This window comes from Bombina bombina, chromosome 7 (assembly GCF_027579735.1).
Source record: "Bombina bombina isolate aBomBom1 chromosome 7, aBomBom1.pri, whole genome shotgun sequence".
Lineage (NCBI taxonomy): Eukaryota > Metazoa > Chordata > Amphibia > Anura > Bombinatoridae > Bombina > Bombina bombina.
This window is the reverse complement of record NC_069505.1, coordinates 486,059,693-486,203,871: the sequence shown is the minus strand read 5'-3', so window position 1 is coordinate 486,203,871 and position 144,179 is coordinate 486,059,693. Positions and strand designations below refer to the sequence as shown.

The window sequence follows — 144,179 nt, the reverse complement described above, 5'->3', positions numbered from 1 at the left end:
GTAATAAAATTATTAACCCCTAAACCTAAGTCTAACCCTAACCCTAACGCCCCCCCTAACTTAAATATTAATTAAATAAATCTAAATAAATTAACTCTTATTAACTAAATGAATCCTATTTAAAACTAAATACTTACCTTTAAAATAAACCCTAATATAGCTACAATATAAATAATAATTATATTCTAGCTATCTTAGGATTTATATTTATTTTACAGGTAACTTTCAATTTATTTTAACCATGTACAATAACTATTAAATAGTTATTAACTATTTAATAGCTTACCTAGCTAAAATAAAGAGAAATGTACCTGTGAAATAAATCCTAACCTAAGTTACAATTACACCTAACACTACACTATACTTTAATAAATTATTCCTATTTAAAAATAAATACTTACCTGTAAAATAAACCCTAAGATAGCTACAATATAATTAATAATTATATTATAGCTATCTTAGGATTTATATTTATTTTACAGGTAACTTTGTATTTATTTTAGCTAGTTAGAATAGTTATTAAATAGTTATTAACTATTTAATAACTACCTAGCTAAAAGAAATACAAAATTACCTGTAAAATAAATCCTAACCTAAGTTACAATTAAACCTAATACTACACTATCATTAAATTAACTAAATAAACTACATACAAATAACTACAATTAAATACAATTACATAAACTAACTAAAGTACAAAAAATAAAAAAAGCTAAGTTACAAAAAATAAAAAAGTAAGTTACAAACATGTTAAAAATATTACAACAATTTTAAGCTACTTACACCTAATCTAAGCCCCCTAATAAAATAACAAACCCCCCCAAAATAAAAAAAATCCCTACCCTATTCTAAATTAAATAAATTTCAAAGCTCTTTTACCTTACCAGCCCTTAAAAGGGCCATTTGTGGGGGCATGCCCCAAAAAGTTCAGTTCTTTTGCCTGTAAAAGAAAAATACAACCCCCCCCAACATTAAAACCCACCACCCACATACCCCTAATCTAACCCAAACCCCCCTTACAAAAACCTAACACTAATCCCCTGAAGATCATCCTACCTTGAGTCGTCTTCACTCAGCCGAGCCACCGATGGAACTGAAGAGGACATCCGGAGCGGAAGAAGTTAATCCTCCAAGCGGCGCTGAAGAAATCTTCCATCTGATGAAGTCATCATCCAGGCGGCGCTGAAGAAGTCTTCGATCCGGCCGATGTCATCTTCAAAGAGGCGCTGAAGAGGTCTTCTATCCGGGCGAAGTCATCTTCCAAGCCGGGTCTTGAATCTTCCTTCCGCCGACGCGGAACCACCTTCTTCACCGACGGACTACGACGAATGACGGCTCCTTTAAGGGACGTCATCCAAGATGGCGTCCCCTCAATTCCGATTGGCTGATAGGATTCTATCAGCCAATCGAAATTAAGGTAGGAAAAATCTGATTGGCTGATGGAATCAGCCAATCAGATTGAGCTCGCATTCTATTGGCTGTTCCGATCAGCCAATAGAATGCGAGCTCAATCTGATTGGCTGATTGGATCAGCCAATCGGATTGAACTTGAATCTGATTGGCTGATTCCATCAGCCAATCAGATTTTCCTACCTTAATTCCGATTGGCTGATAGAATCCTATCAGCCAATCGGAATTGAGGGGACGCCATCTTGGATGACGTCCCTTAAAGGAGCCGTCATTCGTCGTAGTCCGTCGGTGAAGAAGGTGGTTCCGCGTCGGCGGAAGGAAGATTCAAGACCCGGCTTGGAAGATGACTTCGCCCGGATAGAAGACCTCTTCAGCGCCTCTTTGAAGATGACATCGGCCGGATCGAAGACTTCTTCAGCGCCGCCTGGATGATGACTTCATCGGATGGAAGATTTCTTCAGCGCCGCTTGGAGGATTTACTTCTTCCGCTCCGGATGTCCTCTTCAGTTCCATCGGTGGCTCGGCTGAGTGAAGACGACTCAAGGTAGGATGATCTTCAGGGGATTAGTGTTAGGTTTTTGTAAGGGGGGTTTGGGTTAGATTAGGGGTATGTGGGTGGTGGGTTTTAATGTTGGGGGGGGTTGTATTTTTCTTTTACAGGCAAAAGAGCTGAACTTTTTGGGGCATGCCCCCACAAATGGCCCTTTTAAGGGCTGGTAAGGTAAAAGAGCTTTGAAATTTATTTAATTTAGAATAGGGTAGGGATTTTTTTTATTTTGGGGGGGTTTGTTATTTTATTAGGGGGCTTAGATTAGGTGTAAGTAGCTTAAAATTGTTGTAATATTTTTAACATGTTTGTAACTTAATTTTTTATTTTTTGTAACTTAGCTTTTTTTATTTTTTGTACTTTAGTTAGTTTATGTAATTGTATTTAATTGTAGTTATTTGTAGGTAGTTTATTTAATTAATTTAATGATAGTGTAGTATTAGGTTTAATTGTAACTTAAGTTAGGATTTATTTTACAGGTAATTTTGTATTTCTTTTAGCTAGGTAGTTATTAAATAGTTAATAACTATTTAATAACTATTCTAACTAGCTAAAATAAATACAAAGTTACCTGTAAAATAAATATAAATCCAAAGATAGCTATAATTATTAATTACATTGTAGCTATCTTAGGGTTTATTTTACAGGTAAGTATTTATTTTTAAATAGGAATAATTTATTAAAGTATAGTGTAGTGTTAGGTGTAATTGTAACTTAGGTTAGGATTTATTTCACAGGTACATTTCTCTTTATTTTAGCTAGGTAAGCTATTAAATAGTTAATAACTATTTAATAGTTATTGTACCTGGTTAAAATAAATTGAAAGGTACCTGTAAAATAAAAATAAATCCTAAGATAGCTAGAATATAATTATTATTTATATTGTAGCTATATTAGGGTTTATTTTAAAGGTAAGTATTTAGTTTTAAATAGGATTCATTTAGTTAATAAGAGTTAATTTATTTAGATTTATTTAATTAATATTTAAGTTAGGGGGGCGTTAGGGTTAGGGTTAGACTTAGGTTTAGGGGTTAATCATTTTATTACAGTGGCGGCGGCGTAGTGGGGGGCAGGATAGGGGTTAATAAATTTATTATAGGTGGCGACGGTGTAGGGGGGGCAGATTATGGGTTAATAAATTTATTATAGGTGGCGACGGTGTAGGGGGGGCAGGATAGGGGTTAATAGGTTTAATATAGGTTGCGGCGGGTTCATGGAGCGGCGGTTTAGGGGTTAAACTATTTATTTAGTTGCGGAGAGGTGCGGGATCAGCAGGATAGGGGTTAATAATTTTATAATAGAGGGCGACGGTAAAAGGGGGGCAGGATAGGGGTTACTAGGTATAATGTAGGTGGCAGCGGTGTCCGGGAGCGGCGGTTTAGGGGTTAATACATTTATAAGACTTGCGGCAGGGTCTAGGAGCGGCGGTTTAGGGGTTAATACATTTATAACAGTTGCGGCAGGGTCTAGGAGCGGCGGTTTAGGGGTTAGTAACTTTATTTAGTTGCGGGAGGCTCCGGGGGCGCCGGTATAGGGGGTAGAACAGTGCAGTTTAGTGTGAGTGCTTAGTGACAGGCTAGCAATAAAGCTGGGAAAAAGCCGAAGGGCAGCGAGATCGGATGAGTGATAACTGTCACAGTCCGCTGCTCATCGCCCCGCGGCTTTTTGACAGCTTTATTTGATAACTTAGGCGTATTTTTTCAGGTCCGCGGCAGCGAAGGTAGGCGAGCTTAGGCGGGCGTATTGGGCCGGCGAAGCCAGAAAAGTAGACGGCTTGATAACTACCCCCCTATGTCTTCCAAATATGGATTTGGCACACTAAACTTATTAGAGAAGGTATAGTAGATAATAGCTCCTGGCAGGTTGGTCAAAAAAATGTATTTGAGATAAAAAATGATCAGTGTCACACAAACAAATAATAAAACGGAAAATCTTGCATGAAACACATTCATGACAGATGTGAATTAGGAATCTAGCCTACATGTATGAGATGAAAGTGGAATACAGGATTACAGTGTAACTAACTATTCCAAGCACTTTTCAACAGTCTTGCCAACTGGAATCAACAGCGGTAGTCCAGCTGGTACTGTGGGCAAAGAGAAGCAGGAGGAGGGGTTGGCACAAATATTGCTAGGTTAACAGCTGAAGCACATTCCTATACAGTGTCTAGTATGATCTGGGCAATCAAGTACAGGGATTAGTGTTTATTTGCCAATCTGGGCAGCATAAAGCTCAACAATCTGATACTGCGCCGCATAATGTAATGTCAGGCCAGATACTCTGGTGTTGAACAAATAAAACCAGAGGAGAAGTGATTAGAACTGTCATCTTGAGGAACTTGGTAATAGGAAACTCTGGTACCTAAATGGAAGTGGTTTGGGGAGGTTTTTATGAAGCGTTATGTTAAATATGCTCTTTGATAAGGTTATTACAAAGCATAAAGCCCCTGCATATTGTGTATTAGTATAAAAATTAGTTATAAGAATGAGGTTATTTATTTATTTTATATTTTTATTGAGGACAAAAAGTATACACCATATATAGACAATATACAAGATAATATCATCCAGTCATAACAAGAGTAAATATATTGAATTGAAGTCCTCGTTTTTCTTCCCCAGATTTGATATATTAGGTCACTCTTGGAAATTTCAAGTGATTTTGTTAAATTCCAGGGGATATTATGGCTCAAGAACAAAGGAAATCAGCATCTTACATAAAAGAGATTGTTTCAGATGTGATGTAAGCAGATTGTAGACCAGATACTGAAACCAGAGCTAAACATAGTATATACACATAACGTCTCAACAGAATCTATTAACCATGGAACAATTATAATATAGATTAATAAAACTTGCTGTTATAAATTAATAGCATAAAATAAGAAACTACGCGTGTAGCATTTTTAGAAAAGTAATGCATAACTACCTTGGAATGACAGACTTCCCATTCATGCAGGCTAATCTATAAACTCAATCTGAGAGTGTAAGTTGGTTTTCCATACTTATAAAAGTAAGCTAAAGGAAAAGGGTGATTAACTATGGGTGAGTTGCTATATTAATGAATTATATATATATCTAGAGATGGCATTAATGGCATAGGTTCAGTATACTGTACGCGTTATGTCTATCTCAAAATCCAGACCGCCAGACAAGTCAGCTTTAATGTGTTTGCAACACCGCCTGATTTGGCTTTTCGTGAGTTCTAATAGCCCACCTTCTATGTAGCTTGAGTAATGTTTTACTCAGGGGCTCCCCACTAACCCCCAGAGCATACACCTGTCTACAAAGTATGAAGGAGAATGAGGGCACTTCGCCAAACAACTGTATATGCATGCCAGGTTAGAACTTCAGTTAAGATAAATGCATGAGTTGTAAGCACCTTAATGGAGATTCTGCTTTTCTCTACCCATCTGTTGTGCATATGGAACTATGGAGAGTTTGTATACATGAAAATTAAGGTAAACGATATATAGCAAACGTTGCCATCCGAACAAGTCTTAAACCCTATGTGCATAGATAACAGCATTCTAAGACAGAACAAAACTTTTGTTTTGGCAAGATTGAGATACTTAGCTAGAGTTCTAATGTTCTCCACTCTGTTTGCTCTATATGGCGTTTGCTAGGTAACAGCAAACACCCATGGTAGATGTCCTTACTTAGATTTTGAACTTGGTGCAGTCAAAGATGAGCTGGTGTGTCTTCCTACTGGTCCTGCTCGATCTTGCTCCATTATCATTTAGGGTTTTTTTTTTGTAGCAGGCTCCGGATCCGCTTTGTGCTGCATTGATCCATATCTTGCAGAGCAAATTTCAAGATTATTTCTGGAAGATCTTAAAAAAGCAGGGAACTTGAGACATCAGAAATCACGGTCCGCCCAGAGCTCCCCCCTAGGCTCCAAGGCAGTTCGACTGGCTCCGATTTGAGCCCGCTCAGGTAAGGCAGACATGCGATGACCATATGTTTCCTCCGCACCTTCTTTATATCCTTTACTGCTGCGTCTTAGTACTTCTATTTTTTCGTGCGCCATCTTGTTTAATGGTTACGCTGCTGCAGCTCATCCCTCTGCATTGGGAGAAGACACCCTGTATTTGGAATATTCCGGTAAGTGCCGTCTGTCAACTTGTTCTGTTCAACTGGTATGGGCAGAGGTAATAGGGTATTATCTAGCTGCGGAGACTCTCCATTTATTTGTGTGTTGAGAGCTGCAACCTTCGTGGGCTTCATGCATAATACGGATCTCTGGCCCATAGTTTGCTGCGTAGTTTGTGCTGGAACTGTAACTATAGGTATTCTACTTATAAGAAGTTGTAGTTCACTCTCATACAGCGCCTTCTCTATTAGTGGTTGAAATAGTTCCTCTAGTCTGGTGAGAAACATGTCCCACCTGTCAAGAAGGGGTTTACCTTGCATGGCAGCTGTAAAGATCAGTGTCCTTGCTAATTCTTATTGTGTTGCGTAGGAGTCTGCTTTTAACAGCAACGTTGTATGAAGTAGCAGGCGATCTAGTGAGTCGACACTAAGCAAAAATGCAAACAGCTCTGGTCATACACCCCGGGGAGTCTGGGGGGGAGGCGCCGCATGTGAGTTTGCCGCCGCTACAGGCCTCAGGTGTCCTTTTCTGTCCCTGGGGTCATTAATACAGCTATCTTGGTATATATAGTGTTAGTAATCTTGTATATTCACAAATCCAGTCATGTGAGATTTTGATGCTGTGTATATTAAGCAATAACCGGCGGATTATTAGCTCTTCTCCCGGAGCTCTAGAAAATGTGACCGCTCAGAGCCGCTACTTGGACACGCCCCCCAAAATGCAGTTATTTTTTTAAGAGACCCCAAGAACCTAGTAATTACAAGATATTTCAGTTGTGTTGCTATTATATACATATAAATCTAAACATTCTTAAAACTTTCCTAAAGATATTAAGTAATCTGTATTAGATCTATATAACTTATTAGTCATTTTAGATTGGTATCATATTAACAGTCTGTGAGGTTATAGTATATTTACAGCCTGTATATTGTTAAGTGCTATATAGATTTAGGATGGAATCAGCTGTTTTTATAAACAATGGGGTATTGTCTGAGGGTAGCAAATTTAGGGAAAATTCTTTCAGATATAATAGACAACGAGCCTCAAATCTGCTATTAGATAGTTTTGACCAGATACAGAGAATCCTATTGATCTCTTTAGAGATCTGGAGAAATTATTATTAAAAGATGCTAAAAAAATGGCAAGATCTAGTCCTTCTAGATAATTGTATTCTACATGATATAATACCTTTAAGAATTTTTAAATTCCCGGCTTTTGAACTAGATAAGGAGGAATACCAAACAGAATGCTCAATCACACTAATTAAAATCTTGATCAAATACTGGGAATACAGATTAGAGGGCCTAAATTCTGAGATACATACTATAGTGAATAAAATACAACCATTTAAGAGCATAGAGAAATGGAGAGAATTCAATGATAATATTCAAATAAAAATGAACAGTTTCTTTAAGGAATTGGAATCAAATAAGCTGTAAAAATTTAGGAGAGATCTTGAAGATTTTAAATTGAATAAAATCTATACGTATAAACAGCAGAAAGGAGACAATATACAGGTGGAACAAAATAGTGCCGGCATGGAACATGAAATAAATACACCTGTTAATAATCTAATAATACAATAATAAAAAAACTAGCAACGCGTTTCTCAGCCAACTAGTGGCTGTTTCATCAGGTTCAAGCTAGTTTTTTATACATTTTAATAAAGGTAAGTTGTTAAACTTACCACCTGCTGCCGTACATTTTATTATCCTACCTACCACCTGGTCCTCTGACTGCTGAGAGTTCCTGTTACATTGTGTGTCAGTCTACTTGGTGACTGTTTGATCCCAGTTTGCCTCTATGGCACCAAGGGAGGTGCTCTACTAAATGTGAGTGCAACTTTGTTACATCTAATCTCACGCACCCAAACAATACTAGGCCATATTGGCGCTCTCTTGTGTCTATGCTGATTTTACACCGGAGGTCAGTCTGCTGGATGACTGTACTAGATCCCAGTCTGCTCCTTCTGCACCACTAGGGGCGATACACCAATGTGAGTGTATCTACTACATATTTATTTCCATTTACTCCTACAATATTGGGCCATGTGGCGCTTCTGTCTTCTTGTGTTGTCTGCAGATTGTTGTTTCAGGATTGTGACCTTGATCCCTACAAAGATAGCTGCCTTGACCTCAGATTACACACACTTTTTGGTGACCCAATCATCTCTGGATGGGACTCTATTATTACTTTTATTGATATATGCATTTGCCTGTTGGTTCTATAAATATAGTCACAACTGATTGTTTATTATATTGAATATTATATCTTATTGTTATCAATACTGCGATTACTATTGTCAACATCACTGTTACTAGCATTACGTATCTATATTTTATATATATATATATATATATATATATATATATATACAGTATATATATATATATATATATATATATATATATATGCCACACAATTTTCTGGTGTCTATATATTATATAGTCTTAGCTGTGGTTGACCAGGGGCACCCTCTATTTATATTTATCACTAGCAATAAGATCTGTGCCCAGTATTCAGAAAAAGCCCAGGCAGGACTGGACTGGGGCCAAAATAGGCCCAGGCATATAAAGGAGAAGCAGCCCACATAAGTAAGACCTCTGTCACTTAGGTAGCCATTTATTTATCAGATCTCTCGTCCTGCAGCATCTCTACTTAAAGGGACATAAAACAAGTTGAGATAGAGACAAATAATATAATATGTACTTTAATTACTTTATCTGCAAATGTATACTGCAGTGCCTCGCCATTAACCCTTTCTTTTTAGTTTCCGAATAGTAAAGCTCTAACTACCCCCACACATCTATTGTTGTTTTGGTAGAATGCAAAAGTGCATAGGGATTATCTGCTGCAGCATGCCTAGAAGCTGTAAACTCAGTTAAAATAGAATGCCTGTGTATAAACACTGATAAGGGGGGTGGAGTTGGCTGCTCCAGGCAGCTTAGCTATGTAATTCATTTTGCTTATGTTTGAAAATTATTTTAAAATACTTACCAACAATTTTTTTTTTAAAAAAATTATGCAAACTATTTTTAATAATTTAGGATATGCACAGATCTCAACCTGCTTTATGTCCCTTTAACAGCCAGGCAGAAAATGTACTTTCTGCTTTACAAAATAGGCAGACTGTAAAAGCTATTCATAGTAAGAGAGAGAGGGGCTTCTATAAAGCAGCTAGACCCACATGAGAGCCCGGCCCAGCTGCATTTGCCCTGTATGACCTATGGCCAGTCCAAGCCTGAGCTCAGATACAGGGGGTTCTACTTTATTGATACAACTTTATATATGTGCATTAAAAGCCATCCCTCAGGGTCATTATACTTAACACAAAAACTGTATTCTTATATCGGAGTTAAAGGGACATAAAACCCCCAAATTTTTCTTTGATGATGCGGATAAAGCAGTGTTTCTCAACTCCAGTCTTCAAGACCATTAACAGGGCAGATATTCATTATATCGTAAAGGGCCAGTAAACCCACCAAATAATGGTGTATATATATATATATATATGCTACCAGACCAGAGCGGGAGCGAGCTACATTTTAGTTTACTGGCCCTTTAACTAGAGCACAGGTGAAATAAATCAGCTGATCAGTAACCATGGTTACTAAACCTGCTCTCACCTTTCAGATGATTATTTCACCTGTGCTCTAGTTAAGCTATAATAAAACTCTGGCCTGTTAAGGGTCCTGAGAACTGGAGTTGAGAAACACTCTGATAAGAGCATACCATTTTAAATAGCTTTCCTTATTACTTATATTATATAATTTGCTTTGTTTCTTGGTATCCTTAGAAAGCTTACCTAGGTATGCTCAGGAGCAGTACTGCATTACTGGGAGCTACCTGCTGTATGGTAGCGGCACATACTGGCTCACCCAATGTTTTCAGCTACATACCAGTTGTTAATTGCTTCTTTTTCAACAAAGGATACCAAGAGAATGATGCAATTTTGATACTCTAAGTAAATTGGAAAGTTGTTTAAAAAGTTACGTTTTATTTGATTCATGAAGTAAAATCTTTGGGTTTCATGTTTCTTTAGCATATGCTATCTCAGCTCCTGTATGTTAGCTTACGGGTTTCAGTTTGAAAGAGGTCGCCGCTCCTTGTGATGTAGTATTGCAGTATCTCCTACATACGTTTCACCTTCCGGGTATGTCAAGGAGTAACAACCCAATGCAATCCTCATTATATATTTCTGTCTTCTTCCTAATTAAAAATCACAAAATAGTAATAAAAAAAAGAATCAGGATTGTATAAATCCAGCCTTGAGTGTGCAGACAACAAGACAAGCCACGATAATTATGTTATATAAGCTACAATGTTTTGTAGTTTATCTGCTGAAGCGAATTAGGGTAAGATATGTAGCAGTGTTAGCCTTGGTAAGTCTGCAGGGTGTGTTAGTGTACGTGTATCAGTTTGTATCTGTATTAAAAGAGGTCGCCGCTCCTTGTGACATTGTATTGCAGTATCTCCTACGTACGTTTCACCTTCCAGCTATGTCAAGGAGTACAATCCCATGTGATCCTCACCATTATATATTTCTGTCTTGTTCCTAATTAAAATCACAAAGAAGTAATAAAAAATAAATCAGGATTGTAATCCAGACTCGAGTGTGCAGACAACGAGACTAGCCACAATCATTATGTTAGTATAATGTACATTGTTTTGCAGGATATCTGCTGAAGCCAAGTAGGGTAAGATATGTAGCAGTGCTAGCTTTGGGAAGTTAGCAGGGTGTATTATTATTTCCGAAAATTAGAAAATCCATAATTCCCAGAGCTAAATTGCATGAAAATGAATAATGAATGTATATTGCAAAGATGTTTTACTGTACATAGCTAAACATTTCATATAAGTAATTCAAGGTGATTAATGCCCCTTTAAAATTTTGAGAGCACCTCAGTTTTACAAATAATGAGGTGGTGCTTAGCAACATCTATAAAAAAAAATAAAAAAACGACATATTCTGTTATTATCTATTTTGGGTTAGAATACAAGTTGAGTGTGAATTTATCCCCCGCCCGTAAACGGGAAATTTCATCCATTTACAGGCACACAATAAATAACCAGCCATTACAAGTGGCTGGTTATTGCTATCGCGAGCTCGCGGTAGCAATTAGTGCTCCGAAAATTAACCAGAGATCAGATCTCTAGTTAATTTTCCAAACGTGCCCCAATTGCCCACAAATTGAAGTCTAGTGTGGGTTTTGTAAATTGAAAAATATTAGCATTATTTTTAAATTAACAAACCAGTTTTTAGGTGTTAAATTGTGCGGGTGTGGGGTGTTAGAAAAAAAACGCCACTGAAAAGTGCCTTTACATTGTGGTTTATGGGGAACTGTGTGTCCTCTATAAATACATATGTATATGCTTAAATACATATATATTTAAAATCTGTGCCTAACCTGTAATAACATTGCACATTTCTCCCTCGCTAACGCGCAATTTTGTGCTCCACTTGTAATCTAGCCCTTAATTAACCATTTAATTAACGACATGCGTGTTAATTTATGTTGTATAATAAAAATGTGTAGATAAGGAAGTCTGACTTTGTTATACATAGCCGCCTGGCTGGTTTGGCAGTGGGCGGAGGTGCAGGCAGATGTAGGAGGGAGTTAAAGGTTGAAAACAGCCATCTGGGGTTTGATGCGTGAGTTGATATGAGAGAGGAGAAATAAACTTGTTTGGCCAGGATGAGAGCAGAGTTGCATGATCTAAAGATTAATTTATAATGCAGGAGATCAGCAAGGGTGCGTGTATCAGGGTACCAGGAATCAGACTGAGACATGAAATGCAAAAATAATCACACCTTTATTAATAATAACAAAAAATAATAAAGAGTCCAAAAGCAAAACGACAAGCCAGGAGTCAAAACCAGAGCTGGTAGTCAGACGAGCCGGGTCAGGAACAAAGAGAACAGCAGAATCAGGAACAAGCCAGGGATCAGGAACAAGAAGGGACGTCAGCCAAGCCAGGTAATACACAGGAACTGGAACATAGGAACTCACAAAGAAGTCTGAGCAAATGCAAAGGCAAAAGCATACTGAACAGAGGCCCTTTAAATAATAAGTGATGACATCATAATTCTGGGACTGCAACCTGTCTCACGCTGATGATGTTCACCAGTTTGGCCATAAGAGGGCGCCTAGGTGAGTGAGCAGCGTTACACACTCTGCAGCAGATTCAGTTAGAGAGGTGAATAAAATGGCAGCCGACAGCGTGATGTTTTCCACTAACGTTCAGCAGTCCAAGAATATCACTTAAGATAGCGGATCTGTTTGGTGTGCCATGGTTCTCGTTGAGTGCATGATGCATGGCGAAGAGTGGAGGGCACAGCTTTGTCAAGTGTTGTTTAGTGCAGAATTATAATGTAAGGCCACAAGAGAGGGATAAAATGTTGTAGAGTAGAGGTTATAGTTGGGCCGAAAAGTCTGTGAGATCCAGACAATTTAAATTCCTGCGAGGTAGCAGTTTTGTGGGGGCTTGTGAGGCTTCTACAGTTAGAGTAAGAGAGAAAGTTAGTACATGGTGGTCAGAGAGAGGAAAGGAGAAGTTATAGAACTTGGCACAGAGATTGGTGAAGACCAAGTCAATTGAGTTGCCTTCACAGTGGGTTGGAGATGTTTTCCACTGGGACAGGACAAAAGAGGTGGTAAGGGTAGAGGTTTAGAGGCAGAATGCATATTAGAATTGTCATGAAGTCACCTAAGATGAGGGAAGGCATGTTAGAAAAGAGAACGTGTGTGAGCCAGGCTTCAAAGTGGTCTAGAAATGATAATGCTGGGCCTACGATGCCGATAGATAACAGCAACACAGAGATCTACAGAAGAGAAAAGGCAGATAGAATGGACTTCAAAAGATGATAAAGAAAGGCAGTGGAAGGTACAGTATTGAGACAAAAGAATGCCTACTACTCCTCACCGTCCACATTTGCTTGTGCAATGCCACCCCCTGCTTGCGCTAGCACAATGGAAGATGAGTAGGGGATTGTCAATCACCCTGGGGCAAACACACCCAGGGTGATTTAATCCGTCAGCTAGTAGCTGACGAACTGGTTAGGAAACTGCAGTCTGACAGGCCCATTTATCAAAGGTCTTGCGGACCTGATCCGACACTGCGGATCAGGTCCGCAAGACCTCGCTAAATGCGGAGAGCAATACGCTCTCCGCATTTAACATTGCACCAGCAGCTCACAAGAGCTGCTGGTGCAACGCCGCCCCCTGCTGACTCGCGGCCAATCGGCCGCCAGCAGGGAGCTGTCAATCAACCCGATCGTATTCGATCGGGTTGATGTCTGGCGATTCCTGTCCGCCTGTTCAGAGCAGGCGGACAGGGTTATGGAGCAGCGGTCTTTTGACCGCTGCTTCATAAGTTGTGTTTCTGGCGAGTCTGAAGACTCGCCAGAAACACGGCCCTTCAAGCTCCATACGGAGCTTGATAAATGGGCCTGTGAAAGTGAAGCATGTTTAACTGACAGGGGAAATTGAGGAAGATTAGAAATAAAAAATACCTGTTTAAATGTTGTCCTGTTTTTTGTCTAACTCTGTGTATAACTCAATATACTTATAAACTCCACACTACACACATGCTGCTTTGAATCCCCATGTCTCTAAACCTCACTGGGACTGCCTTCTATTTTACCTAGCTTTAATATAGCCACTACTTACGTATTGAAATTATCAGTACAAGTGGGGATGCAACAGAAAATAAACAGCTATTTCAAGTGACAAAAGAAAGGTAAATTATGTATTTGAAAACTGTTTAATACACTCCAGTAGCTAAATTGGATAAGTGAGAATGCATTGGGGGGAAAACACAGTACACTGTCCCTTTAAACAACTGTAGCTATTGTGTAAAACTGTGCTTTGTGCCACTAGAAAAGCCAAAAAGAAAATTCTGTGAGACGATGCAATTTTTTTTATACAAAAGCAACAAACGTTTAAAGGGACACCGAAGTTCAAATTAAGCTTTTATGATACAGATAGAGCGCACAATTGTGAACAACTTTCCAATTCCCTTTCATTATCTAAATTATGCAAATGTGTCTTTTTATAAGCACAATTCCTGAGGCACAAGCGCCTACTGAGCATGTGCAAGAATTCACAGACTACACACACATGTATTTTGTGATTGGCTGATGGCTGTCACATGATGCAATGGGAAGGAAAATGGAACTAACTCATTTGAAAATCAAACTCAATGTTTTAGTACTTTTTACTATGCATTTATTGTTTATGCAATTCTGTTGTGTTTAGTAGTCCTTTAATGTAAGACTTAGTTTAGTGTTCCCCTGACTATAACAAAATAATGATCTGCTGTTGTATAAACTGCTGATTGCATCACCAAACTATCTGCTAATTGTCTTTTAACTACCTGTAGACTGTAAGCTCTGCAGGCCAGGGCCCTAAACTTCCTTACTAGATTTGCTTAGTCTGATATGTTTTTCTATCTTATCACTAATCTTTGTCATCGTATAGCGACAGCTCTGTACCCAGCGCTACGGAAATTTACTATCAGGACTGGCTCAACCATGGAAGTTGCAGGCTCCCAGCCGCATAACCTCATCGTGCACAAAGACAAAGAACCAGGGGCAACATTCAAGATGGGACACGTGAATTTCTTCCTTAACTTTCTTCCCACTTATTGCACAATTGTGCATAAGCATTGGTTGCATGCAGGTAGGGTAGGTAGGCTTAGTAAGGTTAGAGGACAGGCTAGTGGGTTGATATGCTAAGTAGTAATGTCACACCTGTGGGGAGTAATTTCATTCTCGGACACAGGAAGCACAATATTTTATTATTAATAATAATAATAATCATCAATATCTAATTATTAATTTGTCTACTTATCTGCCATTCTAAAAAACTGCCCTTAAAGGGACAGTCTACTCCAGAATTGTTTAAAAAGATGGATAATCCCTTTATTACCCATTCATCAGTTTTGCATAACCAACACTGTTATATTAATACACTTTTTACCTCTGTGATTACCTTGTATCTAAGCCTCTGCAGACTGCTTCTTATCTCAGTTATATTACTATACTTTTTACCTCTGTGATTACCTTGTATCTAAGCCTCTGCAGACTGCTCCTTATCTCGGTTATATTAATATACTTTTTACCTCTGTGATTACCTTGTATCTAAGCCTCTGCAGACTGCTCCTTATCTCAGTTATATTAATATACTTTTTACCTCTGTGATTACCTTGTATCTAATCCTCTGCAGACTGCTCCTTATCTCAGTTATATTAATATACTTTTTACCTCTGTGATTACCTTGTATCTAAGCCTCTGCAGACATCCCCCTTATCTCAGGTCTTATGACAGACTTGCATTTTAGCCAATCAGTGCCCTCTCATAAGTAACTCCACAGAAGTGAGCACAATGTCATCTATATGGCGCACATGAACTAGTGCTGTCTAGCTGTGGAAAAACTGTCAAATGCATTGAGATAAGAGGTGGCCTTCAAAGGCTTAGAAATTAGCATATGAGCCTACCTAGGTTTAGCTTTCAACAAAGAATACCAAGAGAACACAAAGCAAGCTTATCCTATCTGAATCATGAAGGTTTAATTTTGACTAGACTGTCCCTTTAATTATTGCATAATAAATCTTTTACTTCTATCTAAGAGAATGTGATGTTGGACAATTGTCCAACCTTTCTTGCAATGCAAAAACACACATGTTTTTTTACAAAAACTTGATTTTGGACCTGTTATGCCTTAAAGGTAAGGTGACCAGACATCCCACATTTTTCAGGACAGTCCCACATTTGGAAAGTCTGTCCCTAATTTTTCAGGCGTCCCGGATTTGCCTTGCAGAGAGAGAATCAGGGAGAGAGTAACAGCTTGAAACAAGTTTAACCCCTTAGTGACCAGACCATTTTTCAATTTTCTTACCGTTAAGGACCAGGGCTGTTTTTACATTTCTGCAGTGTTTGTGTTTAGCTGTAATTTTCCTCTTACTCATTTACTGTACCCACACATATTATATACTGTTTTTTCTCGCCACTAAATGGACTTTCTAAAGATACTATTATTTTCATCATATCTTATCATTTACTATAAAAAAAAATTAAAATATGATGAAAAATTTGAAAACAACATATTTTTTCTAACTTTGACCCCCAAAATCTTTTAAACATCAACAACCACCAAAAAACACCCGTGCTAAATAGTTTCTAAATTTTGTCCTGAGTTTAGAAATACCCAATGTTTACATGTTCTTTGCTTTTTTTGCAAGTTATAGGGCCATAAATAAAAGTAGCACTTTGCTATTTCCAAACCATTTTGTTTTTTCAAAATTAGCGATTGTTACATTGTAACACTGATATCTGTCAGGAATCCCTGAATATCCCTTGACATGTATATATATATATATATATATATATATATATATATATATATATATATATATATATATATATATATATGTATATATATATATATATATATATATATATATATATATATTTTTTTTAGTATTAAAGTATTGATCTAGGTCCATTTTGGTATATTTCATGCCACCATTTCACCGCCAAATGCGATCAAATAAAACAATTGTTAACTTTTTCACAAACTTTAGGTTCTCACTGAAATTTGTTACAAACAGCTTGTGCAATTATGGCACAAATGGTTGTAAATGCTTCTCTGGGATCCCCTTTGTTCAGAAATAGCAGACATATATGGCTTTGGCGTTGCTTCTTGGTAATTAGAAGGCTGCTAAATGCTGCTGCGTGCCACACTTGTATTATGCCCAGCAGTGAAGGGGTTAATTAGGTAGCTTGTAGGGTTAATTTAGCTTTATTGTAGAGATCAGCCTCCCACCTGACACATCCCACCCCCTGATTCCTCCCTGACCCCTCTCACACAGCTCTCTTCCCTCCCCCACCCACAATTGTCACCCCCCATCTTGAGTACTGGCAGAAAGTTTGCCAATAATAAAATTAAAGGCTTTTTTTTTTTTTCTTTTCATTTGTTTAAGCCCCCAACCTCCCTGATCCCCCCAAACAGCTCTCTAACCCTCCCCCCTCTACCTATTTGCCGCCATCTTGGGTACTGGCAGCTGTCTGCCAGTACCCAGTTTGCTAAATACTAGGCTTTTTTTTATAAAAAAATAAAAAAATAAAAAATTTCTGTAGTGTAGCTGCCCCCCCTCAATACCTTACCCCCTCCCCCTCCCAGATCCCTTTCCCAACACTTATCCCCCACTCTCCCTCCTTCCCTTTCACTAAAGATTTTCTGTAGTGTAGAAGTCCCACCCGCTCCCTCGCGCGCGCTCCCGCCCGTCACACGCATTCCCGGACCTCTCATCACCACTCACTGTAACTCCTCCAGCGATCGGCCACCCACCCGCCTCCCTCCTATCCCTCCCACGCCACCAACGATCAGCACCATTTGCTTACCAGAGGGTATTGCAGAATGTCTCAATATCGAGGCATCACTGCAATACACTGAAAGTGGCTGGAAGCGGAAACCCCTGAGGACTTGCCAGGCACGTCCTTGGTTGTTGACGACCAGTTTTTGCCTGGCACGTCCTTGGTCATTAAGGGGATAAATAATGCAGGATAAATTAATGAACCTGACTAAGGTATTTCATCCTGACAACTGGGTCATATTAAAAAAAAGGAGGTTCTTAGAGACTATGTGTCAAGGAATTTCAATGTTTGCATGTTACATGTTAATGTATAGCATCATTTAAATGCCCATTATAGTGGAAAACATTGCACGCTCCCATTACTTACAGTATGTCATTTCTTTCATGTAATTAGCAAGAGTCCATGAGCTAGTGACGTATGGGATATACATTCCTACCAGGAGGGGCAAAGTTTCCCAAACCTCAAAATGCCTATAAATACACCCCTCACCACACCCACAAATCAGTTTTACAAACTTTGCCTCCCATGGAGGTGGTGAAGTAAGTTTGTGCTAGATTCTACGTTGATATGCGCTCCGCAGCAGGTTGGAGCCCGGTTTTCCTCTCAGTGTGTAGTGAATGTCAGAGGGATGTGAAGAGAGTATTGCCTATTTGAATTCAATGGTCTCCTTCTACGGGATCTATTTCATAGGTTCTCTGTTATCGGTCGTAGAGATTCATCTCTTACCTCCCTTTTCAGATCGACGATATACTCTTATATATATATATATATATATACCATTACCTCTACTGATTTTCGTTTCAGTACTGGTTTGGCTTTCTACAACATGTAGATGAGTGTCCTGGGGTAAGTAAGTCTTATTTTCTGTGACACTCTAAGCTATGGTTGGGCACTTTTATATAAAGTTCTAAATATATGTATTCAAACATTTATTTGCCTTGACTCAGGATGTTCAATATTCCTTATTTCAGACAGTCAGTTTCATTATTTGGGATAATGCATTTGAATAATACATTTTTCTTACCTTAAAATTTGACTTTTTTCCTGTGGGCTGTTAGGCTCGCGGGGGCTGAAAATACTTCTTTTTATTGCGTCATTCTTGGCGCTGACTTTTTTGGCGCAAAAAAATTTTCTTAGTCATTTCCGGCGTCATACTTGTCACCGGAAGTTGTTTGTATTTTGACGTTTTTGCACCAAAGATGTCGGCGTCACCGGATGTGGCGTCATTTTTTGCGCCAAAGCATTTAGGCGCCAAATAATGTGGGCGTCTTTTTTGGCGCTAAAAAATATGGGCGTCATTATTGTCTCCACATTATTTAAGTCTCATTGTTTATTTGCTTCTGGTTGCTAGAAGCTTGTTCATTGGCATTTTTCTTTCATGTAATTAGCAAGAGTCCATGAGCTAGTGACGTATGGGATATACATTCCTACCAGGAGGGGCAAAGTTTCCCAAACCTTAAAATGCCTATAAATACACCCCTCACCACACCCACAAATCAGTTTTACAAACTTTGCCTCCAAGGGAGGTGGTGAAGTAAGTTTGTGCTAGATTCTACGTTGATATGCGCTCCGCAGCAAGTTGGAGCCCGGTTTTCCTCTCAGCGTGCAGTGAATGTCAGAGGGATGTGAGGAGAGTATTGCCTATTGAATGCAGTGATCTCCTTCTACGGGGTCTATTTCATAGGTTCTCTGTTATCGGTCGTAGAGATTCATCTCTTACCTCCCTTTTCAGATCGACGATATACTCTTATATTTACCATTTCCTCTACTGATTCTCGTTTCAGTACTGGTTTGGCTTTCTACAAACATGTAGATGAGTGTCCTGGGGTAAGTAAGTCTTATTTTCTGTGACACTCTAAGCTATGGTTGGGCACTTTATTTATAAAGTTCTAAATATATGTATTCAAACATTTATTTGCCTTGACTCAGAATGTTCAACTTTCCTTATTTCCAGACAGTCAGTTTCATATTTGGGATTATGCTTTAAATTATCATATTTTGTCTTACCTCAAAAATTTGACTTTTTTCCCTGTGGGCTGTTAGGCTCGCGGGGGCTGAAAATGCTTCATTTTATTGCGTCATTTTTGGCGCGGATTTTTTTGGCGCAAAAATTCATTTCCGTTTCCGGCGTCATACGTGTCGCCGGAAGTTGCGTCATTTTTTGACGTTATTTTGCGCCAAAAATGTCGGCGTTCCGGATGTGGCGTCATTTTTGGCGCCAAAAGCATTTAGGCGCCAAATAATGTGGGCGTCTTATTTGGCGCCAAAAAATATGGGCGTCGCTTTTGTCTCCACATTATTTCAGTCTCATTTTCATTTGCTTCTGGTTGCTAGAAGCTTGATGTTTGGCATTTTTTTTCCATTCCTGAAACTGTCTTATAAGGAATTTGATTTATTTTGCTTTATATGTTGTTTTTTCTCTTACATATTGCAAGATGTCTCACGTTGCATCTGAGCCAGAAGATACTACAGGAAAACCACTGCCTGCTGGATCTACCAAAGCTAAGTGTATCTGCTGTAAACTTTTGGTAGCTATTTCTCCAGCTGTTGTTTGTAATAATTGTCATAACAAACTTGTTAAAGCAGATAATATTTCCTTTAGTGATGTACCATTGCCTGTTGCAGTTCCCTCAACATCTAAGGTGCAGAATGTTCCTGATAACATAAGAGATTTTGTTTCTGAATCCATAAAGAAGGCTTTGTCTGTTATTTCTCCTTCTAGTAAACGTAAAAAGTCTTTTAAATCTTCTCTCTCTACAGATGAATTTTTAAATGAACACCATCATTCTGATTCTTTGGACTCTTCTAGTTCAGAGGATTCTGTCTCAGAGATTGATGCTGATAAATCTTCATATTTATTTAAGATGGAATTTATTCGCTCTTTACTTAAAGAAGTACTAATTGCTTTAGAAATAAGAGGATTCTAGTCCTCTTGATACTAATTCTATACGTTTGGATAAGGTTTTTAAAGCTCCTGCGGTTATTCCAGAAGTCTTTCCTGTTCCTAATGCTATTTCTGCAGTAATTGCTAAGGAATGGGATAAATTGGGTAATTCATTTACTCCTTCTAAACGTTTTAAGCAATTATATCCTGTTCCGCCTGACAGGTTAGAATTTTGGGACAAAATCCCTAAAGTTGATGGGGCTATTTCTACCCTTGCTAAACGTACTACCATTCCTACGTCAGATGGTACCTCGTTTAAGGATCCTTTAGATAGAAAAATTGAATCTTTTCTAAGAAAAGCTTATCTATGTTCAGGTAATCTTCTTAGACCTGCTATATCATTGGCTGATGTTGCTGCAGCTTCAACTTTTTGGTTGGAAACTCTAGCGCAACAAGTAACAAATCGTGATTCTCATGATATTATTATTCTTCTCCAGCATGCTAATAATTTCATCTGTGATGCCATTTTTGATATTATTAGAGTTGATGTTAGATTTATGTCTCTGGCTATCTTAGCCAGAAGAGCTTTATGGCTTAAGACTTGGAATGCTGATATGGCTTCTAAATCAACTCTACTTTCCATTTCTTTCCAGGGAAACAAATTATTTGGTTCTCAGTTGGATTCTATTATTTCAACTGTTACTGGTGGGAAAGGAACTTTTTTACCACAGGATAAAAAGTCTAAAGGTAAAAACAGGGCTAACAATCGTTTTCGTTCCTTTCGTTTCAACAAAGAACAAAAGCCTGATCCTTCGTCCTCAGGAGCAGTTTCAGTTTGGAAACCATCTCCAGTCTGGAATAAATCCAAGCCTGCTAGAAAGGCAAAGCCTGCTTCTAAGTTCACATGAAGGTACGGCCCTCATTCCAGTTCAGCTGGTAGGGGGCAGGTTACGTTTTTTCAAAGAAATTTGGATCAAATCTGTTCACAATCTTTGGATTCAGAACATTGTTTCAGAAGGGTACAGAATTGGTTTCAAGATGAGACCTCCTGCAAAGAGATTTTTTCTTTCCCATGTCCCAGTAAATCCAGTGAAAGCTCAAGCATTTCTGAATTGTGTTTCAGATCTAGAGTTGGCTGGAGTAATTATGTCAGTTCCAGTTCCGGAACAGGGGATGGGGTTTTATTCAAAACTCTTCATTGTACCAAAGAAGGAGAATTCCTTCAGACCAGTTCTGGATCTAAAATTATTGAATCGTTATGTAAGGATACCAACGTTCAAGATGGTAACTGTAAGGACTATATTGCCTTTTGTTCAGCAAGGGAATTATATGTCCACAATAGATTTACAGGATGCATATCTGCATATTCCGATTCATCCAGATCATTATCAGTTCCTGAGATTCTCTTTTCTAGACAAGCATTACCAATTTGTGGCTCTACCGTTTGGCCTTGCTACAGCTCCAAGAATTTTCACAAAGATTCTCGGTGCCCTTCTGTCTGTAATCAGAGAACAGGGTATTGTGGTATTTCCTTATTTGGACGATATCTTGGTACTTGCTCCGTCTTTACATTTAGCAGAGTCTCATACGAATCGACTTGTGTTGTTTCTTCAAGATCATGGTTGGAGGATCAATTTACCAAAAAGTTCTTTGATTCCTCAAACAAGGGTAACCTTTCTGGGTTTCCAGATAGATTCAGTGTCCATGACTCTGTCTTTAACAGACAAGAGACGTCTAAAATTGATTACAGCTTGTCGAAACCTTCAGTCACAATCATTCCCTTCGGTAGCCTTATGCATGGAAATTCTAGGTCTTATGACTGCTGCATCGGACGCGATCCCCTTTGCTCGTTTTCACATGCGACCTCTTCAGCTCTATATGCTGAACCAATGGTGCAGGGATTACACGAAGATATCTCAATTAATATCTTTAAAACCGATTGTTCGACACTCTCTAACGTGGTGGACAAATCACCATCGTTTAATTCAGGGGCCTTCTTTTGTTCTTCCGACCTGGACTGTAATTTCAACAGATGCAAGTCTCACAGGTTGGGGAGCTGTGTGGGGATCTCTGACGGCACAAGGAGTTTGGGAATCTCAGGAGGTGAGATTACCGATCAATATTTTGGAACTCCGTGCAATTTTCAGAGCTCTTCAGTTTTGGCCTCTTCTGAAGAGAGAATCGTTCATTTGTTTTCAGACAGACAATGTCACAACTGTGGCATACATCAATCATCAAGGAGGGACTCACAGTCCTCTGGCTATGAAAGAAGTATCTCGAATTTTGGTTTGGGCGGAATCCAGCTCCTGTCTAATCTCTGCGGTTCATATCCCAGGTGTAGACAATTGGGAAGCGGATTATCTCAGTCGCCAAACGTTGCATCCGGGCGAATGGTCTCTTCACCCAGAGGTATTTCTTCAGATTGTTCAATTGTGGGGGCTCCCAGAGATAGATCTGATGGCCTCTCATCTAAACAAGAAACTTCCCAGGTATCTGTCCAGATCCCGGGATCCTCAGGCGGAGGCAGTGGATGCATTATCACTTCCTTGGAAGTATCATCCTGCCTATATCTTTCCACCTCTAGTTCTTCTTCCAAGAGTAATCTCCAAGATTCTGAGGGAATGCTCGTTTGTTCTGCTAATAGCTCCGGCATGGCCTCACAGGTTTTGGTATGCGGATCTTGTCCGGATGGCATCTTACCAGCCATGGACTCTTCCGTTAAGACCAGACCTTCTGTCACAAGGTCCTTTTTTCCATCCGGATCTGAAATCCTTAAATTTAAAGGTATGGAGATTGAACGCTTGATTCTTGGTCATAGAGGTTTCTCTGACTCCGTGATTAATACTATGTTACAGGCTCGTAAATCTGTATCTCGAGAGATATATTATAGAGTCTGGAAGACTTATATTTCATGGTGTCTTTCTCATCATTTTTCTTGGCATTCTTTTAGAATACCGAGAATTTTACAATTTCTTCAGGTTGGTTTGGATTAGGGTTTGTCCGCAAGTTCTTTGAAAGGACAAATCTCTGCTCTTTCTGTTCTTTTTCACAGAAAGATTGCTATTCTTCCTGATATTCATTGTTTTGTACAAGCTTTGGTTCGTATATAACCTGTCATTAAGTCAATTTCTCCTCCTTGGAGTTTGAATTTGGTTCTGGGAGCTCTTCAAGCTCCTCCGTTTGAACCTATGCATTCATTGGACATTAAATTACTTTCTTGGAAAGTTTTGTTCCTTTTGGCCATCTCTTCTGCTAGAAGAGTTTCTGAATTATCTGCTCTTTCGTGTGAGTCTCCTTTTCTGATTTTTCATCAGGATAAGGCGGTGTTGCGAACTTCTTTTGAATTTTTACCTAAAGTTGTGAATTCCAACAACATTAATAGAGAAATTGTGGTTCCTTCATTATGTCCTAATCCTAAGAATTCTAAGGAGAAATCATTGCATTCTTTGGATGTTGTTAGAGCTTTGAAATATTATGTTGAAGCTACGAAATCTTTCCGTAAGACTTCTAGTCTATTTGTTATCTTTTCCGGTTCTAGGAAAGGCCAGAAAGCTTCTGCCATTTCTTTGGCATCTTGGTTGAAATCTTTAATTCATCTTGCCTATGTTGAGTCGGGTAAAACTCCGCCTCAAAGAATTACAGCTCATTCTACTAGGTCAGTATCTACTTCCTGGGCGTTTAGGAATGAAGCTTCGGTTGACCAGATCTGCAAAGCAGCAACTTGGTCTTCTTTGCATACTTTTACTAAATTCTACCATTTTGATGTATTTTCTTCTTCTGAAGCAGTTTTTGGTAGAAAAGTTCTTCAGGCAGCGGTTTCAGTTTGAATCTTCTGCTTATGTTTTTTGTTAAACTTTATTTTGGGTGTGGATTATTTTCAGCAGGAATTGGCTGTCTTTATTTTATCCCTCCCTCTCTAGTGACTCTTGTGTGGAAAGATCCACATCTTGGGTAGTCATTATCCCATACGTCACTAGCTCATGGACTCTTGTTAATTACATGAAAGAAAACATAATTTATGTAAGAACTTACCTGATAAATTCATTTCTTTCATATTAACAAGAGTCCATGAGGCCCACCCTTTTTTGTGGTGGTTATGATTTTTTTGTATAAAGCACAATTATTCCAATTCCTTATTTTATATGCTTCGCACTTTTTCTTATCACCCCACTTCTTGGCTATTCGTTAAACTGATTTGTGGGTGTGGTGAGGGGTGTATTTATAGGCATTTTAAGGTTTGGGAAACTTTGCCCCTCCTGGTAGGAATGTATATCCCATACGTCACTAGCTCATGGACTCTTGTTAATATGAAAGAAATGAATTTATCAGGTAAGTTCTTACATAAATTATGTTTTTCCCATTCCTGAAACTGTCATTTAAGGAATTTGATAAATTTTGCTTTATATGTTGTTTTTTCTATTACATATTGCAAGATGTCTCAGATTGACCCTGGATCAGAAGCTACTTCTGGAAATTAGCTGCCTGATGCTGGATCTACCAAAGTTAAGTGCATTTGTTGTAAACTTGTGGTAACTGTCCCTCCGGCTGTTGTTTGTAATGAATGTCATGATAAACTTGCTAATGCAGATAATATTTCCTTTAGTAATGTTCCATTACCTGTTGCTGTTCCATCAACATCTAATACTCAGGGTGTTCCTGTTAACATAAGAGATTTTGTTTCTAAATCTATTAGGAAGGCTATGTCTTTTATTCCTCCTTCCAGTAAATGTAAAAAGACTTTTAAAACTTCTCATTTATCAGATGAATTTTTAAATGAACATCATCATTCTGATTCTTTTTCTGATGATGATTTCTCTGGTTCAGGGGATTCTGTTTCAGAAATTAACACTGATAAATCTTCATATTTATTTAAAATGGAATTTATTCATTCTTTACTTAAAGAAGTCTTAATTGCATTAGAAATAGAGAAATCTGGTCCTCTTGATACTAAATCTAAACGTTTAAATACGGTTTTTAAACCTCCTGTAGTTATTCCAGAAGTTTTTCCCGTCCCTGATGCTATTTCTGAAGTAATTTCCAGGGAATGGAATAATCTGGTTAATTCTTTTACTCCTTCTAAAAGGTTTAAGAAATTGTATCCTGTGCCATCTGACAGATTAGAGTTTTGGGACAAAATCCCTAAAGTTGATGGGGCTATCTCTACTCTTGCTAAACGTACTACTATTCCTACGGGAGATAGTACTTCTTTTAAGGATCCTTTAGATAGGAAAATTGAATCCTTTCTAAGAAAAGCTTATTTATGTTCAGGTAATCTTCTTAGGCCTGCTATATCTTTAGGCGGATGTTGCTGCAGCTTCAACTTTCTGGTTGGAGGCTTTAGCACAACAAGTAACAGATCCTAATTCTCATAGCATTGTTAATCTTCTTCAACATGCTAATAACTTTATTTGTGATGCCATCTTTGATATCATTAGGGTTGATGTCAGGTATATGTCTTTAGCTATTTTAGCTAGAAGAGCTTTATGGCTTAAAACTTGGAATGCTGATATGTCTTCTAAGTCAACTTTGCTATCCCTTTCTTTCCAAGGTAATAAATTGTTTGGTTCACAGTTGGATTCTATTATTTCAACTGTTACTGGGGGGAAAGGAACTTTTTTACCACAGGATAAAAATCTAAAGGTAAATATAGGGCTGCTAATCGTTTTCGTTCCTTTCGTCAGAATAAGGAACAAAAGCCTGATCCTTCCTCTACAGGAACGGTTTCTGTTTGGAAACCATCTCCAGTCTGGAATAAATCCAAGCCTTTTAGAAAGCCAAAGGCAGCTCCCAAGTCCACATGAAGGTGCGGCCCTCATTCCAGCCCAGCTGGTAGGGGCAGATTACGATTTTTCAAAGAAATTTGGATCAATTCGATTCACAGTCTTTGGATTCAGAACATTGTTTCACAAGGGTATAGAATAGGTTTCAAGATAAGGCCTCCTGCAAGAAGATTTTTTCTTTCTCGCGTTCCAATAAATCCAGTGAAGGCTCAAGCGTATCTGAAATGTGTTTCAGATCTAGAGTTGGCTGGAGTAATTGTGCCAGTCCCAGTTCTGGAACAGGGTCTGGGGTTTTACTCAAATCTATTCATTGTACCAAAGAAGGAGAATTCCTTCAGACCAGTTCTGGATTTAAAAATATTGAATCGTTATGTAAGAATACCAACATTCAAAATGATAACTATAAGGACTATTCTGCCTTTTGTTCAGCAAGGGCATTATATGTCCACAATAGATTTACAAGATGCATATCTGCACATTCCGATTCATCCAGATCATTTTCAGTTTCTGAGATTCTCTTTTCTAGACAAGCATTACCAGTTTGTGGCTCTGCCGTTTGGCCTAGCAACAGCTCCAAGGATTTTTACAAAGGTTCTCGGTGCCCTTCTATCTGTAATCAGAGAAAAGGGTATTGTGGTTTTTCCTTATTTGGACGATATCTTGGTACTTGCTCAGTCTTCACATTTTTTAGAATCTCATACGAATCGACTTGTATCGTTTCTTCAAGAACATGGTTGGAGGATCAATTTACCAAAGAGTTCATTGACTCCTCAGACAAGGGTAACCTTTTTAGGTTTCCAGATAGATTCAGTGTCCATGACTCTGTCTTTGACGGACAAGAGACGTCTGAAATTGGTTTCAGCTTGTCGAAACCTTCAGTCTCAATCATTCCCTTCGGTAGCCTTATGCATGGAAATTCTAGGTCTTATGACTGCTGCATCGGACGCGATCCCCTTTGCTCGTTTTCACATGCGACCTCTTCAGCTCTGTATGCTGAACCAGTGGTGCAGGGATTATACAAAGATATCACAATTAATATCTTTAAAACCGATTGTACGACACTCTCTGACGTGGTGGACAGATCACCATTGTTTAATTCAAGGGGCTTCTTTTGTTCTTCCGACCTGGACTGTGATCTCAACAGATGCGAGTCTGACAGGTTGGGGAGCTGTATGGGGGTCTCTGACAGTGCAGGAGGTTTGGGAATCTCAGGAGGCGAGATTTCCAATCAACATTTTGGAACTCCGTGCGATTTTCAGAGCTCTTCAGTCGTGGCCTCTTCTGAAGAGAGAATCGTTCATTTGTTTTCAAACGGACAATGTCACAACCGTGGCATATGTCAATCATCAAGGAGGGACTCACAGTCCTCTGGCTATGAAAGAAGTATCTCGAATACTTGCATGGGCGGAATCCAGCTCCTGTCTAATTTCTGCGGTTCACATCCCAGGTATAGACAATTGGGAAGCGGATTATCTCAGTCACCAGACTTTACATCCGGGCGAATGGTCTCTTCACCCAGAGGTATTTCTTCAGATTGTTCAAATCTGGGGACTTCCAGAAATAGATCTGATGGCTTCTCATCTAAACAAGAAGCTCCCCAGGTATCTGTCCAGATCCAGGGATCCTCAGGCGGAAGCAGTGGATGCATTGTCACTTCCTTGGAAGTATCATCCTGCTTATATCTTTCCGCCTCTAGTTCTTCTTCCAAGAGTGATTTACAAGATTCTAAAGGAGCGTTCGTTTGTTCTGCTGGTGGCTCCAGCATGGCCTCACAGGTTTTGGTATGCGGATCTTGTTCAGATGGCTACTTGCCAACCGTGGACTCTTCCGTTAAGACCAGACCTTCTATCGCAAGGTCCTTTTTTCCATCAGGATCTCAAATCATTAAATTTGAAGGTATGGAGATTGAACGCTTGATTCTCAGTCATAGAGGTTTCTCTGACTCTGTAATTAATACTATGTTACAGGCTCGTAAATCTGTGTCTAGGAAGATATATTATCGAGTCTGGAAGACTTACATTTCTTGGTGTTCTTCTCATCATTTTTCTTGGCATTCTTTTAGAATTCCTAGAATTTTACAGTTTCTTCAGGATGGTCTGGATAAAGGTTTGTCTGCAAGTTCCTTGAAAGGACAAATTTCTGCTCTTTCTGTGCTGTTTCACAGAAAGATTGCTAATCTTCCTGATATTCATTGTTTTGTACAGGCTTTGGTTCGTATAAAACCTGTCATTAAGTCAATTTCTCCTCCTTGGAGTTTGAATTTGGTTTTGGGGGCTCTTCAAGCTCCTCCGTTTGAACCTATGCATTCGCTGGATATTAAATTACTTTCTTGGAAAGTTTTGTTTCTTTTGGCCATCTCTTCTGCTAGAAGAGTTTCTGAATTATCTGCTCTTTCTTGTGAGTCTCCTTTTCTGATTTTTCATCAGGATAAGGTGGTGTTACGAACTTCATTTAAATTTTTACCTAAGGTTGTGAATTCTAACAACATTAGTAGAGAAATTGTGGTTCCTTCATTGTGTCCTAATCCTAAGAATTCTAAGGAATGCATTCTTTGGATGTAGTTAGAGCTTTGAAATATTATGTTGAAGCTACTAAAGATTTCCGAAAGACTTCTAGTCTATTTGTTATCTTTTCCGGTTCCAGGAAAGGCCAGAAGGCTTCTGTCATTTCTTTGGCATCTTGGTTAAAGTCTTTGATTCATCATGCTTATGTTGAGTCGGGCAAAACTCCGCCTCAAAGGATTACAGCTCATTCTACTAGGTCAGTTTCTACTTCCTGGGCGTTTAGGAATGAAGCTTCGGTTGATCAGATTTGCAAAGCAGCAACTTGGTCCTCTTTGCATACTTTTACTAAATTCTACCATTTTGATGTGTTTACTTCTTCTGAAGCAGTTTTTGGTAGAAAAGTACTTCAGGCAGCTGTTTCAGTTTGATTCTTCTGCTTCATTTTTCAGTTTTTTTCATTATAAGATTGAAACTTTATTTTGGGGTGTGGATGGTTTTTCAGCGGAATTGGCTGTCTTTATTTTATCCCTCGCTCTCTAGTGACTCTTGCGTGGAAGTTCCACATCTTGGGTATTCATTATCCCATACGTCACTAGCTCATGGACTCTTGCTAATTACATGAAATAAAACATAATTTATGTAAGAACTTACCTGATAAATTCATTTCTTTCATATTAGCAAGAGTCCATGAGGCCCACCCTTTTTGAGGTGGTTATGATTTTTTTGTATAAAGCACAATTATTCCAATTCCTTATTTTTTATGCTTTCGCACTTTTTTCTTATCACCCCACTTCTTGGCTATTCGTTAAACTGATTTGTGGGTGTGGTGAGGGGTGTATTTATAGGCATTTTCAGGTTTGGGAAACTTTGCCCCTCCTGGTAGGAATGTATATCCCATACGTCACTAGCTCATGGACTATTGCTAATATGAAAGAAATGAATTTATCAGGTAAGTTCTTACATAAATTATGTTTTTTATTACTAGATCCTGTTGAGCAGGGAATAAAAAGTATTGGTTGCATATACCTTTAAATACCAAGTGTTAGTCTCTTTGCAATTATCTATGACGAAACTCTTTTAGAGTGAAATGCGTCAGATACAAGAACCCCTGCCATGTGTCTTTGTTTTTAATGATATTTAATAAAATACTGGTTTTACTAGATTTACAGAATACAAGACCTTTAGAACATGACATTTTTATCACTATTGACCCCAACCCTACAGAAGGACTATACACATAGCTATATACTGCTTGGGAGCTGCAGAGCACTGCTGGTAAAGAGCAGAAATGGACTCTGAGCCAATCACCAGTGCTAGTTACAAAGCTTGGTTGACTAGCACTGCTGATGGGGTAAGCGGCACTTTCCACTGCAGTCCATGAGCGGTACTTTCCTTGTGTGTTTAACCCCTTTTATAGGGGTTAAACATGTAGATTTGCAGGGTCGATAGTGATAAAGTAACATGCTCTAACGAATGAGAGCATACAATTTCACTATAATTTAAGGTGAGCAATGCAGCCACTAGCAGGGAATTGAACAGGGAAACATCTGTTTGAGAAATGAAACTCGACATACAGAGATAATTACTGCATTGTAGAGAACACGGGGGCCTCTGGTTGCTATAGCATGAGAAGTGTGACATCTAAGCACAGGCAATTTTTATTTGCTCTGCTCATACTTATCAGTACCATAATAGAACAGCACGTCATTTTTATGTGACATAACTAGAACTGTGCTGGGATTGAGTCCCTAGGGTCTGTATAGCTGAGACATAGGACCCGATAATCTATAGCAGTGTTTCTCATCCTTGCTTATATCAAGTACCCCCAAAGGCATACATTTTTGCCCTAAGTACCCCCAACTGCAACACATTAATATTATTAGGTTAAAAGAATAAGAGCCAATCGTGCCTATCCTGAATCAATGTCAGAACAAGAAATCGAAATGGCCCTGGACATTTTGCCCCTGCAACTCCCTGGCCCAGTCCCAGCATCTGCCCCTCCCCCTGGCCCAGCCAACAACCCCCCCCCCCCCCTCGGCCCAGCACCCTCCATCCTGTTACCTTCAGCGTCCTTGAATAGATGCGCTATGCTGCTTGATCTGTGTCTCTGTCCGTCCGCATAGGATGTGGCCCTGCAATGCTGGCGGCCCACCAGCCCATCAGGAAATATCCCAGTGGACCAATCCGTCACTGCCCAAAATGATTGTGTAGAGCTCTTTATGGGATAGCAACAAGCATAAGGGTTAAGGTTCTGGGGTTTGTTAAGTGCAGCAGTGAGTTGCATTGTTTGGGGAGGGGATTAGCTTACCTTTATAAGGTACTGAGAGGAAGTACTAGGTCTCTATTCATCCTGCTGGCTGAAGATTCCTGCTTGCCCCACCCTCCCCCCCTTTTTTTTTGTTAGGATGGTGGAGACAAATTTTACGGCTCCATTCGGGTTTGTTAGTTTAACATGGCAGGGTAGGCTTACTCAAGCTAACTTTAAAGGGACACTGAACCCAATTTTTTTTATTTTGTGATTCAGATAGAGCATACAATTTTAAGCAACTTTCTAATTTACTTCTATTAGCAAATGTTCTTCATTCTCTCTGTATCTTTATTTGAAAAGCAATAATGTAAGTTTAGATGCCGGATCATTTTTTTTTTGGTGAACAACCTGGGTTGTTCTTGCTGATTGGTGGATAAATTCATCCACCAATAAACAAGTGCTGTGCAGGGTTATAGACTTTCTTTTTCAAATAAAGATAGCAAACGAACAAAGAAAAATTGATAATAGGAGTAAATTAGAAAGTTGCTTAAAATTGCATGCTCTATCTGAATCACGAAAGAAGAAAATTGGGTTCAGTATCCATTTAACCCTTTAATGACCACAGCACTTTTCCATTTTCTATCCGTTTGGGACCAAGGCTATTTTTAAATTTTTGCAGTGTTTGTGTTTAGCTGTAATTTTCCTCTTACTCATTTACTGTACCCACACATATTATATACCGTTTTTCTCGCCATTAAATGGACTTTCTCAAGATATCATTATTTTTTAATCATATCTTATAATTTACTATAATTTTTTTTATAAAATATTAGGAAAAAATGGAAAAAAACCACACCTTTTCTAACTTTGACCCCCAAAATCTGTTACACATCTACCACCACCAAAAAACACCCATGCTAAATAGTTTCTAAATTTTGTCCTGAGTTTAGAAATACCCAATGTTTACATGTTCTTTGCTTTTTTTGCAAGTTATAGGGCCATAAATACAAGTAGCACTTTGCTATTTCCAAACCACTTTTTTTTCAAAATTAGCGCTAATTACATTGGGACACTGATATCATTCAGGAATCCCTGAATATCCATTGACATGTATATATATTTTTTTTAGAAGACATCCCAAAGTATTGATCTAGGCCCATTTTGGTATATTTCATGCCACCATTTCACCGCCAAATGAGATCAAATAAAAAAAATTGTTCACTTTTTCACAATTTTTTTCACAAACTTTAGGTTTCTCACTGAAATTATTTGAAAACAACTTGTGCAATTGTGGCACAAATGGTTGTAAATGCTTCTCTGTGGTCCCCTTTGTTCATAAATATCAGACATATATGGCTTTGGCATTTTTTTTTTGGTAATTAGAAGGCCGCTAAATGCCACTGCCCACCACACGTGTATTATGCCCAGCAGTGGAGGGGTTAATTAGGGAGCATGTAGGGAGCTTCTAGGGTTAATTTTAGCTTTAGTTTAGTGTAGTAGACAACCCAAAGTATTGATCTAGGCCCATCTTGGTATATTTCATGCCACCATTTCACCGCCAAATGCTATCAAATAAAAAAAAAATCGTTCACTTTTTCACAATTTTAGGTTTCTCACTGAAATTATTTACAAACAGCCTGTGCAATTATGGCACAAATGGTTGCAAAAGCTTCTCTGGGATCCCCTTTGTTCATAAATAGCAGCCATTTATGGCTTTGGCATTGCTTTTTGGTAATTAGAAGGCCACAAAATGCCACTGCGTACAACACGTGTATTATGCCCAGCAGTGAAGGGGTTAATTAGGGAGCTTGTAGGGAGCTTGTAGGGTTAAGTTTAGCTTTAGTGTAGTGTAGTAGACAACCCAAAGTATTGATCTAGGCCCATTTTGGTATATTTCATGCCACCATTTCCCTGCCAAATGTGATCAAATAAAAAAAAAAAATAGTTCACTTTTTCACAAACTTTAGTTTTCTCACTGAAATTATTTGCAAACAGCTTGTGCAATTATGGCACAAATGGTTGTAAATGCTTCTCTGGGATCCCCTTTGTTTTTTTAGCATATTTGCATATGCTGATGTGTAGGATTCCCCCCTTAGCCCCCAACCTCCCTGATCCCCCCCAAACAGCTCTCTAATCCTCCCCCTCTACCTTACTGGGAGCCATCTTGGGTACTGGCAGCTGTCTGCCAGTACCCAGTTTCTGCAAAAAAATGCTTTTTTATTATTTTTTCTTTTTTTCTGTAGTGTAGCTTCCCCCAAAAGAACAACCCCCCTCCACCTCCCAGATCCCTTTGATTTTTAAAAAAAAATACTTTTACCCAACTTTTATTTTTAATTGTTTTCTGTAGTATAGCCGTTCCCACCCGCATCCACCCCGTGCACGCGCCCACCCCCGCCTTCCCTTGCACGCGCGTCCGTCCGTGCGCGCCCCCCGGCGATCCTGCCCACGATCCCGCCCCCCTCTACGTCATATGGCCCATTGATGGCCGCCCACCCGCCTCCCACGTAAGCTCCCACCCACCAACGATACCGGCCATCGATGTCCGGTGCAGAGAGGGCCACAGAGTGGCTTTCTCTGCATCGGATGGACAAGGGGGGTTATTGCAATCCACCGCTTTCCAAGACCAAGGACGTACGCCATACGTCCTCGGTCATTAACTGTATTTTTTTTGAGGACGTATGGCGTACGTCCTTGTTCGTTAAGGGGTTAATAAGACCATGTTTGTAAGTCGTTCTCTTTCTAGTGATAGCTGGTTTGAGCGGTCAGTGGACCTGGGTCCCCTTAAGGGTAAGAGATTACTATAACACTCTGGTGGCGGGAGGCCCCTTGCTACATCCTTAAGCTAAATGGGGTGAAGCGATGGCTGGGCCATAAGGAGTGGCCTACAATCCTAAGTGGCTGCTTATGGTGTCCCTCCTATAAAGTGAGCCAAGGGAACTCCCTGCAAACCCTGTTTTCTGGCTGTGGGCGGAGCACTGGGGCTCCGCTGCACCTTCCAAGGCGGGGCCTTGACCTCTTGTCTAACTTGAGGAATTTGTAGGGCTTGTCTTGCTGCCATCCATAGTTACGTGGGTTTATATTGTTGTCATGTTGAATAAACGCAACCTGTCATAGTCTTTTCCTCCATACTTCGTCTTGTGTCTTATTAATGACTAATGTTTAATAACTGCACTGGGAATACCCAACTAGGGCCTTTAAATCCTTTATGTGACAAATTGTAACAAAACTGATATATTTTTTCTGTTTTTTAGGAATTTTCACAATCTGGTTTTACTGAATGCAAACGCAGCAAATCTTTGGAAATATTAGATCAACAAATAATAAAGAAAGCAACTTATACAGAAAACGCACACACAACGCGCAAACATCATTCTTTAATACTATGGGGCATATTTATCAAGCCCGCTGCTCCATAACCTGTCTGTCTGCTCTGAGGCCGCGGACAGAAATCAACCTGATCGAATACAATCAGGTTGATTGACACCCCCTGCTAGCGAATCTGCAGGGGGTGACATTGCACAAGCAGTTCACAAGAGCTGCTGTCGGCATTTATCGATGTGCGGCGGACATGATACGCTACTGCTCGCAGCTTACCAGGCTTATTTCACTGTGGCACACTTGGGTATAGAACACGTTACTTGGCATATTTCATCATCATGACATATTATCACTGTGGCTCTGTATCTGGCACGTGTATGTGTGACACAGATCTTTACCTGGCACTTTACTTTAGATCAGCGCTTCTCAACACCAGCCATCAAATGTCCCATCCAGATTCTAAGGATATATCTTGCTGAGTATCAGTGAGTGAGCAGCACACCAGGCTGGGAAATACAATCTGGCCTGTTAGGGGTGCTGAGGAACAATGATTAAACAAAGAATAAGGAAAGAGTAAGTCACTGAGTTCACCTTGCCAGTGACTTCAGGGGCCCCCAGTGGGTACATGAGAAACAATGATCTTAAAGGGACATGAAACACAAGTTTTTTTCTTTCATGATTTAGACAGAGCATGCAATTTTAAACACCTTTCCAATTTAATTCTATTAACTCGTTTTCTTCATTCTCTTGATATCCTTTGTTGAAAAGCATATATAAGTAGGCCCAGTAGCTACTGATTGGTGGCTGCACATAGATGCTTCATGTCATTGGCTCACCCGTGTGCATTGCTATTTCTTCAACAAAGGATATCTGAAGAATGAAGCAAATTAAATAATAGAAGTAAATTGGAATGTTGTTTAAAATTGTATTCTCTATCTGAATCATGAAAGAAAAATGTTGGGTTTCATGTCCCTTTAAGCTCTCTGCTCTGACAAGATTATCTTGTCAGTATCATGCCTACAAACATTTGTGGCTAGGTATTAGGGACTCGTTAGGTTGAGGGGGGTGTTGCAGTTTTGTTTTGTGGGCAGAGCAATTTTGGAAGGGACGGGGTCCCACAATTATGGGCGTGTCTCCCAGTCAGTGGGTGTGTCTGAGCCGTTTATGGAGAATGCACTAGTGACACAACATGGTTAGGTTCCGAGGCTCTGATTAGAACAGAGCGTTCTGGAGCTTATATGCCCTTGGCCATTTTTGCATTATCTGATTGGTCCGTGTGTCCGTGAGGGACAGGAAGCACAACCAATCGGATAATGTTGCAAGTATGTCGCTAGCACCTAGTGTTTATGCCCAGGTCTAAGGGAATTTCTGCATATATGAACACATGGCTGTCTCAGAGGAATACAGGGAGTGCAGAATTATTAGGCAAATGAGTATTTTGACCACATCATCCTCTTTATGCATGTTGTCTTACTCCAAGCTGTATAGGCTCGAAAGCCTACTACCAATTAAGCATATTAGGTTATGTGCATCTCTGTAATGAGAAGGGGTGTGGTCTAATGACATCAACACCCTATATCAGGTGTGCATAATTATTAGGCAACTTCCTTTCCTTTGGCAAAATGGGTCAAAAGAAGGACTTGACAGGCTCAGAAAAGTAAAAAATAGTGAGATATCTTGCAGAGGGATGCAGCACTCTTAAAATTGCAAAGCTTCTGAAGCGTGATCATCGAACAATCAAGCGTTTCATTCAAAATAGTCAACAGGGTCGCAAGAAGCGTGTGGAAAAACCAAGGCGCAAAATAACTGCCCATGAACTGAGAAAAGTCAAGCGTGCAGCTGCCAAGATGCCACTTGCCACCAGTTTGGCCATATTTCAGAGCTGCAACATCACTGGAGTGCCCAAAAGCACAAGGTGTGCAATACTCAGAGACATGGCCAAGGTAAGAAAGGTTGAAAGACGACCACCACTGAACAAGACACACAAGCTAAAACGTCAAGACTGGGCCAAGAAATATCTCAAGACTGATTTTTCTAAGGTTTTATGGACTGATGAAATGAGAGTGAGTCTTGATGGGCCAGATGGATGGGCCCGTGGCTGGATTGGTAAAGGGCAGAGAGCTCCAGTCCGACTCAGACGCCAGCAAGATGGAGGTGGAGTACTGGTTTGGGCTGGTATCATCAAAGATGAGCTTGTGGGGCCTTTTCGGGTTGAGGATGGAGTCACGCTCAACTCGCAGTCCTACTGCCAGTTTCTGGAAGACACCTTCTTCAAGCAGTGGTACAGGAAGAAGTCTGTATCCTTCAAGAAAAACATGATTTTTATGCAGGACAATGCTCCATCACACGCGTCCAAGTACTCCACAGCGTGGCTGGCAAGAAAGGGTATAAAAGAAGAAAATCTAATGACATGGCCTCCTTGTTCACCTGATCTGAACCCCATTGAGAACCTGTGGTCCATCATCAAATGTGAGATTTACAAGGAGGGAAAACAGTACACCTCTCTGAAAAGTGTCTGGGAGGCTGTGGTTGCTGCTGCACGCAATGTTGATGGTGAACAGATCAAAACACTGACAGAATCCATGGATGGCAGGATTTTGAGTGTCCTTGCAAAGAAAGGTGGCTATATTGGTCACTGATTTGTTTTTGTTTAGTTTTTGAATGTCAGAAATGTATATTTGTGAATGTTGAGATGTTATATTGGTTTCACTGGTAAAAATAAATAATTGAAATGGGTATATATTTGTTTTTTGTTAAGTTGCCTAATAATTATGCACAGTAATAGTCACCTGCACACACAGATATCCCCCTAAAATAGCTATAACTAAAAACAAACTAAAAACTACTTCCAAAACTATTCAGCTTTGATATTAATGAGTTTTTTGGGTTCATTGAGAACATGGTTGTTGTTCAAAAATAAAATTAATCCTCAAAAATACAACTTGCCTAATAATTCTGCACTCCCTGTAGAGCTTAGAATTAGGGACAGTTTGGAGAATGCAGTTCTGTGAGGTCCCTAAAAGAATTAAGGAAAGTCACATTTTTACTTGAGAGCTGTTTTTCTAGCTAAACAGGGTTCTGGATGGAGAGACCTGTATTACAATACAATGCCCCGAAAAAGGTCCCCTAATATTTTGAGTGATTTCTCTCCATGCCATTGAGTTTTCACACAAATATCACGCTGCGTATTTTACTTGCATTTTTTTTCCCAGTAAGATTGAGAACCTTTTTTTTTTCTTTATAAATAAAGCCCCATGAGGAGGAAATAAGACTCTGGACCTGATGTAGCGTGGCCACCCAAACACTTGCACCGTGCACAGCAAAACTTTTTTTTGCAGACTTCACACTATGTATAATAGCAGATAAACACAAACTCACACATACTCTATCTCACACACGCTCACACACACTTACACAAATGCTCATACACTACCACACACTCACACACACACTCACAGTCTTACACACACACTCATTCACTCACACACACAGTCTCACAATTACACTCACACACACTCACAGTCTCACACATACACTTATACACACTCACAGTCTCTCACACACAGTCTCACACACTCACACACAGTCTCACACACTCACATACACTCACAGACTCACACATACACTCATACACTCACACACACTCACAGTCTCACACACACACACACACACTCATACACTCACACACACTTACACAAATACTCATACACTACCACACACTCTCAGTCTTACACACACACTCATACACTCACACATACTCACACTCATTCTCACACACTAACACACATACACACTCTTACACACTAATACACACACTCACAGTCTCACACACACACACACTCACACACTCTTACACACTAATACACACTCTCACACACTGTCACACACTACCACACATTCTCACTCACTAACACACACAATCATGCACTCTCACACACTCACACACTCTTTCACACTAACACACACTCTCACACACTGACACACACTCTCACACACTACCACACACTCTCACTCACTAACACACACAATCATGCACTCTCACACACTTACACACACTAACACACACTTACGCACGCTGACTCACACTTACACATTCTCACACACTCACAGTCTCACTCACAGTCTCACACACATATTCACACACTCTCATACACTACCACACACTAACACACACACTCTCACACACTCACACTCAGTCTCTAACACACACTAACACACACATTCACACACTCTCATACACTACCACACCCACTCTCACGTACTACCACACACACACTCTCTCTCTCTCACACACACACACACTCTAACACAGTCACACACACACTAACACATTCTCACACACTAACACACACTCACAGTCTCACAGACACTCTCACAAACTAACACCTCACACACTCTCACACACAAAGACATGCACACACACACACACAAAGACACTAACGTTCTCACACACTATCTCTCATACTAACATACATTCTCTCTCACACTCACTCAAATACACTCACTCTTTCACACACAGAAAGACACTGACAAACACAAAGACACACATTCTCTCACACACAAAGACATTTACACACTCAGACTCACTCCCAAAATAAAGACACACACATCCAAGAGAGAAATAACTGTAAGCAGTATGTTGCAAACGCATTATGTCACCTTTTTTTCAGCTGTGGGTTGTTTCCCACCAAACCCTGACATTTGCATGTCCCGACCTGTTGTGTTTTACCCAATACTACTTGACTAAGCACAAATGTGTCATGGTCTCAGTGAACTGACAAAGAAAGGAAAATGCCAAGACAAATAATCAGGACCTTAGCATAAAATTTGAGGGTTGTGAGACAAATGGCTTTGCAGATGGTAGCCACCTCCCCCTCAAGTTACAAAGGAACACCCAGGTAATTTGTTTCACAGTTGTATAGTATATATCAGCAATTAAAGGGACATGATTAAGATAGAGCATATAAATAAAATAAAAAATCCAATTTAGTTTTATTATTAAACTTGCTTAATTTGCTTGGTAACCTGGGTAGGCAGCGTTCACGTGTCTGCAGCATAATATGACCTCAGATGCAGAATGTAAAAGCATTATTGCAAAACTGCTGCCATATAGTATTCCAGGCACGTGCATGCTCCCGAGTCTACCTACCTGCTTTTCAACAAAAGATACCAAGAGTAAAAGGTACATTTGTTAATAGAAATAAATAGGAAACAAAAATTGTAATCATATCTCCTTTGATGTTGCTAATTTGGGCCAAATTTATAGCTCCTATACTTTTCAATAAATCACTGTTTAGCATCTTGCAGGGTTAGGGATCAGTATACTGCAGTATTCTCTCCAGCCTCTGTTAATATTTATAATGAAAGCCAATTGCATTTTTTTGCACAAAATTAAATGTTTTCTATGGAATAAAATTTCTGGTTTAATATCTCCTTAAAGGGACAGTGTACTCAGGGAATTAGCAGAGCAGATGTTATAGAATTTAAGCTGAATCTGGAACACCCTTTAAAAAAGCTAATCTCTCTCTCACCCTCCAGTGAGAGGTTAATTTATTCTGTTGCCTATTGTTTCCATAGCTTTTCCTATATTCAAAACTGCAGTATTTATATTTAGCATTTTTAACAGGAAAATTATATATTTAATATGGCAAAATAAAAGTAAAGGGCTGTTTGCAAACAATTTGATACACTCCAGAAGGTAAAATAGATCATTGGAACACACTAAAGGGGAGAATAGTTTACCATACACTGCCCCCCCCCCCCCACACACACACTGTCCCCATAAAGGTAGATTTAGAGATCCAGCCCTTTAACATTCACACAGTGATTGTTTGATAAGTGCAGGATCTCATTGGGATCTGTCAGCGCTAAGGAGTTTTGTGGTGCTATACAAATAAATTATAATATTAATAATTATTGTTATAATAATAATTATTATAATAACAATAAGCTGTCTAATTTATGTCACTATATAAACATACTTAAGAGGCTTTTCAAGTAGTTTTTGCCGGGTGGAGGAATTCAAACCCTTTAAAAACATTTAATATGTGTTTGCTAACATATACTTTTCATCTATAAAAATGTTTTTATGCCTTTTGAAATACACATTTTACAACTATAAAATTATTTTACTATTGAGTTCAAAATTATGCTGCAGTTTCCAAATCAAACACTAGAGGGAACTAGTTTTCCTGTTATACAGCTTTTTTTTTTTAATAGGATACCATTGGTAAAATTCATGTGACTATCTAATTTAATATTTTTATGTCTGTGACACACATTAGACAAGAATAAGAGAAGATATTTTGAACAAATTGTGCACACAACCAATGTTATGGTATGTCTGTGTTGATAAAGGAACATAAAACTCAAAACGTAAATCCGCTCAGAAATGTCTGGGGATATTGAGATACACTGCCGCTGCTTCTTAAAGGGACAGTTTACCCCAAAAAATCCTCTCCTTTAATTTGTTCCCAATCATCCATTTTGCCTGCTAGAGTGTAGTAAATTGTTTACAAATAACTCCTTAACCTTTATATTGACATTTGAAATATCTTATTAAGGGCCAGATTACAAGTGGAGCGCTAAATATCGCTTGCGCACAAGCGATATTAGCGTTCCACTGAGTAATACCAGCGCACACTAATGTGCGCTGGTATTACAAGTAAAGTGCAATGCGAATGTGAATTTGCGTTTGCATCTCTAGGAAGCATTGGCTCGCGAGAGTGTGCTTCCATAGGCTCCAATGGGAGCTTCGCTCTGATGCCGTCAGAGATGGCACAGAACCTAAGCGCCCCAAGGCAGAACATGCTGTGATGTTAAATGTCATCGCAGAAAATGCAGCATGTCTGCAGAAAGAATGGAAAACATGCAGGAACTGTTAGTACTTAAACTTTGCAGCACTGCTTCACATTAGATAGTTCTCTTCAAACAGAGCTTTGCTCTGGCTGCACTGTATACGTTTTCCAGAGTTAAGTACTCTTTGAAGAGAACAATTAAATATGGAGCAGCACTACAAAGCGGCAGCACACTGATTGGTGACTGGCTCTCAGGGATTTTTTTCAACCCGCCCCCTAGCCTTTTCCATTCTGTAAAGCTGTGACTTTTGAATGCAATATGTTCTTGTGAGAAATCCACCTTTTTATTACTACATTTATACCTATGGGATGTTAGACCACAAGAAAAAAAAAAACATTTATTCAAGAAACATTTAAAAAAAAAATTAACAAAATGTCTTTTTTTTTTGTCTGCAGCTAATTTACAATGCAATTGAACTCTGGTGCTTTAGTGTAACTGCCTAATTTAATTTATATTTTATTTCAAAAAGACCTAAAGAAAATGTTTCACTAAAAAAAAATCTCATCTCAGAAATTAAGGAAAAGTTTTGCCTCTGGGCCTAAGCGCAGCTTACGTGGTAAGTAGCGCAGCTATGGGCAGCAGTTTGTAAATAAATATATATATATACATGACTATATACATATACATTTACTGGGAACACACAGTTCCCATAGACCACAATGTAAAGGCACTTTTCAGTTCCGTTTTTTTTCCAACACCCCACTCCCACCAACTAGTGCAGTTGTTTTTTAATAAAAACTATAATGCCCTCTATTTTGAGGGTTTTTGACACACTTTTAGAAGATTAACCAGAGATCATGGGGCCTATCTATCAAGCTCTGAATGGGCCTGCGGGCTCGCCAGAAACAGCAGTTATGGAGCAGCGGTCACAAAGACCGCTGCTCCATAACCCTGTCTGCCTGCTCTGAGCAGGCGGACAGACATCGCCGGAAATCAACCAGATCAAGTACGATCAGGTTGATTGACACCTCCCTGCTGGAAGCCCATTGGCCGCGAGTCTGCAGGGGGCGGCGTTGCACCAGCAGCTCTTGTGAGCTGCTGGTGCAATGCTGAATACGGAGAGCGTATTGCTCTCCGTATTCAGCGAGGTCTGGCTGACCTGATCCGCACTGTCGGATCAGGTCCGCCAGACTTTGTTAAATAGAGGCCCAAATCTCTAGTTAATTTTCTAAATGCTAATTGCTACCGTAAGCTTGCGTAAGCAATAAGCAGCCACTTGTAATGACTGGTTAATTATTGCTCCCCTGCAAACGGGCAAATTTGCCTGTTGGCGGGCGCTCAATAATTTAGCGCTCCACTTGTAATCTAGCCCTTAGCCTGTAGTATCCCTCCCTAATACTGAAAGTGTCTATAACAAGGTATAGGATATTGGTAAACTATGTAAACACAGCCAGCAGAAGAAATTACACTCATAATGGAGGGTGGAAGGTCTAAAATGTTAATTTTCAATTGTTCTTTCTACGAGATCTGATCTGTCTGCAAGCTTATCCTATTTTGATGGGCTGTGGTTTCAAAGAGCAAATTCAACTATTTCTTTTGCATAAATGAGCAATTTCTCATACATGGGGAACACATTCAGGGAAAAACTATTTTACAGTGAACGATCCCTTTAAAGGGACACTGAACCCAAATTTTTTCTTTTGTGATTCAGATAGAGCAGGACATTTTAAGCAACTTTCTAATTTACTCCTATTATCAAATGTTCTTCATTCTCTTGGTATCTTTATTTGAAATGCAAGAATGTACATTTAGGTGCCGGCCCATTTTTGGTGAACAACCTGGGTTGTCCTTGCTAATTGGTGGATAAATTAACCCACCAAAAAAAATGCTGTCCAGAGTTCTGAACCAAAAACAGGAGTAAATTAGAAAGTTGCTTAAAATTGCTGCTCTATTTGAATCACGAAAGAAAAAAATGTGGGTTCACTGTCCCTTTAACTCTCGGTTGCAGGTTCGCTCATGGGATACTGTAGCCTAATCTTTGATAAATCTTGCCCCATATACATATATAAAATAGTATTTTTATTCCCATATAAAGACATTTCATCTTTCAGAGTTTAGATTAAAATAAAGATACAATGATCTGGGAAGCTTTAACACCCTTTTTGCTGTGGGTGTGACACTCTAGATGAGAATCACACTGGATTAGATGGTGACAAAACACTGCATAATTATTAGACAAAACATTAAAGGGACATTGTACTCATAATTGTTCTGTCATGTCTATGAAAGAGCTTTGCAATTACAAGACATTTATGTTGTGTTGCTAAAGAATAACATATCAGCCAATTCTAAAAAATTTTTTTTAAAAAAAAAACAAATTAACATGCGTTTTACTGTAATTGTTTTTCAATAGACAAACTCTGCGGGCTTAAGTTTGTAAACAACAAGGCTAGTTATTATAATATCAGTATAAAGTAGATCATTTTGCACTGCAGTTGCTATCGGTAAAAGCAAATTAAATGGATAATATCCTAAAAATGTTATTGTTTAAAAAGATAGATAATCACTTTATTTACCATTACCCAGTTTTGCATAACCAACACTATTATATTAATATACTTTTTACCTCTGTAATTGCCTTGTATCTAAGCCTCTGCAAACTGCTCCTTATCTCAGAGCTTTTGACAGACTTGCATTACAGGCAATTAGTGCTGACTCTTAAATAGCTCCACGGGCGTGAGCACAATGTTATCTATATGAAACACATGAACTAATGCCCTCTAGCTGTGAACAAAACTGTCAAATGCATTTAGATGAGAGGCGGCCTTCAAGGGCTTAGACATTAGCATATGAGCCTACCTAGGTTTAGCTTTCAACTAAGAATACTAAGAGAACAAAGCAAATTTGATGATAAAAGTAAATTAGAAAGTTGTTTAAAATTACATGTCCTATCTGAATCATGAAAGTTTAATTTGGACTTTACTATCCCTTTAAGGACATATATGTAGCAGGGTTCACCTTGATAAGTCAGCAGGGTGCATTTGAAGCTCTGAGAAGTAAAAATCCTTAATTTTCAGAGATAAATTATATGAAATAGGGACAAAATAAAATATATTTAAATATATTGCAAAGTTGATCATTATACATAACTAATCATGCTTTTAATAAAAATCTCAATGTGTTTACTATCCCTTTATAAATGTTAAAATATTACTTGAAAAAATCTTTAAGGGGCATTTTAGTGCAAATCCGTGCATTCTCTAATTTGGGAGACCATGCAATTTTTGTACCATCAATGCCATAAATCTTCGTCTTTAACCCTAAAAATACCTGCTCAGGAGCCGTAGAGAATTGCTGGTCCAGAGCAGGAGACAGCGGGTGAGCTAAAAGACAGCAGCAGTAACATGATCCTGCCAATCACTGGCTGCTTTCAGCTTGACAGCTGCAGTGCTGGCAGTTCCAAGCAGTATTTTAACTATGGCCTAGATTTGGAGTTTGGCGTTAGCCGTGAAAACCAGCGTTAGAGGCTCCTAACGCTGGTTTTAGGCTACCTCCGGTATTTGGAGTCACTCAAAAAAGGGTCTAACGCTCACTTTTCAGCCGCGACTTTTCCATACCGCAGATCCCCTTACGTCAATTGCGTATCCTATCTTTTCAATGGGATCTTTCTAACTCCGGTATTTAGAGTCGTGTCTGAAGTGAGCGTTAGAAATCTAACGACAAAACTCCAGCCGCAGAAAAAAGTCAGTAGTTAAGAGCTTTCTGGGCTAACGCTGGTTTATAAAGCTCTTAACTACTGTGCTCTAAAGTACACTAACACCCATAAACTACCTATGTACCCCTAAACTGAGGTCCCCCCACATCGCCGCAACTCGATTAAATTTTTTTAACCCCTAATCTGCCGACCGCCAACTACGTTATCCTTATGTACCCCTAATCTGCTGCCCCTAACACCGCCGACCCCTATATTATATTTATTAACCCCTAATCTGCCCCCCACAACGTCGCCGCCAGCTACCTACACTTATTAACCCCTAATCTGCCGACCGCAAAGCGCCGCCACCTACGTTATCCTTACGTACCCCTAATCTGCTGCCCCTAACATCGCCGACCCCTATATTATATTTATTAACCCCTAATCTGCCCCCCACAACGTCGCCTCCACCTGCCTACACTTATTAACCCCTAATCTGCCGAGCGGACCGCACCGCTACTATAATAAAGTTATTAACCCCTAATCCGCCTCACTAACCCTAAAATAAATAGTATTAACCCCTAATTTGCCCTCCCTAACATCGCCGACACCTAACTTAAATTATTAACCCCTAATCTGCCGACTGGAGCTCACCGCTATTCTAATAAATGTATTAACCCCTAAAGCTAAGTCTAACCCTAACACTAACACCCCCCTAAGTTAAATATAATTTTAATCTAACGAAATTAATTAACTCTTATTAAATAAATTATTCCTATTTAAAGCTAAATACTTACCTGTAAAATAAACCCTAATATAGCTACAATATAAATTATAATTATATTATAGCTATTTTAGGATTAATATTTATTTTACAGGCAACTTTGTAATTATTTTAACCATGTACAATAGCTATTAAATAGTTAAGAACTATTTAATAGTTACCTAGTTAAAATAATTACAACATTACCTGTAAAATAAATCCTAACCTAAGTTACAATTAAACCTAACACTATACTATCATTAAATTAATTAAATAAAATACCTACAATTACCTACAATTAAACCTAACACTACACTATCAATAAATTAATTAAATACAATATCTACAAATAACTACAATGAAATAAACTAACTAAAGTACAAAAAATAAAAAAGAACTAAGATACAAAAAATAAAAAAATATTTACAAACATAAGAAAAATATTACAACAATTTAAACTAATTACACCTACTCTAAGCCCCCTAATAAAATAACAAAGCCCCCCAAAATAAAAAATGCCCTACCCTATTCTAAATTACTAAAGTTAAAAGCTCTTTTACCTTACCAGCCCTGAACAGGGCCCTTTGCGGGGCATGCCCCAAGAAGTTCAGCTCTTTTGCCTGTAAAAAAAACATACAATACCCCCCCCAACATTACAACCCACCACCCACATACCCCTAATCTAACCCAAACCCCCCCTTAAATAAACCTAACACTAAGCCCCTGAAGATCTTCCTACCTTATCTTCACCATACCAGGTTCACCGATCCGTCCTGAAGAGCTCCTCCGATGTCCTGATCCAAGCCCAAGCGGGGGGCTGAAGATGTCCATGATCCGGTAGAAGTCTTCATCCAAGCGGGGCAGAAGAGGTCTTCCATCCGATTGAAGTCTTCATCCAAGCGGGGCAGAAGAGGTCTTCCATCCGATTGAAGTCTTCATCCAGGCGGCATCTTCTATCGACATCCATGCGGAGCGGCAGCATCCTGAAGACCTCCGACGCGGAACATCCATCCTGGCCGACGACTGAACGACGAATGACGGTTCCTTTAAATGATGTCATCCAAGATGGCGTCCCTCGAATTCCGATTGGCTGATAAGATTCTATCAGCCAATCGGAATTAAGGTAGGAATATTCTGATTGGCTGATGGAATCAGCCAATCAGAATCAAGTTCAATCCGATTGGCTGATCCAATCAGCCAATCAGATTGAGCTCGCATTCTATTGGCTGATCGGAACAGCCAATAGAATGCAAGCTCAATCTGATTGGCTGATTGGATCAGCCAATCGGATTGAACTTGATTCTGATTGGCTGATTCCATTGGCTGATCGGAACAGCCAATAGAATGCAAGCTCAATCTGATTGGCTGATTGGATCAGCCAATCGGATTGAACTTGATTCTGATTGGCTGATTCCATCAGCCAATCAGAAAATTCCTACCTTAATTCCGATTGGCTGATAGAATCCTATCAGCCAATCGGAATTCGAGGGACGCCATCTTGGATGACGTCATTTAAAGGAACCGTCATTCGTCGTTCAGTCATCGGCCAGGATGGATGTTCCGCGTCGGAGGTCTTCAGGATGCTGCCGCTCCGCTCCAGATGGATGTCGATAGAAGATGCCGCCTGGATGAAGACTTCAATCGGATGGAAGACCTCTTCTGCCCCGCTTGGATGAAGACTTCAATCGGATGGAAGACCTCTTCTGCCCCGCTTGGATGAAGACTTCTACCGGATCATGGACATCTTCAGCCCCCCGCTTGGGCTTGGATCAGGACATCGGAGGAGCTCTTCAGGACGGATCGGTGAACCTGGTATGGTGAAGATAAGGTAGGAAGATCTTCAGGGGCTTAGTGTTAGGTTTATTTAAGGGGGGTTTGGGTTAGATTAGGGGTATGTGGGTGGTGGGTTGTAATGTTGGGGGGGGGGTATTGTATGTGTTTTTTACAGGCAAAAGAGCTGAACTTCTTGGGGCATGCCCCGCAAAGGGCCCTGTTCAGGGCTGGTAAGGTAAAAGAGCTTTTAACTTTAGTAATTTAGAATAGGGTAGGGCATTTTTTATTTTGGGGGGCTTTGTTATTTTATTAGGGGGCTTAGAGTAGGTGTAATTAGTTTAAATTGTTGTAATATTTTTCTTATGTTTGTAAATATTTTTTTATTTTTTGTATCTTAGTTCTTTTTTATTTTTTGTACTTTAGTTAGTTTATTTCATTGTAGTTATTTGTAGATATTGTATTTAATTAATTTATTGATAGTGTAGTGTTAGGTTTAATTGTAGGTAATTGTAGGTATTTTATTTAATTAATTTAATGATAGTATAGTGTTAGGTTTAATTGTAACTTAGGTTAGGATTTATTTTACAGGTAATGTTGTAATTATTTTAACTAGGTAACTATTAAATAGTTCTTAACTATTTAATAGCTATTGTACATGGTTAAAATAATTACAAAGTTGCCTGTAAAATAAATATTAATCCTAAAATAGCTATAATATAATTATAATTTATATTGTAGCTATATTAGGGTTTATTTTACAGGTAAGTATTTAGCTTTAAATAGGAATAATTTATTTAATAAGAGTTAATTAATTTCGTTAGATTAAAATTATATTTAATTTAGGGGGGTGTTAGTGTTAGGGTTAGACTTAGCTTTAGGGGTTAATACATTTATTAGAATAGCGGTGAGCTCCAGTCTGCAGATTAGGGGTTAATAATTGAAGTTAGGTGTCGGCGATGTTAGGGAGGGCAGATTAGGGGTTAATACTATTTATTTTAGGGTTAGTGAGGCGGATTAGGGGTTAATAACTTTATTATAGTAGCGGTGCGGTCCGCTCGGCAGATTAGGGGTTAATAAGTGTAGGCAGGTGGAGGCGACGTTGTGGGGGGCAGATTAGGGGTTAATAAATATAATATAGGGGTCGGCAATGTTAGGGCAGCAGATTAGGGGTACATAGGGATAACGTAGGTTGTGGTGGTGTACGGAGCGGCAGATTAGGGGTTAATAATAATATGCAGGGGTCAGTGATAGCGGGGGCGGCAGAATAGGGGTTAATAAGTGTAAGGTTAGGGGTGTTTAGACTCGGGGTACATGTTAGAGTGTTAGGTGCAGACGTAGGAAGTGTTTCCGCATAGCAAACAATGGGGCTGCGTTAGGAGCTGAACGCGGCTTTTTTGCAGGTGTTAGGTTTTTTTTCAGCTCAAACAGCCCCATTGTTTCCTATGGGGGAATCGTGCACGAGCACGTTTTTGAGGCTGGCCGCTTGCGTAAGCAACTCTGGTATCGAGAGTTGAAGCTGCGTTAAAAATGCTCTATGCTCCTTTTTTGGAGCCTAACGCAGCCTTTATGTGGACTCTCAATACCAGAGTTATTTTTATGGTGTGGCCAGAAAAAAGCCGGCGTTAGCTACGCGGGTCCTTACCGACAAAACTCTAAATCTAGCCGTATGTGTTTAACCACTTTGTGGGTAATAAGCAGAGTTTCAGCATTGATAGTGCAAACATTGCTTTCTCTAACAAATTACAGAATGCAATTTTTGCACTAGAATTACATATTAAAGGGACAGTATATTCCAGAATTTGTATTGTTTAAAAAGATAGAAAATCCCTTTATTACCCATTCCCTAGATTTGCAAAACCAACACTTTTATATTAAAGGGACATTCCAGTCAAAATTGAAATGCACATAGATTAATTACATCTTTGAATAGAAACATATTTACAATATAAATGTATTGGCAAAAATGCTTTCAGTAAAAGTTATCACTGTTTTAGTGTTAACATTTTCCTCTGCACGTGCATGTGAAGCATAGTTAGATATTCTCAGTGCACCAGCATTTTAAATACTGCAGCTGCTCAGAGCACCAGTGGGGCTCGTATCATATCAGCAATTAACAAATTGAGTCATTACCAGATGGTAAAAGCACCTTAGGCTCTCTCAGTAAGTGTTGTGTTTAAAATGCTGGTGCACAGTGCATACCTAAATACACTTTGAAACCGCTATAGCTTTTATTAGAAGCATTTTTGCTAATACATGTTTATTACAAAAATGCTTCTATTCGAAACTGAAATCTATCCATGTGGATTCCAATTTTGTCTGGAATGTCCCTTTAATACACTTTTTACCTCTGTGATTACCTTGTATCTAAGCCTCTTCAGTCTGTCCCTTGTTTCAGTTCTTTTGACAGACTTGCATTTTAGCCAATCAGTGCCCTCTCATAAGTAACTCCACGTGCGTGAGCACAATGTTATCAATATGGCACACATGAACTACACACCGGGGCCCTGTGGTTTCTAGTTACGCCTCTGCTTCTAATTACCAAAAAGCAATGCCAAAGCTATATATGTCTGCTATTTCTGAACAAAGGGGATCACAGAGAAGCATTTACAACCATTTGTGCCATGATTGCACAAGCTGTTTGTAAATAATTTCAGTGAGAAACCTAATGATTGCGAAAAAGCTAACTATTTTTTTATTTGATTGCATTTGGCGGTGAAATGGTGGCATGAAATACACCAAAATGGGCCTAGATCAATACAAGGGGGCATATTTATGAAAGGTCTGTTGGACACTATCTGACATTGCGGATCATGTCCGACAGACCTCGCTGAATGCGGAGAGCAATCCGCTCTCCGCATTCAGCATTGCACCAGCAGCTCTTGTGAACTGCTGGTGCAACGCTGCCCCCTGCAGATTTGCGGCCAAACGGCCCCTAGCAGGGGGGTCTCAATCAACCCGATCGTATTCTATTGGGTTAATTTCCAGCGATGTCTGTCTGCCACCTCAGACCGCTGCTCCATAACTTGTGTTTCTGGCGAGTCTGAAGGCTCGCCAGAAACACGGGGCATCAAGCTCCGTACGGAGCTTGATAGATATGCCCCTTTGGGTTGTCTTCTAAAAAAAATATATAGTTTTGATAGGTAAATATAAAAAAGGCTCTATTTCTGTTTAAATTGAGTCATAGCAAAAATTCTAAAAATACTCTGGTCTTTTGGGGAAGTTTTAGTCTGAAATGCCCGGTCCTCTAAGGGGTTAAGGGGTAAACATTGGGTATTTCTAAACTTCAATTTTTTCATCATATTTTATAAAAAAAAATGTTATAGTAAATTATATGATATGATGAAAATAATGATATCTTTAGAAAGTCCATTTAATGGTGAGAAAAACTGTATACAAATATGTGTGGGTACAGTAAATGAGTAAGAGGAAAATTCATAAAATATTTATTTCTGCATAATTTAAAAACTTTGCAATGAATTATCATGATATATTTTGCTTCTTTTTCCTGTAATTAACTCTGAATCCAGTAGTTTTCCCCCCCTCTCCTCAGAGAGGCTGTAGCACATTCTGTGAAATGCAAAACCTTAACCCACCTAAATTCTGCACAGTGATTGGTCGATATGTGCACATGCTCATTTATATTAGTTTCTATTTGACCACAGCAAAGGAAGTAAGAGAAATAACATTCAAGAAGCTTTTTCAAGGAGGGTGTCCCCTGGCATATAAAAAAGTGCACATTTTACTAACAAAATCATCATTTTAAATGGTTTTTAAAAATATTTTTATGCAGATCTTTTGTAATTCTGTGAATAATTTCTGATCCGTGTAGAGAAAAAAAAAAAAAGAGTTCAATCTTCATTTAAAGTGAAACTAACAGAAGTGCTGTTTTTGTGCTGCTTATAATTAAGTGTATAATTAAGAGTTGGTTTGTTCTGCACAGGACACTCCAGCTTGAAACCGCCCCCCCCCCCGACAATATGGCATATGTGAAAATATTCCCTTTTATGAGCTCGATTTATCAATCCATGGGGGACAGGGACGAACATATTAGCCCCTGTCAACCTGAACTCTCTTCTGGTGGGCTGGAATTTAACTTTGTACGTAAACGTTCCTTTGCGCAACCCCACCTCCTGCCCGTGCAGACTGGATATGTTAATCTCCCTGGTCGGACGAGGCTGGGGAGATTGAAATTCGCCACCTAAGAGGTGGAGAACAGGGTAGGGAAGCAGCCGTCTGATGAGCCCTGTTTGATAAATCCTGACAGCAGGCTCTCTTGAGCGAACCTGCATTCAAAGGTGAAGAAGGGCTTTATAAATTGAGCCTTTTTTTTTTTTAAATGTAATAATTTTTATTGAGGTTTAAACAATAATAAAAGAAAAGAGTAAAAAAATCAAGGTCAAAATACATAAAAGATCACATCACTTAGACATTGCAAAGCTCAAATCTAACAAATCAATATCAGAAAAGTAGGCAAATCATTTATACATTATTAAAGGGCCAGTAAACCTAAAAAATAATGTTATATAATGCTGCACATAGTGCAGCATTATATAACATTATATGAGTGCTAGCTTTATAGAACATAATATATCCGGTGAACTTTTATAAAAAAAAAAAGAGGGTCTTCCAGACCCGCCCTCTGTGCTCTTCTGAGAGGGTCTGGTTTTCCCTCAGAGCGCATCTGGCCAGCTGTCTAGTCACAGCCCGGCCCGACCGCGCCATTACATTCAATGCAGCTCGCTCCTTCTCTGTCTGATAGCGGGAGCGAGCTGCATTAAGTGTAATGGTGCGGTCGGGCCGGGCTGTTACTAGACAGCTGGCCAGATGCGCACTGAGGGAAAACCAGACACGCTCAGTAGAGCACAGAGGGCGGGTCTGGAAAACCCTCTTGTTTTATAAAAGTTCACCGGATATATTATGTTCTATAAAGCTAGCACTCATATAATGTTATATAATTCTGCACTATGTGCAGAATTATATAACAGTATTTTTTAGGTTTACTGGCACTTTAAGTTCAAGATGGAAACAGCAATGTCCAATTGAAATATATAAATATTTATGACCTGTGATCTATGAGATTGAAACCTTCGTTTAATGAAACATATTTTGAAGTATTTCCCCTAAATAATCTAGCTTGATCTAAACTTAAAAAAATGGGTATGTTAACCCACGATACCCTTCTAAATCGGATAGTAGAAAATAAAATTAAAATAAAAAACCAGGGGGGAATGAGGGGAAGAGAGATAAACAAAAGCTAAAGAGTCTATTCTCATTATATTATAGTGCTGCTCTTCTATCATCTAGGAAAAAATATACTAAATTTAGAAAATACTGTAGTGAACTAAGTAACTAAGTCGATATTACAGTTTCAATAGGGGATAATAGTTGTTTTTGGGTATCAGTTTCATATACCTCCATGAACGCTGCCCATTTCATATAATATCTCTCAATAACTGTTTCTGTAGAGGTATAGGCATCAAATTGTTCTATTATAGCCTGTGTCTGGAGGAGATATATTAAATTATTAATAGATGGTTCTCGTTTATTTTTCCAATTTTTAAGTATAAACAGGCCCATTTATCAAGCTCCGTACGGAGCTTGAAGGGCCGTGTTTCTGGCGAGTCTTCAGACTCTGAGCAGGCGGACAGGAATCGCCGGAAATCAACCCGATCGAATACGATCGGGTTGATTGGCAGCTCCCTGCTGGCGACCGATTGGCCGCGAGTCAGCAGGGGGCAGCGTTACACCAGCAGCTCTTGTGAGCTGCTGGTGCAATGTTAAATGCGGAGAGCGTATTGCTCTCCGCATTTAGCGAGGTCTTGCGGACCTGATCCGCAGTGTCGGATCAGGTCCGCAAGCCCTTTGATAAATGGGCCCCAAGGTATCTACCACCCAAAATAGTTATGTTAATGAAGTAAGTATTTACCCATGGATTTGGCCTGTCATGTAAAACAAATATGTCTTTTATCAAGTTTGATATTTATTTTTAAAATCTTACAAAGCCAAAATTGAACTCGGGACCAAAACTTCTGAATTTTAGGGTAGCTCCAAAACATATGAACCAGGTCGGTTTCCGAAAAGTGGCACCTAGGACAGTAGTTTTGAGTGTTAGGGTACCAACGATTAAGTTTAGCTGGTGTAATATAAACCTGGTTAATAAGTTTTACATGAGATTCCCGCCATGCTGCAGAGAGTGTAGCTTTATCCACTTTTTGTATACTATATTTCACCAAATCCTCACCAGATATATCTAGAATTTGTTGCCAACTTCTATCCAAATACTGTAAATAAGCTTCACCTAAGTTAGAGAGTATCAACTTATACCAAAAATTAATGGAGCGAATACCAGTTTTGATAGTCCCATTTGCAACCCCGGTTGTATCCAATTGGAATGAAAATTCTTGGTGGGCTCATAAAACCAATGTCAGATTTGCAAATAGTCATAGAAATCTGTATTAGGGAGATCATATCTGTTTTTTAGGTCTTCAAAGGTACATATTCGAGACGTGCCCAATTCATTAAGCTGAAATACATGTGAAAGTCCCAAAAGACTCCATCTATTAAATAGTTTACTATTAACGCCGGGTAGGAATCTTGGGTTACCCGTTATGGGTAAAAGATTTGACATGTGGGAGTCCGTATTTAATAACCATCTTAGACGTTGCCATGCAATAATAATATAGTATATAGTGTATATCCTTTTGATTCTAACCGGTATATGTCGAATAGGACAGTGTAACAAAGCAGTTAATGAAAATGAAAGACTAGCTTTTTTTCCACCTCTAGGTAAGCGATATAGTTACCATCCGTAAGCCAATCCATTGCGATTTTCGCTAGACATACGCTGTTATATATAGATAGAGAAGGGAAGGATAGTCCCCCAAACTGTCTTAGATGTGTTAGTTTTTCCAAGGCCATTCAACTTTTACCCCTACCCCAAAGAAATTTTCTACAAATTTTATTCAGATGGTTAATATATTTTTATTTAGTGGAATGGGTACATTTTGTATAAGGTATAAGCATTTTGGTAATATAATCATTTTGATTAAGTTGATTTTAGCTGTAAGCGAAAGCGGAATATGGGACCAATTAGTTAAGTTTTGTTTAATTTTCTCAAATAAAATACCAAAATTCCTTGAATACCAATATTTCGGGCAGCTAACTATATTGATCCCTAAGTATGTAAGCTGGTCATTTACAATTTTGAAAGGTACAAAAGATTTATCAAGTGGGGGATTATTGAGCCATAGTATTTCTGATTTGGTAGCATTCACTTGGTAACCAGAGAACAAGCCAAACTCCTGAATACATTTTAAGATATATGGAATGTCTAATTGTGTATTATTAAGAAATAATAACAGATCATCTGCATAAAGTAGGAGTTTAAGCTTCTTATCCCCAAGTGGAATACCTTGAAGTTTCATTCTAAATAATATTGCAAAGGGCTCAATAGCTAGATTGAAAAGTAAAGGAGAGATTGGACACCCCTGCTGTGTACTTTTTTCCAGAGGAAAACTATTAGTTAAGGACCCGTTTACCAATATTGAAGAAAAAGCTTCTGAATATATTAATTTGATACAATTTAAGAATAAACTTTTAAATCCAAATTGACTCATTGCATGAAAAAGATGGTCCCACGTAATTGAGTCAAACGCCTTCTGGGCATCAATTTATAAAATAGCTTGATCGTGTAAGATTTTAGATTTTTTTTGTTTAGCGAGATTCCAGTAATCATCCAAGAGTAAGAAAATTTTCCGAATATTAGCAGATGGATTTCTATGTGCCATAAAGCCGACCTGGTCCGCATGCATTAAAGAGCCTATGTGTCATAATACCCATGAGCAATTTGTAGTCACTATTCAACAATGAAATTGGACAGTATGAGTCTAACAAAGTTGGGTCTTTACCTTTCTTCTGAATAAGTGTAATCGTAGCAGCTGAGAAATATGGGGAGGGTTTTACTCCATTTACAAAATAGTCATTAAATAATTTTAATAGAGTGGGTGTGATTTCTTCTTTTAGTAATTTGTAGAATTCACCTGGTAAAAGATCAGGGCCAGCAGCTTTATTCATTTTCAATTTATCGATTGCATGTTGTATTTCAGTTTCCGTTATAGGAGAGTTCAATACTTCTAAATGCTTGGGAGACAAGGCAGAAACTATTATTTTCTGCCAAAATTTAGTTTTATTAGAGGTATTTATCTCTGTTGGGGAGTACAGTTCTTTAAAAAAAATTATAAAACACTTGGCTAACATCCTCAGATTTATTAAGTTAACATCATCCTTTTTAATAACTTTGATATAATTCCGTTTCTCTTGGTTCTTGACACATCTAGCTAGGTATTTACCAATTTTATCCCCATATCTATAAAATTTCGCTCTGGTCCTGAGTTCATTAATTGCGTTTTTCTGGGCACTAGCAATCTCCCATTCTTTTTTAGCCTTGATATGAGTCCCAATTTATTTGGACCGGGCAGCTCAGGTAGGTATTATATGTATTTTTAACATAATTGGAAAGTTCTACTTCTCTACGATGATACTTTTGCTTTCGTTTTTATCGATATACCTTAATCTCACCCCTGAGAACTGCCTTAGCAGCTTCCCAGAAAGTCTCACTTTTAGAAATATACGACTGGTTCCGTTTGACATATTCCTGCCATTTTATAGTCAACCAATTTTTGAATTTCAGGTTATTAACTAAGAAAGAAGGAAAAATATAAGATTTAACAGGATCTAGTTTTAGCTCTTCCCAATGTAACTCCAAAGATACATTTGCGTGATCATATATAGTAAAATCCCCAATCTGAGCTATAGGGTTCAAACCAAAAATTCTGTCTGCTACTAAGAAAAAATCAATTCGGGAAAAGGATTGAAATTGTTTTGATTCACATATAAATGCACGCACATTGGGATTGTGTACCCTCCAAATATCTTTAATTTTTAACGCACTACAAAAATTCTTCAACGGTTTATTCATGTTTTTAATTGATCTATTGGCCCTGTATTTGAAAGCGAGAAAAATGTTGATTATTGATAACCCTCTTAAAATTTACCTGATTTGTAATGCAGAGAATGGACAGCAACAGGAGACTGTAAAACTGCAGAATAGTCTGTGAAGAGAAGTTAAAACCAGAGAAGCAATCCAAAACCAAGCATCAAAGTGGAGAATTAAGACAGTGGTGGCGATCAGGGCACTATTTCAGAGAAAATCAGTTATTAGGAAGCAGATCTTAGTAGGGATGTGCATTTGGGTCATTCGTGATGATCCAAATGCGGATGAAGGAGGCCGCTTGTGGGATTCGTCTCTTTTTTTGGAGACTGATTTCAGTGTGCTATACTTCTCAAGAAGAAATCCGGCTGTGAAAAGTGCTGAATTCTGTGAGAGACCTCCTTCTTTTGCCTTTGGATCATCACGAATGACCCGAATGCACATGCCTAGATCTTAGTGAAAGGGTCAAACAAGCAGCGTAGTCCAACTTTGCCAAGGTCAGGTTGAGGAAAGCAGGTCGAGGTTCATGGCAGCACTGATAGTATCAAAGCAGCAAATGGTTTATGTCATGTAGTAAGATGGTTTATTTTTGGAAGTACTGAAAGTATTAGAGTAATTGACAGATTGTAACACTACTTAAAGTATACAGGTAGTAAAAACAAAATTTATGCTTACCTAATAAATGTATTTATTTCTGGATATGCTGAGTCCACGGCTTGAGTAATTACTGTTGGGAATATCACTCCTGGCCAGCAGGAGGAGGCAAAGAGCACTGTGACGGATACCCCGACTGGGTAGCTCCGCCAAACGGGTCCTGCTTCCTCACTGCCGATTGCAGCTATGTAGCTGGCAAGTGACCACAGCCTGTAGCCACCCCTGATGCCTGACAGCATCAGTACCCAGGGTCCCACCCTGTGGCAGACTCCAGTTACCCAGACTGGGTAGCTCTGCCTGATGATCCTTTCTCTGCCTGGAACAGGCTGCTATGTAGCCCAGGAAAGTGATTTTAGCTGGAGCCAACCTAAATAACTAGACAGACTAGCATTCAGGTTAGACAAGAACTGATTTTATTGTAAAACATACACTCCTTTTATACAAACAGCTCATCTTGATAACACAAAGGACAATCCCACAATTTTCCTGCCCCTCCAGACAACCCGGCACCTCCATAGGAGCCACAGCCTTATTTAATCCCAATACATAGGGGTGGCACTTCCAGGGTGTCATTTTAAAGCTCTCGGTCCCCAGATTTCACAGCATGATTCCTTACTGGGGACCGGAGTTACAGTCCGTTGAAGTTATGGGGTTAGGGGTGTCCAAAACCCCCGGTTCCCAAAGGAGCTCCCCTCCGATAAATTCCCCCACCTCTTGTCCTCCCTAGGGGCTACTAATCCTCAAAAGAGCGGAGCTCTGGGGCTCATGGTTGCTGGAGCAATGGGGGGGTAAAGTTAGTGGGTGTCCTGCTGTCCTGTGGCCGAACGGGAGTTCCAGGAGCCTGGACAGCCTGAGAGGGGTTAGGCAGGTGTCCGTTGTGAGGCGGCCGACCGGGAGTTTCCGGGAGCCCGGCCAGCCTAGGAGGGTTTTCCTGGTCATAAACCAACTCTTCTCTGAACACAAAAACAAGCCAAAACAAAGCAAACAAACAGCTTCCAGAGATGGTGGTTGCTCTGAGGAGTCCAAAACCACTGATAAACAACAGAGGTGAGGATGTAATGGGGGTTGGGGGTATCCTTAGCTGTCTGGTATCCGTGACAAGCACCACAGTTAAACTGCTAAGTATCACTCCCTTACCCACAACCCCCAGTCATTCGACCGAAAGGAAATGAAGAAAAAGGAGTAAAACAAGGTGTAGAGGTGCCTGAGATTATAGTCAAAAGAACAACAGTCTTAAAATAAAGGATGGGGCCGTGGACTCACCATATACAGAAATAAATACATTTATCAGGTAAGCATAAATTTTGTTTTTCTTTACTAAGATATGGTGAGTCACGGTTTGAGTAATTACTGTTGGTAACCAATACCCAAGCTAGAGGACACTGATAAATAGGGAGGGACAAAACAGGCAGTCCTAAACAGAAGGCACCACTGCTTGAAGAACCTTTCTTCAAAAAGAAGCCTAAGCCGAGGCAAAAATATAAAATTTGGAAAAAGTATGTAGAGAAGACCAAGTTGCAGCCTTGCAAATTTGTTCCACAGAAGCTTCATTTTTGAAAGCCCAAGAAGAGGAAACAGCTCTTGTAGAATGAGCCGTAATTCTCTCAGGAGGCTGCTGTCCAGCAGTCTCATAAGCTAAACTAATTATACTTTGTAACCAAAAAGAAAGAATAGTAGCAGAAGCTTTCTGACCTTTAAGTTTCCCAGAGAAACAGACAAAGAGGGCAGAGGACTGGCGAAAATCCTTAGTCGCCTGTAAGTAGAATTTAAGAGTACGTACAACATTCAAATTGTGTAACAAACGTTCTTTGGAAGAAGAAGGATTAGGACACAGAGAGGGAACAACAATTTCCTGATTGATATTTCTATTAGAAAAAACCTTAGGAAGGAAACCTGGCATTCTTCTCTATGATGCTCTCCTTTCCAGGTCGCAGCTGGTTATCAACCTCATGTTTTTCCTCTTTTTGCTCAGTCCCCAGGAGTCCCTGCTGCAGAACGTCGCTTGACTGACCTCTCTACCCATTGGCAACGAATACGTTCTCAGTTACACTCAACCGTCTCTAGATACAAGAGGTTTGCCGACCATCAGAAAACAAAAGAGATGCAGAGTTCCTCAAATAAGTTAAAAATCCGTAAACTTTATTCAATAAGGATAAAATTCATAACACCTAAATACAAAACAAATAAATCCAAAAGGGCTTGACTAGTTTCGGCTTGTGGCCGTAATCATAAACTTGTTACACATAGGATCTGGGGTGATTTAAAAAGGGTGTACTACTCAGGTATTGGTTGATTTACAGGGCAGACTGAAACCTCCTCTTTAACCCCTTACTCATCAGACTCGCCGTTCATTTGGATAGGGATATTACAAAGTATATGTATACAGATTGGACAAAATAAGGTTTAGAATTCACTTAGCATAGTTAATATTACATAATTTGATAAATAATTTAAACATTTAATCAAATTCACGTGTGATAAATTATGTCATATAGGTAATCACAGGTATGTTACATTTGTAATAGAAAAAAGCAAAAAACCAAAGTTGTGCATTCTTAACCATATACATATAATGAACAACAACATTGTGAAATCACTTATAAAGTAAGCAAATAAATAAATAGATGAATAAATAAAATAAATAAATAGAAGAGATAAATGAAAAGTTACATATTCCTAAAATATGTGTAAACATATACACGAAGTCCGTGTGTGTATTTGCAATTTATATACATGTTTATAAACCCTGTGAATTATTGGAGATTTATACTGTATGCGGTGAGACTAAAAGATTTAAAAATTTGAGCAAACAAATGCCAAGAAGATACCGGACAGAGATAACACACATCAGTGTATATAAGCAAATGTGTAAAGGGTATCAGTGTATGAGGACCGTGCAGCACACGAAATTCTAGAGGTCAGAAATAACATAAATAGTATGCGATAATAAATATAAATGTAGCTTTAATATAGAGTGTAAAGTATAAAGGGAGATCTACAGGCAATTTAAAGATCATTTAGAAAAATTGAGAATATGTACCATATAGCAGTATATATAAGTGCATACTGACCATACATATATATCAGTGGTTGATCAAAAATACCATAGTATGGTACATATAAGTGTATACAAATTATACATCAGTGCCAATGGTTGATCAGATCGAATTCTGAATTGAAGCCAACAGGGACCTGAGTCTTTAATTTAAATACCCAGAAGGTTTCCTGTCTGGCCAGGAGACTATCTTTGTCTCCCCCCTAGGGGGCATTGATTGTTTCAATTGCTCTCCATTTAAAAGATTTTACGTCCCCTTCATGTACCTCAATAAAATGTCTAGATAGAGCTGAACATAATATCTTGTTTTTTATATATCCTAAATGCTCGCATATCCTAGTGCGTACGTCCCTAGTGGTCATGCCCAAATATTGACAACGGTGTTGGACATACTCAATCAGATATACGACATAGGTAGTTGAACATTTCACACAACCTTTGGTCTCAAAAATTTGGTTAGTGACACATGAATAGAACTCTTTTTCCTTCCACAATAGATTCACAGGCCTTACATCTCCCCCCTCCACATTTGTAAGTCCCTTGGACACCGAGCCAAGCGGTTAATTTTTGTTTATGTGGGAGTTGGGTAGGGGACAGAATGTTGCCTAGGGTCAAGTTTCTTGAATATACACATTTGAACCCCTTCTTAACCGTGTTTTTAAGATCTTTATCACCATATAATAGGGGAAAATACTTCTTCAATATGGCACAAACCTCATAATATTCAGAAGAATACTGAGTAATGAACATGGTACGTTTATCCTAGGTACTTTTTTGTTTCTGAGATTGTCGTGTCTGCTCACTCCAGCCACTTCCTTAGCCACATTCCGCACCATCTCTGGCCGGTATCCCCTTGCAATCAGTCTATTCACCATATGATTACTCTCCTCCACAAAGTCATTATTGGTACTGCAAATTCTTCTGGTACGCAACAATTGCCCTTTTGCAATCCCTTTGAACACATGTCTAGGATGTGCACTCTTGTTGTGTAATAAAGTATTACCCGAAATGGGTTTTCTGTATAACTTTGTGGTTATTAACCTCATGTTTTTCCTCTTTTTGCTCAGTCCCCAGGAGTCCCTGCTGCAGAACGTCGCTTGACTGACCTGTCTACCCATTGGCAACGAATACGTTCTCAGTTACACTCAACCGTCTCCAGATACAAGAGGTTTGCCGACCATCATCGAGCTAGTATTCTTGCCTTTCTGTAGGTGATCGTGTCTGGGTCTCTACCCAACATATTCGCTTACGTCAACCTTCTCACAAATTAGGGCATCGGTTTATTGGCCCTTATAAAGTCCTCAAAAGACTTTCTCCTGTTGCCTATAAAGTGGCCTTGCCCAAGGCCTTACACATTCATCCAGTCTTTCACATCTCCCTGCTCAAACCTTACATCACGAATAGATATACTCGACTCAGATGTCCTCCTCCTCCACTCCTGATTCATGGTGAACCGGAGTACGAGGTTGCTATAATCCTGGACTCCAGAATCAAACGCAGGCAACTTCAATACCTCATGCACTGGAAGGGTTACTCTGTGGCGGAGCGTTCCTGTCTGTGATGTGCACGCTCCATCTTTGGTCTCCAAGTTCCATGTTGCTCACCCTTTGATGCCGATTCTGGTTCCCGGAGGGAACCCTTGAGTGGGGGGGCTATGTCACGCCGCTTCTGTATCGCTGCTCCTGTTGCCATGGCCGTTCCTGTGGGCATGTGCGGCGATGACGTCATCGCCGCACGCCACTTCCATTCTAATGCCGACTGGATCACCTGGGGGCCCTCTTTTGGCGTGGATCTGCGCCTATATAAGTTTGAGGATTTCTTTCCTCTGTGCCCAAGTATAGGTTGTCTTCTGCTCCCTGGGTACTAAGTGTTATTGTTCTTGAACTGCTGATTGGCTTATTGATGCTGAACTCTGCATGTCTGTGACCACTCTCTGATTAACCCCTGTACAGCTGATTGCCTTATTGATGCTGAACTCTGCTGGTCTGTGACCACTCTCTGATTAACCCCTGAACTGATGATTGCCTTACTGTTGCTGAACCCTGCTTGTCTCTGACCATTCTTCTGTTTAACCCCTGAACTGCTGGTTCTCTGGATTGCCTTGTTGTTGCTGGACTCTGCTTGCCTGACTACTCTCCAATTAACTCCTCTAATGCCGTGAAGGATTGCCTTGTTATTGCTGAACTCTGCTTGCCTGACTACTCTCCTGTTAACCCCTCTGGTGTCGTAAAGGATTGCCCTCTCTGCTGTGAGTACCACTTACCTCATTTAACCACCAGAGCATCTATCAGAGCGACCTGAGGATCTCTTGACCTTGAACCGTACCTTGGAAGCTTGGCATTTTGCCGAGATGCCATCAGATCCAACTCCGGCACCCCCCATTTTAAGGTTAAACTGGAGAATACCTCTGGATGGATAGCCCGCTCCCTGGGAAGAAATGTCTGTCTGCTCAGGAAATCCGCATCCAAGTTGTGTACTCCAGGAATGTGGATGGCAGACAACAATTGTGAGCTTCCGCCCACTGAATAATTCATGCCACCTCCTTCATGGCTAAGGAACTCTGAGTTCCTCCCTGGTGGTTGACGTAAGCCACTAAGGTGATGTTGTCCAACTGAAACCTGATAAACCGGGCTAAAGACAATCGAGGCCAAGCCATCAGAGCATTGTAAATCGCTCTTAACTCCAAGATGTTTAGGGAAAGCAGACTCCTCTCGAGTCCATAGTCCCTGTACCTTTAGCGATTCCCAGACTGCTCCCCAGTCTAGCAGGCTGGCGTCCGTGGTCGCAATCACCCAGGAAGGTCTCCGGAAGCTTGTGCCCTGAGACAGATGCTCCTAAACAAGACACCACGGGAGAGAGTCTCTTGTCGATTGGTCTAGATCTATCCTCTGAGACAGATCCGAATGGTATCTGTTCCATTATCTGAGCATGCATAACTGCAGAGCTCTCAAATGGAATTGAGCAAAGGGAATGATGTCCACAGAAGCGACCATCAGACCAATTACCTCCATTGATTGAGCTACTGACGGCCAAACAGTAGACTGAAAAGAGAGGCAAGGATCTTGGATTTTCTGACCTCTGTCAGAAATGTTTTCATAGATAGGGAATCTATTATGATTCCTAAGAAAACCACCCTTGTAGCTGGAACAAGGGAACTCTCCTCCAGATTCACTTTCAATCCATGGGAATGTAGAAAAGACAACAAGATCTCTGTATGAGAGTTTGCTTGTTGAAAAGATGGCACCTGAACCAATATGTCGTCCAGGTAGGGCGCCACTGCAATTCCCGAGACCTGATTACTGCCAAGAGAGCCCCCAAAACCTTTGAGAAAATTCTGGGAGCTGTGACAAGGCCAAACGGAAGAGCCACAAACTGAAAGTGTTTGTCTAAAAAGGCGAATCTCAGGAACTTGTGATGATCCCTGTGGATGGGGACATGAAGATACGCATCCTTCAGGTCTATGGTTGTCATAAACTGACCTTCTTGGACCAAAGAAAGAATGGAACGAATGGTTTCCATTTTGAAGGACGGTACCCTGAGAAACTTGTTGAGACACTTTAGGTCTAAAATGGGTCGAAAATTTCCATCGTTTTTGGGAACAATGAACAGATTTGAATAGAATCCTAGACCCTGTTCCCTTACTGTAACTGGAACAATCACTCCCAGGGAGGAAAGGTCCTGAATGCAGTTCAAGAATGTCTCCCTTTTTACCTGGTCTGCATATAATCTTGAGAGGAGGAATCTGCCCCTGAGAGGGAAAGTTTTGAATTCTATTTTGTAACCCTGAGATAATATGTCAACAGCCCATGGATCTGGGACATCTCGTATCCACGCTTGACAAAACAGGGAAATTCTGCCCCCCACTTGATCCGGTACCTGGATCGGGGGCCGACCATGCTGACTTAGACTCTGCTGAGGTTTTCTTTGATTGCTTACCCTTATTCCAAGATTTATTGGGCTTCCTGCTTGGAATAGGGAGAAGACTTTTGACCTTTGAAGTTACGAAAAGGGACGAAAATTACTTTGACGCCCTTTCAGTCTGTTCTTCTATTTTATGTGTACTGAGTGCACGGACCTCTGGATCTGCTGATGGATTAATGAGATTATAAAGAGTGCAGGTAAATTGCTGTTTGTTAAAGTTCTGGGAGTAGGCAAATGAGTCTTTATTGAAGTATTGTAATTTTTAAAAGTGCAAAAAAGGGGAGTAATTATGCCAACTCTGAGTATATAGTGTCTATATAAGGAGTACTTATGTCAGCACTGAAGAGAATCAAAGATGCAGCTAAAGGTGGAGTATTCCAAGTGCAAGAGAGGGGAGTACTTAAAATAGTGCAGAGCATGTCAAGAGTATCTGTATGAGGAATAATTATGCAGGGGTGACCTTTGGGAAGAGCAAGAGGGGCACCTGTCCTAAGCCCCTAACTTTGGGGGCCCACACTGACAGGATGAGAGGATAAAATATACATCCTGTATTTAGTTTATGGAGAAGTGGTTATGGGACACACTAAATGTTGGAACAGAAGTGGGCCAAGGGAAAGGGGCCTGGGCTGAGGGGCCCTACAGATTTGTCTGACCCAAGGCTCCAAACACTAGGGGTCGCCCTGTACTTATGTCAGCACTGAGTTAGTGTATTTAGATTGCAGGTAAGATCATATAAAGCAGTAATGAGGGTAATAAGGCAGTAGCCAACCCCCTTAACAAAGAGCCTTGGTGCAAAACTTTTTTGGGGGCCCCCAGTCAGTATTACCGTAGTTTAAAATGGCAAAGAGACAGTAAATCTGTAGCTGAGCGTTACAGATTTACAGTACTGGGACTGGCTGCACTACAGAGGGCGCCTCATCAAAAGGCGGGAAATACCGGAAGGTGCGAAAAGCGGGCGGTGAACAAACTGTCAATGGGCTGGGACAATACATAAAAGGCGGGATCCCCAACGGTAAGTGGGCGGGGATTAGTTACCAAGGGGCGGTACTAGCTGTCAATGCAGACGTTACACACAACCAATGGGCGGGACTCAGGCTTCACACCTACCACAGACTGCTAAGTCAGACAGGACTTTGTAGGCGGGGCTATGAGTAGGTTGGGTCCCGCCCTCCAGCCAGTAGAACCGTCTCAGTGGGAGGGACTAGGCTTCGCCTTCAAATCTGGGCGGGTCCATCACACCTCCCTTTCAGTTCATTGGTGTATCTGTCATTTCGCAGACTCCGCCCCCAACTCAATGCGCCTGCTGATTCGTCGGTCTGTGAGAACACCAAACTCCGCCTCTGTATGTTCCTTCTGCGCCTGCGCGTTGCTTCCCAGTTACACAGCGGGTGTCTGTTGAGGGAGGAGAGCTGTGCGGTAGAGCGACCGTCAGTTTAGAAACACAATCACATATACGGAGCCCGGGGTGCCGTACGCTCGCACTTCGTTAAGCTTTCCGTTTCCTCTCCTTTACGAACACCCAAGCTCCCAAATTCTCCCCAGCTCCTCAGGTTTCCCGCCTTTACTCGCGCGCACGGTGCTAGCTCGCGGACATGGTGGACTATCACGTGACCGGCGGCGGTGGTAGTATTGGTGGTGGTGGTCACGGCCACGGTCACCGAGTAATGGGACCGGACGGTCGGTACATGGAACAGGAAGATGACTGGGACAGAGACCTGCTGCTTGACCCGGCCTGGGAGAAACAACAGAGGAAGGTAACACCGCCCTGAACCCTTGTATTGTAGTTTGTAGAGGTGTAAGGGACAGTAGTGCGTGTGTGGCACACTATAGGTGTGTGAGGAAACTACTGACAGTACATAGTGCACTTATGTGAGGTCACTTACTGTGTGTGACACCTGGTATATCATTATCTAGTATGGGTGGCAAATCAGTCCCGGGCATCACACAGAAGAGATGTAGGTTATGTCACATTACAGGTGTGTGAGGCACCTACTGACGTTATATACAGTACATAGTGCACTTATATGTGAGATATAGACTGAGGTCACTTACTGTGTGTGACACCTGGTATATCATTATCTAGTATGGGTGGCAAATCAGTCCTGGGCATCACACAGAAGAGATGTAGGTTATGGCACATTATAGGTGTGTGAGGCACCTACTGACGTTATATACACTACATAGTGCACTTATATGTGAGATATAGACTGAGGTCACTGTGTGTGACACCTGGTATATCATTATCTAGTATGGGTGGCAAATCAGTCCTGGGCATTACACAGAAGAGATGTAGGTTATGGCACATTATAGGTGTGTGAGGCACCTACTGACGTTATATACACTACATAGTGCACTTATATGTGAGATATAGACTGAGGTCACTGTGTGTGACACCTGGTATATCATTATCTAGTATGGGTGGCAAATCAGTCCTGGGCATTACACAGAAGAGATGTAGGTTATGTCACATTACAGGTGTGTGAGGCACCTACTGACGTTATATACAGTACATAGCACACTTATATGTGAGATATAGACTGAGGTCACTTACTGTGTGTGACACCTGGTATATCATTATCTAGTATGGGTGGCAAATCAGTCCTGGGCATCACACAGAAGAGATGTAGGTTATGGCACATTACAGGTGTGTGAGGCACCTACTGACGTTATATACAGTACATAGTGCACTTATATGTGAGATATAGACTGAGGTCACTTACTGTGTGTGACACCTGGGTTGCTCTTGGTATAACCTTATTCTCTAGTATGAGTGGGAAAATCAGGTGTGGAGCTCAGGGTGCAGTAATTGTCTAAAAATCACATAACTTTATTTGTATTTGACAGCAAGGTGTGTGGAACCAATGTATTATTGTCTGTGTGTTATGGGTGGCACCTCTTGTGCCCAAACCTTGTGTGGCTATTTGTGCTAATAAATATATATCAGGGCTTGACAATAGAGTACAAACATTTTGGGCATTCTGCCCTCAATCTGTGAGACATGTTTAAGGATATAATGCTCAAAATGTTAGGCGCTACAGTGAAGCAATAAAGGCAAGTGCCTCTGATTTTGAATGTGAAGGGTTTGGCAGTGACAATGCTGCACTACTTATATGCTGTGTATTGAATACTGATATATATATGTGTGTGTGTGTATTCAGACATACGTTTCTTGGACTCCTCAACATTTAAAACTAGTTATATAATGCTGTCAATCTCTGATATAGATTATGTTAATAAAGATATAATGAAAGGGGTGGCACACTTGAATGAAGAAATATAGTAGCGATATATATATTTGTATGTGCAAACCGTAAGAAATGACCATGACATTGTAGTAGCTGTGGTTAGCTGTGTCTTTTTTTTGTGTTAGTCAGGGCCAATATAGTGTGTTTCCATTGTAAATGGGGTTCATGAGCCGGAAGTGGGGGGGATCATGTCTGGTCATCATTGTCATCAAGGTAGGGGGAGAACCGTCCTGAGCGTCACCTTGATTAAGTTCATAATATGTAGTTTGCTCTTGGGTCAGAGTCTGGGTGTATGTATATATATTTGACTGTTGGGGTGGTTCAGAACAGGGCATCCACAGTGTGTATTTGTTCTATGGAGTGAATACCTTGCATGAAAAGAAGGCAAACAAGTTACTGCTTCATTCAATGTGTGAGATTGCACAGGGAATGTTAGCAAAGCACCTGAAGAATGTTGTTTTTATTTTTTTTTATTCTATACATAACATTTCAGTCCTTAGGGAAATTGCTGCAACCATAATAGTATTACGTTCTAGCCATAAATAAAGTATTGCTCATCTCCGCCTATTAATCATTTGACCTCTGACAGGCTAGAAGTTGAGTACTTTCTGCTGTAGCTGTTTTGGGGGTATAACTGCAGATCACTTTTTCTCATAAAGTCCTTCAAATCTGCCTTTTAGGGACTTCTGATAAGCATCAGTGTATAGATTGGTCTTACATTATTGTGAAACGGACAACATCAGTATTTCTAAGTCTCTGGTTTTATGTCTCAACATAAATATTGCATAGCTTACATTATTTCCTTGTTTTGGCACGAATAGCACTCACTTTTGAAAATAGGACCTAGAGTTTTTAACAACTGCAGTGAAGATGACAAACCCGGCATCTTATATCATTCTTCTGACAAAGTTTTGGATTATTCTGCATAAATCTGCACACACTTCTGTTGGGTATAAAATGTTTCCAGCCACTACAATTAAAATAAATGTGGCAAAATGTGCTTTAACATAAAACATAAGTTTTTAATAGGTAGTTTGTTTATGCTTTTCACCAGAGTTTAAAATCCATAAAATGAGTAAGCGCCTTTTTTAAGCTTCATATTTTTAATTGCACCAAAACTCCAATGACCTCTACAACGTGAACAATTTCATGCAATACAGGTATACCCCGCTCATACAGCGGGTTAGGGACCGGAGTCCCGCTGTAAAGTGAAAACCGCCTTAAAGTGAAACAAGGCAGTTTTGGCTTTCTTTTCACTTGCCGGTGTGTTTAAAAACTTAAAAACATGTTTTAACTAACTTATATTAGGTGTACAATAGCGCGTTCCCAAACCGGTCTTCAAGAAATTGTTAGGCTGGGATTTGGCAACAGAGAAACTTTAGCCCAGTTGGCTCATGTATATTGGTTAAAGGGACAGTTTACTCAAACTTTCTCCCCTCTAATTTGTTCCCAATAATCCACTTTACCTGCTGGAATGCATTCATTTGTATTTCCTTTACCCTTACATTGGCATTTGAAATAGTTGATTTAGCCTGTGCTATCCCAACCTATTCTGAAAATTTCTGGCCTTAGGTCCAAGCTATAGATAATCTGTGTAAACACAGCCAGCAAATAAATTACGTGCCCAGTGGGGTATAGAAGAGATAAGGTAGCAAATTAAATTTTCTGTTCTCCAAATATTGGTCTTTGTGTTATGGACAGATATAAGATAAAGAAGCATGTATATGTACACAATATGATAAAGTAATGAGATCTGATTATACCTACAAGCTCAACCCATTTTATTAGGTTGTGGCTTCTAAACACAAATTTAGAATATATATATACACACACACAAATAAAATTCTCATACTCTGCAGTTGGTTAAAAAGAAAAGTAATTGGAAACACATTAAGGGAAAAATTATTTTACAGTATACTGTCCCTTTAAGACACTTGTGCTCACATAGACACCGTCTAATCTTTTCCTATTTGAGCAACCAAGGAATGTTGGGTGAGTCTTATTGTAAGTTTGTCAGTCATTACATCTTGAATATCTTCATAGGGCATTTTTTGTGTGTGACATAACTGAGTTAAAATGCCATTTAACACTCACTATTTCTGATGCATCTTCTTAAAATAGATCCTTAATCTGGACTTATTCTGATATAGTCATTTTGATTTGTGGACATGTAGTTGAGTGAGCGAACTCTACTGAATTTATTTTATTGGATGCTTTATCTTGCAGTTGATTTTCTTAGCAGAGGTTGTTAGCCAAAACTACACAGAGATTTTGTAGAAAGTTTTGAATATGTAGAAATAAATCCCAAATGTTTTCTAGTTGGTCTTATTTTGCCTTGTCATGTTGAGATATGATATTGAATGGCATAACACTGCTGGTATGTTTGAAGTTAAAACTACAAGTTCATAGTTACTGATGGTTTAGTTTGATTTTCAATGTGTTCTTTGTCTGGCATAACAGGATCCCATCTACTGTGATACTGATTTTGGTTTGTATTGCAGTCAAATAGCTCTTAGCATCAATTCCAGCATATATCTCCATTTCTCTAATAGACTTGGAGAAATAGATGTAATTATGATAATGTAAGTTAGCAGGTTATGAACTTCCTGAAATCATTACTTTACAGAAAGGATGGTTGGTTCATTGCTTAGCCTTCCAGAAGGTGAGGCATTCAGGCATAATTAAAGCTAGTTTTTAAACTTTTTGCCCAGTAAGCTTTGAATTTCCATATTATTGTTAATCACAGCGCAGTCCTTAAAGTGAAGGTAAAGTTTCCGTGAAATGAAAGTAGTATAGTGTTAATTATTCAAAATATAGCATGATCGCTAAGTTTTTATGTAATATTTCTTTACATATCAATATAAGATCTATACTTTATCTGTCCGTGTCCGGCCGATTAAAGCTCCGCCTTCAAGTTGTTTCCTGCTTTCTTGGTCTATTACGTATAGAGCGTTGACACCCACTCTATACGTATGGTAAATGCGCGTTCTCGATGTTAGTCAATCTTGCGCATGCGCACAATACGGCTCAACCTCAATTTGCGCCTGCGCGACTAAAAACTTTAACATTCTGAAGCGCATGCGTTAATCCCAGTGCGTTCGGCAGAGTTGATTGAGTGAAGGAGATTTGCGCATGAGCAAATCTTGAACGAGCACGGATTATAAGATCCAGGAAGTGTATCTAACGCATGCGCAGATCCAATAGTTATGCGGTGACGTCAAATGACGACCGCCTAAAGGCCAGACAGATCATTGGCTAATAGAAAAACGTGACCTTGCTGCAGAAAAAAAAAAAAATACGGGCAGATTACAGAACACGGAGAAAATAGTTTTAAATGTCGGATAAAACGGTAAATATCTAAATTTAACAAAATCGATGAATTAAACTCAGATTATTTTTTAGTCCAGTTACATTTGAATAGTATTAAATATGCGAACTTTACCTTCACTTTAATCTCACATTATCAGTTCAAGCTGTTACACCAGCTAAGGCCCTTTTAGATTGTATCTCTAACATTGTTACTATACTACCAGTGTAACCTTATGTCCTGCAACACACCAAACCTACCATTTATCTTTCTTGTAATGCACAATAAACTTCTTTTGGCCTTCTAAATACAATTCCAACTTATTTCCTGTGACCTGCATGCAATATGTGCAGTGACTTAGACACAGTCTCTAATTGATCTAACACAACCTGCTGTTTGCTACTTGTCTCCCTGGTGATGAGTGTGAGTAGGGCTGCTGGCAAGGTAAACTCATCAGTGTTGCTTTGTGGCCTTCTTGCAAAGTTACCTTGATCTTGCTTTGTTGACCACATTCATGCTGGTTCCCTTCATGCCATGAGTGATTCTAAGAGCAGTGTTGGTGACCAGAGGATACACGTTTCCATACATGGATCACAAACCCTGGGCCAAGCGCAGTTTGTATTGGATCCTGGCTCTGTGGGTTTGTCTTGTTCCCTACTGCACACCACCACAACATAATATATTTGGCCTGATAAAACTGTACACTCTACAATATTATTGACGACAAAATACAATTAGCCCAAAAATGGAACAAATTAAAATCAACTTCCCTTTGTCACCACCTCTAGATTGTCTTCTCGACCTAAAGTAACACTATAGCGTTATCTAATATTTGTAGCAAGTGAAGGTGATAGGAGTCCGATCATTGATGTGTAACCAGTGTTCTTTATATGGTCCTAAGAGGGCTGCTCTGTTTTTTCCATTTGACCCACTACATAATTGTTTTAAGTCCACCATGTGTTGCATAATGGATTCAGGAGAGTAGTTGGTATGGCATGTTCTGATGTTGGGGGGAAAATATCTGCCTGCTATAGAGAATGATAGCAGCAGCATTTGGCCCAGGGCCATCAGTTGTTAACCATTAGGTTATGGTGTGTGCCCTTTCATCTCAGAGGAATGTTAACCACGTGCATATTTAACTGTGAAGGGGTATATAAAAGTGCAGCAGGCGTCGGTTTGTTCACATACTTGGGGATTATAATTTTGTTTTGCATATGTAGTTTTGGTAGCCTATGTGTTTGGCACAGAACTAGTTGTTGCAGGAATTCTGAGGTGTCCCTCTTTCTTCCTTGTAGGTTTTTTTTTGTAATGGAGTGCAGATATAAACCTGCATAGAAGTTCTTCCATGATTATGGACAGTGGTTCTCATAGGGCTTTCATGTTGTCATTTATAATTTATACTCTGCATCTGCAGACCAGGCTCTGGCCTTACTAGGTAGGTACGCTAATCCTTAACAAGAAGCAACCTGTTGTTTGCACTGACAGTGTAGGGATTCCTGCATATGCTCCACTTGTCAGGGCAGTCCTTGCTATGAGTCCAACATTGATAGAGGGCATTGCCTGCCCTGTCTGATAAATCATTTTATTATTTAACACCATCTATGTAGTGTGCCAGCAAATCCCAATAACTTTTTTTTTAAAGGTATAGAAAGGAAAGACATGTGCATTGCATATTTTAAATAGATGCACTTTTGCAATAAACGTCCGTTGGCAAAAATTCTTCTAGTAAAGGTTTACGGTTTTAAAGTGGCCTGTGTGCCAGTATTCAAGTTCAGAGAGGATGCATATGTGGCAATTTTGAATGTAATTAAAAATTTGACACCTGAGATTAATCCTTTTGTTGTAAATCAGAAGGAAACAAATTCTGGAGCTTGTAAAATGTTGCTTTACAAGATAAACCCTCATAACCCGCAGAGACCGGCATAAGATTGGTGGTGATGACTTTTATCTAATTTGTAGATATGATCAAGTAAACCTTATTCTCATATGATAAGATTTTGTTTATATAATGCCAGACATGGTCAAGATCAAGACCAAAAGTGTAACAAAAACTGCATGCACTTTTTACATTGCCTAAAATTTAATCTGATTTTATTCTGAGCATTTTTTTTGTGCTGCAAAGAGCCTTTTGCCAGGCAGCTACTGTTTGTATAAGGGACGGTTTCCCTCCCAGTGCTTCGAAATGGAAATATGTGGGGATGCTCTCAGCTGAGCAAATACATAACTGGTGTCGGTATATTTGCCTCTTTTTTTTTTTTATGTGTCTGAACAGCCGTTGTCTGCTCTTGCTAGCCTTGCTATACAACTAACCATTTAATAGTCTGTTTATGCGCCCCCCCCCTCCCCTTTATGCCAGAGCTGTGTTTAAAACAGAGCACTCTCAGGCTGTCTACAAAGCTGAGGTGCCCCTGGTGTCCCAGTTGTAACAGAATCCTTCGACCTGTTAAATGAGACACTGGAAGCATTGCAGTTCTCTGCTGTTAAATGCCTCTTGTGGCAGGGCTGTCTCACCAGAGCTTGAAAGGCCCCTTTATAAGAACGCTCCAGTTCTACACAGTTGCCTTTTTGTGACAGACAATAACTATGGCTAAGCAAGGCTCTCAGTGTTCACATGCTGACCAGATTTGCGTTGTTGGCTTTTTTTTTTTTTTTTTTTTTTTTCAGGCCCCCAGCCACATGGATGGGTAACGTGCACGTTTGCTCTTCAGATTCTTTGAACCAACAACCTTAAAACAGTGTTTGTGCTAAGAAGCTGTTCTCTGAGTGGTGGTTGTATAGGGCTGTGGAGGCAAGGTTCACTGATCAACCCTGTCTTTCATCACTGGTTTGCAATTTCAGTTTGGTTAAGGGTCAGTGTTGAAATTCAGTGTTAACACTTTCAGTACATGTTTACGTCTCATAATGTGAAAATATATTTTAAAAAAAGGGTTCTTCTGAAGAGACACGAAATAGACAATCCAATATCCATTACATTTTGCTCAAGAAGTTCGGAGATTTGTACATTATCATTTGTTTTCGCTCAGTCTGCCTTTTTTATTTATATATATCTCCTGGGTTTGTACTTTTAACCTTCCAGTACAACTAATCATTAACCTAGTGTTCTTGCAAGGCCGTCTCAGAGGATAGTTTAAACCTTAGCCTGTTTGTTGAAATGTGCAAACAAAAATCCTTTGACTTTTTTTTTTTTTTTTTTTTTACTGTGTAAAACCTGAATATTTTTATGTGATCCAGTGATAGTTTTTCTAGCAGCAGTATACAGGCTCATTGGATTTTATACACTTAGCATGAGAGCTTAACGTGTTTTAGCTCATACTGCAAAATTGGGTAAAAACAACTCCTGTACTTTGATATACTTCACCACTAAGAATTCCCACTGTATTAGGCTAGCATGACAGAAGAGATTGTAGGGTAACTGAATGACTTGCTTGTTAGCCTTTGTATTGTATAATCTCCCTAAGGACCCTGCACTCCCTCCTGTGTGACATTTAATCGGGTTGTGCCCTGTACAAACAGTAAGGGCTGCCTTAAGAAGTTAAATACACTTTTTACGTTTCTTCCTTTCTGACAGCGGCCTAAAATCTTTTAGAAAGTATCTGGTTTCAGGTCTCATCAGCACCAAAGGGTCAAGAATTCTGTTTATGACTTGGATAAACATCAGCTACACAAGTGTCTTGCAGGGATATTGCCCTCAGCTGCAAGCTGGTGCGCTGAACAAATGTTGTGCATTTTTTTTATCTTTAGAAGTGAACAAGTAGCCTAAAAATGGAGCCACCAAAATTCTCAAGATTTGACATGCATATTATTATTGTTGGATTTCTGGCAAATCACACACAAAGCTTTGCTGAATATAGCCACAAGCAGATGTTCAATGTATTCTGAGAAGTTTGACATTTACTTGCCTTCTGGATAAGATTTTGAGGTTGTGTAATAAACATTTGTAGACCTAGAATTGCATTTCATGCCCTTAATTTCCAACTTGCAGCCCATGATGGTACAGGTATAAAACCCTTTATCCAAACTGTTTGGGATCTGTTGGCGCTCTACTGATGATGATGATGATGATGATAATAACTGGAAAAGGTTTAGCATATTTACATCTGTAAAATGGGACAGTTTGAAGAGGTGATGGGATCAGTTGGAAACAAAAATATCTTAGACAAACCCAGGAGCCGTTGAGCCAATGGAATTTTAACCCTGGCTCCTTTTTGGATAATTCTCCCTTTATCTGTCTAAATGTAGCCACCAATCAGCAAGCGCTACCCAGGTGCTAAACAAAAAATGGGCCGACTCATAAGCTTTACATTCCTGTCTTTTCATATTAAGATAACAAGGGAATAAAGAAAAATTGATTATAGGAGTGAATTAGAAAGTTGCTTAAAATGAAATGCTCTGTCTGAATCAGGAATGTTTAGTTTTGACTAGACTATTCCTTAATACTTTTCTATACATGGTGCCCTCAGAACAATAGCATTCTAGTCAGCTAATATTTGTTGTAAATAAATATAGACTATTTGCATTTTTGAACACAAAAACCAAACCTGACAAAGTTATAAAGTTATAAACTCTTCCTTTTAAAGTGTTTTTGTAACAATGTATAGTTTTGCTTATTTTTTAATAAAATTGTGCAGTTTTTCAGACTCCTAAACCAAGCCCCACAGTGTCAGATGTATACGTGCGTTTACAGACTCCTGCTGGCTCCTGTTTGTTATCCGTCTCTTCGTATGCAGGGGAGAATTACTGCTGTTCCTCTTTTCTCAGCCCCTTTCACTGGCTTTCCCAGCCAAACCTCTGGGAGCTTCTAAGTACGTTTTTAAAAATATTTTATGCTAGATTTTTAGATCAGTATCTGTGTATATTCTTCTTTATAGTAGTGTCTATTACACACAGTTATATACAAATTGGTGTATACTGTCCCTTTAAGTGTAGAACCATGGTAAATATTCCTATCTTCCCCTTGTGTTTCTCTGCAGGAATCTCAGTTATGCATTTGCTTTCTTTCTTGAAGCTAAAACACAAAATTGGAAATTATTTGTGCCCTTTGGATGCTTTGCCACTTGTTAAAGGGTTCAGATACATGGTTCAGGTAGCATGCAATTTTAAGTGACTTAAAGTTACTACTTTTGGTAAATGTACTTTGTTCTGTTTGTATCCTTTGTTGTAAAGTAGCAGCAATACACTACTGTGAGATAGCTGGTCATTGGTCTTGACTTCACTCACATTCATTTTTTTAATTGGGTCGTCTGATGTGTTCTGCTAGGTCCTATTGCTGATCTGGAGCTGGCTTTACCTATGTGTTTAACTCATTTGCAGGGTCTTAGACACAACTATATGCAAGTAATGTTGTAATAATAGAATGCTATAACACATTAGGCACTTTCTTTTTACTTTATGTCCCCTTAACCCAAGGCTTGACAAACCTGGGAGCCACTGGCTCCTAGAATTTCACCCCTGGCCCTCCTAACTTTCTGGGTTATTCTCCATAGATCTATATACATATACCACTGTCTGGCTCTTAAATATTCTTACTGGCTCCTACATTTTGAGCCCAAATTCTTAGTGATGGTAAAGTTTCCACTTTTTAGAACCAGAACCTTAATGTTAGTTTTTTTTTTTTAAGTGGGCGGACGTAGAGCACAGCTAGATTAAAATAAGTTGGTGATCAATTAAAGTCAGTCTAAAATATCACTAACCTTCAAGATCGGATTATAAAAAGTTCACTTTAAAGTGAATGTCAAGTCAACTTTAATGCGGTTTTTAAAAATGCTCATTAAAAACAGGGGCATTTTTTTCATTAAACTCTACATTTAAGCGTTTTTTTTTTTTTTTTCAAATACTTACCTTTTATCTTTATGAAACCAGCCAGCGATCCTCCTCCCGCAGCTCCTGCTGTAGTTAGCACAGCAGTGACGAATACGGCTTGGAGGAAGCCGGATTCGTCATTGCTGTGCTAACTGCAGCAGGAGCTATGAGCGGAGGATCGCCGGTCTCTCTTTTCATAAAGAGAAAGGTAAGTATTTGGGATGGGGGAGGCGCTTTAATGTAAAATTTAAAGGGGCACTAAACCCAAATTTTTTTTATCTTTCATGAGTCAGAGCATGCAATTTTAAGCAACTTTCTTATTTACTCCTATTATCAAATTTTCTTTGTTCTCTTGCTATCTTTATTTAAAAAACAGGAATGTGATGCATAGGAGTCGGACCATTTTTGGTTGAGAACCTGGGTTATGCTTGCTTATTGATGGGTAGTAAAGGTCAGCCTCCAATAAGCAAGCGCTATCCATGGTGCTGAACCTAAAAATGGGCTGACTTCTAAGATTTACGTTCCTTCTTTTAATTTAAAAGATAGCAAGAGAATGAAGAAAAATTGATAGTTGGATAAATTAGAAAGTTGCTTAACATGTCATGCTCTATCTGAATCATGAAAGAAAAAAATTGCGTTCAGTTTCCCTTTAATGAATAAAAGTGCCCTTGTTTTTAAGAGTATTTTTAAAAACCGGGTAATTTCTCATTAAACTTGACATTCACTTTAATGTTGCATTTACTTTTTTTCCATTTCTTATATGTTGTAAAATTAAACAAGAATTTCATCTTGCAAAACTGGTGTTTGCTTCACCTTCTTTGAAAAGAGGCCAAAATAGGAAAACGGTTTTGTTACAGTATTGTTTGTAAACTAGCTGCTCCATTAGGGTAGGAGGTATTGGCCTTCGCTAGGCCTGAGGTGATCAGAAACGAGTGTGCATTCTTTATTATTAGATGTTTAATTACACTAGACCGGCCTTCAACCAAACAAAACGAAATCTTTATCTTGTTTGGAGATTCCCTCTTCTTGCTGCATCCTTCCCACGCAGGATTGTCTTCATTAGAGAAGCCAATTAAAGGAACACAAATAGGGGGGATCTGAGCGTGTGGGTTTGGACTGCAGCCTGCAGGAAAATCCTTGCACATGGCATGTATCATACATTTGTAAAATTGGAGGTATGATTTATGGCAGTATTTGCTACATAGATGCTTCCACTGTAGTGTAACATTCCTTTATCTAGAATGATTTTGAAATTGAGACTGTAAGGGCATCTTTTTCCTTAGGTTGTGCACTCTAGCTGGTGCCAATACCTTCAGCTTTCTAGGTAACCATTAATGGTGGGAGGCCTATAGATTGGGTACTTTCAAATGACCCCTTCTTTCAATAGATGTTAAACATACTGTACATTAAAGAGACACTGAACCCAAATGTTTTCTTTCGTGATTCAGATAGAGCAGCAAGTTTCTAATTTACTCCAATTATCAGATGTTCTTCATTCACTTGGTATCTTTATTTGAAAAGTAAGTTTAGATGCCGGTCCATTTTTGGTGAACAACCTGGGTTGTTCTTGCTGATTAGTGGATAAATTCACCCACAAATAAACAAGTGCTGTCCAGTGCTCTAAACTAAAAAGTGGCTGGCTCCTTAGCCTTAGATGCCTTCTTTTTCAAATAAACATAGCAAGAGAATGAAGAAAAATTAATAGGAGTAAATTAGAAAGTTGCTTAAAATTGCTGCTCTATCTGAATTGCGAAAGATATTTTGTGTTCAGTGTCCCGTTAAGTATTCTAAAAAAAAATACAAATTTTGTACTTTAATGTACCTCTGCTTTTTGTGTTTTTCTATCTCCCGGGAAGCCTGAGTGCATACGCAAGGTGTAGTTTGTCTATCACCGCTACGCTACATGCTTTACAGTGATTGCTTACATAATTGCACATTCATTTACTTCTGGCCATAACAAACCAGGTAAACATACTCTAGAACATTGTTTCTCAACCGCGGTCCTCAAGTTCCCCCAATAGGCCAGGTTTTCATTATAGCTGAACCAGTGCACAGGTGAAATAATCAGCTTATGGGTGAGAGCAGGTTAGTAACCATGGTTACTGATCAGCTGATTACTTCACCTGTGCACTGGTTCAGCTATAATGAAAACCTGGCCTGTTGCGGGGTACTTGGGGACTGTGGTTGAGAAACACTGGTCTGGAGGATTTTCAATGATTTTAAGCCTCTGCTGCTCTTGATGTGTAAAGCTGCAAATTGTTCCAATTCTGCACTAGTTTACATTGCTTTGCATATATTAGGAAAACAAATACTACCTTAAAGTGAATGTAACTAACATAAAAAATGAAGAATCTGGCTTCCTCCAATCAGGGCTTCCCCCAGAGCAAACATTGACTGAGGCCATGCCGTGATTGGAGGAAGCTGGATTCTTCATTTCTGACGCAAGAAGAGACTAGCGGCAGGTGGGGGAATTGATGGTCGGCTTCATGACGAAAAGTTAAGTATTTTAACAAAACGGCTGAAATGTAAACTTTGATGAATGAAAATGCCTCTGTTTTTAATAGGATTTTTAACCCTTTCCTGCCAGGGTTAAAGTGTCTACATAGGAACAACTGTTCCGATGTAGACAAATTGAAATCACGTGATCGTGTGCACGATCGCAGGATTTCAATTATTGGATCGGGGCTGGGGGGCGTCCCTATAACCCTAGGAAAGCCCTCCAGGACGCGATCAAATCCAGGAAGCGCAGTAGGCTTCAGGACAGCCGTTGGCTATGATGTTCTATTCCGTCATAACGGTTCTAAAACCCAGTGTAATTATGACGGAATAGAACGGCGTTAAAAGGTTAAAAACCGGGCACACATTCCTCAAAGTTTACATTCAATTTAATAGACCTTCTAAGTTAGCGCTCGTTTACCTCTGATATTTCTGCAGGTATTCTTAAAAGCTATATTTCAGCTTTCCTTTTGTGAATGTATATCAGGCAAAGTCTAATTACAATGCAGAAATGTGGTCAGTTCACTTCACTTAATTTATTCTACTGTTCGCTACCAGTGATGTAGAGGTTAAAACTCTCAGAAAACTTGGCACTAAAACCCACCAAGCCTGCTTTGGCTCGTTCCCACCAAAAGGTTTAACATTTTAGCAGCACACAGAGTGCATTTTTATCTGCTGTTCTGGTCGAGCAGGAAACTGTTTCTCATAGGCTTGCTGGAACTTTATTTGGCACAACCCGGTAGCATCTGGCCAGAATTATTTGTATTTATTTATATGATGTTTTACAATGACTTTTTTGTTCTTCCCACATGAAGTGGTTTAGGTTTAACACCTCTGAAATGCTGTGTTTGATACAGATAGTTACGTTGAGTTTATAGGTCTCTAATTTAGCATGGCCAGCCTATGTATCTTTCACCTCTTGTCTACTAGATAAAACTGTATTCCATTGCAAAGCAATGGGGTTAAATCTTGTAAAAATACCAGCAGCCTATTTCAGGTCTTTTTTATTTATCTGCTCTCTGACACGTTTTTCAGAAGCTCAGTAAAACACTATAAATTGCCCCTTTTTAAATAGCCAGATCTTTCAAAGGCATAGGGGGCAGGGGAAAGCTTCTCACTTCTGGTTTCCACCAGCCCGAGGCATTGCCAATTGCATAACGAGTTTGCTGTACAGATTTTTTTTTTTTTTCCCTTCCAGGGTGTGGCAAGGAGAGAATGTGATTTTTTTTTTTTTTTTAGAAAAGGGTAGGCACCGGCAGAGTGGGAGACACTCAAAGCATATTACGTGAACGAAAATGAACTTTTAGTAAGACTAGCCCAGAAAATCTCAATGCACCAACAAAAAATAAATAAAATAGTCTATTTGTTTTCTTTTCTTTTTTTTTGTTTCATTAAAAGGTATCACAATCTCTGTATGTCAAGGAGAGACACACACACTACAATGTGGTCGATTTATCAAAGGCTTTGCACCCCCTACGACTGCAGGTTCTCACAAGAGCACCTGCAGTCTGTATTTATGAAGCAAGGGTCATCAGACCGCTGCTTCCCTTACCTCTTCGCCACCTGTAAGGTGGCAAATTTCAATCTCCCCGGTCTCATCCGACCGGGGGGGAATTGACAGCTCCTGCCTGTGCGTGATTGGCTGTGCATAGGCAGAGGGCGGCGTTGCAAAAGAGCGCAAAATTGTTCTTGTGCAATGCTGAATTCCGGCAGCGCCCCTGTCCGCCATAGCATGATAAATCGACGCCAATATAATACTCTTAAAAAGCCACCAAAGATTGTGATTTCTGTTGATATTTAGGCCCTCAGTTTGATTATCTCTGTATAACAATCTGTTGGTGTGATACAGATATGTATGTGTATATGATGTTGTCACTGATGTTTAAATAGATATCGCAGCCCTGTAAAAAGCACTGGTATGGGGAGTTAAAATAATTTGCAGCTCTTTTCTGCAAGCGTATTAGCTGGCCAACTTTCTGGTTGAGGGGGCAAAAAACCCTCTTGATTAGGTTTTCGTGGTCTCCCTCTCTCTATGCTTAGCCAGAGAACAGATGTCAATGAGCGTGTGCACTGCTGTAAGCCGTTACTGTCTAGCATGTAGGAGAAGAGTCTGAAACTGCAGCATACATAATAAGCATGTGTCATGCGTTCCAGTTTCTGAAGGAGTAGGGAAAGCACGGTTTGCAGAGGTAAAATGTAAAGAAAAATCAGGCAAATGAATGTATAGGAGACACAGTTCCCTTTTAAAACAAGTAGTATAGAATCTCCTAAGGAGGTGGCACTTTCTCCAATTGACACCCAATGTTAAACTGCTTTAAAAAAAAAAGTGTGCTCCGAAGCAAACTACTGAAAAAATCAAATGGATATGAGTAAGCCTTCAAAAAAAAGTGTTTACTGCACATGTGTTAAGATCAAACTAATAGCGCCCATCTTGCAAATGTGCTTTTGATAGAGTGAGAGAATTTGAGATTTTTTTTCTTCTTCTACAAGTTAATGCATGTACATTGCAGTTTCATATTAAAAGGATAAACTTTCATGGCACAGGAGTAAATTAGAAAATCTCTTAAAATGACTTGCTCTGCTAGTAGCCTTTGGAGCTAGCTTCTGATTGGTGGTTCTTCAAAAAGCTGACTTAAAGGACCAGTGAATACAGTAAAATTGCATAACTGACTAATGCATGATAAATACAATGCAATAGCACCTGTATCATGTGACAGCCATCAGCCAATCACAAATGCATGTACGTATATGCTGTGAATTCTTGCATGTGCTCAGTAGGAGCTGGTGACTTCAAAAGTGTAAATATAAAAAAACGTTTAAATTGCTGCTCTATCTGAATCATGAAAGTTCAATTTTGACTTGAATGTCCCTTTTAAAGGGCCATAATACCCAAATGTTTAAACACTTGAAAGTGATGCAGCATAGCTGTAAAAAGCTGATTAGAAAATATCACCTGAACATCTCTATGTAAAAAAGAAAGATATTTTACCTCAAAAGTTCATCAGTAGCCACCTCCCATTGTAAAAGATTTCTAAGCAGCATTTTAGTGTGTCTGTCCTGGGACATCTGAAGGGATGAGCATTGTGCACTCTCATATTATTTCACCAATCAGGTAAAGGAAGCTTACTATGAAATCTCATGAGAGTTAAGTCAAATATCATGAGATCACAGTAAGAGTTCATGACCTCAGCACTGCTGATGCTGATTGGCTGCTGTTCATTTCTTCATTTTTTTTTTAATTTTTTTTACCTGCAGCTGGGAGCAGCTGAGTATAACTTTTTACACAGAACTTACTCTGCTGCGATGAGGAGATTGTGAGGTAAAATATCTTCCTTTTTTACATAGAGATGCTCAGGTGATATTTTCCTGTCAGCTTTTTACAGTTATACTGCATCAGTTTCAAGTGATTTAGCATATGAGTATTATGTCCCTTTAAGTGTTAAACACCCTTATATTGCAAGCAGTTGTAAAATGCTCTAAAATATCTGGAGCATTTTCTTTTTACAAACAGTACAACATTTTCTTTTTACACGTTCATGTCATTTTGCAACCGTTGTGTTTGTATTAGAGCTTCAGTGTTCTCCACAGAAGATTTTTTGCAAGCCGGGTGGTATTTTGACGTAGCTGGGGGCAGTGTAATATTTTCTAAAATTATATCATTTTCTGCTATCCAAAGCACACATTAATTGCATTATTTAACATTTTTGCAATACAATTATCTTGTATTGCAAAAATGTTAAATAATGCAATTAATGTGTGCTTTGGATAGCAGAAAATGATATAATTTTAGAAAATATTACACTGCCCCCAGCTACGTCAAAATACCACCCGGCTTGCAAAAAATCTTCTGTGGAGAACACTGAAGCTCTAATACAAACACAAATATTGGCTAATTTTACTGGATATTTGTGATGATATAGAGATGAACGTATATAAAATCTGGACTATTTAAAAGCAGCAGAAATGAGATGACAAAATGCTGTGAAGGGTAGGTAGGTGGCTCAGTGCCTTATAATTGCTTTGCTACCTTTTCAAGGACGCCATAGAAACCTGTCGCTTGAGTTTATACTTTTGTAACTCCCAGGAGAATTGGGGTGGAAACTTAACCCCTGCAAATCTGTCAGTTGCTGCTTTCTTCCTTATCTATTTTTAAACCCAACATAAGGAGCATGTGATATTTTTATTTTTTTAATTCTGATCTGTGTCTCCTGATAGGCTTTTGAATAGTTGTTTATAGAGAAATTTAGTAAAAGGACATTAAACGCTAAATAAATGCTAGATAGAATGATGCATTAAAGATTAGTCTTTATTTTTTAAAGATTCATTAGCTGTTAAGTAACAAAATAAGTGTAATGTTTTAGTGTCTATAAAACAATGGGAGCTGCCATGTTGTAACTTAGGTTACTTTCTCTGCTGTAGCCAATCAGGGTCAGTTATAAATAGGTCACTAGAGTGTGGAATATAACCATGTTCTGCACTTTTTTAACAGTAACCGAAAAGCTCAATATTTCTAAATGGAATTACAGGAAAAGGGAACAAAATAAATAACAAGTGTATTGTATGTATGTATCTACAGAACAAGGCTCACAGATTTATGCCAAACTGACTAAATTGAGGAAAAAGATCTTATTCTGCACGCAACATACCTGTCAGAATACCACATAAAAAATTCATTCCATGGGCCTTCAGGATTAGAAATACGCCTACCATAGGCGTAATAACCCAGCCTTTTGCCTTTAATGGTGTAATATTATGAATAAATGTTCCCTTGACCAAATCCTATTGGTCATTGAAGAAGTAACCAGACTGCTGGAGATTAACAGAAAAGAGACCAAGACGTATGAGGATCAATATCTACAAAGGTTGGAGGCTGACAAGGATCAAGATTGGCTGAAAAAAAATGAAGGAAGAGAAAATAAATACTTTATCTTTTTGCAAGACCCTGTGAGTGACATACTTTTTATATTGTCATCCCAAAGTGTTTAATGTCCCTTTTTTAAGCTGCATTTGCAGCTTTTAAGGCTTGGCAGTGCAGTCAGCAATCACAAATTTAAAGGGACATTAAACCCACATTTTTTTCTTTCATGATTTAGAAATAGCTCGCAATTTTAAACAACTTTCTAATTTACTTCTTATATCTAATTTGCTAGAAAGCATATCTAGATAGGCTCAGTAGCTTCTGATTGGTGACTGCACATAGATTCCTCGTGTGATTGGCTCACCCATGTGCTTTTGCTATTTCTTCAGCAAAGGATATCTAAAGAATTAAGCAAATTAGATAATGGAAGTATATTGGAATGTTTTAAAATTGTTTTCTATATCTGAATCATAAGAAATTTTGTGGTTTATTGTTCCTTTTAAGAAGCAGAAACTGCTTCTTTTTAAATGTTTTCTTTCTCTTTTGCGAGATATATCACCCCTTCTTTCAGTTGTTGGGGTTTATTGATGTGCCGTGCTCTAGCGTTATTGGTTACAAGAGAGCTAAGCTCCCCTCGGGTTACCCTTCAACAAGTGGTACCAAGAGAGCAACTTTCCAATTTACTTTGATCACATTTGCTTTGTAAAGTTTATCTAAATCATGAATCTTTCATTTTGACTTTTCCTTTAACCGGTTAGATTTGTGTTACAGCGATGATCAGTTCGGCTTGTTTACATGCTCTATATGACCTGATGTGCAGGAACGTGAAGTTACAGCTGAATGTAAAGCAGGGGCGTCTCCATGTTAGACGAGTCTTACTTGCTGCAGGTCCGGCCTGCAAGCCTTTTTACCAAGTAAGGGCATGTTTGTTTCCCGAGCCTCCCAGTTCACTTTGCTAGACAGGTAGGATGGCTTTGTGATCTAGTTGTAATCTTCCCTCCCTGTGAGTTGTTTGCTTTTACACCTACAATACAGACCTGGAGACGGGTCAACTCAGCCAACATCCCTGCTCGCTCTCCTTGCAGAATAAATATATATATATATATATATATATATATATATATATATATATATATATATATATATATATATATATATATATATATATATATATATATATATATATATATATATACATATATACTCTTTGTTGCTAGAGAGCAGTGTGCGTTTGCCACTCTGGCAGCTATCTGGTTAGTAAAAGTGGCATTTTTTTATTCTTCTCTATATTTTTATGAGAAAGTAAATTCTTCCCTTTTTTTCTGGCAGCCCCAGTGTCTGACATTCGTAGAGCAGGTTCCACTTCACTGTGAGTGAGGGAAGTGAAAGGCAGTAATAAGCACTTCATAAAGACATTATTGTCCTGTTGTGTGCAATGGCCCCTACTGATGATAATTTTATATATGATTTGTTCAGGGGGCCCAATTAACTGGTAGCTACAGGATGGGTGAGTGTGATAGTCTGCGCTAATGACTTCCCAAGGTATTATCAACACAGGGTGGGGGCAGGGGGCTTCAGGTCTGGGCTGTGAGGGGGATGACAATTCAGCACAGTGATTGTCTCTTCCATAGCTGAATCATGTTTCTGAAGATAATTGAACTGACTAGAGGAAATAGAGTGAAATTCTGCCACAAGCTGAGTCTCATGGGACTTGTATTAAAGCAAAGGTCACTTGCTAAGTCTATTCAGAGACATTATAGTATATTTGCAGTTATTAAATGCTTTGCAAAACATGCAGGAAACCACTTTTAAAATGCTGTCTCATCAAAATTTGCATTAATTTTGTAGTAGAGTAACCTACCTCCTTATTTATCCCCTTTGCTATAGGCAGTAAGGCAGGGGTCTGTTTACAATTTAGGAGCCACACAGTGGTTTCTGTGTATAGGTTTATGGTGAATAACCCAAAAAGTTATGAGCCATAGAAAAATTCTAGGAGCCAGTGGTTCTCAGGCTCCTGTGTTTGTCGAGCACTGCAGAAAGGGAATTATAAATAAGCTCCTGCACTTGTCAGTGTGCAGAGTCAAGAGTTCTTTATCCCGCAGGTTATGGTTACCCTCCCTAGTATTGGCAAAAAACAGCAATATTAAAGAATAAACATATATACTGCAAAGTTTAAATGAGCTTCAAAAGGAAAACGTTCTAATGTGCACTGCTGCTGGCGTATAACTGCTAAGGTGTTAAACACATAGTTTAAGTCCGATCCAGGTCAGCAGTGCTGAGACGTAGCTGAACACATCTAGTGAGCCAATGGAACGTGTTGTCACCAGATACCACCCAACAGTGCATTGAGCCTATCTAGGTATGCTTTACAATAAAGGATACAGTACAAAGGATACCAAGTCCGTTTGCTAAATAGAAGTAAATTGACAAGTATGAAAAGTTTAATTTTGACTTATGTCACTTTAAATATATTCCTGGTACATTATACATAATTTTTAATACATTTTTTTGTTTGAAGTTTACAGTTCTCTCCTGTTTGTAACGTTGTAAAATCGCAGAGGGTGTCTCTCCAGTTCATCAAGCATTACACATGATCAATTATTTGATATCTTTCTAGCTGTCTGCTTTTATGTGGACACCCAAACTTTATTGATTTGACCCTGTGCTCTGTAGTGGACCACTGCATATTCCATGAACTTTTTGCTCCCACCACTGCATGTGGTTTGAGAGTCAAGCTTGCTTACGTCATTCTTACTTTAATCTGGTGTTGCCTGGCAAGTGTTTATAGAACATTCATTGCGTACCTACTCGCTAGGCCTTGTTTTTCAAACTGCCTTTTTATCTTGCACCTAAAAGCTTTGTGCTTCAGACTATGCAGGACTGAACTTGCAGAGTGAGCTTTGTGTCCTCACGTGGAACAGCTTAGATGTCTGCACCATGAGCAGAGCCCTGGGTGAATGAAACTTGCCTGTAGGGTGGGGCGGGAGCTCTGCAGCATTTGCACTGGTTTGTGAAGCAGTAAATATCATGGTTTGTAAAAAGCCTGCAATGCATTGGGTTTTTTTATGCACAGAGATAGCAAAAATAAAAATCCTGTGATTCCAAACTTCTCTGCTGTAAACTCAAATCAAATCCAGTCTGTAATGCAAATGATTTTGCCCTTAATTTAATGGATATGCCTATGCAGTAGCAGTCATGCAAATCATTCCCTTATTCACCTCTCCATCCTGTCTCTGTGGGCTGTACTATTTCATGGGAGGGAGGGGGGGGGATTGCACCGGTAGGAAGTCCAGAACTTCCTCACATTAAGTCTGTGATAAACATACTGATTTGCTTTCAAGGACCTGTGTCAGCAGATGAAAGCTTGCCAATTATTAAATCACCACTCCCTGCGTTTGTGTACTAAACGTGCCATCCTTGTTGGATGTGTACACTGCTTACTAGATATATGAAGTTCAATTTATTTAAACAGATAATGTAATGTCAAATTACTAAAAATAGTTGTTTATTGCTCTAGATGCAAAAGTGGATGCATTGCGGTTTGCAAAGCTAACAGAGCGTTTGTGCAAGTCATAGGTATGAGTTTTAAAGCGGATTCAGGATATCCTGTCCCAGAACTGCAAACCTACCAAAAATGGACATAGCGCACAAATTACTGACCTGAACTTCACTTTTTCTTCGTTCAAGTAGTCTGGTGACTTATTTCCCTATTAGCAGGTCCCTGTCTCTCTTGGGTTAAGGCTAACCAGATACTATCTTTATTACAGCCTGCTGGTTACCGGAAGGCGTCTCTAACTCAATACAAACCCCACAGCTGAGAGATGTCCAGCTATGTTTGGGTTGCAGTTTTGCTCCTGTTTCCTTCAGATACACCCCTCCATGTGCACATTTCCTGAAGCAGCTGCTAAATACAACCTATCCAGTGGGATCAGCCCTCTGGAATTCTCCTCATTCTTTTGCCTTATTAGGCATTTGCAAACTTTTTGAAGTTCAGGATTGAGCAAATTCTTTCTCACACTCCCTTGCCTTGTACATGCACTACCCTTCATATCAGCTTTTCTTATTGATGCACTTCTGTAAACCTGTTGCAGCTTTAACAAGGTTTTTGAAAGCTGTTCCCGAAATTTACCCCAAATATGGACTGTCTGTGAGAGTCTTCTCCCCCTTGCCCTCAGCCCATCTAAACTTAGCAGCTGTGGAATTTCTAGTGCTTGAAATAGGATTAGACCCTGAAAAAAAAAATCTTTTTTTTTTTTTTCTCTTCTTTTTTCCCTTCAGGATTCTATGGAGTGAATGGGTTCTGCTAGTATAGCTATTAGATACATCATGAAAGCAAGAGCAAAACTGGTTAGATTGTCCTAAACTGCCCTTTTTCATGATATTCCTTTAAACATTCCCTATAGAAATATGCATGCCATAAAGTTATTTCAAGTAAGAATTCTAAAAACACTAGATTTCTCTAAATAACCAGTCTTGTGCTTTGTGAAGTGGAATTATACTACCGATTTAATAAAGACTTGGTTGTCACAGAGAGAGCGTATTATTCCGTAGTCTGAGTCACAAAACTTAATTTTATTTTTTTTCACTACTGTGAGGCTGCAATGAGCTGCAGAAACGTTTAGAACTATTTATTAGTCATTTTATAATTTGCAGGTGGTACAAAATGATGCAACAGATTTCCCCTGACCCAGTCGCCCAGGGACCTGTTTCTTTGCTGTATCTTCCCACTCCTGCAGTATTCAATAAAATGGTTTCATATTCTTTGTTGTCTCTGTGTATCCCCCAGTCCTTTACTTTCTCCATGAGCTACACCCAGTTGTCCCACAGATTACCCCAGTAGTCAACAAATCTGTTTAAAATTTAGGAGCCAGTAATATTTACGAGCCAGACAATTGTAATATTTTATATAGGTATATGGAGAATAACTCAAAAATTTAGGAGCCAAGGGTAAAATTCTAGGAGCCAGTGGCTCCCTGGTTCCTGTAATTGTCGAGACCTGGGTTACCCAACTTTCATTTGTAAGGAGGCTGTAGCCACGCCTGAAGTTATTGTGCACTTTAGTCTCTGCCACTGAATAATCAAAGGCCTGTGCCCTGGAACAAATCCAACAATAAGTTACTGTCTGAAAATGTGACTTTAAAATGTGACTTTAGCCACCATCTTGTGATAACTTCCTAACATCAATCACACGTATACTATAAAACATAATTGTGCCAGATTTGGTTATATGATCCTTTATGTGAATCCCAAACCAAACTACTTTGCTCATGACTTTTTTACGGTGCCAGGAATTGTACTACAGCTTGTGCTGCACTTTAAATCATTTGTATTTTAGATGTGCCCAGCACGGGAAGCGTCTCCGCTTAGTCATGGAAAGCAGGTTTTTTAGATCAGAGGCTTTAACAATCGGGTATGGTAGATGTAGAGCAGATGGTTCCAGGCCTTCTCAGAAACTGTTGTAAAATGCCTCAGCACACTGGTTTCTTGTCAAACAAGACGGGAGTAGCAGCATGGGAGACGTTTGCACTACTCGCGTGAAATACTTTAGACTGTGTGCCATTTTGCCAGTTGCTTACAGAATGTCTAAAACAAATAATCCCAAAGACGCTTCCATAAATGAACATCAGGTGGGCCTGTAGTTAATGCCCTTGTTGTACCCCAGTGTATTGTCTGGTGGACCCAACATTTTTTTTCCTGTATGGCATTGTTGAATTGGTTAATTTTAAAGGGCCACTCCATGCAGTAGTATTGCATATATATAACAAGTGCATAATAAAGACAATGATTTAACACCTACTCAAATACGCATTAGATTTTGTTTCTTCTGTTATGTGTGATCAGTCCACGGGTCATCATTACTTCTGGGAATATAACTCCTCCCCAACAGGAAATGCAAGAGGATTCACCCAGCAGAGCTGCATATAGCTCCTCCCCTCTACGTCACTCCCAGTCATTCTCTTGCACCCAACGACTAGATAGGATGTGTGAGAGGACTATGGTGATTATACTTAGTTTTTATAACTTCAATCAAAAGTTTGTTATTTTACAATAGCACCGGAGCGTGTTATTGCCTCTCTGGCAGAGTTGGAAGAAGAATCTACCAGAGTTTTTACTATGATTTTAGCCGGAGTAGTTAAGATCATATTGCTGTTTCTCGGCCATCTGAGGGAGGTAAAAGCTTCAGATCAGGGGACAGCGGGCAGATGAATCTGCATTGAGGTATGTAGCAGTTTTTATTTTCTGAATGGAATTGATGAGAAAATCCTGCCATACCGTTATGACATGTATGTATACTCTACACTTCAGTATTCTGGGGATGGTACTTCACTGGAATTACTCTGTAAAAAGTACATTAAACCTTTTAATAGGTATTTATTATGTTAAACGTTTTTGCTGGAATGTAGAATCGTTTGCATTTTCTGAGGTACTGAGTGAATAAATGTTTGGGCATTATTTTTCCACTTGGCAGTTGCTTGTTTTAATTGTGACAGTTTCGTTTCTCTCTCACTGCTGTGTGTGAGGGGGAGGGGCCGTTTTTTGGCGCTCTTTGCTACGCATCAAAAATTTCCAGTCAGCTACTCTTGTATTTCCTGCATGATCCGGTTCATCTCTAACAGAACTCAGGGGTCTTCAAACTTCTTTGAAGGGAGGTAGATTCTCTCAGCAGAGCTGTGAGACTTATATATTGACTGTGATTAAAAACGTTGCTCTGTTATTTTTACGTTTCAAATTTAATTATTGTTACTTTACTAATGGGAACAAACCTTTGCTAAAAGTTGTGTTGTTTTCAAGGATTGATGCTATAACAGTTTTTCAGTTCATTATTTCAACTGTCATTTAATCGTTTAGTGCTTCTTTGAGGCACAGTACGTTTTTGTTAAATAAAATTGTAACCAAGTTGCAAGTTTATTTGCTAGTGTGTTAAACATGTCTGATTCAGAGGAAGATACCTGTGTCATTTGTTCCAATGCCAAGGTGGAGCCCAATAGAAATTTATGTACTAACTGTATTGATGCTACTTTAAATAAAAGCCAATCTGTACAAATTGAACAAATTTCACCAAACAGCGAGGGGAGAGTTATGCCGACTAACTCGCCTCACGTGTCAGTACCTGCATCTCCCGCCCGGGAGGTGCGTGATATTGTGGCGCCTAGTACATCTGGGCGGCCATTACAGATAACATTACAAGATATGGCTACTGTTATGACTGAAGTTTTGGCTAAATTACCAGAACTAAGGGGCAAGCGTGATCACTCTGGGGTGAGAACAGAGTGCGCTGATAATACTAGAGCCATGTCTGATACTGCGTCACAGCTTGCAGAGCATGAGGACGGAGAGCTTCATTCTGTGGGTGACGGTTCTGATCCAAACAGATTGGATTCAGATATTTCAAATTTTAAATTTAAATTGGAGAACCTCCGTGTATTACTAGGGGAGGTTTTAGCGGCTCTTAATGATTGTAACACTGTTGCAATACCAGAGAAATTGTGTAGGTTGGATAAATACTTTGCGGTACCGGCGAGTACTGACGTTTTTCCTATACCTAAGAGACTAACTGAAATTGTTACTAAGGAGTGGGATAGACCCGGTGTGCCGTTCTCACCCCCTCCAATATTTAGAAAGATGTTTCCAATAGACGCCACCACACGGGACTTATGGCAGACGGTCCCTAAGGTGGAGGGAGCAGTTTCTACTTTAGCTAAGCGTACCACTATCCCGGTGGAGGATAGCTGTGCTTTTTCAGATCCAATGGATAAAAAAATTAGAGGGTTACCTTAAGAAAATGTTTGTTCAACAAGGTTTTATATTGCAACCCCTTGCATGCATCGCGCCGATTACGGCTGCGGCAGCATTTTGGATGGAGTCTCTGGAAGAGAACCTTAGTTCAGCTACGCTGGACGACATTACGGACAGGCTTAGAGTCCTTAAACTAGCTAATTCATTCATTTCGGAGGCCGTAGTACATTTAACCAAACTTACGGCTAAGAACTCAGGATTCGCCATTCAGGCACGTAGGGCGCTGTGGCTAAAATCCTGGTCAGCTGATGTAACTTCTAAGTCCAAATTACTTAATATACCTTTCAAAGGGCAAACTTTATTTGGGCCCGGTTTGAAAGAAATTATCGCTGACATTACAGGAGGTAAGGGCCACGCCCTGCCTCAAGACAAAGCCAAAGCTAAGGCTAGACAGTCTAATTTTCGTCCCTTTCGGAATTTCAAAGCAGGAGCAGCACCAACTTCCACTGCACCAAAACAGGAAGGAGCCGTTGCTCGTTACAGACAAGGCTGGAAACCTAACCAGTCCTGGAACAAGGGCAAGCAGGCCAGGAAACCTGCTGCTGCCCCTAAGACAGCATGAATCGAGGGCCCCCGATCTGGGACCGGATCTAGTGGGGGGCAGACTCTCTCTCTTCGCCCAGGCTTGGGCAAGAGACGTTCAGGATCCCTGGGCGCTAGAGATCATATCTCAGGGATACCTTCTAGACTTCAAATTCTCTCCCCCAAGAGGGAGATTTCATCTGTCAAGGTTGTCAACAAACCAGATAAAGAAAGAAGCGTTTCTACGCTGTGTACAAGATCTGTTATTAATGGGAGTGATCCATCCGGTTCCGCGGTCGGAACAAGGACAAGGGTTTTACTCAAACCTGTTTGTGGTTCCCAAAAAAGAGGGAACTTTCAGGCCAATCTTGGATTTAAAGATCCTAAACAAATTCCTAAGAGTTCCATCGTTCAAAATGGAAACTATTCGGACAATCTTACCCATGATCCAAAAGGGTCAGTACATGACCACAGTGGATTTAAAGGATGCTTACCTTCACATACCGATTCACAAAGATCATTACCGGTATCTAAGGTTTGCCTTCTTAGGCAGGCATTACCAGTTTGTAGCTCTTCCATTCGGATTGGCTACGGCTCCAAGAATCTTCACAAAGGTTCTGGGTGCCCTTCTGGCGGTACTAAGACCGCGAGGAATTTCGGTAGCTCCGTACCTAGACGACATTCTGATACAAGCTTCAAGCTTTCAAACTGCCAAGTCTCATACAGAGTTAGTTCTGGCATTTCTAAGGTCGCATGGATGGAAAGTGAACGAAAAGAAGAGTTCTCTCTTTCCTCTCACAAGAGTTCCATTCTTGGGGACTCTTATAGATTCTGTAGAAATGAAGATTTATCTGACAGAAGACAGATTAACAAAGCTTCTAAATGCATGCCGTGTCCTTCATTCCATTCAACTCCCGTCAGTAGCTCAATGCATGGAGGTGATCGGCTTAATGGTAGCAGCAATGGACATAGTACCCTTTGCACGTCTACATCTCAGACCGCTGCAATTGTGCATGCTGAGTCAGTGGAATGGGGATTACTCAGACTTGTCCCCTACTCTGAATCTGGATCAAGAGACCAGAAACTCTCTTCTATGGTGGCTTTCTCGGCCACATCTGTCCAGGGGGATGCCATTCAGCAGGCCGGACTGGACAATTGTAACAACAGACGCCAGCCTACTAGGTTGGGGCGCTGTCTGGAATTCTCTGAAGGCTCAGGGACAATGGAATCAGGAGGAAAGTCTCCTACCAATAAACATTTTGGAATTGAGAGCAGTTCTCAATGCCCTTCTGGCTTGGCCCCAGTTAAAAACTCGGGGGTTCATCAGGTTTCAGTCGGACAACATCACGACTGTAGCTTACATCAACCATCAAGGAGGGACAAGAAGCTCCCTAGCAATGATGGAAGTATCAAAGATAATTCGCTGGGCAGAGTCTCACTCTTGCCACCTGTCAGCAATCCACATCCCGGGAGTGGAGAACTGGGAGGCGGATTTCTTGAGTCGCCAGACTTTTCATCCGGGGGAGTGGGAACTTCATCCGGAGGTCTTTGCCCAAATACTTCGACGTTGGGGCAAACCAGAGATAGATCTCATGGCGTCTCGCCAGAACGCCAAACTTCCTCGCTACGGGTCCAGATCCAGGGATCCGGGAGCGGTTCTGATAGATGCTTTGACAGCACCTTGGAACTTCGGGATGGCTTATGTGTTTCCACCCTTCCCGCTGCTTCCTCGATTGATTGCCAAAATCAAACAGGAGAGAGCATCAGTGATTCTAATAGCGCCTGCATGGCCACGCAGGACTTGGTATGCAGATCTAGTGGACATGTCATCCTGTCCGCCTTGGTCTCTACCTCTAAGACAGGACCTTCTGATACAGGGTCCATTCAAACATCAAAATCTAACTTCTCTGAAGCTGACTGCTTGGAAATTGAACGCTTGATTTTATCAAAACGTGGTTTTTCTGAGTCGGTTATTGATACCCTGATACAGGCTAGGAAGCCTGTTACCAGAAGGATTTACCATAAGATATGGCGTAAATACCTATACTGGTGCGAATCCAAAGGTTACTCCTGGAGTAAGGTTAGGATTCCTAGGATATTGTCCTTTCTACAAGAAGGTTTAGAAAAGGGTTTATCGGCTAGTTCATTAAAGGGACAGATCTCAGCTCTGTCCATCTTGTTGCACAGGCGTCTGTCAGAAAATCCAGACGTCCAGGCCTTTTGTCAGGCTTTAGCTAGAATCAAGCCTGTGTTTAAAACTGTTGCTCCGCCATGGAGTTTAAACCTTGTTCTTAACGTTCTACAAGGAGTTCCGTTTGAACCCCTTCATTCCGTTGATATAAAGTTGTTATCTTGGAAAGTGTTATTTTTAATGGCTATTTCTTCGGCTCGGAGAGTCTCTGAGTTATCAGCTTTACATTGTGATTCTCCTTATTTGATTTTTCATTCAGATAAGGTAGTTCTGCGTACTAAACCTGGGTTCTTACCTAAGGTAGTCACTAACAGGAACATCAATCAAGAGATCGTGGTTCCTTCCCTGTGCCCGAATCCTTCTTCAAAGAAGGAACGTCTTCTACACAATCTGGATGTAGTTCGTGCCCTCAAGTTCTACTTGCAGGCAACTAAGGATTTTCGACAAACGTCTTCCCTGTTTGTCGTGTACTCTGGTCAGAGGAGAGGTCATAAGGCTTCGGCTACCTCTCTCTCCTTCTGGCTTCGTAGCATAATTCGTTTAGCCTATGAGACTGCTGGACAGCAGCCTCCTGAAAGAATTACAGCTCATTCTACTAGAGCTGTGGCTTCCACTTGGGCCTTTAAGAATGAGGCCTCTGTTGAACAGATTTGCAAGGCTGCAACTTGGTCTTCGCTTCATACTTTTTCCAAATTTTACAAATTTGACACTTTTGCTTCTTCGGAGGCTTTTTTTGGGAGAAAGGTTCTTCAGGCAGTGGTTCCTTCTGTATAATGAGCCTGCCTATCCCTCCCATCATCCGTGTACTTTTGCTTTGGTATTGGTATCCCAGAAGTAATGATGACCCGTGGACTGATCACACATAACAGAAGAAAACATAATTTATGCTTACCTGATAAATTCCTTTCTTCTGTTGTGTGATCAGTCCACGGCCCGCCCTGTTTTTTTAAGGCAGGTAAATATTTTTTAAATTATACTCCAGTCACCACTTCACCCTTGGTTTCTCCTTTCTCGTTGATTCTTGGTCGAATGACTGGGAGTGACGTAGAGGGGAGGAGCTATATGCAGCTCTGCTGGGTGAATCCTCTTGCATTTCCTGTTGGGGAGGAGTTATATTCCCAGAAGTAATGATGACCCGTGGACTGATCACACAACAGAAGAAAGGAATTTATCAGGTAAGCATAAATTATGTTTTTCTGACAACATTTTAGTTTTTCTCCCATTTTTCCGGGACCTTTTATCATGTGACAGCCAATCACAGACTACCCAGTAGGATCTTGTTCCCCAGAAAGTGTGAATATGAAAAGACTGTGCAAAATGTTATAATTGAAGTCAATTGGAAAGTGTCTTAAAACTGCTGCTCTTTCTCAATCATAAATTTATTTTGACTTGAGTGTCCCTTTAAAGGGACATTAAACTTCAATTTGTTTTCTTTCATGATTGATAGAGAATACAATTTTTAACAATTTTCCAGTTTACTTATGATATAATTTGCTTCATTCTTTAGCTATCCTTTGTTGACGAACTAGCAGTGCACATGGGTTAGCCAATCCCACAAGGCATCTATGTGCAGCCGCCAATCAGCAGCTTCTGTGCCTATCTAGCTATGCTGTTCAGCAATGCATATCAAGAGAATGAAGCAAATTAGATAATAGAACTAAATTAAAAAGTTGCTTAAAATTGCATGCTCTTTCTAATTCACGAAAGAAAAAATTGGGATTTCATGTCCCTTTTTAAGAAATGGTTTTGCAAAAATATGAGCAGATTTCCTTGGTGGGAAGCTATACACATAGTCTTAAACTGACTTTCTAGTTCTAAAAACCAAAAAAAACTCCTTTTATTTTACTATGTTTGCCACGTTAAACTTGTGCTCCAGTTTACATACAGCAGCTTGTAAGCAAATACAAAGCAGATATACATGTGTATCCTGCTCTGGAACAAAATTGGGGTTCAACTATGACTTGTATATTTAAAGGGACACTGAACCCAAATTTTTTCTTTCATGATTCAGAGAATGCAATTTTAAGCAACTTTCTAATTTACTCCTATTATCAATTTTTCTTCGTTCTCTTGCTATCTTTATTTGAAAAAGGCATCTAAGCTAAGGAGCCAGCAAATTTTTGGTTCAGAACCAATGGACAGCATTTGTTTATTGGTGCTGTCCAATCAGCAAGGACAACCCAGGTTGTTTATAAAAAATGGGTCGGCATCTAAGCTTACATTCTTGCTTTTCAAATAAACATGCCAAGAGAATGAAGACATTTTTATAAGAGTAAATTAGAAAGTTGCTTTAAATTGCATGCTCTATCTGAATCATTTAAGTAAAAAAAATAGGTTCGGTGTCCCTTTAACTCTTTTGAAGGTGTTATGTATTTAACCCTTTTGACTGTGTTAAAACACAGTAAAAGAGGGGAATTTTAATATAAAATGCTTCAATAACCCAGGCCATTTTTACTCTAAAAATTTTCTTTGACTATATCCTTAAACTTGCATCTCTGTGTTAAACTGTAAATCCCCCAAATTACTAGGGATCTAACAGTTTCCCCGATGACACAAAAACCCACATAGCGAAAGCCTGCTATTTCCCACATCCTGTAATAATACATAAGTGGCATGTAGTTTGCTGTTTTTTACCTTATGCCTACCTCAACTCTTATCTTGATCACATACACATACATACACACATCTTGTTTCTGCAGTTTTCTCTGGCAACTAAGAATGTAACCCCCATTAAAACTGCTTCTATTGGCCTTTGGTACCGTGTGACTTTTATCAGCTTATCTGATCATTTTATTATCAGTGTCACGCAACTGGTTAACAATGTACTTTACTGCAGGTCACAGTGGAGAATAATAAGTAAAATATTCGCAGTATAAACTTTCTGCATTCTTCTACTTTTGACTTATGGTTTGTTTTGAGAGCTGAAACGGTCACATTTTTGTGGTTCTGCTTCTTATCCCTGAAGTCCAGCGTTTGTCAGGATCAGACCTAAAAACCACACTTATTTCAGAACCTGCTGTAGACTCAGGAACCTAAGACAAATTTGCAGCACGTCTCTGCCAAATATTTGTGCAATTCATGAGTTTGTTGCAGCGGAAATGCTTCAGCTGGTAGGAAAGATTTGTGTGGTGGAGGGGAGAGATTGCTGCAAGCCGTCACTTGGGCACATTACTAATTTTACATTCACTTATTAGTTAATAGAGCAGAAGTAGTAAATGATCTAATACCGTGTGAAAGTTAAATTGTGAGGCTTTCAAAATCTCGTCTACTTACATTGTACTTAGCAGTATAAAATCATCCTACAATTCTCTGGCCTCCTTCCTGTCTTGTCGGCTTGTTTCAGTGTTTAAAATTCCTGATGTCGTTGAGAGTTTCAGCTTAATATTTATTGCTGGGTTTGAGGACTTGCTGGATCCGATCCCATTCAGGAAACACTATAAAGCAAACGGGGTCTGTCTGCTTCTGTAGGACCGACATGTAACATGCAGCGCCGTGAAGAGCCAGCATATTGTATGGCACTGGATGGTTTATTGGGTTACTGGTTGTTTTGGGGTTAAAGGGACTTTAAATAATAAATTATAGATAGAATGATATCTTCAAAGGAAAGATTAGTCTGAGAATAACATGTAGATTTATTTTTTAAAGTTTCATTGTGTGTAAAACATTGGAGCTTCCATGTTGTAACTTAGGTTACCTTCTCTGCTGTGGCCAATTAGGGACAGTTATAAATAGGTCACTAGAGTGTGCAGCCAATGGCTGTGTGGAATATAATAGTGTTATGCACTTATACTTCTAACAGAAATTGAAAAGCTCACAATTTCAGCATGGCATTACAGGAAACGTGGACAAATTTTTTATTTTTTTATTTTTTTTTTATTTAAAGTGAAGGTAAAGTTAACTACATATAACAATATAATAACACTTGTCACACAAATTGAATGTGAGTTTCATTCATCACTTTTTGTAATTTTAATTAGACAGAAAGTTATTAACGTTTTTACTCACAACTTTTAGATAATAAAATTCAACCCGTAAATTATGTTTACTTTTTTCCTAGGGTCACGTTTTATTTGTATCCTATTGAAATGCTGGCCGTTAGGCGGCCGTCAAACAACGTCATCCGCCTCTCCTATGATATGCGCATGCGTTAGTTAGGTGCCGTTGTTCAGTGCGATATAAGCGTGCTCCTACTTTGCATCCAAAAATTGACGCCTGCGCACAAGACCTTTGCCAACTATCAGACCTTTGAAACGGAAACGCAGTGCCTTTTGGGGTTTGTAGTTCTCTTCCTGTTAGCGATCCTAGGTGAAAGCGGATGGGACCATTTAACAGCCCTGAGACAAGTGGCTGCGGATTTTTCAATGTGTTTGGTTATACGCCGGTGTTCTGGTACATCATGTAGGAGGACATTAGTGCCACCAGGGTTACCGTAGGCCAGTAAGCATATGCGCATGCGCAGTTCGTTGGATCTCGTGAACGTGCCTTGTTGTGACGTATAGAGCGGGTGGGACCGCTCTATATGTCATTGTCAGTAAACAAGGAAATGGATGTGGGGAGGAGTCAGGGACCAAACGGTAGGGAAAAATAAAACTTATTTATTATATATTTATTTAATTATTTGGGGAAAATAGTTAGCGACTGAGGTATTTATAACATGACTAACTCATTAGAGTGTACAAATATGTAAAACTTTACCTTCACTTTAAGTGTATATAGAGTTCATCATTTTATATTTCCATCTCAATGTGTTTAATGTCCCTTTAAGTATATGTCTCCACCCATTAACTTTACAGTGACACTAAGGGCTCAATTTATCAATCAAGGACTGACATGGGTGTACATATTAACACCTGTCCGTCCCAAGTTCTCCTCTGGCGGGCCCGAATTTAACATTGCACACAAGTGCTATTTTGCTATTACGTGCAGCACTGCCTGGCACAGCCAATCATTCGCAAGCAGGAGCTATCAATCTCCCTGATCGGATGAGACCAGCGAGATTTAATTTTTCCACCTAAGTGGTGAAGAAGAGGGTAGGGAAGCAGCAGTCTGATGACCGCTGCTTGATAAATATTGACTGCTGGGTTACTCTTGTGAGAACCTGCAGTCTAAGGGAGAAGGGCTTGATAGATATATAAATAAATAAATAATGGTGGCTTTCACTCTGGCCTCACCTTTACTTTCAGCTTTGAGAGGGGGTGGTTTTACGATGCCCAGGTATGTGTGTAGGGTGAGGCCTTCCTGTCTCGCCTGTCTCTTTATAACCCTCTTGAGGTCTGTGTTCCTCTGAGCTCATCACTGTCCCTATATTTCCTCAGCAGTGATACAGAGCTGATAAAGTGCCCTGATTACTAGAATAGTTCCTTAAAGGGACATTATACACTGGATTTTTATTTGCATAATGTTTTGTCTGTATATATGTATTAAATAGCCCTTCTGGGAGTGTTTTTGTAAAAATGTATAGTTTTTGCTTATTTGTAAATAAAATTGTGCTGATTTTCAGACTCCTAACCAAGCCCCAAAGTTTTAGATGTATACTGATGTATACAGACTTCAGACTGCTTCTGTTTGTCTAATGGGTCCTTTCATATGCAGGGGAGAGGGGAGTTTCTGCTATCAGCCCCTTTCAGTTTGTGTACCAGGCTCATCTCATTAACAGTGTTAAATTGCGAGCTTCTGAGTAAGTTTCTAAAAAGGTTTTATACTGGATTTATCAATGACACTACTATAAAGAATACTATGCAGCTACTATTACATGTAGTTATATGAAAATTGGTGTATACTGCCCCTTTAAGATTTAAAAAATATTTTACCTCCCTGTTACCAACGCAGTTCACAAATGCACAGAAATAAACAGACAACTGTTTCGTGTGAATTAAAACAGGAACTCGCTAACTTGGACCCGGCGGAACAGAAAAGCCTTAAAAGGCTTTATTCGTTCAAGGGGTCATTGAATGGGATACGACACTTGGGTGTCTTCCTGTCACATGACAAGGGTATAGTGGTACAGGAAAACTATACTGCTCTCCTAAAGGGGATTGATGCTCAACTGAAATCGAAGAAATACGAGGAGATATCGTGGATGGGCAGGATTGCTGCTCTGAAGATGATGATCCTCCCCAAGCTGACTTATATCATGAGGTGTATCCCTATTCCAGTCCCGGTGAGGATACTGTGAAGTTTCCAAGCACTGTTCAATTTATACATCTGGGACATTCGGAGACCTAGAGTTGTGGCAACCAACCTTCAAGCGCCGGTTGAACGAGGTGGGCTAGGCCTACCTAATGTCCAACTGTACCACCAAGCGGCAATGATTTCTCATGTCTCAGCTTGGAGACAAGACCTCTCGCCCACGAGGTGGAGAGAGTTAGAACAAGCATCTCTACCAGCTTATATAGATCTTTCAGATCTGCTGTGGGTTCCCCCGCACTTAGCATCACAGATAACTATTTCCAACCATCTGATTAAAGACTGTCAGTTGGCCTGGTTCCAGTTGAGACACAATCTGTTGATAGCCCCACACCCCTCGCCCATCCATCCTGTTATTGCCCTCTTACAGGGACTCCCCAATGTCAGACTCACTACCTGGAAGAAACTAGAGGTCATGTCCTTAGGGGACTTCTACCTTTATGATAACCTCCTCTCGCCCCGAGACATGATCACAAGGTTTGCCCACCCTCGCCACTTGGAGTTTGACTATATGAGACTCCGATCCCTTATGAAGGCGTGGGGATTCCTGACTGATAAGATCAGGACACCCACCATCTGGAAGATTAGATGGAAAGCGGGCCTAAAACTATATATAAGCCTCTCGCCACTCATTACAAATCCATGTTAGGACCTCCCACCCTTGTAAAAACAAGACACATGATCTCCTGGGAAACTGAACTGCGACAAACCCACATGACACTTGACTGGTCTAAGGCTATAATGGTGACTAAATCTGCACTACACTGTGTGACAATGTATGAACTCTATTTCAAAATTATTACTAGATGACACCTTGTACCGACTAAGCTTCAAACTCTATACCCTGGGCACTCACCTATGTGTTGGAGAGCCTGTGGGGAAATAGGCACTCCACTCCATGTGTGGTGGTCATGTGACAAACTCCGACCACTTTGGTCTAAATTATGCGCGGCCTGTTCGGCCTTAGAACTACCAGCTCCGGATACTCCAAGCCTGGCCCTACTCCATATTGGAATTAAAAAATTGCCTGTCCATAGGAGATATTTATATATCTATTTACTGACTTCGGTTAAAATGCTGATAGCCAGGAACTGGAAGAAAACGCAACCTCCAAGATGGCAGGCTGTAGTTGACTGTTTACAATACATCAAATCCATGGAAGACTGTCTTTCGGATGAGAAACCAGTCAGGAACATCTAGCCTAATATGGGAACCCTGGGAGACTTACCGGAAACAAAATTCATAATTAGGCCCATCCCCTTAGAGCAATACCAGCCCATTTCTGGCAATTTCCACCCCCCCCCCCCTCGGGCCCCAGAGGGTGCACCTCACTGTGAATATCCCGAGGTGCCCCTCATCAATTGACGAGGATTTCCTTCACCATTAGTACCCTACCCCTTCCCCCTACTCCTATCCTTCTCCTCCCCCCTGTGCCCCCCCCCTCACCACACGCTTCCCTTATGGAACATTGGGTAATTCAGCCCAACAACACTATCTGCCCGCTTATACCACATATACCATATCTTCTCACTTCAGTATTGATTTGTGTTCTTTAACTGTCAGGGTTACTGAATATGGCATCACTTGCCATATATTTCTCCATTATAAAAATTAAAAATTTACCAGAGTACCAATATATAACAAGATAACCACTCATGCGCGCACTAGATAGCCTCTTAATGTTATAAATGACTCCCTTACAGCGATCACTGATCACCACCTGATGTAATTTGTTTCCTGTTTCACTACATGTACTATCGTTACCAATTATGTACAAAAAAAAGTATTATGTTATCACAATGTTGTTTAAAATAAAAATTTATTTGAGAAAAAAAACAGGAGCTCACACAGCTTGATTTCTTATACTTCTATTTGATTTTATAACCAAATGCCTGGCTATTTATTTTGATCCCTCGAAAAAACAAAAACAAAATGCATACATTTCTCTTAAGTGTATCCAGTCCACGGATCATCCATTACTTGTGGGATATTCTCCTTCCCAACAGGAAGTTGCAAGAGGATCACCCACAGCAGAGCTGCTATATAGCTCCTCCCCTCACTGCCATATCCAGTCATTCTCTTGCAACTCTCAACAAAGATGGACGTAGTAAGAGGAGAGTGGTGTATTATAGTTGGTTTTTAACTTCAACCAATTTGTAGCTCTTCCATTCGGGTTGGCTACAGCCCCAAGAATTTTTACAAAGGTTCTGGGCTCGCTTCTGGCGGTCCTAAGACCGCGAGGCATAGCGGTGGCTCCTTACCTGGACGATATCCTGATACAGGCGTCAAGCTTTCAAATTGCCAAATCTCATACAGAGATAGTTCTGGCATTCCTGAGGTCGCATGGGTGGAAAGTGAACGAAGAAAAGAGTTCTCTATCTCCTCTCACGAGGGTTTCCTTCCTAGGGACTCTAATAGATTCTGTAGAAATGAAAATGTACCTGACTGAGTCCAGGTTATCAAAACTTCTAAATGCTTGCCGTGTTCTTCACTCCATTCCACGCCCCACGGTGGCTCAGTGCATGAAATTAATCGGCTTAATGGTAGCGGCGATGGACATAGTGCCATTCGTGCGCCTGCATGTCAGACCGCTGCAATTATGCATTCTCAGTCAGTGGAATGGGGATTACACAGATTTGTCCCCTCTACTAAATCTGGATCAGGAAACCAGAGATTCTCTTCTCTGGTGGTTCTCGGGCCCATCTGTCCAAGGGTATGACCTTTCGCAGACCAGATTGGACAATTGTAACAACAGATGCCAGCCTTCTAGGTTGGGGTGCAGTCTGGAACTCCCTGAAGGCTCAGGGATCGTGAACTCAGGAGGAGAAACTCCTCCCAATAAATATTCTGGAGTTAAGAGCAATATTCAATGCACTTCTGGCTTGGCCTCAACTAGCAACTCTGAGGTTCATCAGATTTCAGTCGGACAACATCACAACTGTGGCTTACATCAACCATCAAGGGGGAACCAGGAGTTCCCTAGCGATGTCAGAAGTCTCCAAGATAATTCGCTGGGCAGAGACTCACTCTTGCCACCTGTCAGCGATCCATATCCCAGGTGTAGAGAACTGGGAGGCGGATTTTCTAAGTCGTCAGACTTTTCATCCGGGGGAATGGGAACTCCATCCGGAGGTGTTTGCTCAATTGGTTCTCCGTTGGGGCACACCAGAATTGGATCTCATGGCGTCTCGCCAGAACGCCAAGCTTCCTTGTTACGGATCCAGGTCCAGGGACCTAGAAGCAGCACTGATAGATGCTCTAGCAGCGCCTTGGTTCTTCAACCTGGCTTATGTGTTTCCACCGTTTCCTCTGCTCCCTCGTCTGATTGCCAAAATCAAACAGGAAAGAGCATCGGTGATATTGATAGCGCCTGCGTGACCACGCAGGACCTGGTATGCAGACCTAGTGGACATGTCATCCTTTCCACCATGGACTCTGCCTCTGAGACAAGACCTTCTAATACAAGGTCCTTTCAATCATCCGAATCTACTTTCTCTGAGACTGACTGCATGGAGATTGAACGCTTGATCCTATCAAAGCGTGGCTTTTCCGAGTCAGTAATTGATACCTTTAATACAGGCACGAAAGCCTGTCACCCGGAAAATTTACCACAAGATATGGCGTAAATATCATCTTTGGTGTGAATCCAAGAATTACTCATGGAGTAGGGTTAGGATTCCTAGGATATTGTCCTTCCTCCAAGAGGGTTTGGACAAAGGACTATCAGCTAGTTCTTTAAAGGGACAGATTTCTGCTCTGTCTATTCTTTTACACAAGCGTCTGGCAGAAGTTCCAGACGTTCAGGCATTTTGTCAGGCTTTAGTTAGAATTAAGCCTGTGTTTAAACCTGTTGCTCCTCCATGGAGCTTAAACTTTGTTCTTAAAGTTCTTCAAGGGGTTCCGTTTGAACCCCTTCATTCTATTGATATCAAACTTCTTTCATGGAAAGTTCTTTTTCTCATGGCTATTTCCTCGGCACGAAGAGTCTGAGTTATCTGCCTTACATTGTGATTCTCCTTATCTGATCTTTCATTCAGATAAAGTTGTTCTGCGTACAAAACCTGGGTTTTTACCTAAGGTGGTTTCTAACAAGAATATCAATCAAGAGATTGTTGTTCCATCATTGTGTCCTAATCCTTCTTCAAAGAAGGAACGTCTTTTGCATAATCTAGACGTAGTCAGTGCCTTGAAGTTTTACTTACAGGCTACTAAAGATTTTCGCCAAACATCTAACCTGTTGTTTACTCTGGACAGAGAGAGGTCAGAAGGCCTCGGCAACCTCTTTCTTTTTGGCTTCGGAGTATAATCCGTTTAGCCTATGAGACTGCTGGACAGCAGCCTCCTGAAAGGATTACAGCTCATTCTACTAGAGCTGTGGCTTCCACCTGGGCCTTTAAAAATGAGGCCTCTGTTGAACAGATTTGCAAGGCTGCGACTTGGTCTTCGCTTCACACCTTTTAAAAATTTTACAAATTTGACACTTTTGCTTCTTCGGAGGCTGTTTTTGGGAGACAGGTTCTACAGGCAGTGGTTCCTTCCGTTTAAGTTCCTGCCTTGTCCCTCCCATCATCCGTGTACTTTTGCTTTGGTATTGGTATCCCACAAGTAATGGATGATCCGTGGACTGGATACACTTAACAAGAGAAAACATAATTTATGCTTACCTGATAAATTTATTTCTCTTGTAGTGTATCCAGTCCATGGCCCGCCCTGTCCTTTTTTTAAGGCAGGTCTAAATTTTAATTAAACTACAGTCACCACTGCACCCTATGGTTTCTCCTTTCTCATCTTGTTTCGGTCGAATGACTGGATATGGCAGTGAGGGGAGGAGCTATATAGCAGCTCTGCTGTGGGTGATCCTCTTGCAACTTCCTGTTGGGAAGGAGAATATCCCACAAGTAATGGATGATCCGTGGACTGGATACACTACAAGATAAATAAATTTATCAGGTAAGCATAAATTATGTTTTATGTTGCCGGTGAGGGCTGTTCGTGTGTGAGATAGGCTCATATGCCAATTTCTAAGCCCTTGAAGGCCGCCTCTTATCTGGATGCATTTTACCATTTGTCACAGCTAGGGGGCATTAGTTTTCAAGTGTGCCATATAGACATAACATTGTGCTCATTCCCTCTGAGTTATTTATGAGGTTTAAAATGCAATTCTGGCAAAATAACTGAAATATGGGGGCAGTTTGCAGAGGCTTAGATAAAAGGTAATCATAGAGGTAAAAAGTATATTAATATAACAGATAAGGGGCAGTCTGCAGAGGCTTAGATACTAGGTAATCATAGAGATAAAAAGTATATTAATATAACTGTTGGTTATTCAAAACTGGGAAATGGGTAATAAAGGGATTATCTAAATTTTTAAACAAACATTCTGGTGTAGACTGTTCCTTTTTTTTTTTTTTTTTATTAAAACATATTTAGTTTCTGTGATTTGCCCAAGTCCTTTTCCTATACTACACCTTTACATGTCCCCTCTAAATTTAAATATTCCTGGCAAAATTTACCCTACAGTGGTGGTCATTGCCTTTATCCTGTCATCTGTAAATCCCATCAATGGGTTCTTAAATAAGTTGCCAGCTTCTCCATATATAATTGCCAACCCCTGGGTATACAGATAACTTTTCCTGTTTTTAATATTTTGGCCAGTTTGAGTAGCTGTAATGTTAGTTTTCCGTACATCCTCCTTCATAGGAATATATATTTCTCCTCTTGTCCTTGTGTAGAAGAATAGTCGGTTTGAGGACCTGCATGTGCCACATTCCTTAGATCTGAGCTAATGGCAAGAGTGCTGGTTGGTCTGGAACAGGAAGGGGTGGAGCGAACACTTGAGTTACTCATTCATGACAGAGGTGTGCCTGCTGCTTCACTACCTGACACTGGTTTCTGTACATCTTGAACGTGGTGATGACATATGCGGCTTGTTGTGTCGCCAGCTAATATCATAGGGGAGCCCCTTCCAAAATCCTGAATAATGAACACTAATTGCTTCCTCTGGTCTCTGATTAGCAGCTGCCTGCAGACCATAATGCTATCCAGCTTGTCATGCAATATGCACAGGAACTTTGTACCCATATTTAGCTCCTGTTCATACTGATGTTTGTAGATTAGTTGGCAACATTAGGGTGCATTATGGACAATGTAGATTTGGTTTTTGTATGGCATATGATGCACAAAGCCTAGATTTTACAATACTATTTATAATATTTGTCAGGCGTTTCAATTTTAACCTTAAACGACAAACATTCACCGTCAACATTAATAATTGGGCACTGCAAATATGATTGTTGATTGCTATGGCATAATGTTGGCACTGATCATAAGGTAACATACTATTATATATAAAAAATCCATTTGCTAAACCACAGATTACACAGTAGTATGTTAGCATAAGATCATTGCTGATATTGTGTTGTGAGCGTCGCCTATGCTTACTTCACCGATTTTATATGAGTGAATATTTACTTGGTACGTAAAGGAACACTCAAGTCAACATTAAACTTACATGATTCAGATAGAGCAGCATTTTTAAAACAACTTTCCAATTGATTTCCATTAACAAAATGTGTGTCTATTTAAATTTACACTTTTTGAGTCACCAGCTTCTACTGAGCATGTGCAAGAATTCACAGAATATACTTATATGCATTTGTGATTGGCTGATGGCTGTCACATGGTACGTGTATGCATTTGTGATTGGCTGATGGCTGTCACATGATACAGGAGTGGTGGAAAAAGGCATTTCTAATTTGTCAATTTTTTTTTTTTTACTACTCATTTGAAGTTCAGACTAAGTGCTATTGCATTGTCTTTTTGTCATCCATTTGTTGTTTATGCAAATCGACTGTATTTACTGGTCCTCTTAAGGTTTCTTTTATGGATTTAGTTTCTATCTGTGGAATAAAATTCATATATTAGTTTACATTTTAGTTGTATGTTTAGGTCCTGCTACAAAGAGCTTAGGATAATTTTCCCATTATAACATAAGACTGATTACTAAAAAGTGGCAAATGGAAAATTAGATTCTGTCCTGTCCTAGTTCCCTTGGTGTTTTTTTTTTTTTTTTGTAGTTCTTGCTACCTGTCTACTTTAATTTTGTTACAGTTTAAAAAGATAATCCTTTTATTACCCATTGCCCAGTTTTGCATAACCAACGCAGCTATACTAACTTGCATTTCAGCCAATTAGTGCTGACTCATGATTAACTCCACAGGAGTGAGCACAATGTTATCTATATGGCACACATGAACAAACAGTGCCTATCTTTGAAAAGCTAATACAATGCATTCAGATAAGAGGTGTTCTTTTTAAAAATTGGCCTATGAGCCTACTTAGGTTTAGCGTTCCGTTCAACAAAGAATACCAAGAAAACAAAGCAAATTTGATAAAAGTAAATTGAAAGTTCCTTAAAATTGCATGCCCTATCTGAGTAATGAAAGTTTAATTTTGACTAGACTGTCCCTTTTAAGTGTTATTGGTTTGCACTTGATACTAGTCCTCGACAATTTTACTGGTGGAGAGGCACACGACTGTGTATGAAAAGGAAACCTTTACCTTTTCAGGACAGGAACTTGCATTTTAAAAAAGCAAGAGGCCGACGACATTCATTTGAAGTTGCAGACCTTTACATGAAACAAATGATTTTACATAGCAATCTTCTTTCCATTTGTAATTTGATAAAAGGTGTGCTTGGGGAAGGCTTAGACTTGAATGATGTCTGCCTAGGGGTGATTGCATGTAGTGACACTGGCCTAACTTGCTGAGTCTGCAAAGTGTAATGAGTGTAAAGTTTAGATAGTCAGGGTATTTACACAATGACAATATAGGTGCATTACACTTAAGATAGGTAGGATTAGGCATTTAACACCATCTCTTCCTCTAGTTTATCTCAAGAAGTGATTTTGAAGCTTGTAGTAAAAGTATTTTGAGTTTTAGTAAGAATGGGATTTAAAATATGGTAAACACTTTGTAAACACAAGGTTTTTCGGCTGCTTTGCATTAAAGTGACTGTAAACGACTTGAGATTTGTATAGAACATGTTAATTTATGCATAATGAAACAACTGCAATCTACTTAATTTATTTAACCCCCCCTTTCATTTAAGCACTTTTTAATACCCAGAACTTAAAGGGACAGTCAACACCAAAATTAGTTGTTTATAGTTGCACAACCAACATTGTTATATTAACCCCTTGAGTGCTAATGACAGAGCCGTCACTAGCACTCTCCAACCTTGAGGGAGATCTGGGGGCTCCTACTCCGGCGATCGGGCCTGCATAGTGACAGGCATCGCCGGGGCTTCACGTTATGCGTGGTGACGTCACGCGCAATAACGTGATGACGTCACCGTGCAACTTTATTTATACTTAACAGTGTTAAGTATAGGAGCAGGGGGCATGCTGCTTAGAAGCCTGTACCTCAGGCAGCTAACCTTTCCAACAGTGTAAGTCTTGGGGGGTCTGAAAAAAAATAAAAAAAAACTTAAAAACATCTTAGCACCCAGGTGGGAAAGTGCTTAGCACTCAAAGGGTTAATATACTTTATAGCATTTAAACCTCTAGATTTTTGCCTGTTTCTAAGCCACAACAGACAGCCCCATAATCACATGCTTTATTTGCCTTTCGCAACAGGAGAGTGCTAGTTCATGTGAGCCATATAGATAACATTGTGCTAACGCCCGTGGGTTTTGACAGGCACAGCCCTAATTGGCTAAAATGCAAGTCAATAGGTAATAAGTAACTATTTGTCATGTGATCAGGGGGCAGTCTGCAGAGGCTTAGATACAAGGTAATCAGAGGTAAAAATTATATTAATATAACTTGGTTATCCAAAACTGGGGAATGGCTAATAAAGGGATATCTATCTTTTAAAAAAATAACCTATTTTTGAGTTGACTGTCCCTTTAAGAGACATGACTATTCTTTTCTTTTGTGATTCAGGTAGAGCAAGCTATTTTAAACAGCTTTACAATTTACTTAATTTATCTAATTAGATTTGTTCTCTTGGTATCCTTTGCTGAAAAGGATACCTAGACTAGCTCAGGAACGGTTTCATGTTATTGGTTCACCCAGTGAATTTACTAGCTCCCAGCAATGCATTGCTGCTTCTTCAAGGAAGGATACCAGTAGAACAAAGCCAATTGTGATAAGATATAAATTGGAAGGTTGTTTAAAATTGTATTCTCTATGTGAATCATGAAAGAAACAAGTTCATGTCCATTTGAAACTACAGCCTGCTGACTTCTCAAGGCTTACTCTATGGGGTTGATTTATCAAGCTGCGGCGGACAGGGGCGCACATACACACCCCTGGCCGCCGCAGCTCACCTCTGGCGAGCTGAATTCTGCTGCCGGAATTCAGCATTGCACACGATCGCTATTTTGCGCTTGTGTGCAATCCCACCCCCTGCCCGCGCACAGCCAATCATGTGCGGGCAGGAGCTCTCTATCTCCCCGGTCGGACGAGACCAGGGAGATTGAAATTCGCCACCTAAGAGGTGGCGAAAGGTTAGGGAACCAGCGGTCTCATGACCGCTGCATCATAAATTTAGACTGCAGGTTCTCTTGTGAGAACCTACAGCCGTAGATGGGTGAAGGGGTTGATAAAATTGACCCCTATGTATTATCTAATTGACTTTATGAGAGATTTGCTAATCAATGTGACTTATACTAACATTTTAGCTAGGGCAAGCCTTGTTTGCTGCCTAAAACACAGATTGACTCCTCCAAATAAGGTGGGTTATTGATACATAAAACGGTAAAAAGCATGTTGAAGTGATGAACTTTACCCTTTCTATAAACAGATCTGGAATGTTATTGATAATCTAGAATCTAGATGGAGTTTAGTTAATCAGTTGTAATGAAGATGCGCTATAACTTTTTCATGTAGAGCTGAAATTCAAATACCCTGCGCTCTGACCGCCCACTTCAAAAGTAAATTTTTTTTTTTGGTGAGCTAATAGTTTGAGCTGTTCTCCAATCAGCGCTCTAGCTATATAAAAAGTACCCCTGGACTAGAGCGCTGATTGGAGGACAGTTCATGTTGTTGGCTCACGAAAAAAATACTTTTGAATTGGTAGAGCGGGTATTAGAATGGCACGGCTATATTAAAATAAGTTTGTAGCTCAACTTGATTACATCTGATTAACTAAACTCCACCTAAAATATAACTAACATTCCAGATCTGTTTATACAAATGGGAAAGCAGTGTTCTCCACACACAAAATTTGCCAGCGGGGTGGCACTATGCAGTAGCTGGGTGGGGGCAGTATAGTCTCTAATATAACTTCATATTCTGCTATCCAATACACAAATTTAATTGCATAATTTAACAAAAAATTATTTAATGATTTGTGCAATCAAAATGTAACATTTTTTTTTTTTAATATTAGCTCATTTTAGCTTAATATTGGTTATCATTTTTTGGCCGAGTGGTCAGTAAAATCATCCGGGTGGTGCACACTCGCTGAAAAGGTCCTGGGTAGAACACTGGAAAAGTTTTCCATCATTTTAATGTGTTCTAAAAATGTTAAGACTTGGCTGATATGTTTTTCAATAACATCACAACAGAAATGTCTCTTAATACAAGGTGTTTACTGCCCGTTTAAATGAACTTCACAGTGGATTTTAAAATCTGTTTGAATGCATAACCACCGTCTTTGCAACAGCTGTTTTTAATAACCAAACTTTACCAACCACTTGCTTTATTTGGAGGGGACAATCTCAATTTGATTATGAAATAAACACAGCTTGCCCCTGTCATTTTCTTTCAAATTCTACATTGTTTTGCAGTTCATTATCACACCATTCTTGCAGGGTCCAAAAAGGAACAAAATATGTAGCCGGGTTTGTTAAGTCTGTCAAGTGCATTTCAAATTCTTAGAACTAGAAAACCCACATTTTTAAATTACTCAAGAAGGCGGCAAAAAGTATACTGCAAATATACACACAAAAATGTTGTATTGCAATCTCAGTGCTTCAGTTCCTTTTTTAAAGAGGGCCTCTCAGCAGGCACTAGGTGTGGAGACCTGTTGGGTAATGGTTTGCCCTGTGCTCATATTGCAGAGATCTGGGTGAGTGCACAGTGAGAGGGGGTAGCTAGATTCTCATTAGTGTCCCAGGGCAGGATTAAAGTCTGAACATTCCTGTGCTGCTCACCTGCCCCCTCTCAAGGACAAAGTCTCCTTAAAACCGCCCATTTCACACATCTGAAACTGTGACTTACATTGCAAAAGAATGTGTGGAATTGGCCTGTGTGCGTGCCGGTGTCACAGTGCCATTCAGAATGGAACAATGGAAAAATTCTAAAGTGCAGGTGTAAAGAATGTGCTCTTACAGTTGTGACTAAGCCATACCGTTCTCCTGCAAGAGGTGCCCTTCCTTGGATGTCGTCATCCCCTCTCGCCACAGCCCGCCCTTCCCAAGAGGTGTGGTAGTAGATTTAGCAACCTGCCACATATGTATGATAGTTCCTTCACTCTCATACTAATGCCCCTCCTTTTCTCCACTGATAAATAAATATATATTTTTTTATTTTCCAGGTGTGGAGCAATTTCACACGTCACTTCTATTTTTGAAGCTCTAGTCATAGTTACTCATAATGGAAAAGTTGAATCTTACACCCATGGGTTAATAAACAGAATATATGTTGTCTATAAAGTAACTCCTATTGTTTTACCAGCCCCTTTCAGTGGGTGTCCCAAATTAACCTCATTAACTGAGCTAAACTAGGAAGCTTTTAAGTAAGTTTTTAAAAGGTTTTATACTGGATTTTTAGATCAGTAACTGTGCATAATCTTCTTTATAGTGGTGTCTATTACATGTAGTACCTTCATTGCTCCAACATTATTTTGTTTAGATAGCCAATCTGTAAAATATTTTTAAAAATATCGCTGCACCATGCTGTATGGAGTGGAATTGTCACCTCATATGAAAAATAAATAAAACATTTTTGGGCTGGGTGGCCAGATGGGTGTTATGGAATGAAATTATCTAAATAAAATGTTGGAGCGCATGTTAGGTTGCAATTCCAATGTCTGTAGGTACAGTTAAATTATTGCATAGATTCATAATACTTTCATGAATGTTAAATATGTGCCATTACTTTTACCTGTTGCATACCAGAGGCCACTCTTATGCAAAGGTATGTGTCCATCTGTGGTATCCAATGATGTAATGTAACTAAAAATGTTGTGACCTCAGAGGGTTAATAAACTGAGCTTTTTTTTGTGGTGAGAGGGCAAAGGAGGTACTGTTAATTGTGTTGCCCACTTCAGCATTGGTGAGTCAGCCTGGTGTGTGGGGTGAGACTCAGGAAGTCCCCCCCCCCCCCTCTTTACTAGAGGTTTCTCTGCTGACATAACATCCTCTGTGCTGGAGATTTTCTTAGCTTGTAGAGCGCGGGAAGTGAAATCCTGAGGCTCTGCCCAGCTGGCACCTTCTGGAAAGCACAGTGGGTCACAATATTGTCATACTCTGTCACTTATGCATAGACACCGTTTGTACAATAATGTTGTGTGGCTCTGTAGGGTAGAAGTGAAAAGTAAAACCTGTGAATCTTTTAGCTATTGCATGCTGGTTTTTAATTGGATGTGATTTACCCTGCCCAAGGATAAATCAGTGGTACAATCTGATCAATTTTCACTTTAACCCTTTCAGTGCTAAGTACTCTGAGCCGTCGCAGAGTTTCTCACTCAGGTGCTAACGACGGCTCAGAGCCGTCGCTAGCACTCTCCCACCTTGAGGGAGATCTGGGGGCTCCCACCTGGTCCTACCCCGGCGATCTGACCTGTATACTGACAGGCATCGCCGGGGCTTCACGTTTAGTGCAGTGATGTCACTGCACAACTTTATTTTAGATAGACAATGACAAGAATAGGGAAAGGGGGCATGCTACTTAGAAGCCTGTAACTCGGGCATCTGAATAGCTACAGACCCCCAAGACCCACCATTGGAAAGGTAATCGCCTAACTTAAAAAAAAAATTGAAAGAATAAATAATTTAAAAAAAAACTTGGATAAGCTTAGCACCCATATGGGAAAGTGCTTAGCACTCAAAGGGTTAAACGGCTATATTTATCAATAGGCAGATGTACCATGTTCACATGTTATGAAACAGCAGGGTTAGCATTTAATCTCAAACTGTGGGGTACCTTTTGCTTATCAATTGCCCCAATTGAATAACTCCAGTGTGATTTTCATCAGTCAACTCTAAGTTGGCAAATAAGGTCTAGGAAGCAGTAGTTTAAAACGCTGCTTCATAAATATCAGAGGGTAGCTAGCCTGCAACTGATAGAGGCATTTGCCTCGGAATAAACCCCTATGTATTGGCACAGGTGTGTATAAAACATACAGTATCTCACAAAAGTGAGTACACCCCTCACATGTTTGTAAATATTTTATTACAGGGCTTGACAAACCCAGGAGCCTGGGAGCCACTGGCTCCTAGAATTTTACCCCTGGCTCCTAACTTTTTGGGGTATTCTCCATATATCTATATACAAATCCAACTGTCTGGCTCCTAAAAATATGCCTGGCTCCTTAATATTCTTACTGGCTCCTAATTTTTGAACATATTCGTCAAGCACTGTTTTATTATATTGTTTCATGTGACAATACTGAAGAAATAACACTTTGCTACAATGTAAAGTAGTGAGTGTGCAGCCTGTATAACAGTGTAAATTTGTTGTCCCCTCAAAATAATTCAATACACAGCCATTAATGTCTAAACAGTTTGCAACAAAAGTAAGTACACCCCTAAGTGGAAATTTCCAAATTGGGCTCAATTAGCCATCTTCCCTCCCTGGTGTCACGGGATTCGTTAGTATTACAAGGTCTCAGGTGTGAATGGGGAGCAGATGTGTTAAATTTGGCGTTATTGCTCTCACGCTCTCATACTGGTCACTGGAAGTTCAACATGGCACCTCATGGCAAAGAACTCTCTGAGGATCTGAAAAAAAGAATTGTTGCTCTACATAAAGATGGTCTAAAAGGGAAAGAATTGAGAAGCACAGAGATTGCTGGAAAGTGAATTTAATGGATAGGCAATCCAAAGTGGCTGAGTAAGGCTTATGCCGAAACGCGTCAGCCATAGTACCTGCTAGCTCTAACTATTTGTGTCCCTGTATTTTACCCGAGGGTATTTACCATCCAACACTGTTTGTATTTTGTTTTGGATTGCCTATCCATTAAATTCACTTTCCAGCAATCGCTCTGTGCTTCTCAATTCTTTCTCTCTTATGCATTGTGAGTGAGCACGGAGCTTTAAGCTGGGGGCTGCAGAGTTTGGCGCAACGAACCAGAAGTGCCAGTAGGACGGGGGACTGAGGATTGCCTCAAACAGGAAGCGACTTATGCACACTACATGCCGAACTGCATCCCATGTACTGTCTGATATAAATACTGGTGATCTGCAAGATTGAAGGTATGTGCAATATCACCGAGAGGCAAGTTGTTTTCAACTCGTATTTACGTGTCTTCTATCACGACCATATACTTGTATGTATTTACTAACCGGTCAGGTTCCTACACTTAAATAGATATGAGGAGAGAGGAACTCCTTTATGCTATTTAGCTTGGTGCTTAAAGTTCAGGGGGTATCTTATAGTGTATTGTACTTGTAAGAGGATAAAGTGCAGTCATCTGCATATCAACAATACTTTCACTTCAGCTACTTTGTCCCACCTGGCTCAGTTTACACTGCTTGAACTGTTTCCTCTGTTTATGGTTAAAATATAGATGGTCTAGGCTATAAGAAGATTGCCAAGACCCTGAAACTGAGCTGCAGCTAGGTGGGCAAGACCATACAGAGGTTTCACAGGACAGGTTCCACTCAGAACAGGCCTCGCCATGGTCGACCAAAGAAGTTGAGTGCACGTGCTCAGAGGTTGTCTTTGGGAAATAGACGTATGAGTGCTGCCAGCATTGCTGCAGAGGTGGGAGGGGTGAGGAGTCAGCCTGTCAATGCTCAGACCATATGCCGCACGCTGCATAAAATTGGTCTGCATGGCTGTCCCAGAAGGAAGCCTCTTCTAAAGATGATGCACGAGAAAGCCCGCAAACAGTTTGCTGAAGACAAGCAGACTAAGGACATGGATTACTGAAACCATGTCCTGTGGTCCGATGAGACCAAGATAAACATATTTGGGTTAGATGGTGTCAAGTGTGTGTGGCAGCAGCCAGGTGAGGAGTACAAAGACAAGTGTGTCTTGCCTACAGTCAAGCATGGTGGTTGGAGTGTCATGGTCTGGGCCTGCATGAGTGCTGCCGGCACTGGGGAGCTACAGTACATTGAGGGAACCATGAATGCCAACATGTACTGTGACATACTGAAGCAGAGCATGATCCCCTCCCTTCGGAGACTGGGCAGCAGGGCATTATTCCAACATAACGACCCCAAACACACCTCCAAGACGACCACTGCCTTGCTAAAGAAGCTGAGGGTAAAGGTGAAGAACTGGCCAAGCATGTCTCCAGACCTAAACCCTGTTGTGCATCTGTGGGGAATCCTCAAACAGAAGGTGGTGGAGCGCAAGGGCTCTTACATCCACCAGCTCTGTGATGTTGTCATGGAGGAGTGGTAAAGGACTCCAGTGGCACCCTGGTGATCTCCATGCCCAAGAGGGTTAAGGCAGTGCTGGAAATAATGGTGGCCACACAAAATATTGACACTTTGGGCCCAATTTGGACATTTTCCCCTTAGGGGTGTACTCACTTTTGTTGCCAACAGTTTAGACATTAATGGCTGTGTGTTGAGTTATTTTGAGGGGACAGCAAATTTACACTGTTATACAAGCTGTATGCTTAATACTTTATGTTGTAGCAAAGTGTCATTTCTTTAGTGTTGTCACATGAAGATATAATATATTTACTGAAATGTGAGGGGTCTACTCACTTTTGTGAAATACTACTGTATACAAGCACTTGTGGCACTGCATATCCAATATTTATCTACTTAGATGCGAGTTGCTTTAATTTGGTATGTTATATGGTATATTCAGAGTCGGGATACACAGAAAACTATACATTCATACTACTGTGTGCGGAAATTTTATAAACCGTGACCATGGATTCAGCACAAATTTTGAGCTTTATACAGAATAAAAAAATATAAAATATTACCATAATTTAACATTTTCTTATAGTTTTCGTCTGCAAACTGTCTGGTCTATATCTGTGTAGTTTCCAGTAAATGTGTTTAAAGGATCACTAAAGTCTATGGAGCGCAAAATTTAAAACTTTCCAGGTCACTTCCATTATCTAAATGTGCGCAATCTTTTTATATTTAAAGGGACAGTCAAGTCCAAAAAAAACTTTCATGATTTAAATAGGGCATGCAATTTTAAACAACTTCCCAATTTACTTTTATCACCAATTTTGCTTTGTTCTCTTGGTATTCTTAGTTGAAAGCTAAAACTAGGAGGTTCATATGCTTATTTCTTAGACCTTGAAGACTGCCTCTAATCTGAATACATTTTGACCAGTAGAGGGCATTAGTTCACATGTTTCACATAGATAACATTGAGCTCATGCACGTAAAGTGACCTAGGACTTAGCACTGATTGGCTAAACTGCATGTCTGTCAAAAGAACTGAAATAAGGGGGCAGTCAGCAGAGGTTTAGATACAAGGTAATTACAGAGGTAAAAAGTATATTAATATAACTGTGTTGGTTGTGCAAAACTGGGGAATGGGTAATAAAGGGATTATCTATCTTTTTAAACAACAAAAATTCTGGTATTGACTGTCCCTTTAACCTTTTTGAGGCATCAGCTCCTTCTGAGCATGGCAAGAATTCCGTGTCTATGTACATGCATTTTGTGATTGGCTGTTGGCTGTCACATGGTGCAGATGGAAGGAAAATTGAACTAACTTTGAAATTTATCAGAAATAAAAATGTACTACTCATTTGGAATTCAGACTTAGGGCTCCATGTACGAAGCAGCGAAAGCTGCTCCGGAGCCTTTGCGGGGCAGGTTCGCATATGCGAGCCTGCTTCCCGCAATGTAAGAAGCAGCGGTCATTAGACCGCTGCTTCCTACACCCTACGCCACCTCTTAGGTGGCGAAGCAGAATCACCGAGAGCTCGCTCGCTCTCGGTGATTGACAGCCCCTTCAGTCGCGTGATTGGTCGCGCGACTGAAGGGGCGGGCATTACACACTCCGCTGAGTGTGTAATGATACATACGGGCAAGCGGATCAATAGATCCGCTGCCCGTGTGTAGCGGAGGCGGGCGGACAGCTTTGCGAGTTAAGAAGCTGTCCGCCCGCCTCTTAGTACATGGAGCCCTAAGTGCTATTGCATTGTCTTTTTTTATTGTGCAATTGTTTATTATACAATTCTTCTGTATGTAATGGTCCTTTAACCCTTTCATGCCGGGGTTAACATGTCTACATCGGAACAACTGTTCCAATGTAAAAAAGTTAACCCTTTCATGCCGGGGTTATCGTGTCTACATAGAAACAACTGTTTCTATGTAAACAAGTTGAAATTTCGCAATCGTGCAAGTGATCAAGATTTTAATGATGGGATTGCGTCAGGGGGGCATCCCTATGATGCTAGGCACGCCCTCCAGACCGCGATACCGTTAGGTAAGCGCCAGGCGCTTCAGGAAATCCAAGCGGTTAGGGCGTTGTAGTCTGTCCTTTGGTGCTAAAGCCCAGCAAATTTGGACGGAATACAATGTCCTAACGGCGTTAAAAGGTTAACCTGAAGTAGCCGATTTATAAAAACTCCCACTGCTTTATTGAAGTCCCTGCATTGTGGGAAAAAAAAAATATCTCTTAGATTGTGTTAAGTTGTTCCTTTAAGGTGATTTCTTTCCTTATTTGTGTTGTTAAAGGGATAGGAAAGTCAAAATTTAAACTTGCTAGAATCAGAGCATGCAATTTTACGACACTTTAAAATTCATACTCTTGGTATCTTGTTGAAAAAGAATACACACATCCCACATTAGTGGGAGCTAGCTGTTGATTGGTTTCTGGACACAATTGTTTCGTGATTGGCTAACTAGATGTGTTTATCTAGCTGTTAGTAGTGGACTACTGTTCCTTCAGCAAAGGATAGCAAGAGATTGAAGCAAATTTATTATTCTATCTAAACCATGAAAGATCATTTTGAAGTTTCCTGACCCTTTAATCTAAGGTCCTAATGGGACAGTTTACACCGATTTTCATATAACTGCTTGTAATAGACACTAATTATAAAGAAGAATATGCACAAATACTGATCTAAAAATCAAATATAAAATATTTTAAAAAAACGTATACGCACCCAGTTTAGCACTGTTGATGGGGTTAGGTTGGGACAGGGTTGAGAAAGCAGGAAGAGCAGATCTAGGTGACAACTGACATTTTAATCTGTTAATTTGTCAATTTCACCTCTTTTTAAAGGACCAGTAATACTTAAAGGGACAGTCTACCATAGAATTGTTATTGTTTAAAAGATAGATAATCCCTTTATTACCCATTCCCCAGTTTTGCATAACCAACACAGTTATATAAATACTTTTTACCTCTGTTATTAACTTGTATCTAGGAACCTTCTTCCAGCCCCCTGATCACATGACTGTGACTGTTTATTATCTATTGTCTTGTATTTAGCATTGTGTTGTACTAGATCTTAAATAACCCCCTGTGCCTGAACACACAGTGTTATCTATATGGCCCACATGTACTTTCTGTCTTTGTGTTGAAAAGAGATTTAAAGAAACATGTGATAAGGGGCAGCTCTCAAAGGCTTAAAAATTAGCATATCAGCCTACCTAGGTTTAGTTTAAACAAAGAATACCAAGAGAAAAAAGCTAATTTGATGATAAAAGTAAATTGGAAAGTTGATTGATTAAAAGTCCTATCTGAATAATGAAAGTTTAATTTATACTAGACTGTCCCTTTAAAGGAACAGTACATTTGCATGATCAACACATGCATGATGAAAAGACAATGCCATATAGTCTAAACTTCAAATTAGTAGATTGAAATTAGTTTGAAGAAAGTTGTCTTTTACTCCTGTATCATGTGATAGACCTCAGCCAATCACGCATGCATATAAGTATATTCTGTGAATTCTTGCACATGCTCAGTAGGAGCTGGTGACTCAAAATTGTAAATATAAAATGACTGCACATTTTGTTAATGGAAGCAAATTGGAAAGTTGCTTAAAAATTGTGTGTTCTATCTGAATCATGAACGTTTTTAATTTTGACTTCTGTCCCTTTTTTAATAAAGCATTTTCTGGCGGTGTCCCTTGTCTATTTATGACTGCTTAGTAACATAACCCATTATTACTATAGTTTGAACATCTGTTGTCCTTCTCTTGCAGACCTTTACTGCTTGGTGTAACTCACACTTGAGGAAAGCTGGCACACAGATAGAAAACATTGATGAAGATTTCAGGGATGGGCTGAAGCTTATGTTGCTGTTGGAAGTGATTTCAGGTGAGTGAGATGGTGTTTAGAGCACACTCAGTGGGAGGATAAACAAGAAAAGTAAAATAGTTTTGAGCATTATAATCACATTAACACAGTATATGAAGAGTTACTGAGTCAAAGCCTCTTTATTCGTTCATTTAATATCTGTCTACATTTGAGGAACATTCATGTTTACTTTCAGGGGAGCGTTTGCCGAAGCCGGAGCGAGGGAAAATGCGGGTACACAAGATCAACAACGTGAACAAAGCTTTGGATTTCATCGCTAGTAAAGGGGTGAAGCTGGTGTCTATTGGTGCAGAAGGTGAGCAGCAGGTGCTCCAGCAATGGCAGATCATATCTTAACCCTCCAACTGCCAGAGTTTCATTGCCTCTTTGTGTTTTGCAGATGACACCCAAAAGGTTATAATTGAAACGCCTTATTTGGAGTATGCTTTGCCCTTTTTTGAGATTTTCAATTTGTTCTTTCTTCTCAGAAATTGTGGATGGTAATGCGAAGATGACACTGGGCATGATATGGACCATTATCCTCCGGTTTGCTATTCAAGATATCTCTGTGGAAGGTGAGCTCCATTCTCTAAAAGTCTTATAGCATTTGTTTGTCCTCACCACCAGAATTTGATTCCCTTACTTTGTTTAATGTCACTGTATTCCCTCTTATTAATTATGTTCTCTTTTCTTGCAGAGACTTCTGCTAAAGAGGGACTGTTGTTGTGGTGCCAGAGGAAGACCGCCCCATACAAGAACGTCAATGTGCAAAACTTCCACATCAGGTAATGCATGTCTTTAACCTTTTATGATTCAGTTGGAGCATGCAGTTTTATGATACTACTCCTTTTTTTTTTTTTTTTTTTTCAAATGTACTTAGTTCTCTTGTTACCCATTGGTGAAAAGCATACCTAGCGGGTGATAGGTGGTTACAGACACATGATTCTTGTCATTAGCTTACTAGATGTTTTTAGCTTGCTTCTAGTAATGCATTTCTGCTCTGGAGCGATGTGCTTTTATAGGGTTTAATTGCTAGTTATTTGCAAGCAATGGTGCAATAATAAAATGCTCAAACACATTACAGAATTTTCTTTTTTACGAGATACGATGAGTCCACGGATTTCATCCTTGTGGGATATTGCCTCCTGGTCAGCAGGAGGAGGCAAAGAGCACCACAGCAGAGCTGTATATATAGCTCCTCCCTTCCCTCCCACTCCAGTCATTCTCTTTGCCTGTGTTAGTGATAGGAGTTGTGCCTTCCGTTTAGGTTTCCTGTCTTTTCCCTCCCATTTCATCCGTGTACTGTAGCTTTGGTATTGTATACCACAAGTAAGGATGAAATCCGTGGACTCATCGTATCTTGTAAAAGAAAATTAAATTCTTACCTGATAAATTTGTTTCTTTTACGATACGATGAGTCCATGGCCCATCCTGTTTTTTTAAAACAGGTCTTTATTTCTTTTACATGGTGTATCCAGTCAATGGATTCATCCTTGTGGGATATTCTCAATCCCTACAGGAAGTGGCAAAGAGAGCACACAGCAGAGCTGTCCATATAGCTCCCCTCAGGCTCCGCCCCCCCAGTCATTCTCTTTGCCGCTCTAACAAGTAGCATCTCCACGGGAGGGTAAAGAGTATGTGGTGTTAGATTTGTAATTTTTATTTCTTCAATCAAGAGTTTGTTATTTTAAAATAGTGCCGGTTTGTACTATTTACTCTGAGGCAGAAAGTGATGAAGATTTCTGCTGAGGAAAAAGATTTTAGCATGTTGTAACTAAAATCCATTGCTGTTCCCACACAGGACTGTTGAGTACCGGAGAACTTCAGTTGGGGGGAACAGTTTGCAGGCTTAACTGCATAAGGTATGCTCAGTCACTTTTTTTCTAACAAGACTTGGTAATGCTAGAAGACTGACAGAAATCCCCATGTGGGAAGGTAAGCCATATTCTGAGACTCTGTATAGAAGGATGGCTTAGTTAAAAGGGCTTAAATCACTGGTGGACACTGTTATGGGGAAAATCGATTATTTTTTACTATAATCTAACATTTGCACAAGTGTTTATTATGTTTGTAACACTTTTAAGGGGTTTTATACGCCTGGCATAATTTTAGACATCTAATTTGGCTTAGGAAGGCCCCACAACTCCGGAGTGAAGATGGAGGGGGCCTAATTTTCGTACCTCAATTGCGCAGTTCTTTTGCAAGACAGCTTTATGCAGCTTCACATGTGGAGTCCAGAGATTGCAGGAGGACTACAGGGAGGCTTATTTTCGTTCCAAAAACTAATCCCCAAGGAAGGTAGTGTGTTATACCGGTGGCCAGCTTCAATTTGCTCCGGTTTGGGCAATAAGGGGTTAATTGGCCTGAAACTTGGTGTGCAATCGTTTCAAAGCATTAGGATCATATAGTGTAAATTTCATAAGGATCGGATGTTTTTTTGAGATTTGGTAAAAAAAGTGTGTGCTTTTTATTATTTAAAGGCACAGTAACGTTTTTTCAAAAAGTGTATTTTTCTGTATTTGAGTGCTATCTAAGTCTGTCTAACATGTCTGAGTCTACAGATAGACCTTGATCTATGTGTTTAAAAGCCATGGCGGTACCCCCATTGCATTTGTGTTTAAAGTGTGCTAAGGTATCTAAACATTTTAATGACCATGCAGTGACACTTAAAAATGTAGCCCAAGATGATTCCTTGACGGAAGGTAATGAGGATAGTCCTCCTTCCTCTCCCCATGTGTCGACACCAGTTACGCCCGCCTAAGCGTTGCCTAGTACCTCTAGCGCAGGCCCTATTACATTACAACAATTAGCAGCAGTCATGGATAATTCCCTTGCGGCATTTCTGTCCAAACTGCCAGTTTTTCCAAAACAGCGTGATTACCAGTTTTAAGAACAGAGGATGAGCAATCAGAAGCTTTGGATGATTTGTCTGTTGTACCCTCACAACACTCTGAAGTGGCAGTGAGGGATGGTCTGTCAGAGGGAGAAATTTCTGACACAGGAAAAATTTCTCAGCTGGCAGATTCAGATTCTTTAGCGTTTAAATTTAAGCTGGAACACCTCCGCGTCCTACTTTAGGAGGTTTTAGCTACGCTGGATGATTGTGACCCCATGGTGGTCCCAGAAAAATTGTGTAAAATGGACAGGTTTTTATAGGTCCCTGTATACACTGATGCGTTTCCGATCCCAAAGAGGGTGGCGGATATTGTGACTAGAGAGTGGGAGAGACCAGGTGTACCTTTTGTCCCCCCCCTATCTTTAAGAAAATGTTTCCCATAAATGACCCCAGGCGGGACGCATGGCAGACGGTCCCTAAGGTAGAGGGAGCAGTTTCAACACTTGCTAAGCGTTCAACTATACCTATAGAAGACAGTTGTGCTTTTAGACCCTATGGTTAAAAAATTGTAAGGTTTGCTGAAGAAAATGTTTGTTCAGCAAGGTTTCCTTCTTCAACCAATTGCCTGCATTATTCCTGTAACTAATGCAGCGGCCGTTTGGTTTGAGGCGCTGGAGGAGTCGCTCCAGAGGGAGACTTCATATCACGAAGTCATGGATAGATTCACGCTCTAAAGCTGGCTAATTCTTTTATCACTGATGCCGCTTTCCAATTAAGTTAGCGGCAAAAAAATCAGGTTTTGCCATTATGGCGCGAAGAGCGATTTGGCTCAAATCATGGTCGGCTGACTTGTCGTCCAAAACTAAGTTACTAAACATTCCTTTCAAGGGAAAGACCCTGTTTGGTCCCGAGTTGAAAGACATTATCGCGGATATCACTGGGGGAAGGGTCATGCCCTCCCGCAGGATAGACCGTTTAAGGCCAAAACAAGGCTAATTTTCACTCCTTTCGCAACTTCAGGAGCGGACCTGCTTCAAGCACTGCTGCCGCAAAGCAAGAGGGTAACGCTTCTCAGCCCAAAGCCACCTGGAAACCCTTGCAGGGCTGGAATAAGGGTAAACCCGCCAAGAAGCCTGCGCCTGCTGCCAAGACAGCATGAAGGGGTAGCCCCCGATCCGGGACCGGATCTAGTAGGGGGCAGACTTTCTCTCTTTGCTCAGGCTTGGGCAAGAGATGTTCCAGATCCCTGGGCATTAGAAATTGTTGCTCAGGGGTATCTTCTAGAATTCAAGGACTTTCCTCCAAGGGGAAGGTTCCACATTTCTCGTTTGTCTTCAGACCAGACAAAGAGTCAGGCGTTCTTACGCTGTGTAGAAGATCTTCTAAAGATGGGAGTGATACACCCAGTTCCAATTGCAGAACAAGGACTGGGCTTTTACTCAAACCTGTTTGTAGTTCCCAAAAAGGAAGGAACTTTCAGGCCAATCCTGGATCTAAAAATTCTAAACAAATTCCTCAGAGTTCCATCTTTCAAAATGGAAACCATTCGGACAATCTTGCCGATGATCCAGGAAGGTCAATATATGACTACCGTGGATCTAATGGATGCGTACCTACATATTCCTATCAACAAAGATGATGATGATGATGATGATCATCAGTTCCTAAGGTTCGCCTTTCTGGACACGCATTACCAGTTCGTGGCCCTTCCTTTCGGGTTGGCCACCGCTCCCAGAATTTTCGCAAAGGTGCTAGGGTCCCTTCTAGTGGTACTAAGACCGCGGGGCATTGCAGTAGCACCTTACCTAGACAACATCTTAATACAGGCGTCGTCTTTTCACAGAGCCAAGGCTCCTACAGACATTGTTCTGGCCTTTCTAAGGTCTCACGGGTGGAAGGTGAACGTAGAAAAGTTATCTGTCCCCGCTCATAAGGGTTCCCTTCCTGGGAACACTAATAGACTCGGTAGAAATGAAAATCTTTCTGACAGAGGTCAGGAAGTCAAAACTTTTGAATACTTGCCGAGTTCTTCATTCCATTCCTCGGCCTTCTGTGGCTCAGTGCATGGAGGTAATTGGTTTAATGGTTGCGGCAATGGACGTAGTCCCTTTTGCCCGAATTCTTCTAAGACCACTGCAACTGTGCATGCTCAAGCAGTGGAATGGGGATTATGCAGATTTGTCTCCTCAAATACAAATGGACCAGAAAACCAGAGACTCCCTTCTCTGCTGGTTGTCTCAGGATCACCTGTCTCAGGGAATGTGCTTCCGCAGACCGGAGTGGATCATTGTCACGACCGATGCCAGTCTGTTAGGCTGGGGTGCGGTCTGGGACTCCCTGAAAGCTCAGGGTCTATGGTCTCGGGGAGAATCTCTTCTCCCGATAAACATTTTGGAACTGAGAGCGTTATTCAATACGCTCCAGGCGTGGCCTCAACTAGCGGAGGCCAAATTCATCATATTTCAGTCGGACAACATCACGACTGTAGCGTACATCAATCATCAGGGAGGAACAAAGAGTTCCCTAGCGATGAAGGAAGTAACCAAGGTCATCAAATGGGCGGAGGATCACTCCTGCCATCTATCTGCAATTCACATCCCAGGAGTAGACAACTTGGAGGCGGATTTTCTGAGTCGTCAGACTTTCCATCTGGGGGAGTGGGAACTCCACCCAGAGGTTTTTGCTCAGCTGACCCAGCTATGGGGCATTCCAGAATTGGATCTGATGGCGTCCCGTCAGAACACCAAACTTCCCCTTTACGGATCCAGATCCAGGGATCCCAAGGCGGCATTGATAGATGCTTTAGTAGCGCCTTGGTCATTCAGTCTAGCTTATGTCTTTCCACCGTTTCCTCTTCTCCCTCGGCTAGTAGCCAGAATCAAACAGGAGAAGGCTTCGGTAATTCTGATAGCGCCTGCGTGGCCACACAGGACTTGGTATGCAGACCTAGTGGACATGTCATCGGCTCCACCATGGTAACTGCCATCGAGGCAGGGTCTTCTAATTCGAGGTCCATTCAAGCATCCAAATCTAGTTTCTCTGCAACTGATTGCTTGGAGATTGAACGCTTAATTCTAGCTAAGCGTGGGTTCTCTGAATCAGTTATAGATACTCTGATCCAGGCCAGAAAGCCTGTCACCAGGAAAATTTACCATAAGATATGGCGGAAATATTTTTGTTGGTGTGAATCCAAGGGTTACTCGTGGAGTAAGGTTAGGATTCCAAGGATATTGTCTTTTCTCCAAGAAGGATTGGAGAAAGGATTGTCAGCTAGTTCCTTAAAGGGACAGATATCTGCTCTGTCTATCCTGTTACACAAGCGTCTGGCAGCTGTACCAGACGTTCAGGCGTTTGCTAAGGCCTTAGTTAGAATCAAGCCTGTTTACAAACCTGTGGCTCCTCCATGGAGTCTAAATTTATTTCTTTCAGTTCTTCAAGGGGTTCCGTTTGAACCTTTACATTCCATAGATATTAAGTTATTATCTTGGAAAGTTTTGTTTTTGGTAGCTATTTCTTCTGCTCAAAGAGTTTTCTGAATTGTCTGCTTTGCAGTGTAATTCACCCTATCTTGTATTCCATGCAGATAAGGTTGTTTTGCGTACCAAACCTGGTTTCCTTCCAAAAGTTGTTTCTAATAAGAATATTAACCTGGAAATTATTGTTCCTTCTCTGTGTCCTAATCCAGTTTCTAAGAAGGAACGACTGTTACACAATCTTGATGTGGTTCGTGCTTAAAATTCTATTTAAAGGCAACTAAAGATTTCAGACAAACATCATCCTTGTTTGTTGTCTATTCTGGTAAGAGGAGAGGTCAGAAAGCGACTGCTACCTCTTTCCTTCTGGCTGAAAAGCATCATCCGATTGGCTTATGAGACTGCTGGACAGAAGCCTCCTGAACGAATTACAGCTCATTCCACTAGAGCTGTGGCTTCCACATGGGCTTTCAAGAATGAGGCTTCTGTTGAACAGATTTGTAAGGCAGCGACTTGGTCTTCACTGCATACATTTGCCAAAATCTTACAAATTCGATACTTTTGCTTCTTCGGAGGCTATTTTTGGGAGAGAGGTTTTGCAAGCAGTGGTGCCTTCCGTTTAGGTTACCTGACTTGTTCCCTCCCTTCATCCGTGTCCTAAAGCTTTGGTATTGGTATCCCACAAGTAAGGATGAATCTGTGGACTGGATACACCATGTAAGAGAAAACAGAATTTATGCTTACCTGATAAATTACTTTCTCTTACGGTGTATCCAGTCCACGGCCCGCTCTGGCAATTAAGTCAGGTTCAAATTTAATTTTGTAAAACTACAGTCACCACTGCACCCTATGGTTTCTCCTTTTTCTCCTAACCGTCGGTCGAATGACTGGGGGGGGCGGAGCCTGAGGGGAGCTATATGGAAAGCTCTACTGTGTGCTCTCTTTGCCACTTCCTGTAGGGATTGAGAATATCCCACAAGTAAGGATGAATCCGTGGACTGGATACACCGTAAGAGAAAGTAATTTATCAGGTAAGCATAAATTCTGTTTTTTTATTAAACTTCAGTCACCTCTGCACCTTGGCTTTTCCTTTCTCTTCCTAACTTCGGTCGAATGACTGGAGTGGGAGGGAAGGGAAGAGCTATTTATGCAGCTCTGCTGTGGTACTCTTTGCCGCCTCCTGCTGACCAGGAGGCGATATCCCACAAGTAAGGATGAAATCCGTGGTCTCATCGTATCGTAAAAGAAACAAATTTATGGGGTAAGAATAAATTTCACTTTTTACACAGCATAGTACTGATCCCCTTTGCATCTGTTTTTAGCTGGAAGGATGGTCTGGCATTCAATGCCTTGATCCACAGACACCGACCTGAACTCATTGAGTACGATAAGCTGCGGAAGGTAAGATTTCTACAGCAGAATTGAGCAGCACAGTCAGACAATTTAATTTAGAATGTAAGATTTCTAGGTACTTAATGTATAATAAAAATCTTATTTTTAAGCTATGTAGAAGTTGATATGCTTAAACCCCTGGTTTGTTAGAATATTAATGTAGGACTTGGAGAGACCTCCTTATCCTACACTAATCATCCTATGCACCTTACTTTCAGGATGACCCTATTACCAATTTGAACAATGCCTTTGAAGTGGCTGAGAAATATTTGGACATTCCCAAGATGTTGGATGCTGAAGGTAAGTTCCTATGCTTAGAGCTTATGACACTTTTTTTTTTTTTTTATAGGTTGGAACCCACAAGTTTCTGAGGTTTATTTTTGGAGATGCTAAAATGGCAGAATCATTCACCATGCTTTGTTGTGGTGAATGCTTCTGTATTAATGGCTTTTTTTTCAAGGGCACAAAGTGGAGTCATAGCATCCTCCCTCCTGTCCCTTGTCTCACCTTTTCTCCTTCATTTCCAGACATTGTCAACACAGCTCGCCCTGATGAGAAGGCAATCATGACATACGTATCCTCTTTCTACCACGCCTTCTCTGGAGCTCAGAAGGTAGCGTCTGAGGTGGCAGCGCGGTGCCTCCACCCCATCTCTCCTCACTTTCCTGCGCATGCCTCATCTCCTTCTTCTCTTTGCAGCTGGCTGGTGTAAGCTTGCCTCTGTGTGTCAGGGCTGTGGCGTGGGGCATATGTAGAGCTGATGTAAATTTAGAATCTGAATAGTACTTCTATTGCCACAGTGTTGGTTTACGCTGCTGAGATATTGGTTCAGCTCAGCCATGTATCCTTCTCCAGCCCTGACACCAACGGAGATGGCAAGGCGCAGATAAGGCGGGAGGCCTCCCCTGTGGGCTCTTTCCTTGCTTCCTCTCACTCTCCTCTTTTTTCCTTTTTTTGTTTCCTGTTTCTCTCTGCACAGATATTGTGGGCACTCTCAGGCCTGATGAGAAGGCTATAATGACCTACGTTTCTTGCTTCTACCACGCTTTTTCTGGTGCTCAGAAGGTGAGCTGCTTTATGGGGTGGATGGTTCTCTGTTCTCTTGCTACTGCTGTGGTTTTCTTCCTATCTCTGTTACACCCACTGCAAGGATAAACTACAAGCCCATAAGAGGTTTACTAGCTGATCTCTTGCTACTAAAGTGCTACTTTACACCCTTACAAGTGGCCCATTACAGGCTGTTAATGTTTTATGGTTTTTTTGGTTGCTTCATGCAGATTTGCTGCAGTTTTATGACTTTGCACCTCAGATTTTGTATATTATTCCATATAATAAAACCTTACAAGTACTCCCAACCACCCCCTCTCTCACATAGAAGAGATCACACGGTTTCATTCCACTTCAAAGGCAGCGTCTGTAAATGTACAAAGGCCTCTCCCTGTCCTGTCTAATTGCTGGTGTGGTTCATTGTCACTGACTTTCACAGCTGCCCAAGCAGGAGGGACGCACTAGCTGGCATTTCATAGCGCTGTAAATGCGTGATGGACTGTGAGCTGGATGTCGTATTGTGCATATTTGTCCTGTATCATTGTTGGTTTAGGCTTGGAACATCACACCTTAACTATATAGCTGCTACATACTCTTGCTCCTTGGTGTGATATAACCTTTTAGTCACCCGGTCCGTGCTGAGTAGTTTAACATGTTGCTTCATTTGTAGAGCATAATATGGCTGCAATTTATCCAAGTTGCTTTGTATGAGCCTATCTGCATATTACATTTAGAAGCTTTGGTTCTCTGCTTTGTTGGCCCACTTCCCATTTATACGTGAATCTTCTACAAAGCACAGAGTTACATGTGATGGTTAGAGAGACGTCTCAGCTTGTTAAGGCTTAATCACTTTTTTGAGGGTGGCAACCGCTTACGAACCCAGGAATGCAGCTTACACAAGAGTATGAAAACAGTCATGAACAAGGATTCTAGCATATAGTTGTAAAGCAAGATGACAACCCCCCCCCGAATATTTCTATTAAAGTAGTTGTACTGTCCAGTTATTTATATGCTGAGTGTGAACCATAACTATATTGAGTCTATATAGTTTGTCCACCTCCCCCAAATAGTTTATTAAAGTAGTTGTGCTGTCCAGTTACTTATATGCTGAGTGTGAACCAAAACTGTAAGAGTCCCTATAGTATCGTTGTCCCCCCTCAATAAATAGTTTTATTAAAGGGACATTAAACACTAAATACATGCTAGATAGAATGATGCATTCAAAGAAAAGATTAGTCCATGACTAACATGTAGATGTATTTTTTAAAGTTTCATTTAGTTGTTTAAAAAGTGACAAAACAAGTGTAAAGTTTTAATGTCTATAAAACACTGGGAGCTGCCATGTTATAACTTGTGTTACCTTCTCTGCTGTGGCCAATTAGGGACAGTTATAAATAAGTCACTATAGTGTGTAGCCAATGGCTGTGTGGGATACAACAGTGTTCTGCACTTCCTTTTCTAACAGGAACTGAAAATCTCACAATTTCAGAATGGAATTACAGGCAAAGAGGACAAAATAAATATTGAAAGTATATTGCAGAGTTGTTTTATTATATACAATTTATCATTTTATATTACTATCTCAAAGTGTTTAATGTCCCTTTAAAGTAGTTGTACTATCCAGTTATATGCTGAATGTGAGTCCCTTTAGTGTATTAGATTGGTGTAAATGTCTGAGGATTGTCACAATGATTTAAACGGAGTAATGACATGGGGTGAGTGGAGAAAACTACACATTCTTAACCCAAACTGCTTTCTGCTTGTAAAGTGGGTCTTAAGATGGGCATCCCAACTATATAACAGCACCTCACTTCATCTTACATAATTTAAAGGGACGTGATTCTGATAGAGCATCTTTCCGACATTTTTTATTGAAATGCAAACATAGGCTTAGGCGTAGCAATGCACTACTGGGAGCTAGCTGCTGATTGCTGGCGGCACATATACGCCTCTTGGTCATTGGCTTACCAGATGTGTTCAGCTAGCTCCCAGTAGTGTTCGGCTGCTCCTACAATAAAGGATGCCACAAGAATTAAGCAAATTGGATAATAGAAGGAAATTGGAAAGTTGTTTAAAATTGTATTCTCTATCTGAATCATGAGAGAAAATTTTTGGTTTTCATGTACCTTTTTTTAAAAGCAATGATAAAAGGGCACAGTTAAACTAAACTTGCAGTGGGTGTGAGCTTTATCTTCCCCCTTAGGACTGTGCTGATCTTGGTGTAGTGTTTGCATGGTTCAAACTCTTTGGGTTGTGATTGGTCGGCGTGTCCCTGTAATCCCCTATACATGACCTATCTCTTTGTCTAGGCTGAGACAGCAGCAAACAGGATCTGCAAAGTTCTGGCTGTGAATCAGGAAAATGAGCATCTGATGGAGGATTATGAGAAGCTGGCCAGTGATGTGAGTTAACTTTATTATTGCTGATATGTTTTATAGGACATGGTGGTTCTAGATTAGACTGTAACAAAGCGGTCCTGTATCACAAATGAATTAGTCAATTGCTTGGAGTAACTTCGTTTTTAGCGGATTCAGAGATGGGGTGGTAAGCATTAGCCAAACAACTAGGGGCCTAGAAATTGAATTTCTAAGGTAAAAAAAATTTAATTTATGATTACCTGATAAATTTAATTAATTGCATGGTGGTGAGAGTCCACAACCCATTAATCCTGGGAAACCTATACCCAAGCAGTGCCCAAGATGTGGCAACTGACCTAGTAGAATGGGCAGTAATTTATTTAGGAGGGGACTGACCCTCTTCCAAGTAAGCCTTCTGAATCAAAAGCTTAAAGGGACATTATACACATTTTTTTCTTTGCATAAATGTTTTGTAGATCTATTTATATAGCCCATACAGGTTTTTTCTCTTAAGTGTAGTCAGTCCACGGGTCATCCATTACTTATGGGATTATATCTTTTCCCCAACAGGAAGTTGCAAGAGGATCACCCAAGCAGAGCTGCTATATAGCTCCTCCCCTCACATGTCATATCCAGTCATTCTCTTGCAACCTAACTAAAGATAGGTCGTTGTGAGAGGTCTGTGGTGTTTTTAAACTTAGTTTATTTCTTCAATCAAAAGTTTATTTTAAATGGCACCGGAGTGTGCTGTTTGTTTCTCAGGCAGCATTAGAAGAAGAATCTGCCTGCGTTTTCTATGATCTTAGCAGACGTAACTAAGATCCACTGGCTGTTCTCGCACATTCTGAGGAGTGAGGTAACTTCAGAAAAGGGGAATAGCATGCAGAGCCCCCCTGCAAACGAGGTATGTGCAGTAAATTATTTTTCTAAGCAATGGAATTGACTGAGAAATTACTGCTGATACCAATGTTACGTAAGTACAGCCTTAAATGCAGTGGTAGCGACTGGTATTAGGCTGATGAGTGTGTGTACACTGAAGTAATTTTCTAGGGAATGGATTTTGACTAAGAAAATACTGTTAATACTGAAGTAATGTATGAGCCTTAACTGCAGTAAAAGCGACTGGTAGCAGGCTTATTAATAACACTTAATAACTTTTAAAATGTATGTTCAAAACGTTTACTGGCATGTTAATCGTTTTTTGTGAGGTACTTGGTGATAAAACTTATTGGGGCATGATTTTTACCACATGGCTAACTTTTGTTTCTGCATAGAAACAGTTAACTGAGCTTCCCCACTGTTGTAATATGAGTGGGAGGGGCCTATTTTAGCGCTTTTTTGCGCAGTAAAAATTCAGTCACAATCTTCCTACTTCATCCTCCATGATCCAGGATGTCTCTAGAGAGCTCAGGGGTCTTCAAAATTCATTTTGAGGGAGGTAATCAGTCACAGCAGACCTGTGACAGTGTGTTTGACTGTGGTAAAAACGTTAATTATTAAATTGTTATCCGTTTTTGGGTATTAAGGGGTTAATCATCCATTTGCTGGTGGGTGCAATCCTTTGCTAACTTAATACATTTACTGTGAAAATTTGGTTGCTATAACTAATTTGGTTCATTGTTATTTCAACTGTGACAGCTTTTTGTGCTTCTTAAAGGCACAGTAGCGTTTTTTATATTGCTTGTAAATTTATTTGTAAAGTATTTTCCAAGCTTGCTAGTCTCATTGCTAGTCTGTTTAAACATGTCTGACACAGATGAATCTGTTTGTTCACTATGTATGAAGGCCAATGTGGAGCTCCATAGAAAGTTGTGTACTAAATGCATTGATGTAACTTTAAATAAGTTAGTCTTTACATCTAAAGAAATTATCACCAGACGACGAGGGGGAAGTTATGCCGACTAACTCTCCTCACGTGTCAGTACCTTCGCCTCCCGCTCAGGAGGTGCGTGATTTTGTGGCGCCAAGTACATCAGGGAGGCCCTTACAAATCACTTTGCAAGACATGGCTACTGTTATGACAGAAGTATTATCTAAATTGCCATAATTAAGAGGCAAGCGTGATAGCTCTGGGTTAAGTACAGAGCGCGCTGATGATGTGAGAGCCATGTCTGATACTGCGTCACAATTTGCAGAACATGAAGACGGAGAGCTTCATTCTGTTGGTGTCGGATCTGATCCAGGGAGACTGGATTCAGAGATTTCTAATTTTAAATTTAAGCTTGAGAACCTCCGCATATTGCTAGGGGAGGTATTAGCGGCTCTGAATGATTGTAACACGGTTGCAATTCCAGAAAAATTATGTAGGTTGGATAGATACTATGCGGTACCGGTGTGTACTGACGTGTTTCCTATACCTAAAAGGCTTACAGAGATTATTAGCAAGGAGTGGGATAGACCCGGTGTGCCTTTTTCCCCTCCTCCCATATTTAGGAAAATGTTTCCTATAGACGCCACCACACGAGACTTATGGCAGACGGTCCCTAAGGTGGAGGGAGCAGTTTCTACTTTAGCTAAGCGTACCACTATCCCGGTGGAGGATAGTTGTGCCTTTTCAGATCCAATGGATAAAAAATTAGAAGGTTACCTTAAGAAAATGTTTGTTCAACAAGGTTTTATCTTACAGCCCCTTGCATGCATTGCGCCTGTCACTGCTGCGGCGGCATTCTGGTTTGAGTCTCTGGAAGAGGCCATTCGCACAGCTCCATTGGATGAAATTATGAACAAGCTTAAAGCACTTAAGCTAGCTAACTCATTTGTTTCTGATACCGTCGTACATTTAACCAAACTTACGGCTAAGAACTCCGGATTCACCATCCAAGCGCGCAGAGCGCTATGGCTTAAATCCTGGTCAGCTGACGTGACTTCTAAATCTAAATTGCTTAATATTCCTTTCAAAGGGCAGACCTTATTCGGGCCCGGCTTGAAAGAAATTATCGTTGACATTACGGGAGGTAAGGGCCATGCTCTGCCTCAGGACAGGGCCAAATCAAAGTCCAAACAGTCTAATTTTCGTGCCTTTTGTAACCTCAAGGCAGGAGCAGCACTTCCGCTCCAAAACAGGAAGGAGCTGTTGCTCGTTACAGACAGGGCTGGAAAACTAACCAGTCCTGGAACAAGGGCAAGCAGGCCAGAAAACCTGCTGCTGCCCCTAAGACAGCATGAAGAGAGGGCCCCCTATCCGGAAACGGGTTTAGTGGGGGGCAGACTTTCTCTCTTCGCCCAGGCTTGGGCAAGAGATGTCCAGGATCCCTGGGCGTTGGAGATCATATCTCAGGGATATCTTCTGGACTTCAAAGCTTCTCCTCCACAAGGGAGATTTCATCTTTCAAGGTTATCAGCAAGCCAAATAAAGAGAGGCGTTTCTACGCTGTGTACAAGACCTCTTACTAATGGGGGTGATCCACCCAGTTCCGCGGACGGAACACGGGCAAGGATTCTATTCAAATCTGTTTGTGGTTCCCAAGAAAGAGGGAACCTTCAGACCAATCTTGGACTTAAAAATCCTAAACAAATTCCTAAGAGTTCCATCGTTCAAAATGGAAACTATTCGAACCATCCTACCCATGATCCAAGAGGGTCAGTACATGACCACAGTGGACTTAAAGGATACCTACCTTCACATACCGATTCACAAGGATCATTATCGGTACCTAAGATTTGCCTTCCTAGACAGGCATTACCAGTTTGTAGCTCTTCCCTTCGGGTTAGCTACGGCTCCAAGAATCTTTACAAAGGTTCTGGGCTCACTTCTGGCGGTACTAAGACCGCGAGGCATAGCGGTGGCTCCGTACCTAGACGACATTCTGATACAAGCGTCAAGTTTTCAAACTGCCAAGTCTCATACAGAGATAGTTCTAGCATTTCTGAGGTCGCATAGGTGGAAAGTGAACGTGGAAAAGAGTTCTATTACCACTCACAAGGGTTCCCTTCCTAGGGACTCTTATAGATTCTGTAGAGATGAAAATTTACCTGACAGAGTCCAGGTTATCAAAACTTCTAAATGCTTGCCGTGCCCTTCATTCCATTCCACACCCGTCAGTAGCTCAGTGCATGGAAGTAATCGGCTTAATGGTAGCGGCAATGGACATAGTACCATTTGCACGCCTGCATCTCAGACCGCTGCAATTGTGCATGCTAAATCAGTGGAATGGGGATTACTCAGATTTGTCCCCTCTACTAAATCTGGATCAAGAGACCAGAGATTCTTTTCTATGGTGGCTTTCTCGGCCCCACCTGTCCAATGGGATGACCTTTCGCAGGCCAGATTGGACGATTGTAACAACAGACGCCAGCCTTCTAGGTTGGGGCGCAGTCTGGAATTCCCTGAAGGCTCAGGGATCATGGACTCAGGAGGAGAAACTCCTCCCAATAAATATTCTGGAGTTAAGAGAAATATTCAATGCTCTTCTAGCTTGGCCTCAGTTAGCAACTCTGAGGTTCATCAGATTTCAGTCGGACAACATCACGACTGTGGCTTACATCAATCAAGGGGGAACCAGGAGTTCCCTAGCGATGTTGGAAGTCTCAAAGATAATTCGCTGGGCAGTCTCTCACTCTTGCCACCTGTCAGCGATCTACATCCCAGGCGTGGAGAACTGGGAGGCAGATTTTCTAAGTCGCCAGACTTTTCATCCGGGGGAGTGGGAACTTCATCCGGAGGTCTTCGCTCAACTGATTCATCGTTGGGGCAAACCAGATCTGGATCTCATGGCGTCTCGCCAGAACGCCAAGCTTCCTTGTTACGGATCCAGGTCCAGGGACCCGGGAGCGGTGCTGATAGATGCTCTGACAGCCCCTTGGGTCTTCAACATGGCTTATGTGTTTCCACCATTTCTGATGCTTCCTCGACTGATTGCCAAGATCAAACAGGAGAGAGCATCAGTGATTCTGATAGCGCCTGCGTGGCCACGCAGGACCTGGTATGCAGACCTAGTGGACATGTCGTCCTGTCCACCATGGTCTCTTCCTCTGAGGCAGGACCTTCTAATTCAGGGTCCTTTCAACCATCCAAATCTAATTTCTCTGAGGCTGACTGCATGGAGATTGAACGCTTGATTCTATCAAAGCGTGGCTTCTCGGAGTCGGTTATTGATACCTTAATACAGGCTTGGAAACCTGTTACCAGAATTTACCATAAGATATGGCGTAAATATTTATATTGGTGCGAATCCAAGAGTTACTCATGGAGTAAGGTTAGGATTCCTAGGATATTGTCTTTTCTACAAGAGGGTTTAGAAAAGGGCTTATCCGCTAGTTCGTTAAAGGGACAGATTTCTGCTCTGTCTATTCTTCTACACAAGAGTCTGGCAGAAATTCCAGACGTTCAGGCTTTTTGTCAGGCTTTGGCTAGGATTAAGCCTGTGTTTAAGACTGTTGCTCCGCCGTGGAGCTTAAACTTAGTTCTTAACGTTCTGCAAGGCGTTCCATTTGAACCCCTTCATTCCATTGATATCAAGCTGTTATCTTGGAAAGTTCTGTTTTTGATGGCTATTTCCTCGGCTCGAAGAGTCTCTGAGTTATCTGCCTTACATTGTGATTCTCCTTATCTGATTTTTCATTCAGACAAGGTAGTTCTGCATACTAAACCTGGGTTCTTACCTAAGGTAGTTTCTAACAGAAATATCAATCAAGAGATTGTTGTTCCATCATTGTGTCCTAACCCTTCTTCAAAGAAGGAACGACTTTTGCATAATCTGGACGTAGTCCGTGCCCTGAACTTCTATTTGCAGGCAACTAAAGATTTTCGTCAAACTTCTTCCCTGTTTGTCGTTTACTCTGGACAGAGGGGAGGTCAAAAGGCTTCTGCTACCTCTCTCTCCTTTTGGCTTCGTAGCATAATACGTTTAGTCTATGAGACTGCTGGACAGCAGCCTCCTGAAATAATTACAGCTCATTCTACTAGAGCTGTGGCTTCCACCTGGGCCTTTAAAAATGAGGCTTCTGTTGAACAGATTTGCAAGGCTGCGACTTGGTCTTCACTTCACACTTTTTCAAAATTTTACAAATTTGACACTTTTGCTTCTTCTGAGGCTATTTTTGGGAGAAAGGTACTTCAGGCAGTGGTTCCCTCCGTTTAAAGTTCCTGCCTTGTCCCTCCCTTCATCCGTGTACTTTAGCTTTGGTATTGGTATCCCTTAAGTAATGGATGACCCGTGGACTGACTACACTTAACAAGAGAGAACATAATTTATGCTTACCTGATAAATTTATTTATCTTGTAGTGTAGTCGGTCCACGGCCTGCCCTGTCTTTTAAGGCAGATCTAAATTTTAATTAAACTCCAGTCACCACTGCACCCTATGGTTTCTCCTTTCTCGTCTTGTTTCGGTCGAATGACTGGATATGACATGTGAGGGGAGGAGCTATATAGCAGCTCTGCTTGGATGATCCTCTTGCAACTTCCTGTTGGGGAAGAGATATAATCCCATAAGTAATGGATGACCCGTGGACTGACTACACTACAAGAGAAATAAATTTATCAGGTAAGCATAAATTATGTTTCTCTTGTTAAGTGTATCCAGTCCACGGATCATCCATTACTTATGGGATATATTCTCCCTCCCAACAGGAAGTTGCAAGAGTCCACCCACAGCAATGCTGCTATATAGCTCCTCCCCTAACTGCCATTACCAGTCATTCTCTTGCAAGTCTCAACATAGATAGGAGGTCGTGAGAGTCTGTGGTTTTTTTATACTTAGTTTATTTCTTCAATCAAAAGTTTGTTATTTTTAAATGGCACCGGAGTGTGCTGTTTATTTCAGGCAGTATTTGGAAGAAGAATCTGCCTGCGTTTTTTCTATGATCTTAGCAGACGTAACTAAGATCCAGTTGCTGTTCTCACACATTGTGAGGAGTAAGGTACTTCAGAGGGGGAATGGCGTGCAGGTTTTCCTGCAAATAAGGTATGTGCAGTAAAATATTTTTCTAAGAAATGGAATTGACTAAGAAAATACTGCTGATACCGAAGTAATGTAAGTACAGCCTTTAAATGCAGTGAAAGCGACTGGTACCAGGCTGATTGATAGAGATATATGCTAAGGTATGTGCAGTAATATATTTTTCTAAGGAATGGAATTGACTAAGAAAATACTGCTGATACCGAAGTAATGTAAGTAAAGCCTTAAATGCAGTGATAGCGACTGGATCAGGCTTATTAATAGACATACATACTCTTATAAGAATGTGTTTTAAAACGTTTTCTGGCATGTTTAATCGTTTTTTAACATATGTTTGGTGATAAAACTTATTGGGGCCTAATTTTTCCACATGGCTGGCTTAAATTTTGCATAGAAACAGTTATAGGGAAGGTAATCCACAGCTCAGCTGTGGCAGTTTTGTTGTGTCTGTTTAAAAAAATGTCGTTTTTTCTCCAACATAGGTGTGTCCGGTCCACGGCGTCATCCTTACTTGTGGGATATTCTCTTCCCCAACAGGAAATGGCAAAGAGCCCAGCAAAGCTGGTCACATGATCCCTCCTAGGCTCCGCCTACCCCAGTCATTCTCTTTGCCGTTGTACAGGCAACATCTCCACGGAGATGGCTTAGAGATACAAGTAAATCAGAGGACCAGAGACTCATTCCGTTGGTGGCTGTCCCTGGACAACCTGTCACAAGGGATGACCTTCCGCAGACCAGAGTGGGTCATTGTCACGACCGACGCCAGTCTGATGGGCTGGGGCGCGGTCTGGGGATCCCTGAAAGCTCAGGGTCTTTGGTCTTGGGTAGAATCTCTTCTACCGATAAATATTCTGGATCTGAGAGCGATATTCAATGCTCTCAAAGCTTGGCCTCAGCTAGCGAGGGCCAAGTTCATACATCAACCATCAGGGGGGAACAAGGAGTTCCCTAGCGATGGAAGAAGTGACCAAAATCATTCTATGGGCGGAGTCTCACTCCTGCCACCTGTCTGCTATCCACATCCCAGGAGTGGAAAATTGGGAAGCGGATTTTCTGAGTCATCAGACATTGCATCCGGGGGAGTGGGAACTCCATCCGGAAATCTTTGCCCAAGTCACTCAACCGTGGGGCATTCCAGACATGGATCTGATGGCCTCTCGTCAGAACTTCAGAGTTCCTTACTACGGGTACAGATCCAGGGATCCCAAGGCGGCTCTAGTGGATGCACTAGTAGCACCTTGGACTTTCAAACTAGCTTATGTGTTCCCGCCGTTTCCTTTCATCCCCAGGCTGGTAGCCAGGATCAATCAGGAGAGGGCGTCGGTGATTTTGATAGCTCCTGCGTGGCCACGCAGGACTTGGTATGCAGATCTGGTGAATATGTCATCGGCTCCACCATGGAAGCTACCTTTGAGACGAGACCTTCTTGTTCTAGGTCCGTTCGACCCACTCCAGCTGACTGCTTGGAGATTGAACGCTTGATCTTATCAAAGCGAGGGTTCTCAGATTCTGTTATTAATACTCTTGTTCAGGCCTGAAAGCCTGTAACCAGAAAAATTACCACATAATTTGGTATATCTGTTGGTGTGAATCTGCAGGATTCCCTTGGGACAAGGTTAAGATTCCTAAGAGTCTATCCTTCCTTCGAGAAGGATTGGAAAAAGGATTATCTGCAAGTTCCTTGATGGGACAGATTTCTGCCTTGTCTGTGTTACTTCACAAAAAGCTGGCAGCTGTGCCAGATGTTCTAGCCTTTGTTCAGGCTCTGGTTAGAATCAAGCCTGTTTACAAAATTTTGACTCCTCCTTGGAGTCTCAACCTAGTTCTTTCAGTTCTTCAGGGGGTTCCGTTTGAACCCTTACATTCCGTTGATATTAAGTTATTATCTTGGAAAGTTTTGTTTTTGGTTGCAATTTCTTCTGCTAGAAGAGTTTCAGAATTATCTGCTCTGCAGTGTTCTTCTCCTTATCTGGTGTTCCATGCAGATAAGGTGGTTTTGCGTACTAAACCTGGTTTTCTTCCAAAAGTTGTTTCTAACAAAAACATTAACCAGGAGATAGTTGTGCCTTCTTTGTGTCCTAATCCAGTTTCAAAGAAGGAACGTTTGTTGCACAACTTGGATGTAGTTCGTGCTCTCAAATTTTACTTAGCAGCTACTAAGGATTTCAGACAAACTTTGTCTTTGTTTGTTGTTTATTCTGGTAAACGGAGAGGTCAAAAAGCAACTTCTACCTCTCTCTCCTTCTGGATTAAAAGCATTATCCGATTGGCTTATGAGACTGCCGGACGGCAGCCTCCTGAAAGAATCACAGCTCACTCCACTGGGGCTGTGGCTTCCACATGGGCCTTCAAGAACGAGGCTTCTGTTGATCAGATATGTAAGGCAGCGACTTGGTCTTCACTGCACACTTTTTCTAAATTTTACAAATTTGATACTTTTGCTTCTTCTGAGGCTATTTTTGGGAGAAGGGTTTTGCAAGCCGTGGTGCCTTCCATTTAGGTGACCTGATTTGCTCCCTCCCTTCATCCGTGTCCTAAAGCTTTGGTATTGGTTCCCACAAGTAAGGATGACGCCGTGGACCGGACACACCTATGTTGGAGAAAACAGAATTTATGTTTACCTGATAAATTACTTTCTCCAACGGTGTGTCCGGTCCACGGCCCGCCCTGGTTTTTTTAATCAGGTCTGATAATTTATTTTCTTTAACTACAGTCACCACGGTAACATATGGTTTCTCCTATGCAAATATTCCTCCTTAACGTCGGTCGAATGACTGGGGTAGGCGGAGCCTAGGAGGGATCATGTGACCAGCTTTGCTGGGCTCTTTGCCATTTCCTGTTGGGGAAGAGAATATCCCACAAGTAAGGATGACGCCGTGGACCGGACACACCGTTGGAGAAAGTAATTTATCAGGTAAACATAAATTCTGTTTTTTTTTTTTATCTGTTTTTTGCATTAAGGGGTTAATCATCCATTTGCAAGTGGGTGCAATGCTCTGTTAACTTATTACATGTACTGTAAAAATTTAGTTTGATTTACTGCCTTTTTTCACTGTTTTTCAAATTTTGTCAATTTGTTTCTCTTAAAGGCACAGTAACGTTTGTTATATTTGCTTGTTAACTTGATTTAAAGTGTTTTCCAAGCTTACTAGTCTCTTTATTAGTTCTAACATGTCTAACATAGAGGAGGCTCTGTGTTTATTATGTTTAAAGCCATGGTGGAACCCCATTTTAGAATGTGTACCAGATGTACTGATTTCATGTTAAACAATAAAGATCATTTTTTGTATTTAAAAACATTATCACCAGAGGATTCTGTCGAGGGGGAAGTTATGCCGACTAACTCTCCCCACGTGTCAGACCCTTTGACTCCCGCTCCAGGGACTCACGCTCAAATGGCGCCAAGTATATCAATGGCGCCCATAGCGTTTATTTTACAAGACATGGCAAAGGTTGTGTATAATACACTGGCAGCAGTATTAGTCAGACTACCTGAAATTAAAGGAAAGCAAAACAGCTCTGGGGGTAGATACAGAGCATACAGACGCTTTAAGAACCATGTCTGATACTACCTCACAATATGCTTAGTCTGTGGGTGATATTTGTGACTCAGGGAAGATGATTTAACCTGATTCTGATATTTCTACATTTAAAATTTATGCTTGAGAACCTCCACTTGTTGCTCAGGGAGGCTTTAGCTGCTCTCAATGAATGTGTACAATCGCAGTGCCAGAGAAATTGTGTAGACTGGATAAATAATATGCAGTGCCGGTGTGTACTTATGTTTTTCCAATACCTAAAGAGGTTTACTAAAATTTTTCATAAGGAATGGGATAGACCAGGTGTTCTCTTCCCCTCCTATTTTTTAGAAGAATGTTTTCTAATAGTTGCCACCACACGGGACTTATGGCAGACAGTTCCTAAGGTGGAGAGAAGAGTTTCTACTCTAGCTAAGCGTACCACTACCTCTGGCGAGGACTGTTGTGCTTTTTTAGATCCAATGGATAAAAAGTTTATTCAACAAGGTTTTATCCTGCAGCCCCTTGCACGCATTGCTCCTGTCACTGCTGCTGCGGCGTTCTGGTTTGAGTCTCTTGATGAGGCTTTACAGGCTCCATTGGATGAATATATTTGACAAGCTTAGAGCACTTAAGCTAGCCAATTCCTTTGTTTTCTGATGCCTTTGTTCCTTTGACTAGACTAACGGCTAAGAATTCTGTTTTTTACTATACTGGCGCGCAGAGCGCTATGGCTTATATCATGGTCAGCTGTCGTGACTTTAATAAATAAGCTACTTAACTTCCCTTCAAGGGGCAGACCCTATTCAGGCCTAGTTTGAAGGAGATTATTACTTATATCACTGGAGGAAAAGATCATGCCCTTCCTCAGGACAGGTCCAAATCAAGGGACAAAAAAGGCCTAATTTCTTCTGTTATGTGTGATCAGTCCACGGGTCATCATTACTTCTGGGATATAACTCCTCCCCAACAGGAAATGCAAGAGGATTCACCCAGCAGAGCTGCATATAGCTCCTCCCCTCTACGTCAGTCCCAGTCATTCTCTTGCACCCAACGACTAGATAGGATGTGTGAGAGGACTATGGTGATTATACTTAGTTTTTATGACTTCAATCAAAAGTTTGTTATTTTACAATAGCACCGGAGCGTGTTATTACTTCTCTGGCAGAGTTTGAGGAAGAATCTACCAGAGTTTTTTACTATGATTTTAACCGGAGTAGTTAAGATCATATTGCTGTTCTCGGCCATCTGAGGGAGGTAAAAGCTTCAGATCAGGGGACAGCGGGCAGATGAATCTGCATTGAGGTATGTAGCAGTTTTTATTTTCTGAATGGAATTGATGAGAAAATCCTGCCATACCGTTATAATGACATGTATGTATACATTTCAGTATTCTGGGGATGGTATTTCACCGGAACTACTCTGTTAAAAGTCACTAATCCTTTTAATAAGTATTTATCATGTTAAACGTTTTTGCTGGAATGTAGAATCGTTTACATTTCTGAGGTACTGAGTGAATAAATATTTGGGCATTATATTCCACTTGGCAGTTGTTTGCTTTTAATTGTGACAGTTTCGTTTCTCTTCACTGCTGTGTGTGAGGGGGAGGGGCCGTTTTTGGCGCTCTTTGCTACGCATCAAAAATTTCCAGTCAGCTACTCTTATATTTCCTGCATGATCCGGTTCATCTCTGACAGATCTCAGGGGTCTTCAAACTTCTTTGGAGGGAGGTAGATTCTCTCAGCAGAGCTGTGAGAATTTTATATTGACTGTGAATAAAAACGTTGCTCTGTAATTTTTTATGTCAAATTTAATTATTGTTATTTTACTAATGGGAACAAACCTTTACTAAAAGTTGTGTTGTTTTAAAGTTTGATGCTATAACTGTTTTTCAGTTCATTATTTCAACTGTCATTTAATCGTTTAGTACCTCTTTGAGGCACAGTACGTTTTTGCTAAAAAAGATTATAACCAAGTTGCAAGTTTATTGCTAGTGTGTTAAACATGTCTGACTCAGAGGAAGATATCTGTGTCATTTGTTCCAATGCCAAGGTGGAGCCCAATAGAAATTTATGTACTAACTGTATTGATGCTACTTTAAATAAAAGTCAATCTGTACAATTTGAACAAATTTCACCAAACAGTGAGGGGAGAGTTATGCCGACTAACTCGCCTCACGCGGCAGTACCTGCATCTCCCGCCCGGGAGGTGCGTGATATTATGGCGCCTAGTACATCTGGGCGGCCATTACAGATAACATTACAAGATATGGCTACTGTTATGACTGAAGTTTTGTCTAAATTACCAGAACTAAGAGGCAAGCGTGATCACTCTGGGGTGAGAACAGAGTGCGCTGACAATACTAGGGTCATGTCTGATACTGCGTCACAGCTTGCAGAGCATGAGGACGGAGAGCTTCATTCTGTGGGTGACGGTTCTGATCCAAACAGATTGGATTCAGATATTTCAAATTTTAAATTTAAAATTGGAGAACCTACGTGTATTACTAGGGGAGGTTTTAGCAGCTCTCAATGATTGTAACACCGTTGCAATACCAGAGAAATTGTGTAGGTTGGATAAATACTTTGCGGTACCGGCGAGTACTGACGTTTTTCCTATACCTAAGAGACTAACTGAAATTGTTACTAAGGAGTGGGATAGACCCGGTGTGCCGTTCTCACCCCCTCCAATATTTAGAAAGATGTTTCCAATAGACGCCACCACTCGGGACTTATGGCAAACGGTCCCTAAGGTGGAGGGAGCAGTTTCTACTTTAGCTAAGCGTACCACTATCCCGGTGGAGGATAGCTGTGCTTTTTCAGATCCAATGGATAAAAAATTAGAGGGTTACCTTAAGAAAATGTTTGTTCAACAAGGTTTTATATTGCAACCCCTTGCATGTATCGCGCCGATTACGGCTGCGGCAGCATTTTGGATTGAGTCTCTGGAAGAGAACCTTAGTTCATCTACGCTAGACGACATTACGGACAGGCTTAGAGTCCTTAAACTAGCTAATTCATTCATTTCGGAGGCCGT

The 144,179-nt window shown here is 40.3% G+C and overlaps 1 protein-coding gene across 1 annotated transcript; it reads left to right on the top strand.

The window, feature by feature from the left end:
* The first annotated feature begins 65,182 nt into the window (after positions 1-65,182).
* LOC128666803 (alpha-actinin-4) lies at positions 65,183-130,796 on the top strand. The gene is made up of 9 exons (XM_053721598.1): positions 65,183-65,561; positions 119,529-119,643; positions 119,819-119,938; positions 120,111-120,197; positions 120,320-120,407; positions 127,254-127,332; positions 127,542-127,623; positions 127,851-127,936; positions 130,680-130,796. Exons 1-9 carry the CDS (start codon positions 65,400-65,402, stop codon positions 130,779-130,781), a joined length of 921 nt encoding a protein of 306 aa, XP_053577573.1. The 5' UTR covers positions 65,183-65,399; the 3' UTR covers positions 130,782-130,796.
* Positions 130,797-144,179: the final 13,383 nt, after the last annotated feature.

Coding starts and splice junctions, on each gene's coding strand:
- LOC128666803 (XM_053721598.1), top strand. CDS start 65,400: ATGGTGGACTATCACGTGACCGGCGGCGGTGGTAGTATTGGTGGTGGT. Junction 119,939..120,110: donor GGTGTCTATTGGTGCAGAAG/GTGAGCAGCAGG, acceptor CTTTCTTCTCAG/AAATTGTGGATGGTAATGCG. Junction 120,408..127,253: donor GTGCAAAACTTCCACATCAG/GTAATGCATGTC, acceptor ATCTGTTTTTAG/CTGGAAGGATGGTCTGGCAT.